The 144,179-nt window shown below is 43.8% G+C and overlaps 6 protein-coding genes and 1 long non-coding RNA gene across 9 annotated transcripts; 5 read left to right on the forward strand and 2 right to left on the reverse strand.

Moving 5' to 3' along the window:
* Nucleotides 1-14,507: 14,507 nt before the first annotated feature.
* LOC114783700 (caspase recruitment domain-containing protein 11-like) lies at nt 14,508-39,118 on the forward strand. Its single transcript, XM_028969204.1, has 24 exons — nt 14,508-14,657; nt 24,321-24,534; nt 25,453-25,590; nt 25,848-26,173; nt 27,075-27,254; nt 27,564-27,710; nt 28,713-28,838; nt 28,920-29,114; nt 29,836-29,967; nt 30,065-30,116; nt 30,206-30,333; nt 30,451-30,557; nt 30,674-30,717; nt 30,827-30,959; nt 31,176-31,377; nt 31,458-31,584; nt 31,945-32,185; nt 32,924-33,011; nt 33,170-33,265; nt 33,336-33,459; nt 33,557-33,739; nt 34,526-34,653; nt 35,579-35,694; nt 37,487-39,118. Exons 2-24 carry the CDS (start codon nt 24,333-24,335, stop codon nt 37,710-37,712), a joined length of 3,441 nt encoding a protein of 1,146 aa, XP_028825037.1. The 5' UTR covers nt 14,508-14,657; nt 24,321-24,332; the 3' UTR covers nt 37,713-39,118.
* A 5,644-nt stretch (nt 39,119-44,762) lies between these two features.
* LOC114783705 (guanine nucleotide-binding protein subunit alpha-12) lies at nt 44,763-72,744 on the forward strand. Its single transcript, XM_028969212.1, has 4 exons — nt 44,763-45,425; nt 53,936-54,151; nt 68,955-69,005; nt 70,017-72,744. Exons 1-4 carry the CDS (start codon nt 45,108-45,110, stop codon nt 70,584-70,586), a joined length of 1,155 nt encoding a protein of 384 aa, XP_028825045.1. The 5' UTR covers nt 44,763-45,107; the 3' UTR covers nt 70,587-72,744.
* A 3,689-nt stretch (nt 72,745-76,433) lies between these two features.
* Nucleotides 76,434-81,665, forward strand: LOC114783701 (eukaryotic translation initiation factor 3 subunit B). Of its 2 annotated transcripts, none has more exons than XM_028969206.1 (19): nt 76,434-76,658; nt 77,182-77,374; nt 77,454-77,573; nt 77,651-77,708; nt 77,936-78,064; nt 78,256-78,413; nt 78,501-78,632; nt 78,876-78,942; nt 79,020-79,066; nt 79,156-79,366; nt 79,457-79,529; nt 79,602-79,724; nt 79,812-79,890; nt 79,985-80,123; nt 80,226-80,351; nt 80,491-80,568; nt 80,655-80,763; nt 80,918-81,065; nt 81,158-81,665. In XM_028969206.1, exons 1-18 carry the CDS (start codon nt 76,556-76,558, stop codon nt 81,019-81,021), a joined length of 2,049 nt encoding a protein of 682 aa, XP_028825039.1. In that variant the 5' UTR covers nt 76,434-76,555; the 3' UTR covers nt 81,022-81,065; nt 81,158-81,665. The 2 variants fall into 2 exon arrangements, with proteins under 2 accessions (XP_028825039.1, XP_028825038.1); XM_028969205.1 differs by having other exon boundaries at nt 80,918-81,029.
* Nucleotides 81,666-83,151: 1,486 nt separating this feature from the next.
* LOC114783703 (carbohydrate sulfotransferase 12-like) lies at nt 83,152-88,899 on the forward strand. 2 transcript variants are annotated; one of them, XM_028969209.1, is made up of 2 exons: nt 83,152-83,238; nt 85,736-88,899. In XM_028969209.1, the coding sequence occupies exon 2, from the start codon at nt 85,800-85,802 to the stop codon at nt 87,111-87,113; it is 1,314 nt and encodes a 437-aa protein (XP_028825042.1). In that variant the 5' UTR covers nt 83,152-83,238; nt 85,736-85,799; the 3' UTR covers nt 87,114-88,899. The 2 variants fall into 2 exon arrangements, with proteins under 2 accessions (XP_028825042.1, XP_028825043.1); XM_028969210.1 differs by having other exon boundaries at nt 83,167-83,238; nt 85,739-88,899.
* Nucleotides 88,900-97,251: 8,352 nt separating this feature from the next.
* Nucleotides 97,252-99,880, reverse strand: LOC114783706 (gastrin/cholecystokinin type B receptor-like). The gene is made up of 2 exons (XM_028969213.1): nt 99,637-99,880; nt 97,252-99,345 (listed from the first exon to the last, which is right to left on the reverse strand). Exon 2 carries the CDS (start codon nt 99,202-99,204, stop codon nt 97,894-97,896), a length of 1,311 nt encoding a protein of 436 aa, XP_028825046.1. The 5' UTR covers nt 99,205-99,345; nt 99,637-99,880; the 3' UTR covers nt 97,252-97,893.
* A 2,285-nt stretch (nt 99,881-102,165) lies between these two features.
* LOC114783704 (grifin-like) lies at nt 102,166-106,568 on the reverse strand. Its single transcript, XM_028969211.1, has 4 exons — nt 106,430-106,568; nt 104,109-104,188; nt 102,591-102,753; nt 102,166-102,507 (listed from the first exon to the last, which is right to left on the reverse strand). Exons 1-4 carry the CDS (start codon nt 106,472-106,474, stop codon nt 102,343-102,345), a joined length of 453 nt encoding a protein of 150 aa, XP_028825044.1. The 5' UTR covers nt 106,475-106,568; the 3' UTR covers nt 102,166-102,342.
* A 20,720-nt stretch (nt 106,569-127,288) lies between these two features.
* On the forward strand, nt 127,289-128,764 carry LOC114783707 (uncharacterized). The gene is made up of 2 exons (XR_003748546.1): nt 127,289-127,331; nt 128,372-128,764. It is a non-coding gene; the product is annotated as an uncharacterized LOC114783707 (long non-coding RNA).
* Nucleotides 128,765-144,179: the final 15,415 nt, after the last annotated feature.

The following is a 144,179-nucleotide window of genomic DNA, read 5'->3' on the forward strand; positions in this document are numbered from 1 at the left end:
GTGAACTTTGGATCCTCCAATCAGCCTGTCGGAGCGAGAATGTTCAGAACCACGGCGCTAGAATGATCCTATCCGGCCCTCGTTTCAGTTTTACAAGGAGGGCATTTTATTTTTTTCGAGTAGGAGGCGGGTTTTACAAAGTTCAAAAGAAAAAAAAGAGCCCACGCCCTGTTTGGCTCAAGCTCGGAGGGAACGATACGGTTTGGCACCATTTCGCGCAACGATTCATTGGATCTTTCAGACTGAATTGAGTTTAAAGGTTATGGTGGGTTTTTTTAAAGAGAAAAGAGCTGCATTGCAAATCGCCTTGTGAGTTAAGTGCTTATGGCAACTATGCCACGTTGCCGCTTCTTTTCAGTCCTGTTAAAGGATGTCCCCAAAATGATCATCATTGACACTCATTTTTTTCCCTGGCTATACAAATGCAAATCACCCATCCCAAGTGACAAAACATATAAAATTGGGTAAGAAAGATAGCTGGAGGCTGGATGGAGGCTTCGACTAATTAAAAATTCACCATGTTACTTTCATAATTTATCCTTTTTGATTGCTTGGCATAAAAATTGATTATAATCTGAGCAATATTGGCAGAGTTATAAATATCTCATCTAATTAGCAATGTTGTTGCTGATTATCCCAAATTCAAAGTGCATTAGAAATGAATAAAAGGCAGCTTACATCAATAATTACATATCACTTATCGCGTATCACCATCTGAATTATTCCGTTTGCGTTAAATCTCGGCCCGTGCTTCTCAGATTCTGTTCAGCGTGCTTCCTCAACAGCGAACAAGAGTTCCGTGCGACCGGTCACGACCACTTTCAGCCGTAGCACTAAACCCCACCGACCTGGCTGTGAGTAATTTGCTTAGTTTGACCAGGATGCGGTGGGCACGCCGCGCCAGCGTTCAAAGCGGTTCAAACTCCATTTCCCGAATCCACGGGAAGCAGGACACATTACAGAGCTCCTCTGCAGATTTCACGGGGTTGCATCAAAAATCAATACAGTGCGTGAGGGTGGCATGATGGTTCGGCCAAAAAAAAAAAAAAAAAAAGGAACACTAAAACAATAAAAGGAACGTCGGTTTAACTCCGTCTGCTCCTCCGCATGTAATGCGGCTGGACAGCATCTGGCGCGGTGATATCGGTGACTTCGAATGACGCATTCCTTTCAATGGCAAGCTCACACCCCGCTAACGTTATTCGTCCAGGAGCCGACGTGAGGCCAGTGCGGAGGCCACCGACACATTCAACCGCCCAGCGAACATTGCAGGTTCGGGGGGGGGGGGGGGCATTCACATGTCAGGACCCCCGCCGGGGCGTGGAGAGGTGCCGAGGAGCCACGGCGGCCGCACGCCATCTGTGGTCCTGCCTGACCTCGCCACTCCTCAATTTTTGATTTTGTTCACGGGATGCCCCTTACAAATACATTCAATTCATCATCACCATCATCATCATCATCATCACAAACCAAATCCTCCCAAAGACAGCAACAGAGAAGCCAGCAGGTGAGAGTTGTGAGAATGAAAACAAACTTCCATGTTTTGGGGGCCACGGGGTCACGACGCGTCTTCGCGTTGCCATGGACACCCGCGAAATGCCACCGTCGGACCGTCGTCTTTTCCTACCTTGCGCCGCGGTCCTCAACACGTGGACGTGGACGTGGACGTGCACGCAGAAGAACGCCCACCAAGTCCAGGCGCCGGGCGCAAACTTTCCTCCGAGCCGTGCGGGCGTCATGCCGCTGCCATGCGCCCACCGGAGCTCTGGCGTGCCGGGTTCTCCCTCAGGTCCGCCTCCCGTCCCCTCTGCCCGGTTCTCTCTCTCTCTCGCTCTCTCTCTCTCTCTCTCTCTCTCTTCTATTGTGGAAACTGTCGCCGCTCCTCTTCCCCGGTTCGCGGCGCGCTGTGGGTGCAACGCCTCCGGTTACTCGACCACTCCTCACCCACGCCAATCAACGAACTAATTTACACGCACACACACATTCACACACACACACTCAGCCCAGCGGCCCCACGAAGTCATTTACATTTACATTTACATTTACATTTACGGCATTTGGCAGACGCCCTTATCCAGAGCGACTTACAACATTTACTCCACGTTAATACGAAGAATAAACGCGGGGACAGAAATGCACGTCTTACCTGTTCACGGACCGACTGCGTAAAAGGTCCACGCCGAAAAATACGAAGAAGCGTCCAAATCACGCAGGCTGCCTGTCCACGGACGTGTTGCTGTAGTCCACGAGTAAAACTGCGCGTATTACGGCGTTATAACCCGTGCGAGCAGCTCGGTCTTCCCCCGAACGCGCACTTAACTCCCAACTTGGGAGGTGTGGGGTTGCGCGCTGGTCACTTCTGTGTCGTCTGCGCGCCGCGTGACGCGGGCCACGACACTTTTACAGCGTCTCGGGAGTCTCACGGACAAAAAGTGACGCCAACCGCGACAAACGAGCAACGGAGGAGCGCGACACGCGGCAATGAAGGTGGAAGACGGAACAGAAAAGGCCAGCAGGTGTCAGCGACGGGGACGCGCGTTTATCCACGGACACGCCGCCGCCGCCGCCGCCGCAGACCCACCGCCGAACTTCCATTCAGTCCGCCAACGTCGCGTCTCGCCCCGCCCCGCTGCGCGCTCATTGGCTGCCGCGTTCAAACTGCGGAGCCCACGGTCACCGACGCCGGTTTGGCGTTCCTCAGGTGGACGTTTCCCAGATTCTTACACATTTCTAATTATATATCGCGTATGTTTTATTTCTGTGGATGTATATCCTTATAAAAGTGGAAACATCTACATAAACAGAGATAGATAGATAGATAGATAGATAGATAGATAGATAGATAGATAGATAGATAGATAGATAGATAGATAGATAGATAGATAGATAGATAGATAGATAGATAGATAGATAGATAGATAGATAGATAGATAGAATGTGTGTTATCTGTTGTTTTATTTTTTATGCATATCTGATAAATCTGATCCTGGTTTGATCACATGCGCAGGTGATTGCTGAATGTATGTCTGACCATACCTCCAGAACAAATGCAGATGGAACAAATGGAGAGTCAGGCAACCTTGACTGGGAAGAAGTGAACTGTGACACTAGCCTCACTGTGGAAAGTGGACAACTTACAACTCGCCCTGCATTCAACGCGGTCTCTCAGTTTCCATTCACATGGTAGACATCAAAACAAGGATTTAACACAAAACAAGGCCCAATAAAAGACTACTAATGAATCACAGAAGATTAAAAGCCTACCTTGACTGGATAATCACAGGGTTTGCTTGATCTCCTCTGCGTGCCGTGTGCACACAGAGGAACATGATGCACAAAACATGATGCATGTGGCACTTTGCAGCCCTGGAGCCTCCACACTTGTGGCTTTTAAAAGGAATTCATCTCCGCTAGTTGCTGAACAGCATGGAGCCTGTGCAAACAGCGATGTTCAGACTGTGAATGGTGCCTGGTGATAAAAGTGCAAGGTTAACTAGCTACAGGGGAAGTAAATAAGCTGCGTAAAGCCTTCACAGATAAACAGTCGCCTTCCGCCATGCTGCCTGCATTGGTACCTGAGTCTGCTCCCTTCCTGCATTACTTCCCTTTAGCAGCCCCCACCCCGTCTATAGGGGGCGGCCTACATCTGCCGGGCGCATATACGGATACATCTGAATGAGTTACGCTCCGCCGCGAGGCGGGGCAGGGCGTGGGTGCCTCTTTCACCCCCTCCCCAACCCTTTCCTCTGTCAAAAGCAATGCACCAACGACATGCTGTGGGAACACAATCAGATGAAAAGGAGACATCGACCATGTAGAGCCTGAGAGGGTGGAGAGGAGGTGGGTGCTGGGGTGCTGATCACAGGGATGAAGCAATGTCTAGAGCTACTTTAAAAGCCTCACGCCGCTCATGTAATAACCTAGTTATCTTAACGGTCAAGGGTCAAGTCTGCTGGACCCCAATATGAATTTCTGGATGGTTCTAAACCATTAGTAGCATCACAATGCAATAACATATTGCAGCATGCTTGAGGTGCTACATGCACTAGACGTTCCGGCTAATGTGTCAGTAGAACAGTGAAAGTGAAGTGATTGTCATTGTGAAATGCTGCAGCACAGCACACTGTGACACACCCTTGGTGAGCAGTGGGCAGCCATGACAGGCGCCCTGGGAGCAGTGTGTGGGGACGGTGCTTTGCTCAGTGGCACGTCAGTGGCACCTTGGCGGATCGGGATTCGAACCGGCAACCTTCTGATTACGGGGCCGCTTCCTTAACTGCTAGGCCACCCACTGCCCAAGGAGTCTGTCAGGCCTGGGACCGGGCATAAATAAAGGCTGCAATACGCCTCCCACCCTGACAAATCACATTTCTCTACTCCTCTCCCGGTCCCTCTCTCTCATTAGAGTGCCTGACTGTTCTTGCCAACACTCGGTGGGGTTCACACACCGGGATAAAAAAAAAAAAAAAACCCCAACAGATGCTGAGTCTCATCCACGGTGCAGCCAGCGGCTGATGCCACTGCAGTGCCCTGCCGAACGAATCCAGAGGCCGACCAATTTAAGCCATTAGCATCAGCTAGGCTTGGCTGGGCCCAGTTATTTCATTAGGTCGCTTTGCTAGTGGATGAAATTGCTGGGCGCAAGGAAACACTCGGCCCCTCGCTGCCTTATCGGACTGAATCTGCATTTTCTTTATTTATTAATTTTTTTCCCATTACTTATTCATTTAATTAGGTTCAAATGTCAGAAGCGCTCAGAGGAGCACTCGTCATGTTACAGACACATGTTTGCGCTGTGCCTCGCAGCAGATGCACTCAAAGCAAAATAATGAGAAAACTTTAACTGGGTGATAAAAACTAAAAAAAAATACATACATACACTTTTTTTTTTTTTTTCATCTGATTTCAGACGCTGTTTATTTTCCATTATTTTTTGGGGGGGGAACATCAGACATGAAAAAAGAGTGAATTTGACTGAGCAAACAAAACACTCAACTGATTACGTTGTGTCAAATGTGCTCAGTGCACATGAAATAAATGACAGTAGGCATACATTAGAGCCCGGTGCAGTGCAGCGTGGGAGGCCGGTCAAAAGAATGGCCCCACAGTGCCCTCTTCGGCACCGAGGACACACTGCAACCTAATGACATGCTGTTGTCACACTGTCATGCGCCGCCGCAGCATGTCTGGAGTCGGCAGCCGGTGACAGCTAGTGAGGTTATCGCCGCTGACGCGCGATGCTGATCCCGGGACGGCGGGAGCTTTCGTACCAGCCAACCACTGGCTGTTCTGCGACGGTGGCGCTGCTGAAGGCCTCTGGAACGCGCCGATCCATTTCAGCACTAAATGTCACCGGCGGGCAAAGGTGACAATGCACAGCGCGAAGAGCGTGCCCTCCGCATGACTCTCATTTGCACTAAGGATTTGGAACTTTCTGACCCCGAACATCTTCAGGGTTCTCAGTGAATCATCTTGAAGTCAGCTTTCATCAATGAAACAGGGAGATATACTCAGATATACTCACCCACTGAATGACAGGCAGCAGGCTTGGCATGGCAGAGAGCAGCATTCTTTAAAATCAGTTCAGGGACATTTATCACAGCACTATACGAAGGCCGAAGCGGGATAGAGGCGGCAATTTGTGAATGACAAAAATGCAGAAGTCAACCTGACACTTCCATTTACTTTAGATAACATTTTTTTATCGGCCGCTCGTTTCAAGCCGCTGTCCTGGGGATTAGAGCTTATCAGGAGAACCCCTTGAAAGCGTAATTAAGTCAGCAGGGAATGCCTCCAAATAAGATTTGACCTGACAGCCATTGTGTATCTGCGGATGTCACCGCATCATTTTGTTGTTTTGTTTTTTTTGTAATATTGCAAAGGATAATGAACAAAAAAATAGCTTGGAAGGCTTATAGCCAGTGTTGTGTACAGCTGATAGCGGCTAACTTTGTTCAATATGTTCTCATGAAAATTTAGCTATAAACGTGAAATAGTCACAAAATGTTATTTTAAGCTACACAATAAGATCCGTTCCGTTCCATTCCTGTGCGTCTGAGTGTGTTCCCAGCCCTAAAAGAGTTGATTTAGATTTGTAACCTTCACTATGGTTCACAGAAGGACTGTGAGTGACCACTTACTTCAACAACGTTACAAGGACAACTGCCCCATCATTTTATCATGTTAGTATTGCTGCGAGAGTCCGGAGGCCTTCTGCGGCATTGGATCTTTCAAGTCTGAAGCAGAAATGTATTTTTGTTCCCTGGTCAATGTGAGATGAATGTTTTGCCTTTAAAGGGACTTTTTGAATTTGTATTTTAATTGATTATTGGAGTGTAAAAGTGATGAGCCTCATTCACAGAGTAGCCAGCGTGCTGAGAGTAAGTTCGCAGAATGCATCAGTCATGGTGGCAAGTTAATTAGCAGAGCTCGACATTCCCTTGTTGAAACTGTATTTAGGTGTCGGGAAACAACCCAGGAGAAAAGCACATCAGTTCCCATCAAAGTTGAGCAAAAAACTTATGAGGACATCACACATCCAATTAAATCACTTTTTAGATCCATTTTGATTTTAATTTTGGCTCATGTGTCCAATTAAAACAACAACAACAACAACAAAAAGCCCCAAGGTAAGAAAGCTGCTTGTTAGTTGAGGGTAGTTTTGTATATACAAAAACACAAAGTCAGGATTTAATGCTCAGTGTAATGTGTCTTACTTCTATATACAGAATACTGCACATGGCAGCAGTACAGGAACTGCTGCATGCTGAATCAAGTTAACATTACAAAATGTGCAAATCATTTCTGGGATACTTATAAATGAATCGTGTACAGCGGTTGGATTGACACTATTGCGTTAAATTAAATTCTTCCTAGTAAAAAACGGTCTGTCTGTCTTTGTTTTAAATAGACAGACCTCAACTCTCAATCTCTCAATAACTGGGTGGTAGTAGCCCAGTGGGTAACACACTCGCCTATGACCCAGAAGACCCAGGTTCGAATCCCACTTACTACCATTGTGTCCCTGAGCAAGACACTTAACCCTAAGTTGCTCCAGGGAGACTGTCCCTGTAACTACTGATTGTAAGCCGCTCTGGATAAGGGCGTCTGATAAATGCTGTAAATGTCTGATAAATGCTGTAAATGTCAATCCCCGCCATGTCCAGTACTCTGTGTCATTTAAGGGAGACCCACTAGTTGAAACTATTTGATCCTAAATAGGATATCTGTATAACTCCATGGCCTTAATTCTTTGAACAACCCTGTTGTGACACCCAAAAGTTATTATTCTTGAATAATTCTACAACATTTAGTATAAATGTGCATGTATATGCTGGTGTTGAATGCAATCTGCTCTGTGTCAATTTGGCCTCATAAACCAACCTCTTAGAGTTTAGTCACTGCAAAAAAGCAGAAACATCATCAACAAATGCTTCCGCTAGCAGGACGAGTGCAGGGCACCTCACCTTAAAGTGTGGACATCTGGCTGATCCCTGCAGGAAATGGGAAAAGAAATACATGTGCAGAGCCCCCCTGAGACTGTAGTGCTCGGCTGATAGCTTTGTTACGCTAGAGAGATATCATTTCCTGGGGTGAAATTAAGGGTCCTGTCACACCATCGTTTTTTTTTTTCTTTTATTCCCTGCTTCCCTGCAGCTGGTGAATTCTACATAAAGTTAAATACATATCCTGCTTATTTCCCTGACATGTTTGGACATAGAGCACAGCATTTAATTTAGATGCGCAGGCCTGTTGTTGCCCCGGGTCCTGTAAAAGTTCCTTATCCACACACCAAAGAAACTGCCATTTCACAGGATTTTTTCCCCCCTTAATGCTCTGTAATTATTCTTTGGCCATTCCGACTCAACATCATCGTCAAGCTGAAGGCAGCTGAATTACAAATAGCCTGCTTTCTTGTTTCGGCAAAATTATCCTTTGCAAACGAAGAAACTGTTTTACCTGAGAATTAAACAAATTGGCATGAATAAAATATACATTACTTATAGGGTGGCCAGAGCAGGGGAATTCCCTCTCTGCTTTCAAAAACCTCCTGTGAAAGTGAAAAGAAAGAGATTGTGAAACACTGCAGCACACGGTGACTCAACTAAATGTGTCCTTTGCTTTTAACCATCACCCTTGGTGAGCAGTGGGCAGCCATGACAAGCGCCCGGGGAGCAGTGTGTGGGGACGGTGCTTTGCTCAGTGGCACCTTGACGGCTCGGGATTCGAACCGGTGACCTTCTGATTCCGGGGCCGTTTCTTCACTCGCTAGGCCACCACTGCCCCAATGCCTCCTGAAGACCCGTCTATTCAGAGATCACCTCCTCTCAGAAGAAACCGACAGCTCTACTTGTACGGCTTACATCGCTCCTTCTGCTTAGCTCCTGATTGTGATGTCCAACTTCACGCCGGACATAAACAAAACGCGTCTGTATTAAGTCGCCATGTGTTAAACCTATACACCTTTAGTGCATTGTGCTCACCTCTCTCCACTCTCCAGCCATGAAAGTGCTGCCACGTGCTCTGGCAGCGTATAACCTCCATCATCTGTGATCATCAGCACCATTACCCTGTTTACATATTGTAAACGGAAGCAAAAATGCAAATGCTGAAAAATCTCATCGAAATATCGACGCCTCCTCGTTTGCATGGGTGCTACATCCCGACTCACAAATACCACGCAATGCCAAGCCGCCGAAGCTGATGCGTTCTTCCGTTGACGTTATTATGGGGCAGAAGGATTGCTTAGATTCCAGGTATTGTTGGAGTGGTGAGCGGATCGGACTCCACGCCCCGCGAGCAGGCCCGGAATATCATCACGCCGGCCACAACGACAGCGCCTCCCGCTATTCTTTTACCGGCTCCCTCTTTTGGGCTCTCGTCTGGCATCTTGTTAAGACTGAAAGATGAAATCCCTCAACTGGGATTCCTGGATTATTTGTCAACATCGGGTGTTTAAGAGCAAGTGCTCCGCACCCCGGGGACACGATCCGAGCCGCACTCAATCACGCAGACGGAGGATAAGGCCTCCTCAAGGTGCTCCGGAGCCGCCGCCGCCGCCGCTGTGAGCAGCATTAATGACTTGTCTTAAGGACACGACTTGTTATTTAGCCTTAATTAAAACACGCTTCGCCCTCTGCCAGCCGGCACGACGGTAAACAGGCCCCGCCCCTTTCCTTGTTCGTCCCGTCTGTTGACATGGGATTCGTTTTGCCGGCCGGGCCGCTCATCGTCCGCCATCAGGCTGTTTTTAATGTGAATCTCCGCGTCAACGATTGAAATCACATCTCTTCGGCGACAATTACGCACTCGTAACTAATTACGCCGAGTCAGAGGGCCCCGGCAAACAATGCGGTTTAATTACACCCGTCCGCTACAAGCAAAGCGGACAGATGCGTGCATGTACATGTTCTTAATATAAATGGGCTTACGAACAAGGCGATGTACAGATCCATAATCCTGGCACCTCCGGGACCGGCAGAGATGATTAAAGCATTTCTGCTGCTATGATTGATGAATTCATTTTTTGCGACATGACGCTCACCTGATGCAAAATATTCATCAGCAGGACGGCAACGCCTGGCAAGCGCGATAATTGATGAACGTTCTCCGTGCAGCGATGATGCTTGAGCACGACTTGCTCACACCTCCCGTCTCTTTGCATTTCGCGCATTCTTCAGTTGATGTGCCAATGGGGACGCCAATCACGGGCTCAGTGTCCCTGGGGTTGAGGTGCAACTCGGGCCCCCAGCGCTGCGCCTGACTCCACCCACTGCACACATTTTAAAAATGCCGAGGACGAGAGCAGGGATGCAGTAGAAAGATTTGCACCACCCACCCCCCATGGCCAATTTGTCACCTGTCACCACATCACCTTATGTATTCTTATGTCCTGCGCCGGTGCTCCAAAGCACCTCATCTAATTTGTAACCATTCAGAATCTTATAGAACGTTTAGCGTAACGCACACTGGAGCCTGAGAGCCTACGAACAAACAGACAATTTCAAACAGGTGGGAAAAAGGGGGCTCTATCCCGAAAATCCATTCGCTGCTCTCTGTAGCTGTACAGAGTGTATAACACTATAACACAGTGGCGTTGCATAGGGGGTGTATTTAGGTATGTTTTACCTTATTTCCCAGAGTGTCTCAGTGTTTCATCTGATACGGAAATGGTTTGTTAACTAGTTAACATTCTAGTAAGATGTATGCAGGGATCATCAATTATATTTTACATGATAATAATAATAATAATAATAACAAGAAAAAAAAAATATAGTCTTTATATTGAAAACTAAACATTTTTTTTTCCATTTTTTTTGTCTGTTCACCCCCTACCACACCTCACTGTTCCATCCGTACCGTGAGAGGTCAGGAGCAGATGGCTTCTCTCTTTGATGCAGGTTCTCAGGAGTGAGTCGTTCCGTGCTTCTTTCACAGCAGGTTGGCACTTGGGGTGGTTAATAGACAAAGTCCATGCACCAAAAATCATGAAGGGTGAACAGTGCCATTAATTTAATCTGCTTTTCTATCCGGCACCACAAAGTCGTAGCTAGATTTTCACACTTAACCCAAATGCAGTAGTAACATAATGGAACTATTCTGAGCTTTTGGCTTTACAGGATGAGGTGTATCTACCACTGAGACAAACATAAGAATTGTTCTCCAAAGCACCATATGGGGAACCATATGGAGCATCTCATGAAACAATTTGGTTTTAATAACAATAATGAATGCTTAACGGATAAAAGGAAAAGAAATCAACATTCACTTATTTACCTTTCCAAAATATAGGAAGGGAAAGGATGCTACATCTTATAGAATTCCACACAATCATTAGAGGTCATACAAACTATTTAATTTTGAGGTAAAACCCACGCCATGGTGGCCCCGTTAAACAAATCAATTGATATGAAGCAATGTGATAATAGTGTGCAGGGTTGTCCTTTGCTTCTTGGCTGCTGTTGGCAGATTAGATGATGAATCCAGAAAGCACATTTGGCTTTTATTTATGCCTCCAAGATTATACTGAGGACCTGAAGGACATAACCTTATGCAATATTAGGTCATTGATTCATAGCTTTAAGTCCAGCATGCATTTAAGTGGGGCACTTTGACTAAGTGGTATTCTCTGAGAATATCAATGGTACTCTGGAAAAAAAGGTTCCTCTGATGAATTTGGCCCTTGGAACCATTTGCTTACCATTAAAATGGTTCTGAAGTTTATTTGAAAGCCAACAAATATTCTAAGAGGTCATGTCTGTTGGCGCAACACTCTGTTTTTGTACAGAGATGAGGGTGTAAATGGGATCAAATGAGAGTTTAATATTTCCCAGAGCATTTCAAAGAAAGACGCGTGGCTGTGGAATGTTCCGGGATTATGCACAACCCTTTTAAACACTTTTTTTCAGGATGTGACAGCATGTGTTGTTGTGTGCACGTCAGAGTGTGTGCATGCCTCGGATTGTGTGGTTTTAATGCGGTGAATCTTCGTTCTCTTTTCCGGTTTCCTCGCAGGATCTGTGCTCTATAATGAGCTGGCTTCTCACATCGCTCAGACACGGTCCTCCCTCCCCGCCAGGAAAGGCCCAGTCAGTCAAGCGCCGTCAATAACTGGACAATTTGCGGCTGTTTTCACGCTCGCTGACGTCCCCGCTCTGCGGCCAGCGACCCAAATGGACTTGCATCCATCCAGCAGCAGCCGGCCTTGATGATACGAAGAGAGCCGGCTGTTTATCAGGAAGTGCCGAGGACCAGCAGAGTCGGTGGGCTTCGAATTGATTTTGGCGGACTTTAATTAGGCTTTACCAGGGGGCGAGTGCATCTTTCGAAAGGTCCCGATTGCGGTGAGGAACAGCGCATTAACGTAAACGATGACCCGAGAAGTGGCTCTGAAAATGGCACGGCCATTTAGAGCCACCGGAAGAGCTGCCAATGAAAGTGGAGGGTGCCGGGTGGGGATGATGTGCATCTTAATGCTGGGGGATGCCAAGCGGCACTTCGTTCCATTGATTGGGGCTCTGTCTGAAGAGAGTGTGACGGATCTGGCCTTTGAGCTCCAGGCAGGGCTTCAGAGGGGGCTTTTTTTGCTTCATTAGCGCTTTGAGGCCATCTAGTCACCAGCTTGCATGCGCCAGATCTGCCACCTGAACACCGCTCATCTGAATCATTTACATTCAAAATTATGCGTAAATATCCTCCAGCTTCCACATACACATCTATTAAACAGAAGAATTTTGGGCTTTGGCAGTATGGGAACATATTTGGATTTTAAAGTAACAAAGAGTTTATTTGATCTCGTAGAGGAACATGCTGATGACCCCCTATAAGCATGTAGAGTGTAGAGAGTGTAACAGCTCTTTCTGTGTGTGTGTGTGTGTGTGTGTGTGTGTGAGAGTGTGTGTGTGTATATCTATATATATATATATTCTGCAATAAACTGGTAAATCAATGCTTTGATTAACATCTTACACTATATTAGCCTGTATTAGTGCCTATACGTATGTTTATCTGAAACATTGTCATTTCTGACCCCCGCTAAATCAGCAAGAGTCATTTTACCGCAGGGGGTTGCCCTTGAAATGCATAATTTTTCTGCCTGCAGGTTGTGAGAAAGGAATGCACCGTGGACAGTCACACTGAATCCGACTTGCGCCTGTTCCCCTCCATCCCAGTCTGGCCAATTACACCAGCCTCTCCACGGCCTGCTGTTTGAAATCCAAATGTGTCTCCGGGCCGCACGAGGGCACAGTGGCCAGTGCTGGGTTGAGGGAGGGGACCAGGGGCGGACGGGAGGACAGCTGGCTACAGGGGAAGAGGGGTTGGCATGACAGCACGGAGCCACAGTGGGAGATGCTGGTGCCACCTCCCAGGACACCACGGGTTAACAAGGGCAGGAGCCGCTGCTGCCGGGTGGGAGCTGGCTGCGATCCAGCCTCCCATCTCTCTCCTCGGATGTTTTTTAAGGATTCTTCGCAGCTGGGGATGCCTGGGACTCTGCTTTTCCAGGCCACTTGTCATTCATTGTGTGGTCACACTGAAGAATAGTGGGTCAGTGGCACAGGATTTACTCCGGTACAGAGATCGCGATGTCTTTGTTCTTTCTCTTGCTCTACTTTTAGAGAAAAACAGTACAGGCCAACTGTTTGGACACACCTTCTCATTCAATGTGTTTTCTTTATTTTCATGACCATTTACATTGGTAGATTCTCACTGAAGGCATCAATACTATGAATGAACACATGTGGAGTTATGTACTTAACAAAAAGTGGAGACCTGGCCTCCACAGTCACCAGACCTGAACCCAGTCGAGATGGTTTGGGGTGAGCTGGACCGCAGAGTGAAGGCAAAGGGGCCAACAAGTGCTAAACTCCTCTGGGAACTCCTTCAAGACTGTTGGAAAAGCATTTCAAGTGACGACCTCTTGAAGCTCATTGAGAGAATGGCAAGAGTGTGCAAAGCAGTAATCAGAGCAAAGAAACTAGAATATAAAACATGTTTTCAGTTAATTCACCTTTTTTAACACCACATGTTCATTCATAGTTTTGAATGAACATGGAGAGCCTTCAGTGAGAATCTACCAATGTAAATGGTCATGAAAATAAAGAAAACACATTGAATGAGAAGATGTGTCCAAACTTTTGGCCTGTACGGTACATGATATTCCGTCCTGTTTGACTTTTTGTCAGTGTCATTTAGACCTTAGCACATAATCCCATTCAAAGCCTCTTCTACAAAAAAAAACTAAATCTGTGGGAATTTTGACAGAGATTAACCGCTGTGTCGCCACAAGAGGGAGCCAGCGGCGACAGGCTCCATCAACAGTTCACGGACTGTGACATTAAATGGCTCTAATGTCACGCCGAACACACACCCAGGCCACGGCGTCAGACCAAGCTCGACGGGCGTGGGAAAGCATGGTGACCAGACGACCAGACACAGGTATCGTGGGTCGCGACACCAGGCAAATAACTGCAACTGCAGCATCTTTTTGCCGTTTACGTCTCTGTTAGTCGACTGGATGCCTCAGGCGGTTGCATTCATTGTCCTTTTTTCTGAACACATTTACATCCAGAGCGACTTCCAATCAGCAGTTATTATAACAAACACCACTCATGTCACCCACTACTAGCTACTAGCACCCCACTAAATAAAGTATACAGATAATGCAATAATGCAAATATTAATACAGATCTACTGCTGCTAACAACAACAGCCTTATTATTACTACTACTAATAATAACAGCAATACTACTACTACTACTACGAATACTTATGCTATTATTATACTACTGACAAGAACAATCGGTGATAATATAAAATAATATAATAATATAGCAGATGTGATCTTTTTTGGTGTGAAATAATACTTGCGCAATGAATAGATTTTACTTTTTAAGTAAATATTCGCCCGTAATTGTCACCTTCCACTGTTGTAGAAGAACTGTACATTGCTGTTGATTTGCATAAAAGCCACGCCCCCCGGCGCGCGCTGACAGACAGACAGACACACGGCCATACAGGAGGACAGGCGGACAGGAGGACAGGCGGACAGTGGGACAGGCGGAAAGACACGCGCAGAGACGCCCGTTCCTCCGACGGTTCCTCCGACTTCACCCACTTTCACCCACGCTTCTTTTCCCGAGATGGTCCTGACGCAGGTATTTCTTTTTATTACATAGAACCCAAGCAGAATGCTGGAACCCTTCAAACTTTCCTTCAAGCTTCTCCAGCGCGAAAACGCCGCGATACACGCAGCGCCGCGACATGCAATTATAAACCGAGGAAAAGCGCTCGTTGGGTCCTGCGGAGGCGAGTGTCATTTACACAGCAGGAAGATGTCTGTTGCTGGGACGCTGAATATACAGATAACATTACAGAAATAAAAACAAACGTAGTACGAGTTATTATTGCATTAACACGAACGATGTTGTTCATAAATATAATAATAATAACGATACACAATAGTGGCATGGCTTTGTCATCTCATGTCAGGACAGAGACCTAACTTCACCCCTGGCTGATGGCAGCACACAGTCCCTGCTGGCACCTTTGGCCACTGGAGGCTTAAGTCACTTTTGCCTTTCATCATCAATTTGCTGCTTAATGTATTGACTTGTAGGGATTGAATAGTATTAACAGGCCTGTGGGACATTTTTATTGTGATGCAATAGTATCTATCTATCTATCTATCTATCTATCTATCTATCTATCTATCTATCTATCTATCTATCTATCTATCTATCTATCTATCTATCTATCTATCTATCTATCTATTATATCACCCCCCCCCACTCCATATTATTTATATGTCCAACAGTCAGATATCAACAAGATACGCTGACCGGAGTTTTTCATCATAAGACAAATCAGGCTGTCAGAGGAAATGAAATGACCCTTTATTGAAAAATGACATTTCTTCAGTGTCAGATAATGCAGATGATTACTAATCCACAGAGCAAAGTTTGGCAGAGATTAATAGTCTTGTTTAAGAAGTATTAGCCTTCTAGAGGCAAACATATTTATGGCAGAACTGCTCTAAATACAGTTACATGTTGTGGCATTATATGAAAGATTGGTCCCATGGTTCAAATGACATATCTAGAATTTTTAAAAAGAAGGACAAAATTGACTGCAAGATGAGGATAAATTGTTACAGGTCCAAAAATGATTGATTTATCTGCTTCATTCGCATATAGGGCACTGTTTTTGAAGTGCAGCACTACACGCTACAAACTACTATACTACATGGGGCTTATTCCCCAGTGTAAGGTCAATGGCATCCTCAGCGTGCACATTAGTATGCATTAGTGTTTTGGACATGTGTTGGCTTGATACCATCCTGAATGAGGAAGTAGTGGGTGTGAGAGCTGTCAATCCTCGAGCTCCTCCCATTTGTATAGCCTCTTCATTCAAACCAAGATTGAAGATCATATTGTGCGTGATGGAAATAACTACACACAAACAACAATACAGATAACTCTCACAACTTCCTTGTTTTATCTATTTATGTAAATCTTCAGGATGCCTTTGAAGTTGCATTAGTTAGAAACCGGCTTTCATAACGCATAGAACATAGTGGTAAAAAAAATAGGGCCCGTTATACTATTTTTTTTTATTGGGTGGAACATGTATTTGTGGGAGCAGAAGCAGTAAAAGGAATTAATTTGAATAGTCTATAATGTAATAGTCTGACCGTACAGCACAGTTGCCACCCTCTCTACCAGCTTTGCTTAACAAATTTCGTTATGGTCGTACCGGCAGAGCCAACCCAGTATTACAGGGCTTGTATGAACACTTGCCCTTTCAGGCTTTTCAGATCTACTCCTTGTTGCAGCACGAAAGGCTCTAGCCCCAAATCCTGCTGCATGTGTGAGCCTCTTGTAGCACCAGTACCGTTCGGTACTACCAGAGGATAATATGTTTTTTAAAAGTTAAAAGTTCATTTTTCTTCCAGCAAAGAACCATATGTTCTTTGATTTGAGTGCTGTGGGTCTTTATTACCGAGTGTTTCCAAATGGCATTTGGAAACAGAGATGACACTTTCTTTCTGAGTATGGGAAAGAGCTGAATAGCACACATGGTAATGACTGCTGTAAAATGCCAGAACGCTGCACCCTCAGTCTGCCCGAAAGCTGGGATTATTCAAGCTGTCACCAAGTGGCAAACAAAATAAACACACACACACACACACACACACACGCTCACTCCAGCACCGCTCCACATCTGTTCTGCGAAAAGTGGAGAATTGTAGGTGCTACACGCGCAAACACATTGTGCGTGATTATATCGCATCTTCTAATGAAAAGAAACACAAAATGAAGCAGTTCTAAAATACACTGACTGTGATATTTTCTTTCTAACGGCTCGCTATGATCAAATCTTTGTAATGATGATAATGTGACACGATTTATGCTCTTTTTCTTCAAACCTCTGAAGAGGTGTTGCTAAGTTATTCAGATATCTGCATAAGTACAGAAGGGAACTTTATCAGCAAAGGAACGTGGAATGCTGTAATCACTGACCCAAGTGTGTCACATTAAAAGCTTTGTTAATTATCATAAAACCATTTTCAGTGATCTTGTAACAACTGAAAACTGTTGCACTGATTAAAGAAGCAACACAACTGGCCAAATTCACACCAGTACAGTGCAAACGATTATTTATTATTCATTTTGTAATTTTCATATTCCAACCCCAAACAAGGACGTTTGCCTCTAAATGCCTCTACACTTTTGAATGGCAGTGTATTAAAAAGAACAGTTCAGTCTTTCTATACCCTTTCATTTAAAAAGTCTCTAGTTTACTTGCTGCTAGTTACTTCTGTCCCAGCATCACTAATTATTACAAAGGAGTTTTGTAATGCTCAGATCTGAACTGAATCTGCATCACTTTCGGTGGATTCTTTAGCATTTATTGGGCAGTGGTGGCCTAGCGGTTAAGGAAACTGTAATCAGAAGGTTGCCGGTTCAAATCCCGATCCGCCAAGTTACCGCTGAGTGAAACCCCGTCCCCACACACTGCTCCCCGGGCGCCTGTCATGGCTGCCCACTGATCACCAAGGGTGATGGTTAGAAGCAGAGGACACATTTCGTTGTGTCACCGTGTGCTGTGCTGCTGTGCATCACAGTGAAAATCATTTCATTTTTTTTCTTATGGCACTTCTTCTGTAATAAAATGGCAAAGAATACAAAGTCAGAATTAAGTATTTGTTGTAGACCACTGGAAAAAAAAACATATTCAGCGAAACATTTGATAATTCACCTTAAATCTGATGAAACAGCATTGAATTTGCACCTAATATTAAAATTTTTTTTTGTAGATTGTTGGGACAAAATAGTTGTTGGAATGTTGGAAAACCTTCTGTGCATTCAAACTCTGTATAAATAATAAAACAAAATGAGACAAATAAAGTGAAACATTCAATGAAATAAGACCAACCAAGTGACCAACACACTTTCCTGGATTACATCTCCATTCTCACTCACACAGGGTCGAACACGTCAATGTGCAAAAGGACAAAACCCCGCTGTAAACACAAAGCACACACCACCCCACACACTCTGTGTGAGGCAGGTGTAAGGCTCTTTCAGCTGAGAAACCGATAGCATCAGATTCTCTCTGGCCTTTCATGCATTTCCAGACTGCACACACAAAGCTGGGATTGTTTATATTCTGAGGACCCCGTATCGGTTTACCGCCGGTTGCATCACACCCGGGCCGCTGAAGAATGTCCACACTGTCTTTTTGTTTTGGGCAAAATTTTCTCACCCTTGACCTAATGAAAATGTGTGTCAGAGTGATTGTTCAAAAATTCATTATGCTCCTTGTTTCTTGTTGGAGGTCTATGATTTGTGTGTCTGTCGGTGAACGTCATTTCGCCTCCCAACAGCTTCCCTGAGCGGAGACAATGGCGCTTCATCTGCAGAGGCGGTGTTATGAATGTATCCAGCTTCCAGTCATTTTTTTTTTTTTTTTTAAAGAGAAATTCTCGGTACATTGGTGGAACTAATCCCTACCAATACTCACACATTGATATTAAATTCACAATCACACATCTGACTCACACGTTTGATATTAAAATACATTTGCATACTATTAACGTGGAAGATATTAGTTATTTTGGATTGGTGCGATCATACGTCGAGCTCACTTGCTCAGCCACATTGACCCAGGGAGATGTGACATGCTTGATAAAATCGTAAATGTGACACATTCGTAGGCGTTCATTTACTATTTTTACCTCAGACACTCTTTTAAACAGAGGCACATCTGTACTCCTTTTTAAATAAAGGTGAATATAAATCAATTTAAGGTAAAATTATGCTGTGGCCTTTGGCCCCAAGGTGACAGTTTAAAATCAGTAGTTGTGGTAGAATAGGACTGGATGACAGGAAGACTCAGGTCAGCCCTGAGCAAGCACCCACATTGATCCTGCTCTGTTGTGTCGTCACGGATGTAATGTGCTGTCTTTCATGGGTGAATATCAAGCTTGGACACTCAAGCCAGTTTGACGTCCCAGTGGGATGGCAGTGAATGCATTTACAGCGTCCCCGCCTTCGTTCGTGGCAGAGCGCAGGGCTTAAAGCGCGTTGGCGGCCTGCCTAATTGTGTCCCTGCAGGGTTTGTGCGCCAGTGTGCGCCCGTACCCGTCCCTGTCATGGATTTACGTGGCGCGTGACACTGTGATTTGTATAAACTGAGGCTGCTGGATGAAATGTGACTGTGACATTTGAGGAATGAAAGTAAATGGTGACGCCCTGGACTGAATGCTGAGAGATAGCTGCTCTATTTGGCATCAGCACCGTGCTGAATAAATCACAATATGGATTTATACTGTTGTGTAACAAATGACATGTTTAATGCCATAATGTTTGTGTTAATTCCCTTAATATGAATACCAAATATTAATTCTGCTGTGTTCTAAAGTAATAGTATAGTAATATTTAGAATACAAATATGTATCATTGTATAAATTGATGAGATATACACACACACACACACACACACTTGGTCATCAATTTATGCAATGTTAAATACTTATTTTATGTCTCACACACACACACACACACACACACACATATATATATATATGATTCTGATGATGAACTGATGTTTTTTGGTTGTATTGGGAAATTCTGAAGAATTCACATACTTTCAAGAACCACTATGGGGAATATTTGAGAAGTGTCATTTAGAACATGTTTTCTTTCGGGAATGTGAGGTTCACTAGTTCACAAACCAAACTCACTCGCTCACTCACTCACTCATTTTAAACCACTTAGTCCTGTTACTCGAGATCATGGCTGTCATAGCCCATCATGGGACCCTGGGCACAGGGCGCGCACACACGGTCAGTTGCCAATCCTCTGGAGAACCTGGCGTGGTCCCTGGAAGTTTGAGATGTCTGCTGACATTTATTACAAGAATACAATCCACAGATATCTGGCAACATTGTTTACCATGAGTCCTGAGCGACAGAAATAAACACACACCCATAAAAAGGTAGTTAGTCTCTCTTCTTCAAGATTCATATAATTAGCAATCAGTAAATTAACTTGACCTTACACTAGCGAACCAGCCCCATGAGCTACTATAGGGCTCTGCATGTATGTATTTATGCAAGTATATTAATTCTATCTTAAAGGCATTTACCACAAATATCCTGAAGTAAGTGGTTCCGTGGTTTCATTTGTGTGACCTAGACTGGATTTTACTGCACAATTGATTGTTTCTATATCTGATATTTTGTGAATTGATCCATATCGTATTCATGTTAAAGATGCCGGCTGATGTAAGATTTTGTTTGTGTGTTCATTTTTACCATTCACGTGAGTAGGCGAATTTGAGGTCGCCGCACTTTTTTGCTGAATTCTGACTCACGTGACCTGTGTGTCCTCTCCGTCTTCATCACGCGCTCGTCAGTGCGCGTAAGGAGGGCCTGGCAGGAGGGCCCGATCTGATCTGATGTGCGTGTCAGTGTGTCACTTTAGCGCCAAGCAGCACTCTGCAGTTCTTGTGAACACAGAGCGAGCAGCGCTGCAGCCCATTGGCTGGAGGTGCGCCGTGGCTTTGTGGTTGTTCTAAAATCAGATCAGGCCAAGAGCACACATAGTGATAACTTCCGTTTCTGAGTGTGTGTGTGTGTGTTTGTCTGTTTTGTCATCTTCTTTTCCTGATCTGAAACTCGACTTAAAGCTTGGTCATAGAAACGTGTGTTAATGTGTGTTAATTTTTCAGTGTGAACAGGCAACCAATCCTTTGTGTGAATAATGCATTCACACTCATATCTTAATTTTGTCTTGCCTTTACAGGGCATATATTACTGGTGAAATATCATTACACACACACACCATCAATTTACCTAACAATTTGTTGTTGTAATGCTCTCTCTCTATATATATATTTCCCTGAAAAGAGATGCATATTGTACGTAAAAGCATTTTATATTACATGCACGTTATGTGTCCATTCGACTCCTCAACAGCAACACCTGAACAGTGAACACCCACATTACACCCACGTTGCACTACACACGACCTGTGTCTGCACACATTTTAATGCTGATTGGACCATGCATCTGCACTTTATAGAATACTCACTTGCTGCTCAATCCCATCACTTTGCTCCATCTGCCTGTTATACCCCTCACCCCCACCCAAATTACATGTACATTTTAATTCATTCAAATCTCACCTTTATCTTTATATTATTTTTATATTTATATTCTTTATAACTTATGACTTGCATTTCTTGTAAAAATACAAAATTGAATTTATTTGCCTCATTAACATTTTTGCTTCAGTTTGTTGGAAATTAGCAGTGATTTTCTCATCATACACCTTCCATTGTAAAGCTGTCCCTGCGTTAACTTTCATATGACAAATAAAACTGAAACTGAACTGAAACCATGTGTCCGTATGCCGCCATGTCTGCAGTCTGCAGCACTTACGGTGCTCAGATGGAGCCTCCGCCAAACATCTGCTGCCGAAAAGAGGAAGTGGAGAAAGACTTTATTAGTCATTTATTCCAAAATAAGTTTGGCGGAAACATGGTTAGGGTAGGTGAGGTGTGGATGTTGCGTGAGTGTGTGAGCTGTGTTGTGAGCTCGGAGAGCATTGGTGGGAAAGTGCGGAATACTAGTAATGAGTAGGCTGAGTCATACCACGTCCCGTTCTAGATTAACGCTCACGTATAAACACTACTGCTCTCAGATGTGTGTCACTATCTTATCTTAGTTCTTCTGCACAGCTTATTTATCTTATTTTTTTGTGATGCTATTACCTCTGCTTTTGCTGCTATTACCTTCTGCTTCTGTCCACTTTCTGCCGTGACAAGTGCAATTTCCCACTCGTGGGACTAATAAAGGTTTATCTTATCTTATCTTATCTTATCTTATCTTATCTTATCTTAGCTGCTTGGAGGAGGTACCTTTTCAAATTCTCTCCCCTCTGGATGTATTTGAAGATAAAAAATATTTGAATCCTTTGGATATTTTAATTAACTCAAATGCTCTTGTTACCATGAACATCTCCTGTTAAGGACACTATCTGTTGTTGTCAAAGTAGGTTTCGGAAGTGTACAAACTGTTATGCGTTAAACAACACCTAATAATGAAAATGAACATCCCAGACATTCCATCAACCCATATCAGATTACAAAGGCACACGGTGAGTGTGCAGACATTGAAAAAAGAATCATGCAAAAGTCTGCATGTGCGAATGGAGAATGATCTGATAATGACTGATTTCCTTAGCAAAACACTGCAAGGCACCGTGGGAGACAATGCAGGGATTATTGCAGCCAACGGTGAGCATCTCTGCCTCTCTGAAAACAACAGTCTCGCTGGTGGATGCGCAAACAGGGTGTGGCCCAAAGCCTCAGCAGGCTGTCTTACCTGAAAATTTGCATCAGCAGTAACGTGAAGTTAAAATGCATCTGAGTGCAGAAGTTCAAAAGCCAAACTAAATATAAACATTGGGGCAAAAGTAAAATCAGTGCAGTGAGAGGCTTCCCAGATATGGGGCTAAGGAATCTAAGGAAGATGCGAGATTTTCACAACAGTAATGTTTATTGTAAAATGAATATAAAGAAACATGAAACAGAAAATGGGATCATTAACATTATCGCACAACTTTCACATTGGAAATACCGATAAAGTGAAATATGATATTCCATACCCTTAGACAGATTATCTGCATTCATTCATTCATTCCTTTATTAATTTATAGACATTTATTATATAGATATTTATTCAGAATGGTGATGAAAACATGCAATACGTGCAAAATGTATTGCATTATACGATTGTTAATGTCCATCAATGGGAATGACTATGGCAAAATTTCCTTTGCTGAAATATTATTCACAATAGCACAAATTAACGAAATGTAAGTAATTAAATATAATTTATCACAACAATCCCCAATAAATTTTGCTGTAAATATTGTTAAAATATTTCAAAATATTTCCATAAAATACAGAAATCTATTAAATACCAGCATTTTCGGGGACAATGTACACACAAAATCAAATTAAATATCCATACATCTTTTCTCTCCGGCCCTTTCCACCTATCAGGAAAAAAAAAATCTTGCAGAAGGCATGAACTTCAAACCACTACTTGAACAAAAATCAAGGAATGTGAAATACCAAAAAAATCCAAATGCTCCTATATTTTTCCAAACCTATCCAGATATATGAACGCTTCCCATTTCCCACATTTCTGACCTGGATTTGCCCCCCCCCCCACCAATCTAAGGCAATAATGGAGCTCTCAGTTATTCCATGGATAGTGATGCATGAGCCAGAAATAAGATGCCAGCGCTGCTCATTATTCTGCCTGAAAGCTAAATAAAAGGGAAATGGGCTTTAAAACATATGCATGCATATATTGGGAAATCTGTCTTGAAATGTGGACTTCAAATATTTTTTTTATAGTTTCCCAAAACGAATGCAGACATCCCTTCTGAATGCTAGTATGTATAATGAGTAAGCTTTGTATTGTGTTCATGTCTGTCTGCATCATTTTTATTCCAATAATAATGCTTGCTCCAACACCATTGTATACTCAGAGGCAAAACCACCTTTTGATCGCCTTTCACAGTCATCATCACAGTCCGACAAGAACCTGAATGCTTGGTACACCCGACTCTTCGGGGTTTGGTGTGTTTTCATTATGAAGCAGCTGGATCAGAGACATCCATGCCCTTTTTGAAACATGAGAGAAGAAGATACGCCCTTCAGTGTTCTGGACAATGTAGTATAGACACCAACCACATGATTTTTTTATTTTAATTGTTGATCTTTTATGATTTTCTTATTTGTATCTTCATGCATTCGTATAATTTACTAATTTTACTTATGTTTAGTTTAAAGGTACCTTTTTGTGAAGCTTAATGGTTTGGAATGGGTTGGATGGAAATTTGTAACATAGGGGTAGTAGTAGCCTAGCGGGAAACACACAAAGAAAACCACAAAGTCACAGGTTCAAACCCCACTTGCTGCCACTTAACACTGAGTTGCTTCAGGGGGACAAACACCCCCCTGTCAAACGTAATGGAGGTCAAATGTAGGACCACACCCACTCGACTCCCGATCCACTGGCTTTATTAGTGGGCGTGTGAATGCAAACCACGGTCTCCTGCCAGCGCAGGGGTGGCTGCGAGATCACAGCACCATCACTGGATATCGTCTTCTGTTTCCCCAAAAAAACCATCTGGCGTGTCAGAGGTTTGTAGAGGAAGCGAATGCACAGTGGCAGCCAACTTGTGTGTATGGCTTCTTTCCTTGGCCAACTTTCATTTTATTTCTCTTATATTAAGGCTTGATTGGAAATGGATAACGGTGGCACAGGCACGGCCAAGGAGGATGACGAGGCACTGTGGGAAAATGTGGAGAACAACCGGTACATCCTCACACGTTACATCAACCCCAGTAAACTCACGCCCTACCTGCGGCAGTGCAAAGTCATCGACGAGCAGGACGAGGACGAGGTGCTGCATTCGCTGTTGCTGGTAACAAAAGTGGACAGATCAGGTGCGTCATCTGGACCAGCCCCATATTTGTTTCCCACAGGAATACTGTATGGTTATATTTGTGTGTATGTGACCAGGCCCACATATCGCTTTAGACATGTAATATGTATGCTGCCCTATTTATTCAGGGTCCACAAGGGTGCGCCATAAAATGTCTGGGTCTTCTACTGCATACCAGACTACATGACTTTCAAACTCATCAGATTACTGTACAGTTTTTTTGTGATTGTTTTAGATAACAACAAATCAATGCTTTCACCCCCAAAACATTGTTTTATCATAAAATGATACTGTATGTGTGTGTATGTATATATACATATATACACACACACACACACACATATAGACGCACACACACAGTATCATTTCATGATAAAACAATGTTTTGGGGGTGAAAGCATTGATTTGTGCATTGAAGCATTGAAGGTGTGTCCAAACTTTTGGCCTGTATTGTGTGTGTGTGTGTGTGTGTGTGTGTGTATATATATATACATACATATATGAACACATGTGGAAGGTGTGTCCAAACTTTTGGCCTGTACTGTATATACGGTTACAGTGTTGACAAAGACCACAGAATATAAAAATGCAAATGCAGCACAGGCAACAGTAATCAGACGGTTGTGGGTTCGAATGCCGAACTGCCAAGTTGCCACTGAGGTGCTATTGAGCAAAGCACCCTCCCCACAAACTGCTCCCCGGGCGCCTTTCATGGGTGCCATCTGCTCACCAATTGTGTGATGTGTGCTGTGCTGCAGTGTATCACAATGACAATTACTTCACTTTCACTAAATGTGAATTTATCCTAGATTATTCTAATCCATCATAAAAACCAGATTCTGTTGTGTGAGCCAACAGTCAACCAAGGCAATTATGATCCTGTATATAATATAATTGTGACAGGGTGTCGCTGTTTCAGGTCGCCTGCTGGATATCTTGCACACCAAAGGCCAACGGGGATATGTGGTGCTACTGGAAAGCCTAGAGTTCTACTACCCTGACCTCTACAAGCTGGTCACTGGGAAGGACCCCACCCGCAGATTCTCCACCATAGTTGGTGAGTGGTTTAAATTTGTGATTTCCTTTCTTGGAACACAAATGAAGGCCATAGTCTAGTGTTTTATTACCCCAGAGACCTCTGCTCAAATTTGTTGATGCCTGTGCTGCTGAAGAAAAAAGTAGTAAAGAATATCCAAAGAATTCCAACATAATCTTCCGAGTGGAAATAATTTTGGTTGCTATAATGAAGTAAAATCAATTGGATTTCCTATAAAATATTATAGCTGTGCGTATAATGGTTATAATTACCTGCAGTAGAGGAGGGTCATGAGGGCCTGACTCAGTTCCTGATGAATGAGGTGATCAAGCTGCAGCAGCAGGCCAAGGCCAAGGATGTGCAGCGCGTGGACATCATGGGCAAGCATCGCACGCTGGAAGCGGAGAACCGGAAGTTGCGGCTCAACAACCAGGAGCTGCACACCTTCCAGGAGCGTTACAACAAGATGAAGGAGGAGCGCAACAACTACAACGAAGAGCTCATCAAGGTCAAGGATGAGAACTACAAGCTTGCCATGCGCTATGCCCAGCTGAGTGAAGAGAAGAACATGGCTGTCATGAGGAGCCGCGACTTGCAGCTGGAGGTCAGTTTGCTCATTATAATGACGCCTACGTTCACTATCAGAGGTCCAGATTTGTTTATTTCTTTTATATATATATATATATATCTCCATGTTTCTCGCATTCTTTTTCAGATAAAAAAGGTGCAAGTTCTTAGAATATAATGAACAAATGCTATACAGGAGAGCATCATATTTAGAACAAATTTGGTGTGCAGCCCCAGTGACAATAGAAAGCATAATCAAGAGACAGTTCAAATATCTTTCCATCTCGACATAGCTTGAGATATATATACAGTACAGCATATAGAGAGACAAGATGTCGAGGCTCTGGTTACATCAGTACAGAAAACAAATAGATATCATGGACTACACTCACGACTAGAAAAAATATCTGTGTAATAAGGTAATAAATATAACATGTGCAGTTACAATTTGAAATGTACAATTATCCCAAAACTTAAAGTGACCAGTGCAGCAGTTTGAAAACTTGAACAGAATTCTTGAAAGTGAGGATTGCCCATAGAGCAGCATTTGCATTACAAAGGCTATAGTGTGAAGTACAATAAAGTCACTTAACAATCTGTGTGTGTGTGTGTGTGTGTGTGTGTGTGTGTGTGTGTGTGTGTGTGTGTGTTTGTCAAATTGAGAATTTTAATTTGTTTTAATGGTTTGTGAGAGGATATTTAGAATTGAACAGTGTGTGAATGATACAACCAAACCAACTTTACTGTTCTTCTTAGTCTTTTGTTCTTATCTGATCTGCCGTGCCTGCTTATCCGCATTCTTCGAGGTATTACGCTATGATCCTCTGTGGTTCATTAAGTAAAAACATGATGCAAGAGTCAAAGTGGTTTTTTGATTAGACGCAGAGGAGCATGCTCTTATGCTTACAATAGTGTCGATTTGATTGGCTGCCCTGCAGATTGACCAGCTAAAGCATAAGCTGAACAAAGTTGAGGAAGAGTGTAAAATGGAGAGGCGACAGTCTCTGAAACTGAAGAACGACATAGAGAGCCGTCCCAGAAAAGAGCAAATCTTTGAGCTTGAGCGGGAGAATGAGGTTCTGAAGATCAAACTGCAGGAGCTGCAGTCAATCATACAGGTAAGTAGAGTTGCTTTAAGAAACAAATGTTGACAAAGTGCACTTTCCACATGCAGACACATTGCAGAACTGAGAGACAGGGTTTGCAGAAACTCATGCACCATCTCTGAATACGTTTTAAAGCTAAACCGAGAATCTATCTTGATAGCAATGTGAAACAGAAACCATCATAAAACTTTCCTATCAAATGATTGTAACCAAGATCTTCACGTCTGAAACTTGGGCTCTTGTTTATGTGTCTTTGAAAACCAGTGAGTATCCCTATGGCTCTTAATGTGCCTCAATGTGCTCCCCTTTTCTCTTCCTCAGCCAGGGCCTCTACCAGACTCCGATAAGGCCATACTGGACATCTTGGAGCACGACCGCCAGGAAGCTCTGGAGGACCGTCAGGAGCTGGTCAACCGGCTCTACAACTTGCACGAGGAGGTGCGACAGGCTGAAGAGCTCAGAGACAAGGTGAGGCCTCCAAGACTGATTTCATTCTATCGCACCAGCGTCTCCTCTGGTTCAGAATAGGGTTGCAATGGTACTCAGTAAAGTACTGAACTGTTTGGTCTGCCCTGCATGGTCCATTGCAATTAATTCTGATTTTCTTTCCAGTGATTGGACATGTACTCTTGCAGAGGGATTTTGCCCATTAGCACTTACAGTTTAACAGGTTACTGTCAAACTTAGCCCGCACTAGCGGAGGAGCCGAGAGAGTTTGAAAGAGCACATCTTACTTGCAATTTATTAACTTCTGGTCTTTCATCCCTTCTATGGTGAATAACTCTCTGTGTTCAGACATATGTTCAGAAACAATATACATTTCACACAGTCCTTACTGTTCTGTTCAAAAAGTCCCAATGTGGCATATAACTCTACCAAAGTAAATCAGAAGTGCAGGCTGATAGCTCCGCCCCATCACATATCACATAAGCTTATCTTATAGGTGCATTTCACATCTGTTACAAATCGCAGCAAAACATCAACTGTCTATCAAAAAAATATCAATAAACAACAAAAAACAAAGAGAATAAGAAAATGCATTTAAACAGACATATCTTGGCACAAGAAAATAAAATAGTTCTCTTAACACACAAAACATGTACCAAAAACAAACCAAAACCGCGGCCCGTAAACCGAAATATGGACCGTGCTATGGGAGACCTGTACTGTTGCATCCCTAGATTGGAGATAAGAATCCACCTTAGTCCTGAAGACTTTGAAAATTTGCTCCTCCATCTGAGTTCGACAATGCACAATAACAGACAACAAAACCACACCAGGAAATGTAGATCTCCTGGGTGCATAATAAGGTCGAGGAGAGCAAAACATCAGAAAATATGAAGATTACAGAGTGTTACATATTGATAGAATTTTTTTACAGGCTTCCCCCCTACGATTAACAGAATGAAGACTAGCATATTTCCCAGAGTTTGTAAAATGTTTCTGTTCATTGTTCATTAAAATTGGCAGTACCTGGAAGAGAAGGAAGCCCTGGAGTTAAAGTGCTCTACACTGGTGAAGGACTGCGAGATGTACAAGAACCGGATGAACACGATCATGGTCCAGCTTGAGGAAGTGGAACGTGAACGGGATCAGGTGGGCCATCCTATCACATTTAATATAATTTCAAATTCCAGCAAAGAATAAGTCAGTCTAATGGTTCCCCACCCTCCTCAGGCATTTAAGTCAAGAGATGAGGCCCAGACCCATTTCTCCCAGTGTTTGATCGAGAAGGATAAATACCGCAAGCAAATCAGGGAGCTGGAGGAGAGGAGCGACGAGCTCCAAATTGAGATTGTACGCAAGGAGGCCAAGATTGTCAACATCGAGTCGAAGATTAGCCGCCTCTCCAAAGACAGCGCCTTGGATCAGGTGTGTGAATCTGATGTTCTTCAATGGACACTCATTTCCTTTCACTGAAACTGAATGAAGAGCTTTAAACTTCCTGTTTTTCGCAAAATCAAAAGCAGGAACTTACAGGAACTCGAAACCCACCGAAAGAAACAGCAACTTTGTTCAGCAACGAATCTGTTGTGTTTCATACCCCTCTACGTTCTTTTCTGTCCTTGATGGCCAGATGGTTGCCAATTCCTGCTTTTCTTCTAAAAATTCCTAGCATGTTCTTCTAAAAATGTTAGAAACCCAATACCTTTGGGTCCAAAAAAACAGATTCATTAATAGTAAAAGTTTAAACTTTATTGCCGGGTCACGTCAGGACGTGCTCGATTTATTTAAAAAAAATTTTTTGTTGAGTTATTAAGTGGTATTTACAGATTTGTGTAAGTCGCTCTGGATAACAGCGTCTGCCAAAAATCTGTACATGTAAATGCAGCAAGACAACATGGCTCCAGTTACAACAGGATACACAAAGAACACACATTTATAAAAAAAATTATATAAAAAAATCATCACCCCCACATCTAGACCCTTTTGGAACACAAGGAATTGAGAGAAGGGTCCAGGGTAGGATGCAGTCTGTTATCGTGGACAATATTATGGCAATATATGTCCTTATTTGAAGATAGGAGGGAATGTAAATACTGTTTTGGCTCAGTTTTTTTAATGGTTTCAAGTTTTTCCTTTACTCAACCAGAGCTTACCTCGAGACATTCCCCTGACAATGATATCAGTTTTTGGTCAAGAGAACAAGCCAGAGCAGTTTGAAGACTCCAGTGACGACTCGCCTGAAGACAACAAGTGCATTTTCAGGCGCAGGCAGTGCAAGGTGAGCACAACCTGCTTTCAGTCCATTAAACTGCCAGCTGTTTGCTTTTGCAGCCTATGACGGGTGATTATTTATGTCTCACACCCTCTTCCTTTAGATCGGCAGAGCCAAATCTCCCATCACCACGCCCAAGACCCTGGACTACCCAGGTATGCTAGACATTAATAATGGTTCAGTTCCTTGACATTAAAGGATCACTGTCTCACCCACTGTGCGTTCTTACTGTTCTTTCTTTTAGCCGTATGCACCACGAACGGTGATCTGTCTGACGGGCCCAGCACTGAGTTGAGCTCCATCAATTTAAGTTCAGCCAACACGACCAGCCTTCCAGTAACTCCTACCAGCACTACAGAGGCTGTCAACAAAGTGCGCTTCTGAGAATGGACAATATTGTACTTATTAGCAGTTCAAATGTAGTGCTCTTCACCTTTGTGTGTGTGTGTGTGTGTGTGTGTGTGTGTGTGTGTGTGTGTGTGCACGCAGTTCCGTTACCGCAATGACAGCATCGTGTCCACAGCCCCCGAACCTCCTGGGAACGCCTCTCTCGTTAGGAGGAATAAAGAGGGAGACCACGACTTCCAGCCCAGGAGGTAGTGGTGCAGTGAGCGAAGGCTTTAAATGCGGATAAATCCAATAACGTCTGATACACACCGTTCCATGTCAAAGCGCTGGCAGTCGGAATCATTTTTCAATTTCTCTGTTTTAGCCTCTGCTCCCTGGAGAGCGACAGTTGTGAGTTCATGGAATACGGTATGAAGCAAATTGCTTGGCGGAGCCGAAGTAGTGAACTTGTTTTCAGCAGTGTGTGACAAGTTACATCCCTCTCTCTCTCTATTGCTGTCTGAAATGGCCATTTCAGACGAAGATGGAGACAGGTTTTCCCATGGACCGCCTTCCGTCCACTCGTCTTCATCGTCGTACCAGTCTGAAGGCATGGACTCCTATGACCTGGATCAGGTTAACAACATCTTCAGGAAACTCTCCTTAGAGAGGTAGAACCAGCTGCACTGTCACAAAGCATACTGACACTTTAATTATTCACTGTCATTCCACCCACATTTATGCCTCTTTAAATACAATTCCTCTTTTTATCTTAAATAACCACACATATACGGCATAAATGCATCTACTATTGTATACTTTTAAGGCAAGTTTTGAGTCCAACTCCAATCCAACTGAAAAAAAATTATGACCTTTTATTTTTTCAGACCGTTCAGGCCATCTCTCAGCTCCTTCAGCCGAATCAGCAGTACTCTAAGACCCATCCAGGAGCTCTCCATCCAGGGGGAATCCTTACTGTCTGAGCTCACCCTTGTTGGGGGCAATGACAGCGGTATCTTCGTTTCCTCCGTACAGCCGGGCTCCAACGCGGAGGAGGCAGGTCTGAGGGAAGGATACCACCTTTTGTTGGTGAGGCTCACGAGCGCTCTGTCCAGGACCTGGGATTCTGATCGGATCTGTGTAACCCATGACCATCATTGTCTTTACAGCTGGAGGGCTGTATCCGTGGCGAGGCCCAGAATGTTCCCCTGGATACCTGCACCAGAGAAGAGGCTCACTGGAGCCTGCAGAGGTGCACTGGGCAGGTCCAGCTTCACTACCGGTGCAACATTGATGGTGAGCTCAATTCTCTTTGACATTCCCGAGATTTCTCTTTTTTTATCCTCTTGAGCAATGACAAGAGGATCTGAGTGCTTCAGGGTCATCATCTTTGTGTGTTAAAGGTTGAACTTGAATTTGCCCTTGGGCTGTCTGGGATATGCCCTTCTTCTGGCTCGTTCTGAGTTCTGAAAGTTGTTTATTCTATCAAAGAGCTTGTAACGTTGTATTCTTTCACTGAAGGGACCTTCACTGAAGGGCCAATCAATATTTTTAAGACTTTACAAGAACCTCTGACCATTCTCCAACATTGGTTAATGGACTCAGTGGTCAGCTGTACTGGGTAAGCAGGGATTTCCTTCTGCTTCTTCTGTCCAGGGTACCGAAGATTGCAGAAGGATATTGAGGATGGATCTGTGGTGTCGGGGGACTCCTTCTACATTCGTGCCAACCTCAACGTTTCTGACAAGTTGGACAACTGCTCTCTGAGCGTGCGCTGTGACGAGGTGCTGCACGTGCTGGACACCATGCACCAGGGGAAGTGCGAGTGGCTGTGCTCACGGGTTGATGCCTTCTCCGACAAGGACCTGGATAGGGGAACAATACCTAGTTATACCAGGTAAGTCTTGTTTTGTCCACCTAAAAAAATTATACATTTCATAACAAAAAAAAATAAAACACACTCTAAAATAAAGCAGGATTGTAATCTACACAGTACAATGAATTGAGACAGCATTCATCCAGGGCCATGGTGCCACACAAAAAAACTACACCAAAAACAACACATCAGGCCAGATACATGCTGGCAGGACTACAGATAAGAAGACAGAAAAGGCAAAAATGTACAACAGTGTCAGGCAACAGTACCATTGTGTCTCTGAGCAAGACACTTAACCCTGAGTTGCTCCAGGGGGACTCTCCCTGTAACTACTGATTGTAAGTCGCTCTGGACTTTGGTAAGGAAACAGACTTGTGATCAGAAGGTTGCAGGTTTGAATCCAATGAGGTACCTTGAGCAAAATACCGTTTCCACACAATGCTCCCCGGGCGCCTGTAATGGCTGCCCCCTGCTCTACTACGGGTGTTGGATTAAATGCAGAGGACACATTTCGTTGTGTCACTGTGTGCTGTGCTTGCTGTGTACCACAATCACTTTCACTTTCATTTTCAAGTGTCTTGTTCATGCATACAGCGGTGGTAGATGGGGAGCTGCTACAACCCAAACATCCAGATAGTTTTACTTTATCCACAATATCCCTGCTGTGGAGCAAACATTGCAAGTCTTATAGCCATGACAGTTTGCTTCCATTCTTCATTTGACATCCTTGTGGTCTCTTATCTGCTCCTCTCTCCCCAGAGCCCAGCAGCTCCTGCTTGTGAAGATCCAGAAATTGATGTGCCGAGGGGGACCAGGGGACAGTGACAGCCTGCGTGGGGGGCTGAGGGTGAGCTCATTTTCATAAGAGGAAGAGAAAGAGAGAGGCATGTGTTTGGCTGGCCTCCATACTGCTGTAAAAATGATCAATAAGGTCTCTGGAAGGAGGGGAACAGGCATTTTCATGGGGTGCAGCGTAAGCTGAACAACACTCTTCGCTTCTTTTAGAACACCTTACAACCAGAGGACACCTCATCTTCCCCAGATCCCAAATCCAGCCCCCGACTGTCCAGGGCCGGCATCTTCCTCTGTCAGATCTTGCAGGTAAATGCTGGAGTGTTCATTGAGAGTAAAGGGCCAGATATCAGAACTGACATTTACATCCTCAAAATAGATTGTCAGCAGGGCTGATCCAAAATACAAGAGGATGAACAGTAATGAGCGGGTTCGGATCATCAGTGGAGGGTGCCCGTCTTCTCTCCCCAGAACTGGCTTCTCTGACAGTCTAAAGCAGCATGGTGAGTCTGTACCTCCACTTCCCATCACTGCCTTTTTTCTGTGTCCAATCACACAATGTCACAGCAATATCTAAAGCCTCACTTCATGTCATTTCAGATTCCTCGGACTCTGACAATGACCTGAACAAGAATTTAAACCTGGTACCATACAGCCTGGTGTCCCCATACCACTGTCAGCGCAAGAGGCCTGTTCTTTTTGCCCCCAACGTTCTTGCCAAGATCATCATCCAAAAGTTCCTCAATCTGGGAGGAGCCATGGAGTTTAACATTTGCAAGCCAGGTACTGTCAGGGGGGATGCAACACAGACTACTGTCCTTTAACTTTTGGTATATGAACTTTACCTATTTAAGTGACTTATTTAACACACGGTGCACACAACGAAATGCGTCCTCTGCTTTTAACCATCACCCTGGGTGAGCAGCCACTGCCCACTGAACACATTTCATAGCTCATTTCTGCATAAGATTGTCAACATGCAGGTTTGCATAAAGTATAAGTAGAGTATGTTGTTTGAGCACATTAAACAAAACCAAACAGTTGTCCCTGCTTTCAAAATGGCATATACGGTGCACTACAATGTTTATACGCGTACATGCTCTTTTTTCAGCAGAGATGTAATATGAGAGGTAGTGCAAGGGGAAGCGAAGGTGAAACACTAGACTCAGACCTCAAAACCAGCTGAATCTGACCTTTCATTGAAAGAAAAAAAAGAAAAAAAGAAGCTGCAGAATGAGATACTGAGATACTAGCTTATCTGCAGAAAGCAGATAAGCACAGTGCTGTATCGAAACGGCAAGGCCCTGATTATGCACCAGAATGTAAAAATATGTATGTATCCAGCTATCCAGATTGCTTTCGGATTGGATGTTTAAGCAATTGAGAATGATTATAATTATATTGATTAAAAAGCATATAGATAACATTTGTAACATGGGTTGTAAATCTGGACATTACTCTGTACAAAATATGTAATCTTAAATCCAAAAATGATGACCCGCTAGCACAATGCAACAGTTCAATGTTTAAAACCTTTTGGTCTCTAAAGATTTTGTGTCATCCCCACAGACATTCTTTCAAAAGAAGAATTCCTTATAAAGCAGAAGATTGAAGATTCAATCATATATTCCAAGGAAAAGCCCACCAGTACATATGAGTGTGTAACTCCAGAAAACATTGAATCTGTTGCCTTTAAGGTATGTTGGTCAGTTGATGTCATGAACATTTTAATGTAATTCCTGCTGTTTTGTGACTTGAGAAGTTTTCTCCTTCTAGGAGCCCAGTATGTGTGCTGACCTGTCATTTGTATAATTCATAGATTTCTCTCTTCTCTTCATATTCTTCTTGATGAGTTCTGATCATGTAGCTATAATTCAGTGTAATTGGCGAGGAAGATGGTTTCTGAAGGGACGGGCTTGGCTGTGGCTGGTTGGAAGGGGGAAGTGGTTTGATGTTTGGTGGGGGTCCGTCTCAGACTGAGATCAGGTGATGGGTCAGGAAGCGTAGCTGTATTTCCTCTTTGTCTCTCTAACGTGTCAGCAGGCATGTCTGGCTTCCTGTTTCGAATAAGTTAGAGACAGAGATGGCCACATTTGCCAAATAATGACAGATGTCTGGCTAATGGATGTGTATATGTTGCCTTTTGAGCACCAATTGTTTGCTTGCTCATTGTCAGCACAGTCAGAATAAACAATTTAGGTCCATATCTGTGTTTCACCAAAAGAACGGAGGCAAAGAACACTGATGCAGGTAAACAGCGGTTTATTCAACTTTCAAATAAACAAACAAAACTCATGGGACGAGTCCCGAAAGTGAGCAGGTGTGGTGTGTTGGATTGGATTGGGGTGTGGCTGTCAGGTGAGAGTGGTCTGGCGTGCCTGGGTGTCTGACGTTCCGCAGCTGGAGCCATGACTGGCATCACAGTTTCCCATTCATTGATTATGCCTAGTCCTTAGTCTAGGACTGGCCTTAGTCCATGAATGGGAAACTGACCCACAGAGTGTTTTAATGAACTCTTGTGGATGTTATACCGGTTCTCGTTTAACCATTTATTACTTACTTACTATACATTTGCCAAAAGGAATGTCAAATTCTAAAGCCTGTTCATGTCTTCTTTCTTAGAATAAACATTGCCTGCTTGAGGCAGATCTGAGTTGCGTGAAGCACCTTTTGAGGAGAGAGATTTACCCCATTATCATCTTCGTCAGGATCTCAGAGAAGAACATCAAGAAATTAAGGTTTGTAATCCAGATGTGGATCAGAATAAGTAATGAACAGCTCTGGTTGGCACTGTGGGGGCAACGTGTAATTACTGGCACAGCGGCTTTCAACTGTGCGTACATTTATACCGGCCGCTGACATTCGGTTAGCAGTTAGTCATGACAGCAGCGGCAGCAGTTCTTTATATCAGATTCAGCAATAAATCATGATACTTCTTCTAGTGATGCATGATCGATACACTGGTATTTTGTATTGATGGAGCAAGCTTTAAACAGAATGCTTGAAAACTAAGATAGAAAAACAAATGGTGGAAGGAAAGTCGTTCATTATATTATATAATACTACATAATTAAAGCATATTAAATATTATGATTAATATTAAAAACTCTTATACAGTGAATTGTATAATCAAATTCTTTAAACAGCAATTTTTATTTTTATTTTATGGTACACAAATATCATATTTCTGTCATAGACTTGCAGCATTGCAGAATTGAGAGCATTGTAATTTCACTGTTATCATGAACAGTGTTTCATTGTGAGCTTTCTCAAGCTGTAGATACTGTATCTGTTATGGAGGTAACCATTTTCTTTGCCCTGCTATTTAATTGACTCAATTAATCCTTACATTTTTCAAACTAAAATTTAACTAGGGCTGTCAGTTGATAAAAAAATGTTTTAAACTAATTAATTGCACATTTTGCAATGAATTCATCACAATTAATCACAATTAATTGCTATTCATTCTTTAGACTAAAACTGTAATGCATTTATAAAGCTATGACAGATATGCATCACACTTAGAAATAAAATTTGCACCCAAAATTAGCACCCGCATTCACCAATATCATACATTTATGAATATGCTTGCCCTTACTGGCTTTGATGAAAGCAGTAGAAAAAACAAGACCTTTATTTTCCAAATTAAAACCTTTAAAAAACAGTGTTAAGTGATAACATTTTTTCCTGAATTTATTATAAGAAAATCACATCTGTCTGCACTCTGAGCTCCCTTTGTGTTAAGAGCAGCAGATGAAACTTCACATAAAAATTTAAATATAAAACTACAAATAAAGTTCAGTAGCTAACCTCATGGCAAATTACAGAAATGTGTTTATTGTATTTGTAAAACATTTATTTTGTATTTCATACTTTGAAAATAAGGCTACAGATTTTAATTCAGATGTTTCCTGGTAGAATGATTGTTGGCTTGTTAACTACATTTGATGTTTGTTGTTTGTGTATGTAATATCAGTTAACATTATAATGCTATCATCCTCACAAGATTATCTGAAATTTTCATAAAAAAATGTATTCTGTTGTTTTTAATGCTATTGAAATTGACTGGTAGAAAAAACATTCAGTTCCACAGACAGCAGATTAAAAATACTATTTAGGATTATAGAAGAATTTAGGATTATAGGATAATTTAGGATAAGTATATAATTAATGGATGAAGTGCAGTCACTGCACTGGTCCATATGGTCTGTGATGGACATTTTTCGATTAGGGCTGCAAGACAATATAACAAATGTGTGATGAAACTTGTGAGCCCTGCACAGGAATGACAATTTAGTTGTTGCCATGAATTGAGATACTAACTAACCTGACAGCAATTTCTGGTTCACTCAAGGTCATTTCATTTAGTGCAGATCACACACTGCAAAATGCTTCAGCAGTCATTTTGTTTGTGCCAAGTCTCATTTCTTTTTCAAAATGCAGCCTGTTGCATCCACCTACCATGCGTATTTGGAGCATATAAATTTCCTCGCTTTCTGTGTTTTATCATTTTATTTGTGTTCTGTTCAGGTCCACTTGGCTCTACTGCAGGAAACTGCCTGTGAAGGTGGATTCGGAGGAGGAATTTCTGAAAATCTGCAGGAACAAAGAAAAGGAGCTGGAGGCCCTGCCCTGCCTGTACGCCACCGTGGAGCCCGACTCCTGGAGCGGAGTGGAGGATTTGCTCAAGGTCATCAAGGACAAAATCTTGGAGGAGCAGAAGAAGACGGTCTGGGTTGAGCAGGATCAGCTGTAGGAAAGGACCTGCTGTGGAGTATGATCTTTTTTTTTTTTTTTGGCCGGGTGTGTCTGGTTGGCTGAGCTCCAGGGGGTGTGCTTCCTGACCTGAAACCTGCAGCCGCTCAAGTCAGTTCAGGGAAAGTATGCACAGGAAGTCATGTCACCATTCTGCTTTATAAGGTTCGAGCTACACCAAAAATGCAGACCACGGAATGTTGCCCCTCCTGAACGCAGCGAGACAAAATTCCTCGGAAACGATCTCTCCGGCAGGCCGCAAAGGGAGTGCTGCCACCGCACTTATCATACATCACACCAGCGGGACTGCAAATAAGATTAATGTTCATAACTATAAATTGAATCTGATGCCCCTCTTCATCTGTTTGAATGATGGATGGTGCTGAAGGCATAGATTTTTTTTAATGCATCAATCTGTTGTACAGCATGAGAAGGCTTTTTTTTGTCATGCAAGCCCCCAGGCCAAAAGCAAGAGACAGTGCTTCATCAAACGTTCTCAATGAGGGATTGATTTATGTGTGAGGACTTTACCCAGCACCACCTCTGCGGACCAGTGAAGGCTGATTTGGGGAAGGCACAGAAATGTGCAGCGCGTTGCCAGGTTTTGATAGATTGGGCCTTCGCATGCTAATCTGCAGAGGACTTGGATTTGTGGTCTTTACGGGTTTCTGGCTTGGCACAGGCTAATTTGTGTTGGACGGCATACGGTGCCACTGTAATTTGGGGAAAAGAGGAGCACTTTACATAAAGCCTGCATTTAGAAGGCACAATGGAGTAAGTGCATTGGTATGGTAATTTCTGTGCGTCTGTGAGGAATTACAGTACTTAAGAAAATGGCAAAACATTTCATGAATCCTTTAAACCATTACCTTCATAGACAGTGCATGTGTGTGTGTGTGTGTACACTGCTGTTCAAAAGTTTAGGGTCATTTAGAAATGTCCTTGTTTTCCACGAAAAAGCATGAAATGAGTTTAAATGAAAAATGTAGCGGAATGAATATGAAACTTTTATCATTGACAAAGTTAGTAGTAATGATGTAGTCAAACCCACAATTGTTGATGCACCAGATACTGAACCAGTCTGAATTTGCTTCTTTGAACATTGCAAATGTTTTCAGCTGTACTAAAATCATAGCAGGTTTTCTAATAAACTACAAAGCTTTTAACGTGACAGCCCAGCATTAGTAAAAATAGCGTTCCATTGGAAAATTTCAATTATTCTGTAAACTATTTTAAGCAGGACAGGGCAAGACTAATTGTTGCTGATCTACATGCTTTCAGTATTTCTAAATTAACTTAAACTTCTGAGCGGTAGTAATATATACAGTACAGGCCAAAATATTGGACACACCTTCTCATTGAATGTGTTTTTTTATTTTCATGACCATTTACATTGGTAGATTCTCACTGAAGGCATCAAAACTATAAATAAACACATGTGGAGTTACATGTGGAGTACTTAACAAAAAGTGGAGACCTGGCCTCCACAGTCACTGGACCTGAACCCAATCGAGATGTTTCACCGCAGAGTGAAGGCAAAGGGGCCAACAAGTGCTAAACACCTCTGGGTACTCCTTCAAGACTGTTGGAAAACCATTTCAGGTGACGACCTCTTGAAGCTCATCGAGAGAATGCCAAGAGTGTGCAAAGCAGTAATCAGAGCAAAGGGCGGCTATTTTGAAGAAACTAGAATATAAAACATGTTTTCAGTTATTTCACCTTTTTTTGTTAAGTACATAACTCCACATGTGTTCATTCATAGTTTTGATGCCTTCAGTGAGAATCTACCAACGTAAATGGTCACGAAAATAAAGAAAACACATTGAATGAGAAGATGTGTCCAAACTTTTGGCCTGTATTGTATATATTTTAGTATATAAAATACAAATGGGCATAACTCCACCTGAAAGATAAGTTGCTTACAGTTTGTGTCTATGTGCATAATGAGTTGTAATGAAAGTTTGCATTTAGAGTGTTATTATATTTTTTAATAGTTCAGTTTTTTTTATATATATATTTGGACGTTCTGGCTGACCCATATTTTTTTCCTCCTTTAAGCCTGCAATTATTGAGATTTAAAGCAATTTTGTACTTTGCCAAACATCGATTGTCATAAGTACCATTCTTACACTGTACCTGCTGACGATGATGATTGTAGAGCACATGCAGAGTGTATCTAAAAGGACATATTTATTTGGGATAAAGTGTAATGCGATTATCAGTGACCTGTATTGGTTGAATTTTATGCATTAAATGAACTGTCAAGTGTGGCGTGAGGGACGCAGACTGTTTCCTGCTGCCGGTCTGATGTGCACTGCTGTGTGTGACAAAGGAAGTGCTTTATGCTCGGTGATTCTGTGATGCTTTTTTGTGTCCCTCCGTGCAGCTTCAGACAAGACTTAGGGACGCGCGACGAGTTAACGCGAGCTCCAAAGACAAAAGACGTCACGCTCCGGAGGAGACAGAACAGGAGGAGAAGGTCCTTGACACGCTTGTCGTTAGCCGAATGGTGGAAAATTCAGTTGGCCTCAGCCAAAAGACGCACAGCTTTTTAAATGTTGTGGTGGCAGCGTCACCACCGTCAACAGGGCTGACGGTAAACCAAATTTCCACTGTGATTGTAAACACCGTCACACAGGCGCTCAGCTCTTACTTACGAGGATCAAGAGAGAGATGAAAGGATGAACACAGAGGAGACCGTGTCTTTTTGCAGAAGACACACTGTACTTTGCATATATGTGTGTGTGTGTGTGTGTGTGTTACAGAAGCAGAGTATACAACGTGTGGCCAGGACATATGTACATGCAGATTTAATGTTACAGAGGAAACTACAGCTTTCTTTTAGCTTCATGTGTTCCTTTTTTTTCCTTGCGCACAGCACAAAACACGAACGAGGGACGTTGTGTGATGAGCAAGGCTGAGTGTCACACGCAGGAATTGTTCATCTTCAGATCAGGGAAACTACCGTCCCATTCAGGGAAAACACCTCGTAGAAACGATCCTCTTCTAATAATAACAGATTGCCGAGCCCAGCAGCAGCAGCAGCAGCGGCGGCGACGCTCCTATTTGCATGGCGTGGAGGAACAGGTTGCAGCTGCCTGTCTGCTCTGTGAAGTCGGCCCGGCCCCTGGGCCGAGGAGGAAGGGGCCCGCGCGCCGCTGGGGTGTCACCGCGCTCAGGCAGATGGTCCGCCAGTCTGTTGTAATGCGACGGTCCCCCCCCACCCCCCGAACCCGTCAGTCAAACCCACCAGGACGTCCGCAGCCGAGATGTCATAATAAACAGGCGCAGCGCGACAGACGTCAGGACTTTTCCACCGCACTCTCCCAGACACCATCTGCGCCGCCGGGCCGCTCGTTCTGAAGATTACACTGACGAGCCAAGGCGTTTACCGCGTAAGTGAAAGCGAAGTGATTGTCAGTCATTCTGACAACGAAACGCGTCCTCTGCTTTTAACCATCTCCCTGAGTGAGCAGTGGGCAGCCATGACAGGTGCCCGGGGAGCAGTGTGTGGGGACGGTGCTTTGCTCAGTGGCACCTCGATGGCACCTTGGAGGATCGGGATTCGAACCGACAACCGGGGCCACTTCCTTAACCGCTAGTCCACCACTGCCCACCACAGGCCACTCAGTTGCTCAGTAAGCACCCGTTTCCTGGGTGATAGTCACACGGCACTCTTCACATAAAGCGCCTGACCCTTGACCTTGAAGTGCTCTGCAGTTCAGACCACTGATCTAAATAAATAACTTGTAGAAAAACCCGTGTCCGGTCTCTTTTCAGGTTTACAGTTTTCAGTGACTGACTACTTCATTTTCAAAAAGATACACATTTAATAACGGCTGAGAATCAGTGACTTTTCATCAACCAGGTTGCCGGTTCGAATCCCGGCCCCCCACTGAGCAAAGCACCGTCCCCACACACTGCTCCCTGGGCGCCTGTCATGGCTGCCCACTGCTCACCAAGGGTGATGGGTTAAAAGCAGAGGACACATTTTGTTGTGTGCAGCACGAATAGTTTGAGGAAGTTGACTATCATATATATGTGTCATGGCCAACGCGCCTCCAGCCCGCTAGAGGGCGCCTCACCAGCCTGGGAGACGACGACCCGGAAGAGGAAATGGAAGCGGGCGGTGGCAAGTATAAAAGTGAGGTAACCCCAAGGAGACACGCCCGCTCTTTGTATGAGATTACTCGCCAGAGACGCTAGCTCTCTCACCCACGGCCAAGATAATTGTGATTCATGAAATACGACCTTTGCCTGCCCACGACTTCGAGAATTGCCTGATCCCCTGGAAACCACGAAAAGAACCCCAACCGGAACTTCCTGGCTACAACCTCTACCTTCCTGCCACCCAAGACCTACTCCCGTCCAGTCCAAGATCCCGGACCATCCTGAAACCCACTGTCTTCCGGTTCTCCTCTGCCCCGGTCCTTCCCAAATATCCCGAACTGACTCCCCGCTGCGTTGCAGCGCGTCCATTGCTTCCTCATTCCTCGCCGGCCAGGCGTCCCCGGTCCTCCTGCTCCGCTCGCCCAGTGTCCTCTACCGGTACGACGGCTTATCCCCACGCCCAAAGTATGTCTGCAAGTACGTCATCGAATTCCCCCTGTGACAATATGCTATATTCAGTGCATATACGACGAAACATCGTACAACATTGTGTTTGTTGTATAGTGGACTGATCCGAAATCCAGTTGCGTTACCCGACATGGCTTTGTGTGAGAGTGAGCCCGTGTAGTGTTTTGTGTCTCTCAACACATCTCTTGTGAAAAAGGTGAGTGCTGTGAAGGTGGAAATGAGATGAAAAATGGCTCAGACGCGGTCTGGGGGGAGCTGGCGTCAGGCCGGCTTTCGCTCCAACTTATCTGCCTTAATTAGGCTGGAGGAAGCTGTGACTTGGATGCTGATGTGAGCGCGATGTTCTCCGTCTGTTTCCTGTTGCATCCCCTTCCCAATCGGGAAAAAAAACACCACCAAAAGGAATAGATTTGCACACGTTGTAATACATAATATGTAAGTAAAATGATCCTGAACCCGTGAATTTTTTTTTTTATGGATTGGAGCACCCCTTCTCTGCTCTGTGTCCGTGCTGCATGATGTGAGTTTGGATGGCTGTGGATCCCTTTGTTCTCCGAAAAGGGCCTGGAGCTCCTCAGAGGAAAAACACATACTTCTGGTTCTGGTTCTTGAAGCTTTATGAACAAACAAGCAGCCAAAAAAAAAAATTATGCAATCACAGTGGGCTTCTTGTGCACCCGCTTCAAGAACTTCCCTCTGTCCTTTTGGTCCTTTCCCTTAAACATGTTCAATTAACCAGCCCTGCGAATCGACCCGAAAGCCTTTTCATTAAAACTGACTCTCCGGAATCAGAAAGTGCTTGTCCTCCAACGCCTGAGCAGCGTCTAATATTCTATTTGCAAGGCAAATAAAAACGTAATGGCATTTGTATGCTAATGCTTAGTGGAAAAAAGGCCCTGCTCCCTCACAGGTAAGGGGGGGGGGGTTCAGTGCAATGAAAGCAGCTGCTCAGGAACGCCACTGGTTCCTCGTACCGAGCAGCAGGCCTCGCACTGTGAAGGGAGCAAATTCATCACGACTTGCTGTCAGTTATGTGTTTCCTAACATCTTTCAACGAGGAGAAACCATGATGATGACAAAGGATCTGAGAAGTATAATGAGACCATTAAAAGCTTGGTTAACATTATTTGGCCTGCAGAGGAGGGGTTGCATTTTAAAAACCGATGATTGATTTTCTGTCAATAATATCAGAGATGGACCGCCGGAGGGGAAAAAGCTCCGCATAATTAGCAACAATTTGTTCAACGTGTCTCCTTTGCCAAAAAGAAAAAAGAAAAAATGAAAGAAAAGTACATGAAGGGATCGAGACGAGAACAGTCTGACACTGCCCTCTATTGAAACCCTTGAAGTCTGACAGGGAGTCCTGCCTCCCACTATTCTAATATCATTTGGACCTTTCAGTCAGAATCCGAATCCTGTTTATTGGCCGAGTATGTCAGCACACACAAAGAGATAAAAATCAGCCCAATGTATAAAAAAATACAATGTACCATCCAACACAATGGACATAAAGTACAATTAACAGTAAGGTGTAGCTGTGGGGTTACAGGTCAGCTCTTTATATGGGAAGAATACGTTTCTGCACGCCGAGTCGCAGTGCGAACCGTGTGTGTGTGGAGTTTGCACGCTCTCCCCGTGTTGGTGCGGGTTTCCTCCGGGTTCTCCGGTTTCCTCCCGCCATCCAACGAGTTGATTACTCTGAACTGACCGCAGGTGTGAGTGAATGGCCGGCCGGACGGGCTAAGCACTTATGGAAAGTGAGTGAAGAGCTGGTGGTTCTGGTGTTTCATCCTGTTTCCTAGATCTTGAGAAGTACAAGTGCAGGGAGCACAGGTCAATCCACTACAATTCTCCACATTACATTTCTATTACATCAAATACATATATTAATTACATTTTGTGATTGCATCACGGATTAAACGGAAGGGGTGGAAGTAGCCCAGAGGGAAACACACCCACCAATGAAGACCACAGAAGACCACAAGACCACAAGGTCACAGGTTCAAACCCCACTTACTACCATTGTGTCCCTGAGCAAGACACTTGACCCTGAGTGTCTCCAGGGGGACACTGTTCCTGTAAACACTGATTGTAAGGCGCTCTGGATAAGGTAAACGTAGGTATCGCTCCTAGTAATGATAGCGGTAATAAGATCACTTTTACTGTGCATTTCGGGCAGAGCCGTCTAAAAATGAAAAAATAAAAAACAGCAACTCTTAAAAAAAAAAAAGAAAACGTCGCGGGTTCGGATCCCCGCAGCGCCCCCTACCGACGGCGCCGCGCAGCTGGACGCAGGGAGGGAGGGAGGGACCGGGCTCGTCAAAATAAACTTCCAGCGCCGACCGGGCAAGAGAGACGGGCGCCTCGGAGGAACTTCACACACGCAGAGTAAAGGCCGAGGAGGCCGGCTCCGCTTCGGGAAATCGCCCTTTTGTTTTTTTTTTTTTTTTTTAAGGAAAGTTGTCATTGTTTGCGGCGGTGACAGGAAAGCATGCTGGGACCCGCTCCGCTCTGGCCCGGCCGCTTTGTTAGTCGGGAACGCGGGTGGAAGTGGACAATGAGTCGCCGCGGTCGGTAGTTAAACAAGTTAAAGTTGGTGTAACTAGTTCAGCGCTTCTGGATTACGTTTCGGGGTCTGTGGATCTGTTCGCGGTGGATTATATGCCGGCCTGACTCTTGCCATTCATTTTTTTTCAACACAAAAAAAAAAAAAAACTCGGTTCTGGCGTTTGCAAAACTTTTCTTTTTATTTTTTAATTTTTTTGCCCCATGCAAAGAAGTTGTTTGTGAAAAGCCCACGACATCGGCGAATAAAAGCATGGCTGGCGTGGTGCGCACCCTCAGCCGGTGCCTGCTCCCCGCCGAGGCCAGCCAGGAGCGGGGCGGCGGGAAGGAGCGGGGCCGGGACCGGGACGGGGCCCGGGAGCGGGAGGCGCGGCGCCGCAGCCGCGAGATCGACAGCCTGCTGGCCCGGGAGAGGCGCTCCGTGCGCCGCCTGGTGAAGATCCTGCTGCTGGGCGCGGGCGAGAGCGGCAAGTCCACCTTCCTCAAGCAGATGAGGATCATCCACGGCAAGGAGTTCGACCAGAAGGCGCTGCTGGACTTCAGGGGCACCATTTTCGAAAATATCATCAAGGTGATTGTTTTAATAATTGCAAGTTTAATAACTCGCCTGTATTAGGGCTAGAAAATGCATCATTAATGCCATTTATATAGAGTGATAAATTAACAGCGACACTCCCCCTGGATCGAAGAAAAACTTAAAAATGAATCCAGAAGTCCTGATAAGGACTCGGGTGGCTGCAAATGTCTGTTAATGAATCACTACAATCTCGACTGTCACTATTTCTAACATTGCAAGTGCATATTTATTGTTCCTTTTGTCGTGTTGTTCTATATTATTTTCAGTACTTAGTGCTCTGTGTTTATCTCTTCACGCTGCCATATCTGCTGGTACTCCGGGTTTTCTGCGAATCGTCCCATCGCAGACAGTGTCGTGATGAAGGTCACTTCCGCCAACTACAACAAGCCACTCCATTGACTGCTGGGAAAAAATATGTCTATATAGCTAAACATCTACTGTACAGGCCAAAAGTTTGGACACAGCTTCTCCTTCAAAGTGTTCTCTTTATTTTCATGTTTTCAGTTATTTCACCTTTTTTTGTTAAGTACATAACTCCACACGTGTTCATTCATAGTTTTGATGCCTTCAGTGAGAATCTACCAACGTAAATGGTCATGAAAATAAAGAAAACACATTGAATGAGAAGGTGTGACCAAACTTTTGGCCTGTACTGTATATCACATTCCCAACACATTGTATGCAAATCACAGCCTATTAAAGCAATAATACCGTTATACAACATTGCTATAAGCATTCTTTAAGTGAAAGTGAAGTGATTGTCATTGTGATGCACAGCACACGGTGACACAACGAAATGTGTCCTCTGCTTTTAACCATCACCCTTGGTGAGCAGTGGGCATCGTGACAGGCGCCCAGAAGCAGTGTGTGGGGACGGTGCTTTGCTCAGTGGCAACCTTCCGATTACGGGTCAGCTTCCTTACCCCCTAGGCCACCACTGCCCCGCTTAATTCCAATGTTTAATTCATAAACACTGGAACGATTCTGTACGGCCTTACTTTCCTAGGCTCTATCATTTTAAAACTGGTATGTTACTGGTATGTTATAAAATATAGCACATGTAGTGTAGGATCCATCGTTTGGAAGAGCTCGGGCCGTTTACTGTTGTTTTTGGGCTGTAGCCGCAGGCCTCCGGGGGTGGGAAGGGTGGATCCAGGATAGCCGTTCATGTGGGTCGGATCAGGGAACAGCGTTGCCGCCGGTGCTGCGGCAATAGCAGCTGGGAGGAGTCAGCGAGGACAGCTCTGCGCGATCGCCGCGAGGATAAGAACATCCCGAGGGCCGAGATGCAGTCATGCCGCGTACCCTTACGCAATTAACGAAACAAACAATGGACACGGCGCGCCAGCCGGGCCTTGCGCAAGACAGGATTGAGCGCCTCCTCTATCCCCTGGCAGAAGAAATAAACCATTTTGCGAGCCGATAAAAGCAGCGGCGCAGTCATTCTGCGGGCCAATTAGCACAGGAGGGGTGCGGACGCGTCTGGCTCAGCGAAACGCTGCTTGTTTGGGGGTCGATTCATGCAGAAAGCGGAGTGCCAAGATGTAAGTCAGGATATGCCGGTTTTCCAGCTGAGTCGGGCTTTGGACGGCTGTAAACTATCATCTCTCACACACACACACACACACACACACACACCCACACTGGTCAGAAGTCACGCGGCCTTGTCCGTCGCGGACTCCCGTTTCCATCCAGACGCCTCCCCGATTTCCTCGCATTCAGCGCGACATTTTTAGCCGCGCCGATGGTTGTTTCACCGCCTCCACGGGCCTTCTGACAATGACCGGCTACGCGGGGTCACCGCCGGGTCATTTCCTTGTGAGCGCGTCTATTTTAGACGGCATTGTATTGAGCCACGCCGAGTCACGGTTGGTAATTAACGGGAACGGGGAGCGTCGGTGGAACGCGTGGGAAGGGGAGGGCCGCGCCGCGGCGATTTACACACACCGGCGATCCCAGTTGTGGTCACCACGTCGACACGAGCCTTCCAGCAAGGACTTTGGGTGTGCGGGTACGGGGAGGGCTTGGCCGATTAATGTCTACGTGACTAATTGGCGAAGGCTTTGTGGTGAACATTTGCTTCCGCCTCCAAACCGGCTATTTTGCGTTTAGGGTTTAATCTGCTGCTCCGGAGTGCCCCGCCCCGGTATTTCCCTGCACCAGGCCCCAACTCGCAGCCAGACGTCCAACAACCCGTGTTCTTATTCAACCTCCGTAGCGGACGTACCTGTCCAAGCTACTCCGGACGACTCCCGCGGCGAGGGCTTGGACAGTTCGTCAGGTGGGCAGTCAGCCGGTCAGGACGCGCCTTGTTTTTGGCCCCCTTTCACCAGCTCGGCAGGGCCGAGGCAGTGATCATCATCAGGTCGGCATCCGCCACGCGCCGTCCCGTGCCAAATCCGCAAGGCCGACGTAAACAGCTGGGCAGTTCGGCAAGGCCGACCTCTCTGCACATCACCACTTTATCGCCGAGTGGAAAATAGAAATGTTGCTGTGCCTGCGCTTGTGATGTCCTGCCCCGTGTGTTGAAAGGAAGGTTTGGCAAGCCTCGGATTTGGAATCGGTTCAAGGTACATCATCTTTAAATGGTGGACAGAGGAAGATCTGTGACTGTAGTGACCATGGAACAGAACATGAGATGATGAAATTGGACATAGTTCCAACTCACGTCCAAGTCCATTCTCATTTAGTTTTCTCAAAAGTAACCATTGCTCAAAAATCTTTTTCTTCTTTAAAGAAATTCTTAATACCTGTTTTGTGACATATTTTCAAGACGTCTTTTCAACGTTTTTTGGACACCCAGTGGACCAGTTGGGAGTGAAAGTTTGTGACCGAATTAGTCAAAAATATGATAATTCAAACGTAAAGTCGTTATCTGATATTGAAATTCCGTAAAATTGACGGCCACATGGCCACAACCTGCTGGCCTTCCTCGCCACGGTTCATCCTGGAGACGGTAAAGACAGCAGGTTCCTCAGCAGAGTGTGACTCCTTGGGTTCATGCTGGGCAAGACACGCATGCAATCCAGCGCTCAAAGATGCGCTTTGTTTTGGCCCCGCAGCGATTGTGATCAGATACCCAGGGTTGGCTCTGTGGACGAGCCAGGAAGCATAAAGACGGGATTGTGCGCTCCTTCATGGATGGGGTCCCAGGAGAGGTTCCCACTGCCGCTAGTCATCCTGTGCTCTGGTCACACAGTGCTCAGATTGAGGGTGAATGTTGAGGTCAACTCAGTTTTCAGCTGCGGCTTTTCCATGTCTTGTATAACTGCGTATGTATGGCACCGTGATGCATGGTTGAGCACATGTGTTCCGAGAACGAGCCTTTTCGTTGGCCCCGGACGCGATTGGAGCGATGGACGCTGTGCTTTGACTAGCCACATATATCCCGAGACCTGCTGATATAAAGCTGGCTGAATGTATACGCTGGCCATGATTTCGCAGCGCTTCGGTTTCGCCGCGTATCAAGAGGAAGCAGCAAAGAACTTAAACCCCCCCCAGCCTGACACGGCGCCCACGGCTGTTTCTCTGCAAACATGATTTAGCAGCACGCCACCCAGCACCTCATTCCATAAAGTCCAAAGAGCTGTCAGAAACGGGCTGGAGGCTTGTGATATACAGTCTGTGCAAACGGGGTCTTGCCAAAACAGACTTATTTTTTTTCGTGTGTCTCTGGGAGGTGCGGGATTGATGTTCTGTGGCTGAAAAGGGCCTGTACTCAGGTGTTGAAGGTTCACTGCCGGGGCTGTGGAGGACACCGTCGTGAGTGCAGAGGGACGTTTTGTGGCCTTGTTTGCCGAGAACTCTTGTCAAGGTCAGCCTGGAACGACTGGGCTATATGCGCTGTACAGGCCATAGCTATGGTACAACTGGTCCTTCATTCCTCGCTCTCTTGGTTTCCCCACTTTAATTTGGATGGAAAACTCTTCTGTTTCATTGTTGGAGGTACAATTATGGAGCAATGGAGTTATGGAGCAAATGAAGTTATCACTCATCTGTATCATCTGTTTTGGTTTTAATGAACATTCCATTTTCAAGAATCTGCATCTCTACCTTGAATATGTAATTATTCTGTTGTGTGGTTCAACCTCACACCTCCAAGGTTGTGAAGTTATCATGCTGACCACATGTTTGTATGGGTCTCCTCCATTTTGGGGCAGTGGTGTCATAGCGGGTAAGGAAGCGGCCCTGCACCAAGACGCCACTGAGGTGCCACCGTCCCCATACGCTGCTCCCCGGGCGCCTGTCATGGCTGCCCACTGCTGGTTGATGGTTGTTTCATTTCGTTACAGTCACTTTCACTTCACTTTCATTTTCCTCCCCCTGCCGAAAGACATGCACATTAGGTGGAGAGTGTGTCTGAATGGCGTTTGTGTGCTTCACTCCTGAAGGTGAAGAGCAGCCAATAGTAGACACTCAGAACCAGATTAGCATGACAGGAGGAACATTGGTGCATAATGACTGACTAGACGAACAGCTCTTTGACCTCCCTGTGTCATCACATTCAGCTCCGTTGCATTAGCTGTGGCAAGTCTGATATTATATGGTGATATAAAGAAATAAACTCCTTAGTGTTGATAATAAAGGTGTGAACCTCACAATACAACTCTATTATGATTTATCGATGCATCAATTATGCATCATGATGCATCCCATGGACATTTCTACATTACTTCACATAATGTTTTAGGTCAGTGAGACGGGGCCTTGTTCACATGGATGTCTGAATCAGGCGTTTTTCTGCCATTGGAACAAATCAATGTGCTTCATGACCAGCGTTCGTTCAGCAACATTTTTTGGCATCAATTTCTGCTGAAATCCTGATGAACATCAAAGAGCATCAGGCGTTAGCCAGCGTCAAGCGAGCACCGTTGAAATGCCTACCCGGTGTGGCGACGTGCTCAGACCAGGCAGCCACAGTCAACACCGGAACTATTTTTTTAACTCGAATTTTTATGCTGCTGCCAGAAAACGTCATCGCGATATAATTGATTACGTTCCGCGTCTGCGTCGCGATGCATCGATTATGAGATTAATCTCAACATCCCCGGTTGGCGACGTGATAGTAAAGAGCGGTCCCTGGTGACACAGGGCTGCTTGTTCCGACTCTCTCCAACCTCTCCTGGATTTAACCGCTTCTGTGGCCGATACTCTCCCATCGCCGCAGCTCCTGTCTGGCACAGCAACCTTTACTCTGTGTTTACTACAAGCCTGAGAAAATATCTCTGGTATTTGTTAAGGGGCTGGAATGTTTGTGAAGTGTGTGTGTGCGTATTTCCAACCAGGACGCCTTTGCTTGCCCTGGGCTCGAGAAGATAGGACGGCCACAGGAAGTGGTTAAAGGGGTGACACCGTGAGCCAGGCATTTGAACCCCGTCTTCCTGTGTGATAAATCTGAGCGCTCCTCTGCGACGGGAGGCGGGGCCCGGGGAGGTTGTTTATGGGCAAGGAGTCGTCGCTGATTTAGCTGCGGTCGCTCAGCGGCAGCTGGCTGGGCCCCGCGAGCCGTCTGCTTACTCATCACAATCGCTTCGGCCGCCTTTTCCGCCGGCGTAATTGCAGTTTCTCATGTTACCCCACACCCGGGCTTATCAGTCGAGAAGACACTCTGGGGTTCTTTGCCTCTTCTTTCATCTCATTGTACCTCTCTCGCTTTTGGCCCTTCTCTCTTGTTCTCGGCGCTTTGCAGGGACCATTTGCGAAGGAATCCATCTGTCTTCGTGGCATTAAATGGAACTTGATCCATGTTTGCGAAAGCACCAGAAATCTCATAGTTGTGGGTTTCTTGAAAAGTAAAGTGCTTTCTTTTCTTTGCTGAAGCCATTTAAAGGACACATCTTGTGAACGAGGCAGAATAACTTCAAAGTAAGTTGTCCTTCTTCATCGCTTTCCTCAGAAAATGCCAGAAATGAGCTTCCCTGGCCAAGAGGTGAGTTTTTATGTGAGCTATTTTTGGGATTGGGCCATAGCTTGGGGAGCGATTGGAAGGCCCGTGCCTGACCCCCTTCGCTGTGATAGCGCGACTAAACCGTATCCACACACACCCCGCCTCCCCCCTAACGTCTCTCGTCTGAGGAGGTTGCCCGGGAGAACGCGGAATCTGTCCTTTTCCCAGATAGGGTTCGACGGAAGTGGGTGAAAGGTCAGAGATGGATGAGTGGGCCGGGGACAGAGGGGGCGGCCTCCTGGAGACCAAACAAAGCAGAGCGAGAGAGAGAGAGAGAGAGAGTAGGAAGAGGGAGAGTGAGTCGGGGGAGGAGGAAGGCGCCCCGACTTGTGGCTGACTGCCGCGGAGCCGCACTCGTGATAAAGAGCGTTTTAACGCTGTCAGCGGGGGGAGCCCGGAGCACCAGCCGCTGTTTATTTTAGTGGGGAGCGGTCGGGCGGCCAAGAAGATGGCGGGAGGGGAGTCGGCCAGACCAATGGAACTGTACCACACTCATTTCCTGTGAAGCCCCCCCAGCCCCCCCCCTTTGTCCTGGATTTATATGTTCTGTGGCGTGGCCACAGCAAGTTATTAGAGCAATCCTTCCCACGTGCAGAGGGAATATCACACCAATCCCGGGCCCTCCGAGCCACTTCGGCTAGCGGGTGACATGGGACGGATATTTACGGAGGTTAATCAGATGAAGTGTTTACACCCTCTGAGGAGGCCCGGCGCTCCTGAGCGGCGTCCGCCTAATGCAGTGCAGCTCAGCGAACGGAGCCTCCTTTAAGGCGGGTTGAGCGGTTCTTCTTTTTCTTTTCGTTTCAGGCTGGACGCTGCTGGGTTTGACGATCGAGAGGCCGATGTTCAATTCAATTGATTTATTTCTGTTGGTTTCATGTTAGGAGGCCTAATGATATTTCCATTGTGTCTCCAGTCCCAGCTGCACGCCTCCGGGGCGAGGTGTACCCCACCACCAGAACTGCTAGTAAAGTGTGTTATGACTGGAAGTAAGAAACATCAATTAGGACCTGTGGTTTTCCCGGAATTTGCGGTGCTCCGGGCAGTCTTCTCTTGGAGACTCATCTTTCTGACTCTCCGCTGGATTTCTGCCACAGCGTGCAGAGGCATTTACGGTTACGTTCTCGGTGACAGGCAGAAAGATGTGGTGACAAAATAAAAAAGCACCAAGGTGTTTAATAATAATGTGTTCGGTGTGCTGTGCAGCCCTATTTTCTTTTTTATGTGTTGCTGCAAAAACAAATAATATTTTTCAGCTATAGCCAATGAACACAAATTCAGCCAATCAGTGGCAATTGTTTGCATTTTGCCCTTTTGCCGAATCAGCGCAACTTTTTAGCAATTTTGACGTCACGCAAACGTAATCAGTTACGCTTCCATGTTACTGAACATGCAGACATGTGCGCCAGGAACGCTGCTCATTTACCCTCAAAAATGTCCGTGGTGCACGACAGTTTCCAAGTGGTCTGCACGAAAGTGGGGGTAAACTATATTTTTCCTTTTCCTTATAATGGCTGCTGCGGCTAGGAAGATGCGCACTGGGCTTACCGTGCTGCCGTAAGGGCGTAATGATGCTGCTGTGTTGCGGTTCAACCGCATGGTGCAAAACGCCGACTGTCTATCGCCAACATCTGAACTCGAGTTTGATGTCATGTGCCAGTGACTCGTCGCAAAAAAAACAACCCCACACTCTCACATCCACGTCTCAGCAACTGGTTATACTAGACGGGTACTGCGCACCAGTTGGCTGATGCCAACATCATTCTCGCACTTCCCGTTTCTCTATTTTGTACTGCATGCCATGTTGTGGTGAAACACAAACTAAAGTCGTCAATGAGTTGCAGACGTGCGCAAATCACCCTGACGCAGTCCCACTTATTTCAGCAGTTTCACACAAAGTTATCATTAAAGTTCTTGCAAAGTCAGGAATTTTAGATCGCAACGATCACAAAAGTTTATCGCAAAAAATCCTGGAGGGGCTGTATAGGTGGGCCATTTATATGGATACACCTTAACAAACTGGGAATGGTTGGTGATATTAACATCCTGTTTGTGGCACATGAGTATATGTGAGTGGACAAACTTTTCAAGATGGGTGGTGACCATAGTGGACATTTTGAAGTTGGCCATCTTGGATCCAACTTTTGTTTTTTCCGTAGGAAGAGGGGCCATGTGACACATCAAATTTATTGGTAATTTCACAAGAAAAACAGTGGTGTGCTTGGTTTTAACTTTATTGTTTCATGAGTTATTTACAAGTCTCTGACCACTTATAAAATGTGTTCAATGTGCTGCCCATTATGTTGGATTGTCAAGGTGTACCCATTTAAATGGCCCACCCTGTGTATATATGTATATATATATATACTCCAGATTACAGTTTGTATTTGTCCCACCCTGGCGAGTGTGTAACTGATTACAATTCATTCAAGTCTGGACTTCCTGTCTGTCTGGCCAGCTGGAGGTGTGATGTGAGCCAGACAGACGTGAGTAATGGGTGTCTGATTTGTTCTGTTGTGTCTCTGTCTCTCTCTCTCTCTCTCTCTCTCATTCCCAGGGCATGAGAGTGCTGGTGGATGCCCGCGACAAGCTGGGCGTTGTCTGGCAGAACTCCGAGAACGAAAAGCACGGCATGTTTGTGATGTCGTTCGAGAGCAAGGCGGGCGTGCCGGTGGAGCCCTGCACCTTTCAGCTGTATGTGCCCGCACTGCAGGCGCTCTGGGGCGACACGGGCATACAGGAGGCCTACGGCCGCCGCAACGAGTTCCAGCTGGTGAGTTTTACCGGAGGGGGGGGGGGCTCCGAACCCGACACACCTCTTCCAGTCACGCTCCGGAGGGGAGTGACTAACAGCCTCACGTACGGCTCGACATGCTCCACTGCGAGGAGAAACCACATTATTTATCAAGGAGCATCTTGAGGTGCATGTCTGTAAACACTAGGACTGTGCAGATCATTTATATCAAAAGAAATGTTTTATTCTTTCCATGCTATGGCAATAAAAAAAAAATGCGTTTAAAAAAAGTTGGTGAGACAGTAATCCAGCTGTGGCGAAACCCACGCTTAGCAAGTGCCATTGCAATTATGGCAAGTTCAAAAATTGTCCCCCTAGTACTTTTACTAAAGTACTCTGCCACACATCAAAAACAGAGGCATCACCCTTAATGGAAAACGTGCCTGGAGTCGAGCTTTGCCAAATCTAAAATCTTCTCCGCTGAAGTCTTGGCAACCGACCGAAGTGCAGAGGAGCATAAAATAAAGCAATGAATATGCAATGCTGGCAAAAGTTGGAAATGGTTGCACCAACCATTGAGACCAAGTTCAGCGAGCCCTTAATTAGACCTTAGGAGACGAGGAAGTGGTAGCTGTGTTGGTTTATTTATGCCACAGTGCCACAGCTCGCTGCTCCCATATCTACAGGGCTTTGACAGGTTTGGGGGCTGTGCGCCGGAGTCTTCTCAATCTTTAATTAGCCCAAGCAGTGCCGGGATTTCATGAGAATTCACGGCCCTGTCACTGTAAGTCCAGATCTTTATGAATATTTAACCTTTCATGCAGTCTCACCCCTGGAAATAGGTCAGTGGCACAAATCTTCAGTGCTGGTTCCACCACGTTATGATATTTGCAGCGCTTTTGTCTATCGGATTACTTCTGGGTTTCGGTCCACTTAAAAAATCTGGTGTGACTTGTCCTTGTGACTTGACTTTACAAGAAAAGTTTGTGTTATCACAGCACCAGCCACTCCTTTGGAAAGATCTTTTGAAAGGTGGTGGCCTCTTGCATGACGGTCCCATTCCTGACTTCCCTTGGGGAAAAAAAGGTTCTGCACACAAGGCTCCATAATCGGATGTTCTGATGTCGGCTTTTGTGGTCGCATGCAGGCATTGAAGTGTCTCTGCAGAGTAAAAGCTTGTAATCTCAGCCCCGCGTTCTGTGTTGCCACGGCTGGCGGCTCTTCTATCTCCAGCCTGTTCATTGGGCCTTTTGTGAACCGCTCTGGTGGGCCATCACCCTCAGATAAGACCGTTCAGCTTTAATCTGCTTTTAAACCCAATTGAATTAGCCCCGCATCTCAGCTCGACATTTGCTGATGACTCTTGACCCTTGAAACTTTTTTTGCCAGGTTTAGATTTATTTAGAAATGTACCTAATGGACACTTATTGGTGGATGAATATGTGTAGAACCCTATTTTGTGGAATTGCATTTACTGAGAAAAATAGACTGAATTATAACACATACTTACATAACTACATACTAAACACACAAGTATCCATTTAGCATGCATGCCTTATTGTCCCATTGAACAAAGAGCGTCTGTCTGTGCAACTTACAGTTGATTTCAACCTTTAGAACTTTCTTCCCACTTTGCATGCTAATGCACTGTAATTGTGGATGTGACGTCTGCAGACTCCTGTAGAACTCGGTTCTTTCCTCTATGGGGCTCACACAAGTCCCTCGACTGCTGGCAGGGACATTATTCTGTAGAGGGGGCCAGGGTCGTAGGTTGGGTGCCCTCAGTCGTGCTTCTCATCTTTTGTCTTCCTCTGTGTGAAGGATCTTTTGTTATTGAAGTTGTACTGGCAAGGCGAGTGGGAGGATTTGACAGCGTCCTGGCTGTGACAACGCCTCTCTGGTGTCATGTCCGCTAAACGAGTCTGTATTAACTCGTACTGAACAAGGCTGTGCTTGTGTGAATATTGGCCGCAATGTGGGCCGGTTGTGATATGTCAATTTAGGATTAAGTCGACATGATATTAATATGATTTTATGATTTCTACATATAATATATTGATGACTTTTCTTTATTTTCATGACCATTTACATTTGTAACATGTAGTGCTATATGTTATATTAGTTATATGGTAACATAGTGCTTGTTATTTGGAAAAGAGCAGTAATATTGTCATCTGTTGGAATCCCAGTTAGAATTTCTTATTGGAACTGATTGGAAGCTGCACATTAGCAGAAATTGGGACATCCACGCCGTTTGAACAGTATTTTCTTTGTCATCAAATATTTAAAAATAAATGTTTTATACAATTCATAAAATGAGAATGAACAGAACTGTTTCTGACCTTACCAAAAAGTCAAATATTAACAGTATACACCTGATTTGAAATTGAGTAAGTGCACCTTGGCACCTGAGATCCAAATATTTTTTCAGTGAAAACAAAATTTGAAAATATTAAAATACACAGAACAGTGATAGATGTTAATAGCAATGACAGACCTTTCAGTAGTGATTTACAGCACCCATGGTTAAATAAAAAAAGAAAACGGACAGTCAGATGATGGTTGTTCTTTCTGTTTAACAAAGTGGACTGAGTCTGGGGAGTACATGATCCATACCCGCTGCCTGACCCGTTCTGCACATGCACAATGAGAGTGGATTCTGTGGGCTGACCAGCCAAACGGCGAAACAAGGAGACAAGCGAATCTGGAGTTACTGCTGTGGCTGTAACGCTTATTGATCAAAATGTGGAATAAATTGCAAAGTTATGCAGAATCGGGGCTATGGTGGCCTAGCGGTTAAGGAAGCGGCCCCCTAATCAGAAGGTTGCCGTTTCGAATCCCGGTCCTCCACTGAGCAAAGTACCGTCCCCACACACTGCTCGGCCTGTCATGGCTGCCCCCTGCTCAGTTAAAAGCAGAGGACACGTTTCGCTGTGTCACTGTGTGTTGTGCTGCAGTGTTTCGCAATGACGATCACTTCACTTTCGCTTTAGAATTCACAGGGTTTTATATTGTGATGGTGACCTTGTGAAGGCTGCAAGGTGAAGTGTGTGTATATAAAGCCTCCCTGTGCTTCGCTGGATTTTAAGTAGAATAAGACACGTGGCTCTGTATTCTGGCTGGGTATTAATACTGGGTATTAAAACAATTATCCACTCGATAAAGCGTTGGTGTCGCATTTCTCCAAACCCCCTGGGGATCGTCGGCCAGTAAAACAAGGCTAAAGATGGACGCGAAGAAGCGGAGGGATTTGCCGGTTTGACTCCCATGTTTCGCTCCTCTGCCGACTGGGGTGACCACCGACTGGGGTGCGCTGGCACAGGCCATGAGCAAGCAAGGGTGACCTTTCCTCCGGTGCTCCAGTCCGGCGCTCTGTGGATTTTGGCGCTTTGAAGGCTCATAGAAAGCTTCCGTTCCCTTCTTTTGTTTCACCGTATTGATATTAACCACAGAAGACAGGTGATCTGGTGATCCATGAGGTCAGACGGGCGTACGTTTTGAGCCGGAGGAGTCTGGCAGCAACGGCAGTCTTAACCTTATTGTGTTTGGAGCCAGACGCCGCTCCGCTCCGGGCCTTCGGAGGGTTAGCGGACAGGAAGTCTGCGATGCTGCGGAATGGCCGCCCTCAAAAGCCACAGTGGCCCTCGGCAGGAACGGGGCTGTTTATCCGGATGTCTCAGAAGTCCAGTACGAGAATTTACCGCAGGCCTACAACGCGCGGTTTTGGTCCATAGGCTGGGAACGGCGATAAGCCCAACTGTTCATTTCAATGCGACAAGAGAAAGGCCGTAACGAGAGCTGCAGTGCGGAGAAAAGTAAGATTCCTGCTGAGTGAACAAGTCTGGCTGATCATCACATGATGAAAAAAAAAGAAGAAACGGAACAGTGCCCTGGATGTGGACAATGAGACCACAACCATCTATCACTCTGTCACGCTGCATCTGATGCAGCAAGTCACACACACACACACACACACACACACATATATATATATATATATACATACATGCGTGTGTGTGTGTGTGAGGGAGTGATATTGACAGACTGAAAGCGAAGGCACCCGAGATAATTAATAGTTTATTAACATATGAAACCATGACTATCGCATGACTGGCTTCATGCTGTGAGCCATGTCACATGGTGTTGCTTCCATATTCCAGCTCCTCAGCAGCCGAGACGTCCCGTCCTGCAAAAACTTGCAAAACCTGTAGTCTGAGGTGCATTTTATATTTCCTTTTTTATTATTATTATTTTTTTTTTATGGCATTCCCCCTGTTCCATGACGCTCCACTGAACCGATAACAGTTATCACATTGGCCCTCAAGAAGTTAAATAAAAGTGCTGATATGTGATTAGCTTATTTTGCTACGTAGACACGCTGTGATCCACATACACACAATCTCTCTCTCTCTCTCTCTCTCACCCCGTGGTGTTCGCGCTTCTCTCCACCTCGCCCGATTGCTCGAGTTTCCAAGATATTCTAGTCATCAGTGAGCCGCCTTCAACATGCGGGAGCCTCCAAGGGTAATATGTGCGATCTAATATGTTTGACTTGCCTGGCCGTGGACGCCTTCGCCGGGTCGGTCCGTCAGGACGTTGTCTCGATGCTTCGCTTGAAAAGATGAAGCTCCTGCCAGGGTGCTCGGCGCCGCAGCACAGAGGAGAGCGGGGGCCTGGCCGTAGTTTGTTTGTGTGGCGTCTTGGCTCGGCTACTGCGAGAGCGCCGGGCCAGACCTCCTCCCGCCTTTTGCCACTGAGTGTTTCTGTCTATTTGGCAACGTCAACGCGGCCCTTGCGGAGCAATTTCGGAGGTCGCATCACAGGACGCGGGTTGATGCTTCTGCGGTCACTAGGTTTCAGTCGAACCACATTATTTTTGGGATATGATGCCGTTCCTCGTTAATTTCCAGCGGTAATGAGGGTTTTTTTGAGACGAACATGTTGCTTTTTGCCTCTTTTGATGGTCAGTCCCTTTCCTGGTAAACATGGTTATGCAGGCCCAGACCTTCAGCTGTGAAGGCAGGAATACGCTCTGGTCTCCGGCCAGGAAAAGCATCCGAACAGAGGGGGGGGGAGTAGCCGCTCTGGTCTTCTGCGACAGTCCAGAGAGGCCCGTCCTCTCCACAAAAACCGTAAAAGAGCAAGCGAGCTTTCCTTTTCCCTGCGATAATGTGGTAAATGTGGAAGCATTTTTACCCCCCAACCCGTTCTTCTGGAATTAGTCTTATTCCTAAAAGTGTTATTTCCCAATGGCCCATGAACTTTAATGGGCAAGTTCACCACAGTGCCTGGACGTCAGCCAGTGGCCCGGAAGGAGATTTTGGCACCACTGGGATGGTCGCGAGTTTCCCTGGAGAACGGTTTTCCACTGTTAAAGAGGTGCTAGTTTGGCACAAGAAACGGTTCCACTGCACGGATGGGAAGGATAGAGTAGCAGTCCAGCGTGCCATTCATGACGTCCAAAAGCTCATCTGCTTATGTCCAGCTGGGCTTGGCGGTGCTGCTGGTGCCTGCTCCGTTGACCCCGACCTGTGCGGAGAGGTGGATGCTCTTCAGAGAGACGGTCCAAAGTAAACAATGTGAAATCTATCCAGAGGAAGGGTGTGTGTTTTTGGGGAACGCTGGTCTAACAGCAGAACATGAGACCCGCAGAGGTTCCTTGCCAATAAGCTGCACAGTTCGAAGCTTGGACCCCAGGGACGGCTTCATCTCTGGTCCACTACAAGGTGGACAAGCGCTAGAATTAACGGCCGAGTGAAATCACTTATCTCCTGAGATAAAGGGAGAAAGTTCTAAGAATGTCGAGGAGTAGCCGTCAGTGAATTCTTTGTTTGGGAGTCATGACTAATGTTTGCGTGCTCCTGAGCTCACTGCCGGGCCCTTGACGGCCTCCACCTCCTCTGCTTTATTTCTCGGGGATTCCGAGGCACGGGGAGGCACCGCTTCTCCAGAGCTCCATGCTCTAACGGGATTTTCTCCTTTTGGACCGTGCTCTCTGAGGCTGTGGCTAGAGTTTTTGTCAAACACGGCCAACTGCTCGATGGAGCTGCTGGTTTTAACTCGCTCTGTAATTAGAGGAAATCCATTTTACAGTGTACATAATAAACAAGGAAACTGGTGCAATAGCTCATTTTGGGCTCTGCAGATGGTGCTGAGTAAAAATAAGAGGACAATGCCTTCTTTCAATCTTTCTTTATTTATTTGTCACAGCCTGTCTCCAATGTAAATATTGTCCCATTGTCACGGCACAGCCACTCTGTCAGCATCACCAGGCCACAGAGTGGGACCACGCTCCTCCCCGGAAAGCCTGTAGACCTGCTACAGCAGCCAAGCCTTCACTTCCCGGGCCAGGGGATTTGAGGGCCATTATGCATTAAAAATGGATCCAGAGCTCAAAATGTGTGAGAAACAGTAGAGGGGCATCCCTCTTTTCTCTTTGTTGTTTCGCCATGGTTGTCTGGTCATTGTTTGTTTGGTTCCACGCACCCCTCACGGCTAATGTCCTGTTCTAAGTGATCTTCTCAATAGGACAACAGAACAACAGAGTGTAACAGAAGGCTTGAGGAGTATGAATTGCAATCTCACCGTCATATTGTCTGACTTATGTACAGAATCTACAACATAGTGAATAAAAAGATTGTATTCATAGTTGGGGGTCCTAGCCAACCAGAACTGATCACCTCATCGATGGTAACATGGAAGCACGTTGTTAGTCCCTCTGGATAATGGCGTCTGCCAAATGTCTTAAATGTAAATGTTGACAGATCTCAACTTTGGGTCAATGTGAAGTGAAGTGATTGTCACATGTGATACACAGCAGCACAGCACACGGTGCACACAGTGAAATTTGCGGGGCCGCTTACTTAACCACTAGGCCACCACTGCCCCCTAGCACCCCAGCACCATTAACTAAACACAAAGTAAAGGAATTTCTTTTGGAAGTACGATGCCCATCTCTCCAACGTGTAGAATCTGGGAACACCGAAGTTTGTATGTCATCTTTATATTGGCTCTTCCTTTCTTTTGTGACATGTCTTGTGCTACCAGTATTAGGCAGATTTGTTTCTAGCAGGGTTGTGTAGTGATGTTGCTGGACAAATGAATCACTGAATCATTCCTAATTTTTCTTCTCGGAATTCTTTTTGTTGATCCTATCACATACCTTAAACCAATACTCTGTGGTCACTCACTGGCTGTGCCGTGTGATTTCCCATCATTCATCTGTATTTGTTATTCTAGTACTATGTCTTTTCTGTGGACTTTGAAGTTATTGTTCACCCCCGTCGGGGCCGTTGAGTGATAAATAGCCATTTGTGCATTTCTGCTGGTTACAGCCATTACTTCCAGAGACCAATTCAACAAACCCACTGTAATTCTCTACAGTTAAAGATATGGAACCATCGCTTTTATTCCGCAGTGCTGTTGGCCATCGTAAACGATGACTGTAAAACGTTGTTTATGTTCTTATTGGATTAGAATTAGCCCTTGCCCTGTATGGGATAAGTTCTCATTGCTCCGCTGCCACCGAGTGATGGACGCGACCGCAGTCTAAACTCCTGTTTCGTATTATTTTCTTTTAATGCGTGCCCAAACAAACCTACACCACAGTAAAGTTCAGGCTTCAGTCAAGCCACCTTTGGTTTGCTCTGCTCTGTTTGTCTTGGTCGCCTCGCGCTTCATTTTTATTAAAAGCTATTTGTTGTATTTGGGTATTAGCAGCGACTTCTCTGTCCAACTTTTCATGTACATACACCACTGTTCAAAAGTTTAGGGTCATTTTGAAATTTTTATTTTTATCCCCTGAAAGGGGGTTTTGGACAGAAAAACAAACGCAGCATTCCACTTCACCTCAAGACTAATTGTTGCTGATAAAGTTCCCCTCTCCGTGTGTGCAGATATTCCATCATTAACAGCCGTTTCCAGCTACCAGAGTCACGTACCACATGAACAATGTCTGGAGTTTTAACTGGTTTGATGCATTTTGTTTCCTATTAAAAGATGAGGACATTTCTAACAAAGAGAGGTTTAGAGCTCCGTATGGTTTTATTCCGTGAATACTGACTGTTCACTGTACATATTTAATGTGAAGAGGAACTACAGGGCAGCACGAAACATGACAACATGACGGAAACGCTTCTCCTTTGAACGGTTGCGCTGATCACGCAGCCAACCACGTCCATAGGCGGGGCCACAACTTCACCAACGCCGGAAGGACGCGTTCCGCACGTGACAGTCCTGCATACAAACAGAAGACAGACAATCAGACCCTCCCAGCAAAGAAAAAAATATATATTACAGTCTCATAGACATCATTTCATGTCTCCCTAAATGCATATGCTGTTTGTGAAAGAATGAAGACTTGTATGAATATAAACATGATTTAATGGTCAAATATGATTAGTTGTTGTAATACAATTGGCAGCAATACATTAACAACATTAGATCTTTTAATGCTTTATGTACGTTGAGATATTGATGTATCTATACCATCATGTAATAATGTGTAGCATATCCTGAAATTGACATGCCAAAGTTTTATGTTGATTGTAATGAAAATGAGTTGGGACTAAAATGGTCTTCCAATACCACCAATGTTCATGGCATCTATCTGACTGAATGTTGTTTTATTCCTCCCATAATTGTTTGCTGTATCCATTTTCCCATCATGCTTGTGTCCCGCTGATGACATTGCTGGGCTCAGCAGATGCGCGGCGCTTCCTCTGTATAATTGGACTAAGAGAGTGTAATGACTTGTGACTCTGGGACTGACGCCGGAGAGCTCAGCCCATATTTCTCACTCTGCCCTGTCGTCCATCATTTGCTATCTGCAGACATATTCTGTCAGGGGCGATAAATCTGCACTCCTCTTGGATGAGAGCAGATGGCCCCCTCCTCTCGCTTGTCTCTCATACATAAGCCGTACCTATTCCGGGCCCCTGCAGACCAACTGGTCACTCGAAAGCTGTCAGCGTAGCTTTATGGTTCTTATCGGCCCATCACAATAAGGCATATTGCTTGGCTTCTGTCTGTATAAGGAACTTGCCATTGCTTAATCACATGTACAAATTCATTAATCCTTAGGGAGACAAGAAAAAATCAGTTTTAAAATCGGGTTGTATAATTTAAGTAACGTGAATGCTGTAAATCCAGAAAGGATGACAGGGCTGCAATGCATAAAAAGGAAAAGTCGTGATTGCAGAGTGAAACTCAATGTTATCATCTATATACCAAGGCAACAAATACATCAATTACCATTATAGCAACTGTATGCATATATGTTTTATTCATATATGTTGTCACTCCGGAACAACTGAAATCATTTATGCTATAATTATTTGATTGATTGAGACCCTATGGGCATTCCAAAACCATTATAGTTTTTACTGAATATTTCACTTCGCGAGGCACTCCAACAGATGATACTTCTCAGATTTTTATATAAAAATAAATACACATTTGTCAACCACAAATCAAAAGGGTTTTTAAACACTGTATTTATCTGTTCCATACAGACAAAAATGAATTTAGGCTCATAAATTTTAACTGAGGCATTTTCTTGAATTACCAAAGACAGCCATAACAACGGTCTGCCTCTGCTGGATTCATTCAACAAATGTGATAATGTGCAATGTCAGATTATATAGTATGAAATGAAATTACTTGATATTGCCATACTGTGTATAACTCCAGTTAATAAACCTCATAATTGAAAGCTCCCACCTAAAAGCTTTGTTTCATATTGCTTCATAAATATTTGCTCGTTTCCTTTTCCATGGCACCGCTTCTCTAACCTCACTTGTTTTCCAGGTCTGCCTAGAGTGCATTCCCTTCAGCTGCCTCCCTCAGGCAGAGGAGATAAGATGGGAAGAGTGTGTGTGTGTGTGAGAGAGAGAGAGAGATACGTTACATAGCCCCATTAATTTAAATAATCCTCCTAAAACACTGTAGTGATTGTGAAGAGGGCGTCTGAGCTCATGTTCTTGTCTCTTGGCCTGATATCATGTCTTTGTGGGGACTCACATTTGAAGTGAATAACGTTCATTTTCTGGATCCAATGGCGCATGTAGGGATATTTTATGAAGCAATAGTAAACTGATGTGTTATAAACTGAGAGTGGATATGAGCATTTCGATGCGAACAACAACCGAGTCTACAGAGAGCGCCAGAACTAACCCATCAGTGTTGTAAATCATGTCTGATCCAGCTCATAACAGGATCTGCTGGGACTTTCATAGGACTTTGTAAGGACATTTGTAAGACGAGCACACTTTATAGTAGATGGCTCAGAAGGTCCATGGCCTCTGAGTGTGAAATGTGGGCAGTGTGCTGTCAGTTTATGCCCTGTATTGCACTATCCCCTCGCCATTGAGCATGATGCCAAACTACTCATATCAATCCTCATTTTACTATCTTTGTCCCTGTTCATTTTTAATGTTGCCTGTCTCCGGGACTGAAATGAACTTCCTCTATTTTGTACCCACAGTTGGTAAAGAAAAGCATAATAAGATCGCCCTCTCAGTGCAGGTGAAATGCTGGATGTTCAGTTACAGTAACGTCAGCATTGAACTACACAAGTAATGTTGCAATCCTGATATATTCCTCCTCCATCTTATCATACTGTCAGATTATGGTATAGACTATGGTATAAGTTAGGTTTCATTAAACTTTATTGTCACTGCACATCTTTTAATTTTTTTTTTTTTATGCACAAGCCTATGAAACGCTTATATTTGGAATCCAGTTAGTACATATATTACTAATTTATTTATTTATTTATTTTAATTTACAATTATTTCCTTTCAAAATGTGATTTTACTTTGTGACTCACTGTGCATGTGACAGGAGTTGCTGAGTGATTAAACAGCAACTTTGTTCAGAGGTCAGACCATGTGATCAACTATGACTATCACGCTTCCACGTGTCATGATTGATTATTGCTTCAGAAAATGTGTAGATTAGTCAATAATATCTACTTATGTGAGAACTACCTTGGTATGACTGATAAACCTCTACACCTATAGACTCAGTCCAATGACTTACTGAGTTTAGCTTCCAAGCTTGGCGTCACGGTGTAATATAGGTGGCAAGTCATGCTCCACAGCCATTTTATTGAATGTATATGTAAGATGCTGATTATCACCCTGCTTACTTTTGTAATGAAATGTCTCAGTGGATATTTATCATATTTTTGGAATGTGAAAGCGAACTGATTGTCATTGTGAAACACTGCTGCACAGCATCACCCTTACCATCACCTTGGTGAGCAGTGGGCAGCCATGGAAGGCGTCCCGGGAGCAGTGTGTGGGGACGGTGCTTCGCTCAGTGGCACCTTGGCGGCTCGGGATTCGAACCGGCAACCGCTTCCTTAACCGCTAGGCCACCACTGCCCCAATGCTTTAATATTGGCTTTTCATGACTGCGTTTAAACTTTGATCCTGATGCGAAAAGTAGCTGGGAATACATATTCACCTCAGTCTTTTTTAACAATGTATTTATTGATAATGTGTGATTTAAAATGTGGATTTTCCATTTAAATTCTCCTTCAAACCGTCTGTGTTGAAATTCTAAATACAGGCGGGGCTGAGCGGAGATTCTGTTGCCTCAGAAACAAAAACATTTTTATATGAAATTGGATGTAATATATTTATTATATGATGTATAGCTTATGATTATAGATTGTATAGCTTATGACTACTTGCTGTATATGACCTTTAGCTGTTCCAGATATCTTTTTAAGCAATTCCCAGTCTGTAAACCATCCACATAGTTCCTAAGAAAAGAACATAATATCCCAGTTACGAGAAGCGTTTTCTAAAAGTCAACAGAAAATCATCATGTTTTTGTGTCTATTTTGGGCAGAATTCAAATTCTTGGAAGTGCCCCTTTGCCTGTGATCACTGCTCAAGATTCCTTTAATTGGTTGTGATGTGCCGGGTTGGGGAACGGGCTGCAGCGATGCAGATCTCATCTGGGAAGGGAAGGTCATGACGTTTTCTTCTTCAGAGATGGGCCCTCTGCTCAGCGTAATGGCTGATTACGGGTATACCCGGGGGCGCTGCGGCGCGCACTGTGTCACAGGCTGTACCTCAGGCCCACTGCGCCGTTCTTTCCCACACTGTCAGGCCCGGAGCAAAGAGGGGGTTCGAGTGGGCTGGTCTTTTGGGGGGTGGTGCGTGCACCACTGGGTCGTGGTGAGTCAAGGGGCCTTGTTCGGTGCCAGACCCCTCAGCAACGGCGTCAGAGAATTTGGCCGGGGAAGCAGCTGTGGTTTCCAGTGTTTAGCGGCCTGAATGTCCGACAGAATGCCAAAATGGCGGCGTTTTATTATTGCAAGAGAGGAAGGAATGTTTGTCTTCCATCCACGTGTTTCAAGGAGGGATTGATAAAAGCCACAGGCAAAAGCTATCAGATATCTGCTTGATTTCCTGGCTGTGTTACACTAGGCAGTGATGGGATGTGTGTGTGTGTGTGTGTGTGTGTGTGTGTGTAATGGAGTAAAGCAGAGCTGCGCTGCTAATCCCCTGTTTTCACACACAGCTGTTTCCTGTTGGGAGTATTGGCCAGGCCAGAGGCCCATGTCAAACACACACACACACACACACACACACACACACACACACAATACGAAAGAACGAAGCAGCCAGTCAGTCAGTCAGTCATCCAGTCTGTCCCTCTCTCTCAGACACACACCCACACGCACAAACCAAGGCCACGCTGCCATTTCCGGAGAGCTGATGTCTTCACTCTCCCAGCAGCCTCGGCGGAGCCTGAGGTATCGGGCCAGAAATGCCTCCATTAGCAGACCGGGCCCAGTAAACAGCTCCCGTAATTAACCAGACTGAGTGACAGACCGACTCCGGGTTAATACACATTTTAAGTGTAAAATTGAGATTGGCCCGAGGCGGATCATATGTTTCTGTGTTGAATTATTTGTTGGCAGAATATTGTTATCTGGTCTTTAATCCTCGGCTCAAATGGATTAATCTGCTACACAACTCATTGTGTTGCTGACACAGTTTCGCAGTGTGATATATAATGATATGAAATAAAAATGGTCACAGTGTTCTGTTCTGTGGTTGTAATATTTGAGTAAGATTAACTGCCCTCCCCTCAACTCTGCTCCATTCTTTATTGTCTTTGATCTGTAATCAATGACATTTTTTAATATATATATTATGGAGAAGGGGTCAGTGGTGAGGACATTGTTTGCCTAGCAGTTTTTTGAAGAACGTGTATAGTGAGATATAATATTGTAGTCAGATTGTATTTGCTCAGGCTCATTATGGTTCATGTTTGTTGGGATATTTGAAAAACCAATCCATTTAAAGATTACATATACTACCAGTCAAAAGTTTAGACAGACCTACTCATTTATGAGACTTACATTTTTTTACATTATGGAACGATTCTCTGGAAAATGACACCAAAATGCAAAAAAAAAAAAAAATCTGTGATATTTATATTTTTACTTGTCCTAATATTTAAGATGAGTACCCATATAATGTGGAATGTCATTTCATTTCAATGTACTTAAAAAAAAAAGTAAGATTGTGTTACCTCTTGCAATGTAAACTTTTTACTTATTTGACTGAAATTTAAAGTAAATTATCAGTTCAGTTTATATATATATTATAATGAATAGTGCATCGGACTTAAATAAAATATTCATAAAATGCACCACATTTTGACACTTAGTACTGGCTATCACAGGGGTGGGCAAACGTTTAAGCTCAGGGGCCACATTGACTTTTAAAATTTGTTAGACGGACCGGGCCAGATGTAGACACAAAAAAGCCATTACAGTGTTAATATTTACATTGACTTTTGGTGGGAACTGTGTTGCTTATCAGCCTTCACTTCGGAGTAAGACTTGCTAGACGAAAAAGAAAAGGAAATGAGCGGGTTGGATGTAAATAGTTGAATGTTGCATGTTGAGATGGGGGTTAAACGCAGTTTAGTAAAGGTCTCCGTTGCGTTGTGCCACAGAGTAAGAGAAAAAAAAATGGCTGTATTGTACTATTGACTTCACATGGCAAGTTTTCAAACTGCTTTTGTCATAACTTTATATTGAACTACTCATTAATAAGGCACAACAAGTGCTACATACATGTCACACTTGTTCACTAGATATGGGGATAAAGTAACTTGTGTTATCAAAATGTCCCGTGCGTGACGTAGAGAATCGTCCTTTAGAGAAAAAAACTGAAGACAGGACTCACTTGAGGAAAGCAGTCATGGCTATCTTGAATGTCACACTGAAGGTATTACATAAAAAAATAATTTTAAATGTTTTTAGATTACATATATAAACCATCAGTATACATTAGAATATATAGAAACTATATCATTGAAATGTAAATGACATTTCCCACATAGACACAGAATAAGACACAGAATGTTAATAAAAAGATTTCCTTTGTTTCCATGTGTTGGAAACAAAGGAACGTATCCATTTGTCATAAAACATAATCACACTGTCTTCATTTTGTGAGACAATTATCCCTTAGATTAGATTGTACAGAGTAGAGCATTGTAATGGAGCACAGCGAAATTTTCCAAAATAAGCACATCCTGTTAACTCCAGACTTTCCATTCCTCATTTAAAAGGGACTGTGTAGACCTGTCCTCTGCCTCAAAACACATTATACAGAGTGGAGTATGGTGCCTTTTTCAGTCTTCTGCTTCCCTTTATTAATAAAATAACCAGTTCCCATAAATGTCATGATGTCTGAAGTTGAAACCGCAGTGTGATGGTCTGTAGTCAAAGCTCAGTGTCTTGGCTGCAGTTCTGCTGGGTTTGACAGTGACAGTCTAATCTATTTATGTGGTGGCTCTTTTGCAGAGTGAATCAGTGAAGTATTTCCTGGACAACTTGGACCGTATTGGACAGCTGGTGAGTACATTGTGTGTAATACAGTTGAAACGAGATATATATATATATATATACATACAAAAAAACAATTTTTCTTTACTGTTTGATGTATTTAAATCTAATTGCTCCATTTAATCCATGCAGGTAATACCTTATTAAAAAGGGAGCATTGTGCATAGTGCAGATTCCTTGTGATTTAAGGGATTCAAAACTATTAATGTAATTTATTATTAGTGTATTTATGAAAAAAAAAAAAAATTCATACAACCCTGAGTTATAGTTTTTATTTTATTTTTTTATGGGTGAGTCTTTGTGATGCAAGTTCAGCTGGAGACACTGTAATTATCCATAGGCAAAACTATATAATTTAACAATGCTTCGATGCTTCTGCCTTCAAACTACACGGTCCACCAAGGCCAGATTACAGCCTGTTAATTGCAACATACCTTTGCAGTGTTCATTAATTAGTTTAATTAGCCGTTCTGTAAATCAAACGCACTACAAATCATTATTACTATGCTCTCGTTTTGAGAAGTGTGGTGTAGCTTTATTAATTCATGAAACAAATCCTGACATGACCTTGGCGTCCTCAGTGGTAGATACGGGCATGCTAGTCATCATGAAGCTGATGTTGCTGCAGGGTTGCCAAAAGCAAAATGAGGGGAAGAACGGCCAGTTTTTTTTTTTTTGGATGTTATGTTTTTGGTGCACTCTGCTGCTTGGAAACTGAGTATGTAGACAAAAAAAAAACAAGAACTGGTTTGAGAGGATTCTTTTTAATGGAAATGACATGACACCACAACATCTCACCTTTCACATGGGGTGGCAGGTTCTCATAAAATCTGATGTTTTTGTGGCATCTGATTTGCACTGACCTCAGTGTGGGTAGACTGCTGGGGTCTCTGAAATTTTTGCCAAGACCAGATGTTTTCAGTCTCCAAAGTCCAGAAGCTGAAATTCTGTACATCCTCCGAAGACACTACTTCCACAGTTAGGAAATGTTTTAATGGACTTCTTTCATTTTTATTTCAGAACTATGTTCCATCCAGACAGGACATTCTCTTGGCCAGGAAGGCAACCAAGGGCATCGTGGAGCATGACTTTGTCATCAAGAAGATCCCATTCAAGATGGTGGACGTCGGAGGTCAGCGCTCTCAGAGGCAGAAATGGTTCCAGTGCTTTGATGGCATCACATCCATCCTCTTCATGGTCTCCTCCAGTGAATACGACCAGGTGCTGATGGAGGACCGATGCACCAATCGTCTGGTGGAGTCCATGAACATCTTTGAAACCATAGTCAACAACAAGCTCTTCTCCAATGTCTCAATCATTCTCTTCCTCAACAAAATGGACCTACTGGTGGAGAAGGTGGGCAAGGTGAACATCCGCAAGCATTTCTCTGACTTTCGTGGAGATCCCCACCGGGTGGAGGACGTCCAGACCTACCTGGTGCAGTGCTTCAATCGAAAGCGCAGGAACCGCAGCAAACCGCTCTTCCACCACTTCACCACCGCCATCGACACAGAAAACATCCGCTTCGTCTTCCATGCCGTCAAGGACACGATCCTGCAGGAGAACCTCAGGGACATCATGCTGCAGTGAGGACATGAAGATGGTATCTCTCCAGCCTGCCCATGGTTGCACTGATATTTCACAGACACGAACACTAAACACTTCATGTTATATATGGAGTGGGCTGTGGGCTTTATAGCGTTCTGATGGACCTTCGAGAGCTTTGAGAACATTTTGGTTTTATAGTCCTAATCATATGAAAGAAGTCTCTAGTGATTTTTATAATTGTTCATAATATTTTATGGTATTTTGGACTGGATTAATGGAATTGCCCCCCCAATGTGTGTGTGTGTGTGTGTGTGTGTGCATATTATGTGTTATTCCTATGGAAGAAGCCATTTTACCTTCCACTGTTTTGACTGATGAAACAAAATAATGAGAAATGGTGTTACAGAATGGTGTTAATTATGAATAAATCCGTGTGTGGGACATGTTCCTGTACACCTCATCATGTGGCCTTACAGTAATAAATACATACATGAGCTGGCTAGAAAGATTGTCCAGCACCTTCCCAGCCAGCAGATTCCACTTCATTCTCATAACATGGCAGAACCACTTTTCTTCCTTTGCACTTGACGTGATTATAGTAAGCGTGCCCCATAGACTAATAATTTTTGTGAGTGTTTATATAAATAGTGAAGTAAATATATGTAAGTGTACATTTGTATATATCTCATTCAATACTAACCCTCACTAACCCTCTTTTTTACCAAGAGGACACAACAGAAGCAACTTCCAGAATGATTAGAATGATTAGAGCGATTCATTGATTTAATAGTCATCTGGATTAATCGACCAGCTTGACTAGTAGCTCAGATGTTGTTTTTTTGGTTTTTTTTTTTTCTTTTTCACTGAGAGAGAGACAGAGATGTCAAGAGAGCAACGCCTGTGGTTTGGAATTTGTCGTGAAGAAATCCAGAATATCCCTTCAAAGAGCTTTTCTGACTTGCTGTTGCAGAGAACATTCCATGTAAGCATTTTTCTTTCTTCCAGACTTTGTAAGATTGAATTGAAACCTTCCACACTGGCTATTTATAATTTACTTTTTTTTTTTTTTTTGAATGTGGATTGCAAAAATATCTGGCAACTTTTAACCTCTGTACATTACCACGCAGGGATTTTGTGTGTGTATTTAAAAAAAGAATTTTGTGGTCACAAGTGTTTTGTTGGAAGTGGCACATATCTCCATAGGCAGGTCAGTGTTGATTTACGGAGCTTTATCACTGATTTTTTTCACCCAATCACCACTAAAAACGTATACGGCAGAGATACCCTTACGCCTCTGAATGACTTCACTGCACTGCATTGGATATTTCTTAGTTTTCTTTAAGAGGGTAGCATTTCCAATACACCTAATGTTCTTTCCTTGGGGATTCTTGGGAGAAATGTTCTGGAAGGGGCCAATTAGTCCAAGGCAGGTTTCTATATTGATGCTTTTTTTTTTGCAGGACATTAGTTTATTTCAGTGACAGTGGAGCACTAGACATGACGTCATGAGTGATTTGAGAGAAATTTCAGTTTTTTAAAGAGCTGTCAATTCCCAGAGGTGTACAATGATGCCAAAGGGTCTTTGATGTATGATGTTTATCCCCCTTGTCTCTTTACTTTTGGTCCACAACTTTGTCATTACAAATTACTTATTACTGTATGGCCTGAGGCCAGAATACTGTTTTTAGTTCATACTGTTAGTTCATTTTTTTTTTGAAAGCGGATAACTCTGTGTACTGAACATGTCAGCTAAAGCTGTTTAATGTACAAAGCAGGGCCCTGCGACGCTCCTGCAGTCCTGCCCTTTTTTCCCCCCCTGCCTGTGGGAGGAGCTCAGCAGGCCTGTTTTTAGTCTCCCAGACTCTTCCTTGCCCTATGGACCAAATGCGATTGGCATCGACTTGTGCGAGCTGCTTCGGTAGTCGCGGTAGAACTCCACACCGTGACGTGGTGTGTAAAAGACTGCCCTGAAGTGGCCGAGGACTCTACTGTGAAGATCTGCAGCCGTTGTCTCGTTCCGACTAGGCCTGTCTGGCAATCGGAGGGTATCTGTGACTACGCCGGCCCTGCGGTGCTTTTAGAGAGCATAATGCGCGGAGGCAGCGTGGCAGCTGCGGCACTCGGCTCCATAATGGTGTTGACTCGGACTGTTTAATGTGGAAATGTGTTTTAATACTTCATTAATTCCCCATCACTCAGAGGGAGCTCATTTCTTTCTTTGTTTTTTTTTTTCTGTATAAGATGGCTACTAACTGCAGAGTTTATTATCTGCCTTCATGCATTTTGACATGTTTATCTTTTCCTTTTTCTTCTAACATGTCCAGTGATTGTAAAAAGTGTGAAAACTTTGAAATGGGTTAACTATATTACACTTTTTGTTTTGTATATAAGAATTGTAGAAATGCAATAAAAGCCTTTTATGTTAAGTTAATTTGTCCATCCTTATACTTGCTGTCCTGTGTGTATGTGTGAGTGTATATGTATTTATGTGTACATGCAGACATATACATATTTAAACTATACAATACATGCTTACTATGCCTCATGAACACTTCAGAGCATTGACATTGATTTAAAGTATGTATTGGGGTAAAAATGAATAAAAATCAAATGATTTCCTTCATACACATGAGTCCAGTGTTATTGATAACCTTTAAAGTGAAGTGATACACAGCAGCACACAGTGCACACAGTGAAATTTGTCCTCTTCATTTAACCCATTACCCTGAGTGAACAGTGGGCAGCCATGACAGGCGCCCGGGGAGCAGTGTGTGGGTACGGTGCTTTGCTCAGTGGCACCTCAGTGGCACCTTGGCAGATCGGGATTTGAACCGGCAACCTTCTGATTACGGGGCTGCTTCCTTAACCGCTAGGCCACCACCAATGCCCCTGCATAATTTACACTAAAAAATATATACAATTATATGTCAACTTTTCCATATTTAAATTCTGCTGTGTATTCATTACACTCAATCTACACCAGCTGTCCTGTTTGCTTTTTACCAAAAAATGAAATTCTAATTATGGTGGATATCACGGTAAACGTCCCATTCTTATGTGAAGTGACCCAGCCGTGTAACTTAAAGAATACATGTCGACAGCTGGTAAGAGCTCATTTCCTGCAGACTGGCTAAATCTTGCACAGCTTGGAGAAAAACTGTGGTTTCTGCATAAATAATGCCCCCCCCCTCCTTCGTATGCTTCATAATTCAAAAGTTAAAATGTAAGAAAATAAACAGGGGTTATGCAAGATTTACAAGGCGCAGGATGTCGCACCCCATGTGGGCACAGCGCTCCGAGGTCCGTTTACTGGGAAGCGGAGATTCCGATTCAGGCCTGCCATTAGCAGTATACGCACATATTCTTGAAATTGCTGTTTATTATGAGCTGTTTTTGCGAGAAGCCTTTCCTCGCTCTGGGTGGAACGAAGAAAAGACACTTGAGCAAACACTCATCATGGAACTCTTGACAAGCTCTCTCCGGTCGTTAAGAGATACTGTCTGACAACACAAAGGCCCTTTCTCCATGCAAACTCTGGCTTATTGACGTGACTCATGACTCCTGTTATGCGCGCACTTCCTCCGGGCTCCCTTTAATTGCACTTAAAACTGAACTCTGATATTTAATAATCTGCAATCAACGTGCTCGAGTTTTCCGTTCCGCTCCCGGAACGGTGACCTGTGCATTAGGCCATAGCAAAGCGTGATATGAAACAATATTGTGTCCACAATACATTGTCACGCGCGTACCGGGAGAAGCGCACATCCTCCCACAGCCGCACATCCTGGAAAGATACTAACACCAGGAGGACAATATTTGTGTCCTGAAATGATGTTGGTCACAGCAGCATAATAAAAGCCGGCATCTTCAAATGATGCATTGAAGGTGTTGGTTTTTAATGACACAAGTATTGTTTTCAGAAGAAGGGATTTTGGCTTCATTCTTGTTCCGTCATATCTGCAGGATATTAAAAGAGGCTCTTTAAGAAGGGAAACAATTGCAACAGCTCTGCTGGTTTTGTGCAAATCAGAGTAAACATGGGCAGAGGTGGTGTGTTTAAGACGTGTTTGAGGAATCCTGGGTAATGAAAAAAGTCCCATGAATATCTAAGCCTTTTTATGGAAAGAGAAAAGTAGATGCAGTGCGTTTGATTGGACCGTGACATCGGTGATTGGAACATGGTCTGCTACAGAGTGGGTGCAAGTCGGCATCTGTTGCTTTACAGCAAACGAAATGAATAAAGTGACATCTCCTGACTGGATGGACTTGTCCATGAATAATAAACAGGGGCCTGGCTTCCCACAATTCCACGCTTACAAACGTGTGGATCTTAAGGTGTCCCTGTGCAATAAAAGGTTTCATAAACCCATCTCAGTAAAAGTCTGTGGCTTTCTTTTCCAGTCAGCATCAGCAGCAAGGACGATAATATAATAATTAATAAACTATGCAAGTAATTCAGGTGATTGAATGAGCTGATTGTGTATTGTGAGAACATCTGCTTGCTTATTTTTGGATGCTGTCTTAGAACGTTATGAATGTTTCTTCATGTGGAAAGACAGTGCATGACCTTTTGATTTAAAAAGGGGGCTGTGGGTGATCGTCACATGCATGATGATCTTTAATATGCCCCAGTCCAGAATTCGTGAGAAATGAAGGGAGTCTTTCACAAGCCGAATGTGCAGGGAGAGTAGATTTGTAACATATTCACTATTGTTTTCTTTTTTTCCACCTTATTTATCCGAGCAGACAAATTGGATGGTTTCCTAAGTTTCAAAATCCTTTGCTCTTGATTTTTATGTAAGTCAGTCCCTCCAACACAACACCATATGCCAATATGTATTATAAGACTCATCTTTTTCACACAAATTTTTTTTGATCACCGGAGTCAAAAAAAAAACAAACAAAAGGCTGCATGAAAGCGGCAGCTGAATCACTACCGCCAGCGTATGACCACCAGTGAAACTGCATTATTTATTATTAACATATTTTTCTTGAGTCTCGTTTTGCACATAGATGCACATAGTGCCCTCTCATACACAAGGTCAAACTAACCCCCCCCCCCACCCATACTGGCCACAAGGAACCAAACTGGCCACTCAACACCCAGTTCTTATACCATGGCGCCATCTACTGGAGACACTGCATTACTGTCATTTAAAAAAAAAAGGCTTGTTGCTCTTTCATGGAAATCACGCGTTGAGAATTCTGTACATCTACACTACACGAGGCTGCACGTTAATGATTTAAATGTCCATCGCCCGTGATATTTAAACTGAGTGAATGTCAGAGAAGTCCTGTTAATTCACACTTGTAGATTACTTTGTTTTGGAGGAAAGCGAAGTGTCGCGTCAACAGGGACCTTCTGTTTATAACACGTGAACACTTTCAACCATTCATCGGTTGTAGCCGACTTTCAGACATCGGTTGTAGCACTGTGAGATTAACTGGTGTTATCACGCTAGACCACATGGAACCCATGTGTCCCTCCCTAACGTATTCGCCTGCATTTTCTATTCACATAGCGCCACTCGGGTGGTTTCAACTTCCTGTCAGTGCGGATTACTCTGGCGGATCTAGGACCAGTTAATCTCAACCACTGCATGAAGTAATAAATCTTAAACAACTAAATATATCTGATCCAGGATCAGTCTCTTGGATCGTATCTAAACGCCCTTGTTGGGAGAGACCAATTTCTATAAGGGGCGTAGTGTCGCAATGGGTCGTTTTTATACCAAACTTAACACTATGACTTATTTGTTCCTATTTTGGAAAACAAAACCATAGAGTTGCCATTGATTAGTCAGTGAGAAAACCTAAATTAAAGAAGTTTAACCTTCCGTGAAATACTGAAAGCTCTTGTCTGGACATGGTACGTTCCTTTTCGCTCCGCCGAATGGTTGGCGCCGGGTGTCGTGCACATGGCGTGCTGAGCAAAATCCTCGCTTCACCCTCGTGAAACGTCGTTTATTCGCCATCTTGCCCGCGAAGCGCCAGACTCGCTGTCGTGGTAAATGCGTGACACGGAGGACATGGAGGCCGAGGCCGGCTTCGATGACGGCGACGAGCCGTCGTTCAGCGATCCGGAGGATTTCGAGGACGACATCAGTGACCAGGGTGGGCGAACGACGGGCCTGCTCCTCCGCGCCGTTAACAATAAGCGCGTCGCGGCCAGCTAGCCTAGCTGCTAGCGCCTCAGACGGAACGCGTTCGTGGTTCCCTGCGACGCGTTATCGGGTTTACATTTAATGCGGCGTTCCTGTCGCGTTTGCAGAACTTGTATTTTTTTTATCGGCGCTAAGACTATAGTTGAGTTGACTTCCCGGCTTAGCCAGGGGGTTAGCCAGCCTCCTGGCTAACTCGTCGTCAGGGAAGTGGGGTTTTTCTCTTCTACAGATCTGTCTGACTGATGTTTCTCGTCAGTCCGAGATTACTTGATAATCTGTTTTTTTTTTTTTGGTGGGGGGGGCGAAATTGGGGTTAGTAGGACTACTCTGGACATGTCTTCCAGCTGTCAAGACAGTGGACGACGAGTACATATTTCATATTTCGTACTTGGCTGATGTATCTGTGTGAGGGATGATGGTGCCATCTCGTCCTGGTCCACCCGAGTCACGTTTGCACCCGTGTGTTTTGGCAGAACTGCTGGAGGACGTTCTCAGGGACAGACCCCAGGAGGCCGACGGCATCGACTCCGTAATCGTGGTGGACAATGTACCCCAGGTCGGCCCAGAGCGTTTGGAGAAACTCAAAAATGTTGTCCAAAAGATCTTCTCGAAGTTTGGGAAAATTACCAATGAGTTCTACCCCGAGGCTGAAGGAAAGACTAAGGGGTACATTTCCTGGTTTCCTCGCATTGCTAATCGAAGCCAGTGCTTTTGTATTAATCTGTGCCTCTTGCTTTTTTTGTAGGTACATATTCCTAGAGTATGCTGCACCTAGCCACGCCCAGGAAGCTGTGAAGAATGCTGATGGTTACAAGTTGGATAAGCAGCATACCTTTCGAGTCAACCTTTTTACAGATTTTGACAAGTATGCTTTCTTTTTTTATTATTATTAAACTTAGTTCAGTGTGCAACGTTATTGACCGTTGAATATTATTTTCTCAGGTACATGAACATCAGTGATGAATGGGAGGCACCTGAGAAACAGCCATTTAAAGATTTTGTGAGTACATATGCGTGCGACCGTGTGTTTGTTGGTGCCAGTTGCAAGCACCCGGTGTAAAACTTCTGCCAGTTGTGTGGACAGCCAGACCAGCTGATCTGCTGTGGCGATCCCTGATGGGAGGAAGGATTAATATATCAATATTTTTATCAAAAATACATCTGTCCACATGTTTATTCATTGTTTTATTATTTTATTAATGTATTTTTTTTGTGATTGTGTGTTAGGGCAATCTGCGCCACTGGATGGAGGATCCTGATTGTCGTGACCAGTACAGTGTTATCTATGAATCTGGAGAGAGGACTGGCATATTCTCCAATGATGCCAAAGAGGCAATCACAGTGGAGGAGAGAGCGGTGTGTACTTGATAAAGATTGTTCCACCATCAGTTTGAAATCTATAACTGCATTTTATTTTTGTCATGTTTTAGTATTTATACTGAATGGATTGCTTCTTTATCAGTATTCTTGCTTAAGAAAGGGGAAAAAAAAGAATGCAGATGGCATGAATGGGATTTACTTCTGTTTACTCCTGTATTTCTTTCCAGCGCTGGACTGAAACGTATGTCCGCTGGTCTCCAAAAGGGACATACCTCGCCACATTCCACCAGAGAGGCATTGCATTATGGGGAGGCGAGAAGTTCAAGCAGATCCAGAGGTTCAGCCATCAAGGCGTGCAACTCATTGACTTTTCCCCCTGTGAACGGTAACATTTCACTAAAATGGTTATGTCTTTGTTATAATCTGACCAGATTTTGGATAAGAAAATAAAGTCTCTTTTCTGGATCAATAGATATGTGGTTACATTCAGTCCTCTTATGGACACAAAAGATGACCCCCAGGCCATCATTATTTGGGACGTCCTGACTGGCCAGAAGAAGAGAGGATTCCATTGCGAGAGCTCTGCCCATTGGCCCATCTTTAAGTGAGTAATTATTTCTTCCTTTAGGCCTCTCCAGAAGAGCCACCTTTAAAATGTCAAATGGTTTTTCAACTCTAATGTGCTTGGGGGTGGAGCAAATATCTGGTGCATCAGGTTGTAAAATGAGTAAACCTGCGCATTTGCATGTTTGGGCTTAACCCAGGAACAAGATAATTTGCATAAAGATGTATTGCTTCTTATTTCAAATGTCCATTTAGTCCTAACTGACCGACCTTTCTTTTTTAGGTGGAGTCACGATGGGAAGTTCTTTGCTAGAATGACTCAGGACACCCTCAGCATCTACGAAACACCAGTAAGATGTTTTCTTTTTGGGTGGTCATTTTTTGGTCTGAGCATCTAGTGTTTTAAGCAAGTTCTCTGTTTTTACAGTCCATGGGACTGTTGGATAAGAAGAGTTTGAAGATCAATGGGATTAAGTAAGTCTGTGATTTGATCACTCGTCATGGTATGCTTTCATTACGAGTGTTATGTGTGTGTTCATGTTTATTTATATTGTGCACTTTAGGGATTTCTCCTGGTCACCCGGTGACAATATCATTGCATTCTGGGTGCCAGAAGATAAAGACATCCCCGCCAGAGTAACCCTCATGCAGCTTCCATCCAGGCATGAGATCAGGGTCCGTAACCTGTTCAACGTTGTGGACTGCAAGCTCCACTGGCAGAAGAATGGTGACTACCTGTGTGTTAAGGTGGACAGGACACCCAAAGGCACACAGGTAAATAAACCTCTGGCGAAAGAGAACATGAAATAAACTTGCCGTATAATTGCGTCATTTATTTATTTATTTTAATGCTCCCATCCTTAGGGCGTGGTCACCAACTTTGAGATCTTTCGCATGAGAGAGAAACAGGTTCCTGTGGATGTTGTGGAGATGAAAGGTCAGTAAAATATTATTTTTTTGGTTACTTTGAATGAGCATTTTGGTTTTCATGCCGACTTGTTCTTCTCAGAGAGCATCATTGCTTTTGCCTGGGAGCCAAATGGCAGTAAATTTGCCGTGCTTCATGGAGAGTCCCCCCGTATCAACTCCTCTTTCTACCATGTCAAGAACAATGGAAAAATTGATTTGATCAGTAAGTGTCCCATTAGATCTTTTTTTTTTTTTCCCCAATTGTTGCATGAAACATGTATTCATTTTTTCCCCTGTATTACCTTAATAGAAATGTTTGACAAGCAGCAGGCCAACAGCATTTTCTGGAGCCCCCAAGGCCAGTTTCTGGTCTTGGCTGGGTTAAGAAGGTAATGGCATTTGTCTCTAAATGGTTTCAATAGTCATTCATCATTGTGCGTTTTCACATTTTAAGTGAGATTTGCTTTTACTTCTCATGCACAGTATGAACGGTGCGCTAGCATTTGTGGACACGTCAGACTGCACCATGATGAACATCGCAGAGCACTACATGGCATCAGATGTTGAATGGGATCCAACTGGTCGATATGTGGTGACGTCTGTGTCGTGGTGGAGCCATAAGGCACGAGACCTTCTCTCCTCTGCTCCATTACAATCTAAAGCGTGACTGTTCTTAAATCTCAGGGTAAATTCATCTTACTGACTTTATCTTTTCTCTTTACAGGTGGACAACGCTTTCTGGCTCTGGACCTTCCAGGGCCGTCTCCTTCAGAAGAACAACAAGGACCGCTTCTGTCAGCTGCTGTGGAGGCCTCGGCCGCCATCCCTCATTAGCCAGGAGCAAATCAAAGTAAGTCGGAAAAAGTTCAGACATTGCCCCAGAAGCAGCACGCCAGACTTGCTTACTCTTTAGTATATTACTTTTACGACGCACATGAGTTACCACGTCAGTCTAACAGGACATTTAAACGTCATTTTCTCATCTCTAGCTCATCAAGAAGGACCTGAAGAAATACTCCAAGATCTTTGAGCAGAAAGATCGTCTCAGCCAGTCCAAAGCATCCAAAGTAAGACCTCCCCCTTCTGCTTATGAGTTAAGTTGGAGCATTTCCTCCCAAACAGTGTTGTCATGATCCATTCTTGTGTTCTAAAGGAACTGGTGGACAAGAGGCGTACCATGATGGAGGACTACCGCAAGTACAGAGAGGCTGCTCAGCAGATGTACCAGGAGCAGAGGCCTCTGCGTCTGCAGCTCAGAGGAGGTTTGCACTCTTTGTTTGTGATTGACAGACTTTTAGGGTTTTACTTGTCAATCGAAAGCACCAGAATATTTTCCATGTTCTCTGTTAGCTACGATGAAAATGAGCCCTGGAAAATACATTGAAATATGAAAAGCACTTTTCCCTGTCTTTTTAGGGGTGGACACGGATGAACTGGACAGCAATGTTGAGGACTGGGAGGAGGAGACCATTGAGTTTTTCATCAGTGAAGAAATTATCCCTCTTGGAGATCTAGAGTAGTCCCTATAGTACGTAATTCACTCACCCTGATGCAAAATGTTCATGTGAGTTTATGATTTTAAATGCCATATATCATCCTTATTTAATACTACTCTAAAATGCTGCTTTATTCCCTCCTCTTCTCTCCCATTCACAGCGATCCGTTTTCTTGAGAGGAGTTTGCTGCGACTGGAAGGTGGTCGCTTTTTTCTTCACATTTCGGGGAAATTTCAACTTTTACCCATTCAACATAATCCTTGTCTGACATCAGCCTAGTGCCTTTTAATATTGGTTTTTGCGGCAGTGGGAGAAATCACAGCCACTGTGGGTTGCTTCTTCTGGCACCTGTTCCAGTTCCAGCACGGTCTGCCGTCTCTTAAAACACTGACTCCAACTTAACGGGTTAAAATGATCTTTCCTCTCACATGCATATTTTGCCACAAGAGTTACACAATGTCACTGTGTGCCATGAACTGTCCTCGCACCGCTCTGTTCACTCGGTGGAAAATGAAAGAAGAGCCTTGGTGGTCGGAGGTTTTGCGAAGGTTTCGCAAGCACTCTAGTGTGCTAAAAAAGCACTATGGTGGTCTGTACCCTCCTCCTTTCAGATTACCCAATATTAAATGTGCTACAAGGATAATAAAGATTATGATTATCAAGCTTCAGCCTTGGGTTAAATCTTTGTGTTCTTTAAATATATGTTACAGTTCCTCCAATAACTAAATAATGTCTTTAGAAACCTGAAATTGACCACAGCCAAGTAAGACCAATGTTGCTCATGAGTCAGAAGCACAATCGTGGATGGGGATACCCAGGAGCGTGTAACTGAATTCCTGGATAAACATGGATTTCTCACATACCCCCTTGCTTCTAGTCAGTGTCATATAACAGGATCTGCTGCCATAATATTACTGTTTTTATCTCTGGGTGTCACAGGGAAAATAAATGTCACATTTGCAGCAACAGGATCCGAGGTTTCCCAGCAGAACATCACCACGCACTGGGTCTTCTGGCTCATAGGCGAGTGTTTTACCCACTAGGCTACTACCACCCAGTGCATCTTGGTGCCGTGTCTTCTCTAATGCAAGCTATATTAAATGTGCCTACAACTGCTTCTCGCAGGTCGCTTTTCTCAAACTGAGCCATAGAAATTTCATCTCTTCCAGGTGGGACCTTGTGAACCAGATTAAAAAAAAAAAAAAAGACACTCAGGAGGGGTAATGGGCATATACTGCTCATCACCAAGCTTACTGGAGCATTTTTATGCTGCCCTGAGCGATTCAATCACGCACTGACTTTTACTGCTAAATTAGGAGCTGAGTTGAGGATTCTGGAGTCCATCCTGGGACACACCCTTCACACATGGGAAGAGAAAGCTGGAGGTCACCACACTGTCTGCTGAGCCAGTGTATATTCCCAGCGCTGTTTCTGCTTCTAAGGTGGCACAGTTGTTGTGTACGACGCTGTGTAGATGCAGTGGGAAGAGGTGGCCGGGTCTGACCGTGTGGAGGCCAGGGCCTACTCAATAGTCATAATGTTATGGCTGACTGGTGTATACGAGTAAGTAGCACCGATTTTTAACCAGCCCCACATTTCCTATGTAAAGAAATACCGTGGTAACAAGTACTTTCTTGTTTGGGCCGTTCAGTCACACTTCATTTATACCCGATTAATATAGGCAGCGTGAAAGCAAATCTTTAAAGTGAAGTGATTGTCACATGTGATACACAGCAGCACAGCACACGGTGCACACAGTGAAATTTGTCCTCTGCATTTAACCCATCACCCTGAGTGAGCAGTGGGCAGCCATGACCGGCGCCCGGGGAGCAGTGTGTGGGGACGGAGCTTTGCTCAGTGGCACCTCAGTGGTACCTTGGCGGATCGGGATTCGAACCGGCAACCTTCTGATTACGGGGACGCTTCCTTAACCGCTAGGCCACCATCGATGTGTTAAAAGTGTAAATGAAAATGTTCATGCACGCAAAGCAAACGAAACAGTCGAATGCACATTCAAATGAAAAACGAGACCTCCCCCAGCGCCCGGATCTGCAGACAGACATTATGCGGCACGGCTGGAGCGACGTGACCCAGAAGCTGCCTCTCCGCTGCTCGAGTAGCGGGCAGCCGAAATCTCGCGATGTTTCGCGTGTTCTCGATTTCGGCACAGGCTGGTGTGTCAAAACACCCCGCTTCGCTCTCCACATCCTTCCTCGGAGAGAGCCGGAGTCCCGCGGCGAGGTGAGTCCGGCTACTCGCAATTCTCGCCACATTTTCGATGAAGAGGAGGAAAATAAAAAAAAAACAAATAAAATGAAATCGCGCAGCTCCGCGTTATCGCGATAATTCCCACCTTTGTGGTCCGACGGAACGTTATTCCGACTCGGGGGGGGGGGGCGCTCCTGTGCGCGAAGAAACACGAACAAACTCCGGTTTTATTATCTTCAGACCGCGCACCCTGTGCCGAAAACGCGCCGCGCTTCGCGTGTATTTCTGCTGCTGTTTCACGCAGATGGAAGAGAACGTCGTTTGCTCTGGCTGGCCGCCTCCGCGGTGATGGTGTCAAAGAGGCTGATTGTGGCTCCCCGGTTAAAGGCGAGGGGCTGCCGGTGCCCACCGTGAATGGCGGCCTACCGGACCCAGGCTGGCCGCCCGCCGCGCCGGGAGGGGCGCCTCTTACACCCAGACATGTCGGGGTTCACTTCTGGACGTAGTCAGCTAGCGGGGTCGCCAAACTTTTCCAAAGGCGCCCAGTCACACACGAAAACGAAGGAATTATTAGGTCATTTAGCATTTTAAACCATTCTTAGACAAAAACAACATATATATGGTGATGGGTTACATGCAGAGGAGATATTTTGTTTGTGCACTTTATATATACACTGCTCAAAAAAATCCCAGATTTGAACGAATGAAGTTCTGGATTTGGAGTCACGCTCAAAAATGAACATGGAAAAACACGCTACAAGGCTGATCCAACTTTGATGTAAGGTCCTTAAAACAAATCAAAATGCGTCTCAGTAGTGTGTGTGGCCTCCACGTGCCTGTATGACCTCCCTACAAAGCCTGGACATGCTCCAGATGAGGTGGTGGATGGTCTCCTAAAGGATCTCCAGACCTGGACTAAAGCGTCCACCAACTCCTGTACAGTCTGTGGTGCAACTTGGTGTTGGTGGATGTCCCTGATGTGCTCAATTGGACTCATGTCTGGGTAATGGGCGGGTCAGTCCATAGCATCAATGCCTTTGTCTTGCAGGAATGTCTAGCATTGTCTTGCATGTCCAACCGCACCAGCATATGGTCTCACCATATGGGGGTCTGAGGATCATCACGTTTTTTTATACATTTAAAAAGGGACAAATATTTGGCGCCACTAAGGACCTGACTGTCCAAAATATGTACTCGCTCACTGTTTAGTGAATCTGCCGCAATTATCTTTGATTACAGTTAATCATATTATAGGTTGTAGAGAACAAATGAATGTTTTCACAGGATAGCAGGCTGTATGTCTCGTAAGGTCTGCCCACGGCAGGACAGGTTCGACATCCAGGCCAGACTCGCCGCCTGATTTAATGCCGTCAGAGATAAATTTGGTAGTAAATTCAATAATGATCACGGCTGTGTTGTGACTGCTTTGAAAGTAAAGGGAATCCGAACATGTAGTATGCAGAATTCATGTTTATGGAAGAATGAAGAGAGGCGATTAATAACTAGACTTAACTAGAAACCAAAATTCTTGGCTGCAGGAGCCGGCATTCCGGTTTGAAACAGGGTCGAAACAGGGCAGAAAATGAATGGAAGTGAATGGAAAAAGAGGGGCTCCCATTACAGACAGGCCCACATGTGTTACATGTATTTAATTAATTGATTTTCACAATATACATAATTGTATGTTTAAAAACACCATTATAAATGTCAGTCTGGTTTCTTCTCACTTTTACCGTGCATGCTTTTAAAAAGGCATAAAACATTCCAAAGGTGCCATTAGTCTGACCGCAGCACAGCTTCCCCTTTCTGTTTCTGAAATGTGGCCTAATATGCAAAATGTCAAATCTATTATTTATGACTTTCACAGATTAAAGGCTGTGAAATCCCTCAAGATGTCCTTTTAGTTGCAGAAAGCCGGTTTGTGGAAATAAAACCATAACTGGTTGTTAGAATAGTCTCAGGCGTGTCTTCTCTATACCATGAGAAGACTTGGTGTGAACCCCTCCAGTCACGAGTGGCCACGTCAGGTTTACTGGCAGCTTCTTGTGATTTTAGATGTTTGCCTTGAAATCCTTTCTCCTTTTCTACCTGGTAATAAAATTTTGCTATGAATTTTCCGACGGGTGAAAGGACGCGGTTCTTCTCCCCCCTCCTCTCGATCCATCCTGTGAAATGTAGGCATGTATGTGAAAAAGCAGAAGTGGGCACGTGAGGTTGGACTGTGGTGGTCTTCCGTCTTCCGTCTTCTTATCGAGTTGTAAAGCAGAACCGATTTAAAAACTGAATCTGTCTCTCACATTTCCCGAAATGACCCGGTAGACACCACAGAGGGGTAATCACAGGTCCAGCTGCTTCCTGCATTCTCTTCTGTAGTCCTGGTTGGGGCAGAGGTAGCAGCAGAGGTGCTAATTTTGGAAGTGCCTCATCGTTCCTCCTGGCGCAGAACTTGTCACTGTCACGTTGACTGCACGGCGTCTTGGAGAGTGAGGTCCCTGCTACGGCGCTGACATCTCCCCTTTTCTTTTTCCAGCAGAAGGTGCGGCGTGTTCCCGCTTCTGTGGAGATCGGTCGGCTGAGATGGAGCCGAGGTGAGAATGGAATACCATTCCCCGTCGAAGCCAGAGAAAATGGGAACATCAAGACTTTTCCGCATATTTCTGATCCTGGGCTCGGTGTTCATGATCCTGTTGATCATTATTTATTGGGATGACGTGGGAGCCACCCACTTTTACCTGCACACCACCATCTCCGGGCCTCACCCGTCCCGGCCGCCCCCCGCGGGACACGGGCCGAAGCACAAGGGGGAAAACGAGCAGGGGAACTCGTTCCTGTCGGACATCGATGCGTTTGTCAACCAGTTTCTGGAAGGGACCGCCGACCCTACGGAACAGGTGAGGGGAGAAAGCCCACCCAGCCAATCCCAGAACCAGTCATCGGAGTCCAAGCCGGAGGAAAGGTTCGTTCCGAGGCGGGAGTGGAAGATCCACCTGGCTCCCATTGCCACGGAGCTGAAACAAAGGCAGGAAAGGCGGAAGCTGCTGGTGCGCGAGTTGTGCAGTAGCAACAGCTCTCTGGACTTCCCCGGGAAGAATAGGACGTTTGACGACATCCCCAACAAAGAGCTGGACCACCTGATCGTGGACGACCGCCACGGGATCATCTACTGCTACGTCCCCAAGGTGGCGTGCACAAACTGGAAACGCATCATGATAGTGCTCAGTGAGAGTCTCCAGGTGGACGGCGTTCCCTACCAGGACCCTGTGGACGTCCCCACAGAGCTCATTCACAACAGCAGCCTGCACTTCACCTTCAACAAGTTCTGGAAGCGCTACGGGAAGTTCTCCAGGCACCTGATGAAGATCAAGCTGAAAAAGTATACCAAGTTCTTGTTTGTGCGCGACCCCTTCGTGAGGCTGATCTCGGCCTACAGGAACAAGTTCGAGCAGGAGAACGAGGAGTTCTACAAGAGGTTCGCGGTAGTCATGCTGAAGAGGTTCGGCAACTACTCCGACCCGCCAGCCTCGGTGGTGGACGCGTTTGCTGCTGGCATAAAGCCCACGTTCTCAAACTTCATCCGGTACTTGCTGGACCCCAAAACCGAGAGCGAGGCGCCTTTCAACGAACACTGGAGGCAGATGTACCGCCTGTGCCACCCCTGCCAGATCAACTACGACTTCGTGGGCAAGCTGGAGACCCTGGACGAGGACGCGGAGCACCTGCTGCGGGTTTTGCGCGTGGACAATGTGGTCCAGTTCCCCGCGAGCCACCACAACAAGACAGTGAGCAGCTGGGAGCAGGACTGGTTCGCCCACATCCCCTATGAGTCCAGGCGGGAGCTCTACAAGCTTTACGAGGCCGACTTCAGACTGTTCGGCTATATGAGACCGGAAAAACTCTTACTCGATTAAAAAGGCTTCTTCTGTAATGCTGGATCTCGGTGCTCATGTGGAAAGTTTAAGTGTAGCCAGTTAACTTTTTTTTTTTTTTTAGGAGAAATCCTGAGGTCCAGTTTGTTTGGGTTTATTCAGGAATTATTTCAGACTTTTACACGGAGGCATACCCAGATTGCAAATGCATCACTCAACATCAGAAACCCACGATTTCAGAACATGTGCAAGTGTGTGTGCTACAGCCGACTAAACGTTTTCATACGTTGTTTTGATGGGGGGTGTGAGACATGGAAGCACTTTAAAAAAAAAAAAAGAAAGTAGCTACAGTAGCTATTTACAAGTTTTATTCGAAGTATGAGGTGAAGATCATCTTTTGAACTATATGCAGTGATTATGCACAGCACAACCATTTTTGTTAAAATGCGTTGATCGTAACGTTGCTTACTTGTACTATCCGCACCCGCAGGATGTAGTAGTGAACTCGGATTTGAAACTTGAAAGATTTTGGGCTCTTTTTTTTCTTTTTTTTGTACTGCCGCTAAGCGTTGGCTTTGTTCGCCAGTATAAGGTCAAAGAGCCGCTCGGTGGTCATCTGTATCTTGATTGAAGATAACTTCCCTTTTTGTTGGTGCGTAAGTATTTCCGTCAACTCCAATGATGTTTTTGTAAGTCTACACACCCAAACACACACGCATGCTACAATTTCATTATTCTGGATGATTTACACCGATTCACGTTTTCTTTGTTCATGTTACGGAAATCCTGGTGACACTTGACCTTGCACTGGCGAACATTTAGCACCAGTTTGAAAATAGTGGCGTAAGTGTTGTGGGTGTTCATGGTGGGCTTCATTCCTCAAGTTTTGTGTGAATTTGAACTGAGACTGTGTGCCTTTCAGTACCCTCAAAATGTTCTACTCTTTAACAGAGGAGGAAATCTTTGTGCTAAGGACCTCATTGACTTAAAGATTTTTTTTTATTAATAGTTTTGTGTTTTAAATTCACTATTTGGTTTTGGTTTCTGTGAGTATTGAACTTAGATGAAGCACAAAAATAGTGAAACCATTGCATACATCCTCACGTATGCTACTGTAATAACATGTTTGGGACGCTCCAATGTTATTTGTTTCCTTTTAAGATGCCATCATGTGATGCACTTTGCACAGAGTACTGTAGTATTGTTCACCTCCTTTCTGTATATTTGGTAATGTTTTTTTAGCATTAGATTTGTGTGTCTTTCTGTACTCCATGAAGTATAGATATACTGGGGAACAGGTGAAAGAGCCGAACCGCGGGGTTGTTGCCACCTGGATGGAACATGGCCGTATGAAGGTCGGCCCTCAGTGTTATGTACAGAGAGTTGTACCTTGTGGACGATACCTGCACTGTTGTGCCAAAGGGAATCACGTTTTCCAAGGATGGTGAAGATATTTTTATAAGATTTTATTTAATGAACCAAAACAGATGTCCTTTTAGGAACTCAATATAAGGTATTTTAATGAAATAGAGTATTTATGTATACTGATGTTAAATAATGTTCTTGAAATTTGTCAAGTGTATTTTTGCCCCCACTGTAATACAGTTTTTTCTGTGGTTACGGAACATTAGTAACCCATTTTAGGTCAAAAGGGAGTTTCTTATACTGTACCTATGCTTGTGTTGTGATTTTGTAAATCATTCTGTGCCACAGCACTGAACTTGACCTCTTTTACATGTTTGTTGCATGGGATGCCTAGTTTCAGGGGACATTATTGGTAAAAATAAAATTTAAAAAGAGAGATATTTTCTCCACACTAAAGCACATGGTTGTAATCAAATTATCATTTGGGTTTTTACTGTCAATTTATGTGTTATTATTTAAGTCAAGTAGTCGAATGAACATCAAAGCATGGTGTCATGACTTTTTTTTTTTTTTTTTTGCCGTTGTTTGCCATTTTTTTCCTTTACTTATTTGATAAGATCATGTTCTACCAATCTCCAGTCGGTCACATTCAATGATGTTTAATAAAAGATGGAGCATGTTTTCAACCTCTGGTCTTTACTCTTGTGTGAAGATGACGAACTACGTTTCATTTTGCAAGAGTCCTCGATTTATGTATTTTGTTTGGTTCCCAAACTGTAAATGGGTCACTGCATTCCCCCAACTGCTACCCACACACATAATAAATCTCCAGAAACAACCAAAATACAAAATATATATTTTTTATGCTTTTAGTGGTAATGCGCGTTTTAATATTGTCCCTGATGCATAAAACAGTGCCCACCACTAGGTGGCAGTAGGTCTCCAGGATTGATCACGTTTGGGAAGGGGGGGGGGGTGTAAGGCATCACACAATATAAATCAGTGTTCTGTGTTGTGTTGTTCCCTGTCACAAAGAGCCAAGATCCTTCTCACACATATGGAAAATTGCACTGACAAAAGTGTCCATTTTTTTGTTTTTCTGCCTTTATTTTCTTTTTGCCATTTTCTTTGCCGAGGTACCAGGTGACATGAGGGTCACTAATGCATATGAGCAGGCAGGCTGTGAGGCAGGCGTGGTTTGGGGGGAGAAAAAGGTCAGCATTGGGTCCAGGTGTTCTGACTCCGCGTTTTCTAAAGATCATCTTCAGGGTCCTGAACACAATCCTGCCTTTCGCCTTGACTTAGAGCTCCGGTGACAACACCGGCAGTCCGAGCAATTTTGGAGCTACGGACTCATGTTAACCAAATTGCTTGCAGGTTTGATAGACAGTGGTTTTGTCTTCACTGGTTTGCAGAGTACTGCACGTTTATAAAAGATTTCCTCTTTGAGTGCACGCTGAAACAATGAAATGGATTTTAGTTATAGAAAAGACTCTTGGTGCACATGAGGATTTTTTTTTCTTTTTTCTTCAGTTATACCGGGACAAAGGGACATGTTTTAGCTCTATGGGTTCATCAGGCCTCATGGATTATCACTACGCATTACGTGCGCAAACTTGTCTGAATATTGTAACATGTGCTTTTAAAACTAGCTGAGCTTATATTATCCTGTGATTAATATTTAACCAGAGGCAGAATTGATATTTATTGTACAGCAACCACTTTTTGCGTCAGTAAGGCGGAGGGCTAAATCGATATATTGTGGGAATTTATTTAGTGATAAATTATAGATAAGCTGCCCTCTAGTATTGATATATTGAAGTTTACGCTGAGCACCAGACAGCGATGATGTTAAGACACTCATACAGTAGTAGTTTTTCTATTTTGAAAATATATATATTTATGTAAAATTTGAATTGTACTTTGCAGTTATATTATGATTGTATAATATAGATATGTCCTGCGGTGTATGGTATGGTGCAGAATTTGTATCCTCGAATTCTCTGCAGTTCTCACTTGAATACTTGATACAATAGAATGGCACACATAAATTATCATTGTTGATGAACATTTCTTAGTAACAGTCATTCTGCTGATCAACTGCACTATTCTGCATAATATCATATAAAATGCTCTGGAATAAGCTCAAGTAAGTGGTTATCTGTGGAAAAGAGGGCATAATGAACTATATGATAACAGGAGTGGGAATAACCTTTTACAGAAGCCATTGAATTAAACCACGTTTAATCAAACAATGTCTACATTTTTCTCTCGCTTTCACTCGCTTTTCACTATTTAGATTGATTTAAAGTAGATAACACACACACACGCGCACACACACACACATTAATTTAGTCTTTTACTGCTGTTGAGTGACAGAGTGGCAAAGTGTCCTGGCGCTGAATCAATGGTGCATGAATGTCAAAACTAGCTCAAATTTTATTATAACTGCCCTGCAATATGAAAAGCGTGTCCCAGGATGGACTTCAACTAAGTGTTTATGAAAAGTGAGTGAGTGTGAGTAGATTTTTCTCCATGCACCCCGTAGTTTTGTCATTGACACGCTGACATACTGTCACATTTTATTTGCTCATCCAAATCTGGATGAAAAAAAAAATCTGCTTTTTTATGATTCTGGATGGCCTAAGGGCTTGTTGGACAAAGCAATTGCGAAAGGCAGTTTAATTCACCTTAAATGATATGCGCCCTAGGCGCATCCCTGAGTTAATTGAATAAGGGTTGCTGATGGATCTCGGAAGACACGCCAAGCTTCACCGTCCCACTGGTCTGCTCAACGCCGCGCGGCTATCACTTCAAAACTCATTTAGGATTGTGGAGATGTTCCCTCGAAGGCTATCAGTTGTGCCACTCTAATTAGCATTTGCCCACTGTTGCATGGTTCTTTTCTAAATATAATCCTTATGCTAATGAAAGCATTATGCGTCGGATGGTAATTTCAGGCCTTTCCCCGCTCCTTGCCAAGCGCGATCCTCTGTGTCCTCGCCCTGATTGACTTCGAGCCAGCGAGGAGACAGCATGGGCACCACAAATGTCATCTCCAGCAGAGGCCTTGAATAACTTCGACATGTCTCAAGGGCAAAAGTGATCGGCGGGGTTTGCATGTCAACCCCGACTCTGGCGGGTTCACTCCGGTTATGCGTGCTTGTGACACATCCGCCCACGGCTTGCATAATCAAACTGGGTTAAAAAAGATTATCCGGAGACTTTAATGGCAAACGTTCCACACTTCATAACCACATTTGGTTCATATTTACTCTTTTTCACAACCCCTAGTTAAAGGGCAGCCCTGACATGTTCGTTCGTGTCCGGCCGCCCCCTCGCCCCCCTGCTGAACAGTTCCCAACATTTTTTTTATGAACTCAGCAGCAGTTGGTGACAAATAGCGGCTTCGTGTCATGTCAGGATCTCATCTTCTCCAGATCCTGACGGAAGGTTTTCCGAACTCTTCAACTGTGGGAACTTGTCAGTTTGCTTCAGCGTTTTGAGACGGACAAGAGGAAGGAACGGTACCCAGACCTCCTCCGGAGTGCGCAGTCACTCTGAACTGACCTTGACTTGGCAGCTTGAGGGTGCCAGCTGGCGGTTCTCAATCCTAGGAAATTACCCAGGATCGGCGCAGATGTGTCCAGGCAAGTGGTCCAGCCCTCCCCCCACCCCTCCTGCACCAATTGACTGATGGATGTTCTGTCCTCCTGTATTACACAACACTTATCTTCTCTGGCGCAGGTCAAAATAGTACTCCGTGAAGTGGAGCTCATGAATGAAGTTTGGGGGGGAGATGATTTTTATTAGCTTTGTAAACAATGACAGTAAAGATGAATCTAATCTAAAAAGACCATTTCCCAAAATTATAACCAATCTAATCATACAATCACCAAACCATTCTACTAAATAACTGGATTCAGTAGAAGGTGCATCTGTACTCATGAAGCACTTTCAAGTGCCAGCCCACCACCCTTTAACACACACTCACCCTTACGATCCACCTATTGTGCATGTCTATGGACAGCTGGTCCACCCAGAGGAAACCCATGCCAACACGGGGAGAACATACAAGCTCTGCGACCACACAGGGTGCGAGCCAGGATTCAAACTCATAACCTTGGAGGTGTGAGACCACGTCGCTTTGAGGCATTGCCCAAAAAATCCCACATTTACAGTAAAATGTGAAGTCTGGTAATAGTGAGATGAACCAGGTAACGCTGTGCTTGCTGTCAGATCCTCATTTTCTTACACAACAGTGTGGAGAGAAAATATGTTATTTAATGTTCTGTTCTATTCGTGCTATTTGTGTCTTATCTTAAGAAAAAAAAAAAACACAGAAGAATGCAACTGATATGACAAATTTATGACGCTGATGTGCTCAGTTTTGCTACACAGTAGGCAGCAATCGTTCATGTTGGCCACACTTGTTTCACGCTGATAAGAAGGTACGGATGTGCTATTAAATGAGGTGTCCAGACAGTGAGTAATTGTAGCCCAGAGTGCCCATATTTCCTCGTCTCTCTCTGCTACATTAACGTTGCCCTTTGGTCTCCACACTGACCAGCGTGATGAATGGTCCTTTGTTTCAGCAAATGGATCTCATTGCGTACTTGTGTGTACCAGATGAATGTAGCGTTTGTTGTATTCATTGTTATCCTTCACAGCCTGTTGCAGAAGAACCTGGACCAGAGTTGTGGACCAGAGGTCCAGCTTTTTTTTTTTACTGTCAATACACATTCTTCAAGGTCTTAACCCATACAAAAGTGCCATTTCAGGTCAGTGGGAAATAATGTGAACTGCATCCAAGTAAAAATGATTAAACGCCACCCGAGCCCTCGGCTTTCACCTCATTCCACACCACAACCTTGGCTCTGTGGATCATCACGGCTTCAGTAATATGCCGGGGTTAATGGAAAAGAGGTCGGAGGTAAAGAATTGTCACGTAACACAATCTCACAGGGTGACCCAAGCAAATGGTGTCCATTCAATCGGCAGCACCGGCTGTGGAGCGCATCCGGGGACGGCGAGCCCCGCCCCAAGGATGCGCTGTCCTTTCCAACATTGATTATTCAGGGGCTGCTGCCTTGCGTTCAGACTTGATGCTGGAAGTTGAGTGGAAGTTAACCGAAGGCGATTGTTGTGGTGCGCAACGATCCGCTCAGCCATGGGATCAATTTTTTATTTGCTCTGAGTCATCCTGGGAGTACAAATGTTACTCCAACCTCAATTAAGTGAAGTTTCCATTCCTTATTCTATGGCGAGGAAGCATTTGCAGAAATTAATGTTTTTGCCCTGAATAACTGAATCAATGGAAGGCATCGCTCACTGGGCCGGAAAGCAAAAGGCGGCGCGGTGCGTGAGCTGAGACAGAGGTCATGATTATGCTGTCATCTTTGCCACCCAGCCATGACAAAGGGTCTGTGGTGTCTCCATGGCGACGCCTGTCATCAATCAAACTATGACAACCGATCCTGCTCCCTCAATCTCACCCTTGAGACTTGTTCACTAGTTTAAGGATATAGGATTGATATGAATAAATATAACAAGGCAACAATAATCATCAAGATAATGATTACAGTCAGTGTGAAAATTACCCTTCCATCACCTGAAACCACCTCTGGAACCACCTTCTTTTAGGAAGCTTTGAAATGGCAGGAGATTGGCTTTCTGCTTCTCAACAAAACAACATTTTGAAGGAAACCCACTTTGCACCTTTGCATGCTGATTGGTGTTGCACATTGATTAAAATGTATGTGAGGTGGCAATCATTAATCAGAGGACAATTTGAAATGTACATATCAATAAATAAATCAACATTTCTTTATAAAGTTTGTTCATAGATACATACGGCATAATATAGGGCAGTGTTGGCCTGTAAGGAATTGACCCCGTAATCAGAAGGATGCCGGTTCGAATCCTGAACCGCCAAGGTGCCACTGAGGTGCCACTGAGCAAAGCACCGTCCCCACACACTGCTCCCCGGGCGCCTGTCATGGCTGCCCACTGCTCACCAAGGGTGATGGTAAAAAGCAGAGGACACATTTCTTTGTGTGCACAATCAGCAAACGTTGTCTAAACTGGAAATTGTAAGGCCATTTACTAAACCAGACGGCGCTTTTTTAGGCACATCTTCATGTCCAACTGGAAATAAATGTCATGAGGGTTCAAATAGCCAGCCACTAGCAAACAGTTCTGTTCACATAAAATGTTCAGGTACGGGAGGAACGTTATTCAAATCATCACAAATCACGCTGGGTGATATATCAAAACAGTGAAACATTCAGACTCTTTTTCATCAAATAATTTGTTCAAAAGATTTCTTAGTTTTCTTATTGGAGTTGCTTTTTTGAAACATTGATCAGATAAAACCACTATTACACATGAAAATGAGGTGCAAATCTAATTTGCACACATCAAAGCCTTACAGAGAAATCTTGTGTAATCATCTTCTTGCTTATTTTTGGCAGTAGAGGCTATGGATCTCATTAAAAAGAAGAAAGAAAGGAAGAAAGAAAGGCCCTACGTCATTGTACAGAAACGTGTAAAGCTATTGCTGGCAAGAAATGTTGACTAAGGCATGTTTCATATGAGCTGTTCTCTGTAGTGGCTTTGATTTAGTAGTGAAGGAAAGGCATTTGCTCCCCTTTGCTAAATAATTTTGTCCGTTTCTACGTGTCAAGTGTGTCCAGATACTGGGAAAAAGAGATGAAACATGGGATCACTGGGATCACGTCTCAGCTACAGCTAAATGAATTTAATATATGAGTACATTGCCTTTATTTAAAACAATTTAAGACAATTTAAAAAAGACAAAGAAATTGAGATACTGGACACCAAAAAGCTCATCTAGAAAAAAAAAACATTTTAGGGAACAGTGGTAACATTCCTCATTTTGACGAGTCTCATTTCGAAAGAATCTTTTTCAACAGCTTCTGAACGTCACTCACAGGCCATTACAAAGCCTGCATACACCGAAACATAATTACAGAGCCTGCATACATCGTTCATCATGGATGTACTGAACAGAAAATTGATCAAATGCCAGCCATGTCAGGCTGCCTGCTTGTTGCTAAAAAATGCTCTGCGATTGGGCCCAGCTCCAAGGGACAATGCAGACTCGACTCGACCCGAGCCGACCCACCCAATAACAAGACTCGCCCACCTGTCCAACACAGGAATGAGAAAATCTACACTTTAATTTTCTATTGCTTCTATGCAAATGCAAACAAATCCTTGTTAAGTTATCTAAAGCTATCTACACATTAGACATTGTCATTTGCATATCAGTTTCCAGTTAATTAGTTATTCCATTTTGATCGTTTTTTTTTAGGAAGCTTTGAAATGGCAGGAGATTGGTCTAAATTTACTGACTATTATCTCACTGCTACACAGCTGTAATACTGCTGTGGTCTGATCTCACACATCCCATGCTCCATCCACTTCATGGTTGATAGATACATAGATAGATAAATAGATAGGAACTTTATTTACCCTCAAGGGAAATTCTGATGTCCAGCCGCCCATTTAAAAACAATTATTCCTCTAGTCATGATAAGTAATAAGTAAAAATATGTGGCCCAGCAGCTCCTCCATCTACTATTGTTTATATTGCATAGTTTTTTATATTATGTATTGTATTGTGTTGCTTAATAAAGGCCGATGGCTGAGACCAAATTAATTTTGTGCGTTGACATGCAATCAGCTGACAGAAATCCAGCCCTGGTATTGTTGATCACGTAAATGACTTTGGTAGCTGGAAATATCTGTTAATATTGGCATACTTGTAGAGAGCAACTTTGTCAGCAACAGTTAGTCTTGAGGTCAAGTGGAATTCTGTGTTGCAAGTTTGTCACTTTAAAAGGTCAGTTGATTATTATTGTTGTCCCAAACAAGTATGATTTCAAATAAAATTCTTATTTCCAACTTGGTCAATGACCGTTTGTTACTCATTTTTTCTATTTAAATATATTTCATGTCTTCTTTCTCATGTACATTTCTCAACTACCCTAAACTGTGGTATATGTAAACCTATGAAAACATGCAACCAACACAGCATCCCCCCCCCCCCCCCCCCCCCCTTCACCTTATGATAACATAAAATATTTTTAGAATTAAATTGTATAAATGACAGTGCATGTGTAAGGATGATGAGAGCACTTGTTTTCCTCGCTCCACGCTGTCTCTGTGAAAGATTCATTGGCATTGTCAGGTGCTGACGATGAAATTAGATATTATGCATGTGCACGCCGAGGCCCCCTACAACTGGAACGCTTCCGCCCCTTCCCATAGCCCTCTTAAGATGAATTACATTAATTAAATACATGCGTGCATGCAGCAAGTGACTGACGCAGATGATAGGGGGAAAACTTTTTTTTTTATATTGCGGTGGAAGAAGGGCTGCTGGGGGACTATAATATCACTTGCCTCTATGAATGGAGGTATGAATATCTGAATAGGCCTCTGCATATATGCGCAATGCCTTTTGTGGGTGAAAAGCCCATTTCTCCACAGTAACACGCATTTCTTATAAATTCAGGGTGATTATTATCCCAATTCTTCACTGCCGTAAAGTTTCAAGTTGATAGTGAAAAATGATTTTCCTTTCAAATCCCCACCCCTTTTCTTCACGGCTTCCGTCAGCATCTCCAGCAGCCAGAAGCCACCGGGATGTGCATTGTATGCCTTAGAGCAGCTTTACACACAAACGCAGCAGACAAAAATGGTGTTTAATCTGCTTGTATCAACATCATATTTTATTTAGATCACACCGAGGACATGGATTATTCACGCAATTTGCTATACACCCACTGAATGGTCAATGTCACACTCAGCCCTGCATTTTTATGTGTCTGCGAGGGTGCGTTTCATCTGCAGAGTCTGCATTATGTAAGGAATCAGAGGGCACATTTCAGCATGCCAAAGATGGGGTCTATGACGCAATATCCCGTTTTAATTAACCCTGCGAACCCTTACATCAGCATAATATAAAATACAACAGTTTTCAACCCATTAGGTGGCATTCCTTGAGTCACATTCTCAAATATACCCAAAATCTTTATTCTCTTTTATTCAGTACAAACTGTACCAGGCAAATTATAAATTAGTACAAACCCCCACCCATGAATGGACGATGATAACACTGTGCATGGAACAGTGGAAGAACAAAAAAATACACTATACCTCTTTTAAATGGATATAACATTATTTTTTGCTTATGACACATTCATGTTTAATGTTTTTTTGACGCAGCTCTAGTCACAAAACCTGCACAAAATAAGACAAAAAATAATAGCATAAAATAAGTTTGCTTTTTAGGTGCAACACAAGACACATTTTTTCCTGGTGTGTTTAAGCACTGGGCCATATTACATTTTCCATATTGTAATGCTGATGTAACCGGATGTCACTGTGCGTCCATCCATCTTTTTTCAAGGCCATTTCACGCACACATTTACTGCTCCCTTAAGTCCGGTGTGCTCCTCGACCCCGACCGGTCTGAAATGCTGTGAAGACACACAATCTGCCTATGGTTATCAAACGCACTTGTGTGGGAACACCAGTCTGACATGGCGTCCTCAGCCGCCTGGCAGGCCACGCCCTGGTGCAGGGAGGACATCTGCCCCTTGTAGGAGAACGTCCCGGTGAACGTGGTGCTGCTGCTGGAGGAACTGAGGAACGAGACGAGTCTCTGGTGATACTTTGACTTGATCTCTTTGGCGGAGCGGTAGAGGTCCCCGATGAAACAGTAGCATATGGGGTTGAGGCTGGAGTTGGTGAGGCCCAGCCACTGCGCGAACGGCCGGAGTTGTAAGACCCAGGGAGGGGGGTGCTGCCTGTGGTCGATCCAGATGTCCGCCACGTACAGCGGCAGCCAGGACACGGCGAACAGGAGCACCAGTGCCACCACCATCTTGGCAATCTTCTTACGCATCTTCAGGCGGGAAGAATTCATGGCCTGGCTGTGGGGGTCGAAGTCGCTGAAGTTTCGAGAGGCGTGCCACAGCTTCCGGCCAGTGAGGAAGCTGATGGTGAGGTTAAAGGTCACCGGGATGCAATAGAGGGTGACGAAGAGCAGAACGTTGTAGACCTGCTTCAGCTTCGCCTGCGGCCAGATCTCACGGCATATTGGCAACACAATGTCCCCAATCAGAGGGATCTCGTCGCGCTTGTTCATGAATATCAGGGGGGCACAGATGCCAGAGGACAAAACCCACACCACAAAGATGGTCCAGAGGATCTTCCGCCGGGTGAAGAAGGAGCGGGCATTCAGGGGGCTGTGGACGCTGTAGTAGCGGTTCACACTGATGACCGTCAGGCTCAGGACGCTGGCGGACACGGACACCGCCTGAATGAAAGGCACCGCCCGGCACAACAAGTCTCCGTACACCCAGGCGGTGTAAATCTTGTGGCCCAGCGTGATGGGCATGCACACGCAGACCACCATGAGGTCGCACACCGCCAGGTTGATCAGTAAACTCCGCGTGGCGCTCACGCCCGGCAGCCTCTTGCTCCGCCTGCTCGTCAGCACTCGAATGGACATGACGTTGCCCGTGAAGCCCACGATAAATGCCAGGATGTACATCACCGTGAGAGCGATGGTGGTGGGCTCATGAATGGTTAACAGAAAGAGGGTCTCCAGTTCGCTGCCCCCGTTCGATGAGAAATCACTGTCCGTGTCCTCCGCTCCACCAAGCGATGCATTCTGGGGTTGCCACGGGTTAAACAGTAACCCGGCTTTCTGGCGGTCCGTGGAAAAATTCATTATTTTCCCCAAGGTTTAGCTGTGCATCACATTCCAGGATTCTGCTCGACACATCGTCCTCAGCTCAGCTCCTCTGCATGATAACGTGAGGTGGACTCCACTCCCTCCAGCTCCTTCAGAACAGACCTATGGATTCATCTTCTGTTAAATCAAAAAGTAGGGGGGGGGGGGGGGGGGGGGTTCAGCCAAATCCACAGAGTATAAATTATCAGTGTGACGCTTTCTCACCCCCCCCCTCCAAAAAAAATCTATTTCAAATTGACTGCATATGGACAATGCTACCAAACTTCAATTATAATCAATAACAAATATGTCGCCCTCCGTGCACATGAATTATTCACTATGATGCTTAAAAGCAAACATGCAATACAATTAAATATATATATATATATAAAATACCATGAAAACGCAGTAAAATGGGAATCCCCATACCGGCAGTGATCCGGCAACTGGTCCAGCTTCCACTTTAAACCGTGAACATCGTCTTCACCCTGCATCACGACGAGCCCTTCCACTCATCACCCCCCCACGAGGAATCACCACGCGCTTTTACGCGCGGATGGGGCTTCGGCTCTGCGGCACCGTACCTGTTACGCGCACGTCCCTCCGCCCGCGTCTCGGAATGAGAGCCGAGAGGATGCTGCGGGATGCTGCGGGATGCTGCGGGATGCTGATGCTGCCGGTGGGGAGCGTGCGCCGTTACGCGCGCGCATCTCCGCCGCGCAACTAACCAAACACTTCCAAAAGGAAAAGCGTGCGCTGTCTTATACACTTTACCTAGAACCTAATCTGAACCCTCACACACACACACACACACACACACACACACACACACACACACACACACACACACCACGTAGCAGCAGGACCAGGCACCCCAGACCCACGGCTACTGAGCATGTGCGCGTCGGCGACTCGCCATTTGATTGGTAATTACACCCACTGGCGTGTGTAACAGGAGATTAAAATGTGAGCAGCAGGGGAAGTTCATGGTTCATGAAATTGTAAATTGTAAACGCATCCAGTGTAATGCAAAAATGCTTTACGTCACTTTGGATATAATGCATGGCTAATTCAACACGCTGATATTCACATTATTGCATTGTCTACTATGCTAAAATGTACTTTTCATCCCTTTCAAGCAAGATGAACATGAAGCCACTGAACATCATGTCAGATATGAACAAACGGAAACTACATTTATACTTGTGTGGTCCTTATATCATGTCAAGAATATATGACATGAATATTATGACATGGAATTTAGTTCTATGTTCAGGAAATGAATTTGTCATTCCTAAGATGTTACAGTAAGGGGGATCTTTTTTTTTAGGCAGAAATAGGTGAGACCTTCTGACGTGTGCATCACGAGAGAATATTATAGGGCTGCCAGTGAAATGTTTGCTGCTGCAGGAGAACCAGCACCACAAATAATGCAACAATTGTGCTATGACTGACTTGTCTCTGCAAGCATTTCATCTGATGGTGGCCACGGCCCCACTTTATTGCCATTAGTAACACTGGGAAGTTGACTTTTTAGTGCACTGTACCCACAGGCTCATCACGGCAGATACGTCAGTGTTTTCGGTTTTGCTTATAAAGTGCCTGAACATTATTTTTTTTAGTGCTCTGGCAGCCACAGTGCTTTGCAGAGAGTGGTCAGTCATCCAGGACCTCTGCAGACCTTTGCCAGCTGCAGGCACACACACACACACACACACACACACACACACATACACATACACATACACACACAATGTTCCCACAGTGTCACTTTAACATGCTCTGAACAAATACTGAAAGAAAATTAGCATGTTTGTGCGTATGATTTAAGTCGCGGCCTCCAGACATTCTGGATTGTGGCTGCACTGGGGAAAAGAAAACCTATTAGAAGCATTCACACAGCTACCGATTCTATTAATGTAATACATGACAGCGTGTGTAGTTTTTTCAATTTTGGGAATAATGGCAGGGAAAGGGAAACTCATCCCAAAGGTACTGAACTCATATTTGAAAACATTTAAAATGTCTTTATTTTACTGACACGTCCATGTGCAACTAAAATGAAATGTGTCGCCCCGAGGTAACAGACAATCCTTCTTCTCGGGCATAAAAAAAGTCCACTTCCACTTCTAGGCAGCAGTGCTTGTTTTCCCTGGAGATTTTTTTTCACATTCACGTCCTGAATGTGCTTCAGTGGGTGGCAGGGGGCGGCCTAGCGGTTAAGGAAGCAGCCCCGTAATCAGAATTTTGCCAGTTCGAATCCCACCAAGGTGCCACTGAGGTGCCACTGAGCAAAGCACCGTCCCCACACACTGCTCCCCGGGCGCCTGTCATGGCTGCCCCACTGCTCACCGAGGGTGATGGTTAAAAGCAGAGAAGCAATTTCCTTCGGGATTAATAAAGTATAACAAAACAACAACAAGAGGCTCTGAAGGCATATCAAATGGATCCATAAAATGGCCTCTTCTCATCATTGGAGACAATGACTAATGACATTTATGAGAATAGCTTAATATTAAGTTATGGGGCTAGAGAATGGACTGTTTTTTGTATTTTTCGAAACATTTATTACAAATCAGGACTTCAGCGTAATTGAAGCACTTATGTAATTTGCTCTCCATATAAACGTCTGTCACATGCCGTGATTTAAAATCCAGTTCCTGTCCTCACCTTCAATCCTGCTTCTTTATTGGATAAGTTTGGTGCAATCATTTTTCTTGGCATTCAAGTTTGGTTCCAAAATTTCACCCAAGTGGGCAAAGCAAAAAAGTGAAGAACTGAAAGTGCGATATGGTACCATGCCAGAACTGAGTTCTATGTTACAATCTGTGGGCCCAAGCTGGAGCACCACGCCTGCACGATCTTGATGACCATCAAAACCAGCTTCACCAGTGTATGTTTGAGCCATTGAAACCCCTAAGCATCCATCATTTAGCTCACAATCTGCTTATAATGCAGTGTATTCAGAGTGATTTTCATTTTATTTTTAGATTTGCTTGAAATACATGCCATTCACATGATGCTTTTTTGAAAAAAGATTTTAAACAAAAGATGCATGACACTTAATAATCCAGTTTAAACAATGAAAAGCAGTGGTTCTCTGGAGGAAACTTCGACCCTGTCTAGCTGCCCTCCTCAGTAGAAGTGCTTCTTGCTGATCTCTAAAGACGAGATGCTGACATCGTTCACCACCTGCACCTTTGTGATGGTCTTCAGATCCTCCACACGGTGTTTGTACTGCATGGTCTTTGTCTCGTCAACGTAAACATGGAAGTTCTCATCGTCTGAGTAAATTTCAATCTGCGGGGGCACAAAAATGACAGGGGTGACTTTTTATTGACCGGTCCATCTCTACAGACGGGCCAATTCCACAACACTGTCACCTGGAAGGGTTCTTTGGTTGCAAAGGGGAAGTACGAGCACCTCTCCTCCTCTCCCCAGCGGTTGGAGATGAACGAGTTGCATACAATGTGGGACTCTGTAAAGCGTGGGTTGAAGTGGAAGGCTACTCTGTCGTCCCGGTCACACAGGAAATTGATTTCGAACCTTGAGAGCACAGCAAGAAGCATTAAAATGGGCTGGCAACAGCAGGACAGATGCTGCTGCGAATGGAACAGCAGCAAGGGGGCCTGAAAAAGTGATTTCTGCATCAGAAAATAATACACACACACACACACACACACACACTCACACACACACCTGAGGTATAAGACCAGGGTCTTGCTGTCTCTCTGGTTTACATTATGCACAAAAAATAATTGCGTTTGTCCATCCTGGATCTTGGTTTCCTTATTATTTGCCTGACAGGTCCCTTGATTTTGAAATGTTCTTGGATTTAATTGGTTGCTGTCACTGCCACTGATTAGGACAGGCGCCAGTGTCAGAAGTGGACAGCTCTTACTTTTAATGAATACACACCTGCCAGATCTCCCAGGTCACCGGGGAGCAGCTTGCTCGTAGTGCCCTTAGCTAGAATTCAACATGGTGCAACGGCTTGTAGCCACGACACAGAGTCAACTTCTGCTTTAACCCTAACAATCCATACTAAAAACATTACCTTTCGCTGATGAATATCAGAATACGTGAATCCTTCCTTTTAATTGGTTCACTTTGTGTTATTTCATTCATTTTATATTTCTTTCCGTTCGTTTTACCTCCCTATTTTATAATTATTTTAATCCTTTTTTTAATCACATTTGTAAAGGTGTTTGAATCCCCCTTTGTGTTTCAATGTACACAGTTACTGGAGAATAAAGATAAGCTATTGATTCCAGACGTGTTTATGAAGGTTGTGAACGTCTTGCAACAAGTCTGAGGTACTCAAGGAGGAAATGCATTTAAAAAGCCTTTTTATGACATGGGAATTCAGTTAAAAACATGCTGATGTGACCAAAATGGTCTTCATCAGAGCACCTGGTAATCTGGGCTTTTAAAATATATTTCTCTCTTGAGTCCCTCAGACTTGCAATGTCCTTTTGAATGATTTGAATCCCTAAACTGAAGAGCAGAGGACAGCACTCCTGGCTAAGCATTTGTGTTTATTCATGTTAACTGACATGCAAATTTTGAAGCAGCAATAGATTGTTACCCTTGATCAAATTGATCATCATTAAAAATACTTCTTTCAGAACGTGCGTGAATGATCATTGTTAATGATTTTCACATTTGAAACCTTTAATGGGCTTCGATCTGACTGGTATCTCACGCTGGAGACTTGCATACATTACTAATATGAGACATAAACTGTCCATAAAAAACACTCCTAACAATGTCTAGCATAATTGACAAAACACCATGACATTATGTTATGTTAGTAAGACTCCAATCAGGAAATGTTATCTTGCATAAATTGTACAGAGAGCAGAAATGTTCATGTATTGTATTGGAATTGTCAGGCTTACTTGTTTGCCTCCGATGGGGTTTCGCCTTTGAGAATGATGCTCCAGCCTGGACACAGGCCATCAGGGCAGGAGGCCTCAAACTGTATAAGGCAAAAACAGAAGAAGATAAATATATTTTAATATATTTTCCCCCACTCAAACACTGCCCTGTAATTTCAGCCTTAGCTAGGACTCATTATGCCTGAACAGAGCATTTTAGTGCATTTCATTGATTGGTTAAGGCCAACTGTTTGGTGTAATCGTTGCTTTCAGGGTCAGAGGCCGTTGTCCGTCTGTGCTGCGGGGAGGGTGAGAGATGGTGACACTGGGTTTGCAGACAGACACACATTTGATGAATTGGACACTGGGTTTTGTTGGTAGATGAAGTCAACCCATCCTAAATCTGCACCAGTGTGCAGATGCACTGTGTGTTACACAGCTGGTACTAGGAGCATAAAAATGCAGGCGCTTGCCTTTTCATTCACTTTGATTTGCTTTTTTAAAACTCGTCGTCTGTTTGACTAAAACCCAATTAAATATGACATTTGCGGACCTTCAAAGCAGTCTGGTAATCTGTGCAGGTTTTTTTAATAGAATATCAAATATAGAAATCTCAGGTTGTGCAAGGGAAATGGGAATTAAAAAAAAAAGATTTACTCTCTATATAAAAGAGGTTCTTCCTTGAAATTCAGATCCCAGCTCTTGGCAAAACATTGATGATTCAATGATTGTTTTCTCACTTTAATTTAAGTCACCATGGTGCTCAGCTCTGGTGGCCATCCTTGTCAGTGGCACTTCCCTGAGTTATGACATTTTGGCTGTAAAAGAAATGAGCGTTTCTACGTGCAAATGTGAGCTACACATTTACATCAGACTTACTTACCCTCTCCACTGTACATCCAATTAGACACTCATGATATACATGACATGACATATGCTTGACTGGACATATGCTTGAGTGGGTGTTAAGGAGACTCTGCAGCAGTCAGCAGAGCTGTAGGCGTGCCTGGAGGCGTTATTGCTTATACATGTTCCCATCAGCTGGGAACAGCCTCTGAAGCATCAGTGATCCCGTATGAATGGGCAGACCGGATTCCTACCGACCCTCACTTACACACCTAAATAAAAGGTTAAGTGACGTTAGGTGTTTATTATGAACAGTGTTCCGTTTAAAACCTGTCTTAACACATGAATACATTTCTTTCATTTCATGGTCAACTTTAAAAGGAAGTCAATGACATTTCTGATTTCTGAAGTCGGTTCAAGATCTGTCTGCTAGGAGCAAACAAATCCTGAAAGAATTCTGAAGATGTGTTTGTAATAGCCCTTGATCAAAGCCCAGCCTCTCCACTCCACTCCACTTCAAGCGGTAAGGGCCGACACAAGGGTCCCCCTCGTTTCAATATCCACTGAATTATTGCTTGCGGCTGAAACCAACATCAGAGGCGAGCAGCTCGCTGGCGAGATCCTGCGTCTGTGTGGCAGACTAATTCATTAACCGGGCTGTTTTTATTGATGTTTGTCAGGCTGGGGCATATTTTGCACCTTTCGTACTTGGCTGGCTTGATTTGTGGCCAGACATGTAAACCTGAGCCAACCTAAACACACCGGCGCCGTGATGGATGTTGGACAGGAGAAAGTCAAACTGTCTTTGAAAGCTGTACCAATTTTTGGCCCAGCTGCCACTGGCAGGTATCAGCGCAGCTCCGGCCGGTCCAGTGCCATTTTATCTGCTGCCCGGATGTTGCCGAGAGCGGTTTTACTCTCTTATCGGCGCTACGTGACCGTCATCCCATCCTCAGAGCCCACGGGCTGATAGCGAACGCTGCCCACACACGCGCGCACATACACGCAGCATCAGCAAGAAGTGAAACGAGGGCCGATATCTGCAGCGTGGGTGCCGCGTTCTACCGTCACGTCGCGCGAACGCAGGGCCAGGACCATTGCGCCATTTAATTATTACATGTTCTCTTCAAAGTAACAAACTACCTTGTGCTAACCTGCGACGGGAGATGCCGGAGTCTCATTACCTAAAGTGCAGCAGCACGGAACGTAATTACACACTCATCTGCCGGCATGAGTTAGAATGATGAGCCACACCAGACCAGCCCAAACGTCCATTCGTCTACTTCATTAAAGCTGGGCAGCATCTTTCTCCCCCTTTCTTGCCTTAAAAGTGATTATGATGATGTACAGTCCTTCCCTCCGCTTTAATGGTGGGTGCAAGCGTTGCCAATTAGCCGGATTTGTGAAAGTAGCCAACGCGATGTCTAATTATTCAATGACCCCCCCCCCCCCCCCCGCCGCATTTTATTAGTTCAGAGGTGAGCGGTGCACCTTACCCGTAATGTCATCTTGTCAGGAGTCTCTCGGTGTCCTGGTCCCATCAAAGGGCTCCGCTTGACGCTGCTGCCTGATGGATGTCATTTAAAAAATCCGACGGGAGACCACGTGAGGGACAGACTGTGCAGGGATCAATGCTGAGAAAGAGGCCTATTGTCCACACTCCCTGCCTGTTGACATGGGACTCGTCCAGTTGGAAGACATTTGGTCTGGCTCACGTGCCATGGATTGTGTTTAGGATGCTACATGCTGACAATAAAAGGGCCGGCTGTCAAAGATACGGAACAGCATTTTCAGTGGCATTCATACAAACCTCTAGCCCGCTTTACAAGCTGTGTAATCTGTGCTCAGGTCATTCTTTGTAGGACATTTATGCAATCAATCACATTGCTCTCTCTTGTGCATGGGCTCTTGCTTTAATAAGCTACTTTCTGAGACCCTGAATGTAGTTTGCAGATGTCGGGGAGCCTCCTTCAAAATGTCCAAAAGCTCAAAAATGTTCAGCATCAGAATAGTTTTAAACGGGTTTTGGACCTGGGTTTTGGAATCTTTTGGTGATACACAGCACCAGACTTTAGTCTATTTCTTCCTGTTCTAATGCTGGACAAAATTCATCTACTTGTGGTAGTAGCCAAGTGGGTTAGACACTCACCTATGAACCAGATGACCACAAAACCACAGGTTCAAACCCCACTTACAACCATTGTCTCCCTGAGCAAAACAGGGGGACTTAATGTCACTCTGGACGAAGCCATCTGATAAATTCCATAAATGTAACTCTATTTGAATATATATTGAAGGATGATGCTGCACGCTCACATCCCATGTCCATGCCAGTAGGGAAATTCAGATGCAAAATGTCTGAACTGCCTCTGTTGTGGGGTGTGGCTCGTGCCTTTTGTTTTTTTCTCTCCTCTCCCTTTTTCGGAAAAAAAGATGATTGATCATTGATCCAGGGGATCGGGTCTCTCGAGCGAGTGTCTGTTTTGGTTTCACAGCCCATCGGAGCTGCCAGCCCTTCGGTATTTCCTGTCTCTGTGTGGGCACAATGCCTCCCAAAGCTCATTAAGCTCCAGTGTACCTCTTTGCTTAGGGCTGCAAAATACTTCGCATTTTGACACAGTCAAAACAAAGCTGCCAGTCTGTTGTCACCGTCTGCCAGCAGGTCAGAAACATCGGCATCAACACAACTGCAAATAACAAAACTTACACAGAATAAATTGAACTTGAATTATCCAGGGGGAGGCAATGAGAGGTTAGCAATGTTGACATATATAGTGTATTTAGTTCTTCTGACAGACGGAATTTAAGTGCGGCTCAAAGCAGCCGAGGGCATTTGACCTGTGACCTTTGTGAATGTGTATGAAGGGGATGAGAGAGAGAGAGAGTGTGAAAAAGAGACTCTAATATTAGGGTCAGGGCCGATATCAGGCTGCAAGCTTCACCCTGCACTGTATGATAAGCTCAGCAGTGGCTACCCGCCGCCGATGGATAGATGGCGGGGAGGGCAGAATTCTCCTTACACCCTGCTGCCTGCCATCCCACACTCACCTAAGGCTGGCCAGCTGCGCTTTTGAAGGCTTTGAAGTATATTTATCAGAACGAAAACCTTGGAGTGTCTCTGCATTAAATCCTTTTTTTTGATCCCGATAAAAGACAAAAAAAATACAGCTTTGCATACGTGTTTTTTTTATGTGTTATTTGATGTGAGTAATCAGAGTGAGAATCATATGTTGCAGGCCGTATTTGGCACTTATTTCATAAAACATCTTATTCCCTTTTTAAAGGGTGATTGAGATGACACCACTGCTCCAGCAGCCATTTTTTATTACTCCAGAGCCAGGGTTAGTCTATAATTCAGAGAGGCTTGGGGGGCACTGTGCAGACGGTCCAGGTCGAAATTCTGTTATCTGATCCTCAGATGGGTTCAGCTGCAGTCAGCTTTGAGGATTTGGGCACATTGATACAGATGGTGGCATAAAGGTGTAGAGATTATGTTAATGAGCTCAATACAGTCTTGCTGACTATACCATCTGCAGAAGATGTGAAATAATAATGAGGAGCTGAATTGTCAAGAGTACAGCAGTTCAGCTGAAAAACATTATTCATTGTAAATCTATTCTAAGGGTTCTAGTCATGGATCATGCATTTAATCATGTGTATTTTAATTTAAGGAAATTCTAAATCCTAAACCACCTGGACCGAGAATGCTCCTTCATTCCCAGCCTCAGATTTACTAACTGTTTACCGCGCTTCACTTCACCTGCACCTACTCATCACCCCAGACCTTGTAGCTGGGTTTCGTTGTGATTTTATCAAGTACAGAGTTTCTGCTTGTTTTTTTAATGTTTGTTCTTAAAGTAAAACCTACTGTTCGCTGCACTTGGGTTGTGTTGCCTCCTCATCCCACATTTACTGAATGCTGAGAGCCGTGAGGGGTAGATAAGAGTCTGTATCATCCTGGCTCCTTCTGCCCACCAGGTGGCATCACATCCTTGTTTGTCTCCCAATTGGTAATCCACCTGAGAGATACTTGAAGGTCTGCTTTCACCCCAGTCCCTGGTTTGAGTTCTTGCTTATGTTTAGTTCTTCACTATGTCATGCACCTAGAGATCTGCTCCAAGAAATGGGGGTCGGTCTTTCCCAACTCTGTAAACTAATGAATGATCTCCTACAAGCAACAGTCTACATTTACAGCATTTATCAGACGCCCTTATCCAGAGCAACTTACAACCAGTAGTTACAGGGACAGTCCCCCCCTGGAGACACTCAGGGTTAAGTGTCTTGCTCAGGAACACAATGGTTGTAAGTGGGATTTGAACCTGGGTCTTCTGGTTCACAGGCGAGTGTGTTACCCACTAGGCTACTACCACCCATGTCTACAGACACATATTCTCTATACATATGTCATTGTTAAATGAAAATATGAAAATTGTCCAATATTGGTAAATTTAGGTTGAATCAATGTTTGGCATAGAGAATTATATTAACATTACCTAGAGCTCAGATAAACAGTGGTTTTGTCTTTTACTGGCTTGCGTTGGTGCCCTAGACTTTTGCACAGAGCTGCAAGTAAGAAATTATTGATACGTGAATTATCTGTGGTCATACAATTTTATTGATGCATGTTTGAGGCATTGATATATTGAAATTACTCAACATTTCAACTGTATTCAAGATATGTGCACCTTTGAATTGATTTATTAGGGCTTTATTTAATGTAACCTGGAGTGCCATCTAGTGGTGCTTTCTTGTGTAATGCTGAAAACTGATAACATGTGTTTATTTATTCATATCTGGAAATGCTGATCAAATACTGGATCAAATGAAACCAATAGTCATGTCAACACATCCTTTAGCTGCTGTATCTCTGAGCAAAATTGTGATTTAATACACTTATGACATTTAGCAAACATCCTTATCCAGAACGCCTTACTTCAGGGACACAATGGAAGTAAGTGGGGTTTGAACCTGGGTTCATAGGCGAGGGTTTTACCCACTACTATGACCATACTTAAACATCAGTTACTGAAATAATGGCTCGTAAATAGCTAGCTTGCCACCAAGGTTTCCTATTTCCAACGTGTAAAATTATATAATTGTTCTCTGCCTTATCATGTTGATTTTGGCTTTTGGTGTTGTATTTCCTGGCACTTTATAATTCAGCTTGGCAAGAAACAGCATGAGTGTAGCTGTCCATGATAGGGGGCCATCGTCTGTTTTATTTTTTATGACAGAAGGTGTCAGACTACATGGAAGTAAAGCAGTCATTTCAATGAACTGCGTCAATGCTAGGTGTGGTGTCCATCCAGTTTCACCAATCACATTCCAACATAACAGCATGGTTGCTTGAAATAGAACAGAAAGGAAAAAGAAAGGATATTTCAATTGGTCCCTAATAACGGTGCCCTCACATAGCAAATGTTTGCAGAATTCATGCATACGTCCGTGAGTTTTGCTCCTTTCAAGTTGGCCTCGTCACTGGTGAACAGATAAGTCAAACTCATGCATTATTTCCAGTGGATTCCCAAAGTGCATTTAGATTGTGGATTTTTCATAAATATCAATCTACTGCCTTACACAGCAGCGAAGAAATGTGTTAACACAAGCTTGCTTTGATTTTGGCTTTGAGCTATGAGGCAATTTACATTTAAATGACCTTCTTACCAAGGGGTTTTCTTGTACCCTATACAATGACTACAATGTGGAAACATTGCTGCTTGCATGAATTGCGATGTCCTCTTACTTTATTTAAATGTGTCTTTGATGATAACAACTGCCATTATTAGATCTAATGAATGTGAGTACAGGATGTTATATGTATACAGATGGAAATAGTACAAATATTTAGAGTAGCAGAACTGTTCAGAGCAGGAACTATTCCTCAAAACACCATTTACATAATGGGCACTGCAGGGCGCGCAACCATTTATTAACACAAATTAAATTTAAATGGGAAGAGGCAGCAAAGATCATGGTTCATTATGCACGTTAATTCCACGATGGGGATCAGTCATCCGTCTGTTGTGAGCAGGGGCTTTTTGGGGAGCATTTCTCACTGGTGACCAGCAGGGGTCGACAAATATCCATTTTTTTCTACAATTGCCTGCCAGTTAGAAAAAAAATGTTCAGCTGCTTCAGACCCAGAACCAGCAAAGAGCAAGACAACAAATGATTAATTCAATGTGTATTGTAGCCATATTAACTGGTGTCACTGTTGCTTTGCGAAAAATCTTATCTTCATCTGGGGCCTTTAGTCAAAACCTGACAATTCATAAATGGAGTTGTGGTTGGCAACATCCACCAGACTACAGTGTTCAGCCACAACATTAAAACCATGTACCTAACGTTATATTCCTCTTGTGCCACCATAAAAGCTCTGACCTCTGAAGACCTCTGAATGTGTCCTTTGATCCGGCCTAACTCCAGGGCTAGGAATTTAAAGAATATGAATTTATGTATATTAAAATTGGTTTAATACCACATGATCACATGCTTGCAGAGATTAAGGGATTTACTTGGCTTCTCAGGCCATAAAAGAAAATGTGCATTAAAAAAGACAAGCCTTGTGGAATGTGAGATAAATGAATATGCACAGCATCATTTGACACCACCATGGGTCAAATTAAAGCAAAGGTCCTTGATTAATGGATTTATTTGGCAGTATTACTTGGCTGTAGTTTTTCTGCAGAAAATAAACAAAATCAATATTTCACTTGACCTGTATGTATTTTTATATATACAATGAACTGCCTCAAGGAGATAAATGGATGAGTTTCCAACTCTGTAAATACTATATGCAGCTTGCAGTAGTTTCCATTTTTTATTGGGTTTAGTGATGACCCACACTCAGGCTGTGGGTGACATCACTGATTTATTTTAATGGCTGAAGTGTAAGTACATAATCAACCTTTCTCAAGGGCTTTGCCTAACTGGAGTGCAATGGCCCTTTGGGATATTTGGCCGACTTTTTACTTCCCAGAGGTGCTAAACTTTATTATGATTTTTCCAAGGTTAGGCTAAAACCTTGGAGGAGGAGACTTAGCAACACTCTGTTCTACAGTGCATAGTGTCTACACAGAGGGCACTAAGGTGTCATACCATACAATAAGTAGCCCTAAAGAAAACCCTCTTCAGACCAGAAAAACACAGGATGGTGGCCCAGACGAGGGCAAGGTCGTCCTACATACACAACTCAAACAAGCTTAGATCGCACCATGACCCGTGCAAACGTCAAGGCCTGGGAGATCTTAGCAGAGAATAATGTCACCATGCTGCTGATACTCCCAGAGAGGGTCAAACAAACAAACCCTTTCAGTGAGAAATGACACCCAAAAGAAAAAATAAAAGTATTGTAATGAGTCCCAGACGTCTTTGCTGTGCATATACCGTACACTGATATATAATACAGCATACAATGAAGTCATATCTCATTGTAATGGTAACCATGGCAGGGGCCTTTAAAGAAAAGTGTATGGAATTGTATTATTTGGGTGACCTCATATCTGTACAGTGGGACTCCAGAGGTCTCATTTAATCAGAGTTTGGCTTGTTGTTTATGTCTCCCTACTGAATTCCCACAAGGTTGCGGGTTCCAGACAGAAATGTGGCCGTACACTACACTTCCCCCATTTTTAAAGGGACTCTCCGCTCAGATGACTCATTAGAACGTTCCTTTGTAACCCCTCCCAAACCCACCCGCCTCCCTCAGTGCCCCTCTATGGTAATGAGTGTGACAGGCCCCGCATTTCCATAATGATGCTGCAGCTCCCAGAGTTCCCAGTGCCCATGTGAATGTGGACCATATGGTGTGGAGCTTGGGGCATGTTCTCACCGCCGCGCTGACGGGGTCAGGCCCAGACGCCGGCTGCTAAAGGAGGCCAGCCAGTGTCCGCACATGCACACGGCTCAGGAATGGACCTCTCAGTGGGCCGAGAGGGACCTACAGGTCATTTTATCCTCATTAAGGACAGATTGAGAGAAACCAGGGATGTTGAGATCATTACGCTTTATGCCAGAAGAGGTAGAAAGCGCATTTGGAAGATCAGCCGTCAGCAGAGTTGGGTTGAGATCTTCTGACTTGTGTTCCTGACTAGTTTCATCCCAAGGTATCATTACGTGTCACACAGTTATTTAAAACACATGTAAGCTTTATGTTATTGCAGCAGTGACCTTGGACACACACTCACGCCCCTCAATCTTGCACACACACACAAACACAAACACACATATGTCCACACAGACAATAAGGCGCATCCGCATGCAGCATAAGTAACACCAGATGGAGCCCATATTGGCTACGTTCGTCCCAGCTGCTCCAGGATCGTTCCTCCTGCCACGGCACACGTAACCACGGCAACCCTGTGCCTACAATACGCCTTCTGGCCCTCTGTGTCATCCAGCCTGCCCGACAGTGTGAGGCCGGAGCAGAATCTCTATATAGATTTGTCGTGAGAGCTGAGCTTTATGAAATTGACTCCAGAAGGAGCTTCAAAGGAACCAGCAGGAGAACCGCAAATCAGCAAAGGAAGGGCAGTGTGTCTCCTTCGTCCGTGTGGTGTGGCCGCAGCCCCTGCTCTGCTGCTGCTCGAGTATATGGAAACGTGATGAGAAGGATGGGGGTTCCTTTAGGCCAGCGTGTGTGTGGACATGGTTCCCCTCCCACATACCCAGACACCCAGGGGAGCGTCGTCAGGCTGGCCCACTGGACTGCCTGCTCCCAGTTCCCTGTTTGTTTAGAGGAGAGCGGCCGACCCCTTACAGTGAGTGGGGCTTAAAGGGGAAGGTGGGTCATCCGCTGTGTTTGTTTGGATTGCTGAATTGGTCCATATGTCCTTTGCAGTGTCTGCTCCTCCATGACTCAAGAGTAGTCATTTCTGGCTCTTTGCAGGACCTTTGCAGATGCCGCCTAGCCGACTGGCTGATCAAGGGATCAGAAATCCTTTGATTTGAACAGGATTAATCTTACATAACACAAATTCTGCTTTCAGAGAACATCTCCGATAACCAAGTTCTCAACTTGGTCACAAGGACTGTCTCAGCAGCCTTAAGAACCAGTCTGTACCACTCTACTATATGCTTTGCTGGAGAAATGAATCAACTGAACAAATCCTGTCCTTTTTTCTAACTCGGTGAAGATGAGAATTAGCAGAGAACAATAGAAACTCACACTGACCAGCAAGCATTTTGTACTATTTTACTCCAGCAAAGAAGTGTAGCTGTTCTACAGGAGGAGGATACATTCTGTTATTCTTTACCCTTTGTCACCTTTAAAACAATGAGTACAATGTGCACAGAGCATGATTTCCTGCATAGGAGCTGTTATTACCACGGCTTTATGGGCTCTAATAAACTAAGGACACAGTAAGGCTTTTTACTGGAGCCCCTTCATAAAAGAAGATCAAAGTCTTTGTTCATGAGGAGGTGTGGAGAACTGTGTCAGGGTGTTAACGCCACTTTATCATAAAACTGGCCCTTTCACAACTGCATGACCTTCATGACCAGGTCTCATAAAGTTGTCCTCTGGAAAATGGCATCAATTATAAGCATCACAAATTTATTTCATATTCCTGGGAAATAAGCAGAGTGTATAATTTTTGAATGAATCAGTTCAGTGGCTTTTCTTTGAAATAAAAAATGTAACCAACATGGTGTGAAGGGTCTTGGTCTGGAACGCAATATGCGTATCCGTCAACTGTATATAATGGTGGATTGAATACTCAACTCTGATTGGCCAGAAGTGCACAGGTGAATTTCATGATGTATTTTCATGGATTTACAATTTCCTTATTATTCCTGATAAATAATTACAAGATTTGTTTGCAGTGATCTGAGTATTGGAGATCATTAAACTGTGGAGATGACATTTAGATAAATTTCAGTGACATTGAGTTTTTTTTTAACATATCTGCTGTATTATGCTCCTGTCAGTATGCATTTACTCTTCACTGATTAGTTTATAGGCATGAAAATGCCATTTTTGTATCTTCCGGATTTTGTCTACACAGTGCATCCTTCTAATTCCTGCTCTTTGTACCTAGTATTTAACTGGATTATTAAAGATTAGAGTGAACATGGTGTGGACGTTTGTTCAGTCTGTTCACTTGCAGACTCCTAGGCTCTAAATTTCAACTAAGCAAACTCAGTCATGCTCTGCCAAGACTTTATGAACCGCTTCAATAGGAAATGCTCAGTCGTTGTGGCTTGGGCAAACAATCCTCTGGGTGGTGAGAAGAGTGGAATGAAGCAAAGAGTGGGTGGATAAAGAGATCGGCCGAGAAAAGAAAAGGAAAAAATATCAGATCTGGGGAAGAGGGTCCACAAACAGCTTGCACTTTCCATTTGGAGAAAATCCCAAATGGCAGAAATAGAGGAAAAAAAGTAAGGGGCTGAACAGACTATCAACTAGGGTCACGTGACCCCTGCCTGGGCCATCGGTTTCATGCAGGGTGGAGACAAGCAACAGAGGATCCAGGCAGAGGAGGGTCTCTCGTGGTCACAGTGCCGTTGCACCATCCCCCAAGGAGCCCATCTTGGCTTTTCCATTTGAGGATGTTTGCTTTTGGGCTCATGCTCCCCTCCCCTCTGAACAGTTACAGTCTCTTAACGGCCCAGTGCCCCACTGATGCACTTACCCCGATGCTCTTACGAAATGCACGGCAGGGTTTACTTATTGCCGTTTGTATACTCACCACAGAAAATGTTATCTCAGGGGGGGCAACTACTCTGTTTGCTCAGCTTTTTAAAGGGCCGTCGTGTCCGTGCTGGTTAATGGCCAGAATCCAAACAGCGGCCTTATGGCGCTAGGCAGGGGTCCTGAGGAGGGACGGCGGGTACTTTGTGGGGCCAGTGTTTTTGTATAGCGACGTCAGCCATGCACAAGCAGTTTTACTGCGGCGGAGGACTGGCGATGAGCACAGCAGCTGCAAGCGGGAAGATGATGAGGAGGAGGACGATCATCACCTTGGCCTCACACATATACCTATATACACATATATCTCAAAACTCCTGGTTGCAGCTACTCTAGATCCTGTCTAGAGCCTGGGAGTTTCACAGTATATTATTCACAAAGGTCTGGAAGGAAGGAAGTAGATGGCCAATTACGATCCAGTCTCCACAGAGGGCTATGAAGTAAAACAATAGCACACCTATTTTCAAGGCGCTATAAAAAGCATAGTGCTTGGGGCATGTTTTCTAATGTCACATCAAGTATGTCTTCAGGATTTACAGAAATTAACTGATTTTGTCACAACACAGAAGAAAGGATCCAAGCTTTGGAACAGGGGAAGTGGAGATGAGAAAGGGGATACTCCACACTTTCACACCCCAACACACACGCATCACACTGACTCCGACCAAGACCAGGACTAGATATGAAAGAAGAAGAACGCCTGAGCCCTCCACTCGTATCGGTTTGTCGTGCACTACAGGTGCAGGGAATCATAAGGGGCGTGGCCTGCAATCACACTAATCAGGTGTGCCGGGACCACGGGGTATCCGCCATGACAGATATAAAGAAGAAAGGACTGCTTGCTGGTCATTTTAGGATTAACTAACTAGCCACCCAGCTTGTTGAGTTTCATTAATTCTATCACCCACAAAATAAACTTTGATAATATTTTGAGAATTAAATTTTAAACGGGAAGGCCCAAGAGCAATAATTGGCATGCACCCTATTCATTAAATGATTTAAACCATCAATGTCTCACACACACAAAATATCTATTGAGGAAGCCATATTCAATGAAATGTCAAATACTAAACCATGTTTAGTTTGCATTCATTTATATTTAAGACATAACACTGCTTATTCATTGAACTATCAGCAGACATCATAAATAGGATTTCTGCTAAAATAATCTTGGAACCACATTCAAACAAGCAGAGTGATTATCAGCACTTTTATTAAATAGTTCTTACTGGTGAACTAGTGGATTACATTAGTGGTCAAAAGTTTTGAGAAAGACACAGAAAAACTGGTTTTCACAAAGTTTACTTTGTTTCAGTTGTTTCTGTGGTGTATTGATGTGGTGTATTGGGGCAGTGGTGGCCTAGCGGTTAAGGAAGCGGCCCCGTAATCAGAAGGTTGCCGTTTTGAATCCCGATCCGCTAAAGGTGACACTGAGGTGCCACTGAGCAAAGCATCGTCCCCACACACTGCTCCCTCAGGGTGATGGGTTAAATGCAGAGGACAAATTTCACTGTGTGCACCATGTGCTGTGCTGCTGTGTATCACAAGTGACAATCACAAAAAAAAGCAATTTATACAAGCAATTTATAAGCTTTTATTGACAATGACATCAAGTTTATACAAAGAGTCAATATTCTCAGTGTTGGCCCTTTTTGAAATTCACCCTGACATGCTGTCAATCAACTTCTGGGTCAAATCCTGACTGATGGCGACCCATTCCTTCATAATCAGTGCTTGGAGTTTGTCACAGTTTGTGGGGTTTTGTTTGTCCACCTGCCTCTTAAGGATTGAAGTTCTCAGTTGGATAAAATTTCGGTCAGTTTCCTAGCCATGGACCCAAAATTTTAATGTTTTGTTACCCGAACCACTTAGTTGGCCTTATGGCACGGTGCTCCGTCATGCTGGGGAAGGCATTGTTCTTCAACAAATCAGAATCAGAATCAGAAGTGCTCACCTTTTCTTCTCTGGACAATCATTTTTTCAGATGCCCCCTTAATCATTTTCCAGCTGTATAATCTTTAGGAGATGGTCCTGGTGCTTGCTGGACATTTTGTTGTTTCCATCTTTAATTTCAGCAATATCCTTGCCTGTGAAGCACTTTTATGCAACACAATGATGACTGCACGTGTTTCATTTCAGGTAACCATGGTTAACAGAGGAAGAACAATGATTTCAAGCATCACCCGCCTTTTAAAGCATCCAGTCTGCTATTAATCAGAGTGCTCCTCAACACTCTCATTTGTGTTAATGAGAGGATCACTGACATTATCTCAGCAGGTCCTTGTGGCAGGGTCGAAATACAGTGGAAACGGTTTTTTGGGATTAAGTTCATTTTCAGGGCAAAGAGGGACTTTGCAAATCATCTGATCACTCTTCATAACCTTCTGGAGTATATGCAAATTGCCATAGTCAAAACAGCTAACCCTGTGGAAAACAGCACTTGTGTCATTCTCAAAACGTTTGGCCATGACTGTACTAGTAAATCTCACATTGTCCAAAGGCATAATACACTATATCTACATGGCACAATAAAAACATGCCCTTAGGGATCCACTCGTCATGGAAATACACACAGTCTGGTGTGAAAAGTCAGATGCACAAAGACAGTCGCAGTGTCACCCTCCACTCTGTTTTATCTGACATGATAAGATTAGGCCTCTCCTGCCATCCATCAAATGACACTGCCAGACACACTCCTCTCCCACTGCTGAGGCCTGGGGTGTCACTTCACCTACATCAGCTTTCCATCAAGCAGCTACTGGTGACAGTGTGAGTGAGAGAAGATGACATTATTGGACATTATCACCTTCTGGTTGGCTACCATGGAACCTTGAGCAGATCTTACAGGATGTGATACTTTGCTGCTTAAAAGTCGTTTGGTTCCAGAGAAATAACTTCTGTGTAAATACAGCGTGTGTAATTTAGACCATGATTTTGGTGTTATTATATGCCAAAACCTGTTTAATTCGAAATTAAACCAACTCAGGCTGGAAAATGTTCTGATCCATTCGATCTGGTTTAAAGATTTGTTTACTTGCAAAAATTAAATGACATGTGAAAAAACATGCCTTAATGACTTTTGCCCATGTGCAGCGACATGCTTTTTTGTTGTTCGTTCCAGTCGAGTGTAAATCTTCCAGCGAAAGGTCTTCTGGGGCACTACGGGCTCTGGTGGGGGTCAGAGTGGGGTTGTGGTCCACATCTGGCCAAACCATCAGCCTCTCTGACGTGCATAAGCACATCTACCGCTCCTGCATCCAGTCAAGGGTTTCGGCTAAACGGCAGGCTTCTTATCAAAACACAGGATAACGTTACCATCAAAGACAAACAGGCACTCGAATACCTCGCTATTCCATGCACTCGTAAATATACCTCATGAAACGAAAGGAAAAAAACAGAGAATGGCCCAGCGATTAGCCCAGGAGATAGCGTAGCACAGTGAAAGCTGGTGATCTGCTGATAATTAGCGTCTCGGAGCATTTAGTCAAGGTGCAGGGGTCGCTGTTCCTGGCGTGAGGTTTCTGTTACTGACAAATAATCCACATGTGGAAGCAGAAGGACAACCCCCCCCCTAAATGATTTCGATTGTTTTTCCAGATGTGTTTTTTTTTTTCTGACCATGGCAAATTATGAAGGCCCCAAATATGCCACAAAACAAGCAAGACCAGGAAAGACCATTAACTTAACACAACAGAGCAATGGCTGCATGATTTGCATTAGCTAAAATGTAGCTAGAGTTGGGATATAATGCATGTAATGGCAATTACAGAATATTCAGAATTAAAAAAAGGCCTGTTTGGGGTCAGTCCTACTGCTTTCACTAAGCAGGAGGTAGAACACAGTTAGGTTTTAAGGAAAAATAAACATTTGCTGTCGTATATAAAAAAAATTCATGTTCATCGTTAAACTTTTGGACTGCCACTATGCTACTGTATTTCATTAGCCATAAAAGCCAAGTATGTGAAGGTGAGGTGTGCTCTTATAAAGGCGCGTTCCTGCTTCATATGGCTGAATGTCGATGTTGATTACAGTCAACAGCAAGTAATATTAGATTCATGTTGATGAATATACAGATGTGTAAATTGACAAATTCACCACCTTGAAAAAAACAGCACAGATTAGATTTTTCTCAAAGATTTTCCAAAAGGGGCCTGAATACATGATCTTTTGTTTGTTCTGTAATATATGTCTGGAATCATTTCCGTCAGTTCACCAATCATATTTTGCCTGAGTCTGATTCTAGCTGATATAGCTAAATGCAGCTGTCCAGCACTTTTCATTGCAGTCTTACCATAAAGTCTTCAAAAGGCTGAATTAATATGGCACACTTTTACATGGCCAGCAGCCGTTCCTAATTCAATCTCCCTGGTGATGGCCTCCTTCTCTCTGTCAGAGATGCTGACTGATGGCTCACACGTGTGTTTTGTGGAGCATCTCAGATTTTACACCTCACCCTGACATCAAACGAGCAGCGGCGGTCAGGGGGTCTGGGCGCAGTCTGTACCCGATGCTGCAGCTAATGGGTCAGGCCTGAAGCAGCCAGGCTGTCATCAGAGTATCCCTGGTGTGTGCTTTCAGAGGCCAACGACCCCCAGACTCCCAAATTACAGGCAGTAAATCAGATAGGGTGAAACGCAGGATAATGTGGACCAGAAGAGTACAGTGCATCTTCAGGGAACTTTCAGGGGATGAATAGCTTAGAGAAGTTGGCCACCATACATTTTAACACTTACACACGCACACGCACATTTACACATACATTCTAACACTTACACGCGCACATGCGTACACATTGCACAAAACAATACTAATATCTCCCTGAAATATATATAATAATTTTTTCTTCGTCTAGCACTTAACAATCTCCGGGTATGCTTTTTGCTGACAAGTTAGGCCTTAACAGGGCTCTTAGTTTTGTAAACTCAAAATCCTATAGAAATCGAACGAGAATTGCTGGTGTCTTCCTCTTGTAAGTCCCTTTGGATAAAAGCGTCTGTGAAATACAGTAAAGTAAAGTAAAGTAAAGTAAAGTAACTGACTGTAATTTATCTGTCCTTTACAAATAATAGGGAGTCTTTCGGGTGGTCTGTTTCCTGTGGCCATTGGCTAATTCCTGCTGTCCGCACTGGTGTTAATTCTGCCACCTTGTGCTTCCTTGATTGCTGGTCTCACCACCATTGGTAGCTTGTTTGCAGACTATAATTGTCTCACACCTTCAGAAGTGTGCCTATTTGCTAACCGCGACAGTCCATTGTATTTATTCATCAAACCATTAGAAAGCAAAAATAGAGTCATTTGAAATGGATGTGTGCATCACACTACGAAATTGAGTAGCATTTGCAAAAAAAGTAGGGGGCCATTCTGTCAGATTAGTGAAGGACACAAAAAAGGACATGGTTTATTGGTGGATTGGTGGTGGGAGGGGGACAATCACTGTAAAACTGTTGTGAGCCCCCATTGAGTTTCAAGGCTTTTTGTGAGGGAGGTTGGTATTCCATTTCAGTCGCTGGTGTAACTTAATCCAGTGCGATCCCAGTTCTCCTTGTTTTACACTAGCGCCAGTAATCTGGCAGGAGCTCGTCTCTAAGTTGCAGTATTATGTCGATGCCCCTTTGTGTCTTTTCTGTGTTTTGGCTTTTCGGAGTGTTTACAAGGAACTGACAGAATGCTTTGATTATTCAGAGGCTTTGTTTTCAGGTGATACCGATAGGTGGGCATTAAAATCCATTGTATTTATGTGGTAGTCAGTGTGACAAATCTGGTTTGAGTCATAAAATATCCAACGGTAACATTGGCAAGGAATCCAAAATGCTGTATTTCCTGGGGGATTTTCCAAAATTTGTATAAAAAGCAAGTACAACTTTGCTTTCAAATGCATGCCTTTCAGGAAAAGTAAATAGGAGGCCTAGTCGGGACACAGGAAGACAGACCTAGAATCTCTGCAGGAAGAGAGGGATTGTCCATGGCAGATGGCGAGGCTAGCCTCTGGGGACAGCAATGCTACACCCTGAGACCCAGATACCAAATAATGCCCTGTTGAGCTTCCCACCTGCGGCCCACAGCCAGACAATGTTATCTCATCTCCCTGACCTATTGTGTGGCTCGGTGGCAGTAATGATGGTGTGGAGAGCCACTCGGCGATGCTAGCCTTCTCCCCAGAGGAGCCAGACCCTGGGAACGGCAATCAGCCCAATCTTCCCATCTCCACTCCAGTCTTTCAAAGCCCATCATACAGGGGAGCTGTTGCTGCTGGTATGCATAGGTCAGGTATGCTTTTTGTGCCCTTTGAACCTCCAATGACAGTACAGAGAGAAGAGGTTGATGGCAACCGCGTCCTCTCGATTGAATGCATTGTGCTTCCAGATCGGGTTCGAATATCAAAGTGCAAAATGGTAGACCAGGAGCTACAGACACCCCCCCCACCTACCCAACGTTTCAGAGCGTTGCACAACACCAGGTCCAATCAGTGCTGGACAGCACGCGTCCCAGACTTCCTTATCCCTGAACTGCTTATCAGAGCCACGCAGACAGAGTAGCAAATTCCTCCACTTTTCCTCAGAGTCTTTAATACCGGCGCGGTATCCTCCTGACCTCAGTCGAGAATGTGCGAGAGCTAAATCAAACATAACGCTTCAAGTTAATGTTTTACACACAGCATGTTTTGTTTGAGCCGGTACTTGAAAAGACCAAAAAGGAAGTGAAATGTTCCCCACATGGTGGTTAACCAGTGATTTTAGAGAAGACATCAAAACATTGTTTTAAAATTATACCACTTAGCTAACTGGTAGTTGGTCGAAAAAAAAAAAGCAACAACATAAATCAACATGAAGGAAAGGAATTTTTATGAGTGGTCAATGATGAACACAGGGGCTAACCACTTACAATTTCAGAAAGAATGACTCTTGTGGACTGTGGATCGTGTGAGCTTTTAGGATAATGTTTTATATGGTGTCTTTCAAGGAAATCAGCAGGAATCTAATGCCTGTAGCTCACCAACAAGCTCCAGGGTTGTGATGATCCCACACCAAGAACAAAGGAGTCATGTGACCATGAAGTGGAAAAGTGATCTTGTCTTCACCTGTTTTCAAGCAAGGCTCAGAGTGAACGTTGTCCATGTTCTCACTGCACTTTAGCGAAAGCAGAATCCCACCACAGCTTGGTAAGGCCAGACGGACTGTGAACTCTGAACTCATTTGCTGTGCACCCATCTGTTCACATGAGCAACCATAATTCATAAGGCAGATGGATTAAATAGATTAAAAAAAATTACAGCATGTTGCTCCCATCTATCTAGATCTTTCCATCTATCTATCTATCTATCTAGGATGCAAGGCATTGTGGTTTTCGGGAAATGCTGGTTTGTGTTATGTGGTGTGTCCCATTTCCTGTTTCTCTGCCATGTGTCCTGTTCACACCCAAATCCTACCCGCCTCTGTCAAACCACCTGGGGTAAATCATAGCTTAATTTCCCTCTTATTTTCCCACACTGCACTGGGATGTCAGATTACTGAGCGCGTCGTTCAATATCAAATTCAATATTTTACAAGATGCTAGAATCAACAAAGCAGAAGCACATCACACTCTAGAGTAATAAAAACATTTGAAATTTGAGATATTTTATTTATTAGCTTAACTCTTATGGTACATTTAGTCCAGTTAGATTCCCCAGTTCACAGGATCATTGCTGACCCATCAGAGCTCCATTGGGAGATTGGAGGTGCTTATGTTGGCACTACAGTTGTGATTGGGTCAATAGGTTTGTTTTGCAAGCTGCAGATTTGTTTGCTGGAGATAGGCGGATGTCTTAATTAACCATTAAATATACAATCGGAGGAATGTGGCTCATATTTCCCCATCATTTCTCGGATGTGGAATAACACTTAAAAATAACTAAAGAAGATGAGCAGGGATTTTATTAACATTTCCATAACGTGAGACTTCTGAGGACGGATACAAATAAGTTTGAACATAGAGGAGATATGAACATTATCTTTATAATAATCCATTTCCTGTGAGAAATTTTTATGGTAACTTTCACAAAAACCAGCAGGAAATATCTAATAAATATCTGAAGCACCACATGAAGCATGTGCTCCAAGAACCAAGGACTTGTGTGAACCTGCAGTGGAAGAGTGAGCTCGTCTTCCATGTCCATTCTATCTCATATGTGGAATATGTTTATTTTACTTGAAAACCATCAGGAATAAAATGGTTATCTTGATAAATCCTCTTCATATTACAGTTTGAAGAAGGTGGTGGCATCATACTGTAAAAGAACCACAGGTGGCTGCCACAGGTGGCTGCAGAATATTTTTTATAACATATTCTCTGATGCGTTTCAGTGTTGTATTATGTCTTAAAAAGGCATGGTTAAATTTGATTGACAGCCTTGGCTAGAAAAAACAACAGCTAGAGCTTCTTCAAGAGGACCAGTCCTCTTATCAATGAATGCAATAGACATTACATTTACAGCATTGATCAGATGCCCTTATCCAGAGCGACTTACAATCAGTAGTTACAGGGACAGTCCCCCCCTGGAGCAATTCAGGGTTAAGTGTCTTGCTCTGGGACACAATGGTAGTAAGTGGGGTTTGAACCTGGGTCTTCTGGTATTTTGAATGCAGGCAGCTACTGGGGAGGCAGTGGAGGGAGCGTAGCAGTGGGGTGGTGTGAGAGAATTTGGAAAGGTTGAAAAACAGTGCTGCTGTATTCTGTATTAGTTGTAGAGGCTGGATGCCATTCAGAGGTAGACCTGCTAGACAGAATTTACAGTAATCCAGTCATGAGATTACTAGGGACTGAACAAATCCATCTGACATACATCTGAAGGAGGAAAAGAGAAGATTACATTTACATTTACAGCATTTGGCAGACGCCCTTATCCAGAGCGACTTACAACGTGCTTTCAAGTTACATAGGCGAGTGTGTTACCCACTGGGCTACTACCACCCCAATTATCCAGACTACTCTGGATAATTAAGTAACTATGTAAATATAAGATACTATGTTTTAAATTGCATGTGTATCCTCATGTGAAACCAATGTCTTATCCACCCTCACTGACAAGATGCTTTCCAATTACAGATAATCAGAGTTGATGAAGAAGTTGCAAATGCTGGTTGCCCAGCTTTCAGTTTGGAAGAGCAGCAGAGGTCTGGAAGAACACTTTGCAAATGGCATGAAGAGGTATGCGTGTGTGTAGTATATGAGCCTCACAAGCCCCACTTTGTACATCTACAGCTGTCATGAAAGCCCAGAGAGAGGTGAAATTCCTACAGTCTCCCTGCCAGCTCCTCGCCAGCCAGAGCGCTCAGGCTTTGTCCAGCTCAGACTATCTGGCAGAAGTAAACTGACTGCAGATGACAAGCATGCATACTAGGAACAAACAGAGCCCTCTTCATCTGGTGCGTCTCAGCAAGCAACCATTTCTATTCTGTTCTCATTAACAAGGATGAAAAAGGCCTCTCCATTAACATTTATACTTCTCATTATTTTCACATTTCACACCTATAGCTATTAACACAAGACATTTTAACACAGGAAATGACTCAAAAACAAAATGCAATACTTTTGATTTCTATTAATTAACTGATTAGACTCCCGGTTCCCAGAAAGATAACACAAACTCTTTGAATATCAAGAAATGGTGCTAGGCCAAAAACTGAAATTCTGCCAAAGAACTGTTTCAGTTCCAAAAAGGAAAAGGAAAAATAAAACCTCCCTGCTGGGTAGTAAAAGTGATGACCCGGCGATTCGATGCAGGAAGCCTGTCTAAAGAAAAAAAAACTTTCTCTGCTATCAGCTCCAAGGCAGCAGCCTACCTCCTTATTCTCCCGAAAGGGCAGCGTGCAGAGTAGAGGTCAAACACCCCATGACCCCGGTGTTTTTCCACTTCTTCTTTCCTCCCAAACTTTCCTTTTTTTCATGACCCTATTGTTTTTACATGAAATGAGAACAACGTGCCTTCTGTTTTAGTGCCACCAACCGTTTTGTGCCGTGGCACACGAAGAGACATTACCCATGTCTTCTAATGGGGAATGTGGTGCAATTTAAATGTTGCTAATTTAATATTTGGAATCAGGGTAATATATGTTATGTAATTTTTAACATGTGTATATTGCAGTGGATTGTTTGTTAACTCATCTGAACACATAGTGACATTAAAGTTCATTAACCGATTACAGGATTGCCTACTTTAAGGATTTCCGATCTGGAATAATGCAATGTTCTGGTCCTTATTTTTAGTGGACATAATGCTGTTCTAGAGATCTTTATAAATTCTTTCATAAGGTTGGTCTTCCGAGGTCTTCATTGTTGAAATTCAACCAAACCAGTTGAATCCAATTTAGCCAATGTCTAAAACTGGAACAAAACTCTTTTTTTATAGTTGTTTTAAATACACACACAAAAAAAATCTGAGAATAAATCTCATTTATCAGTGGCTCACCATTGCGTATGTCATAATATTTTACCTAATTGCATGAATCGCGAAGTGAGTGCAATGAGACCCAATCAATGCATTTGTCCTTGTGCAATCAAGAAATACGTAGCTAGGTAATTATTAAACAGACATACAATAAAACCCCAATGTACTAGTTGTTTAGTTAATAAGTAGAACCTCAATTGAAGCATTGCTGCTAGATTGAAGACAAACAATGAAGACAACCCAAAAGGTCAGAGCTTTGCAGTATGCCACTAGAAGTGGAACAGGGAATAATCGTTTAGTTGGAGGCGATCATTACTGGTGTAACGATGCAAGTGACAGGCTGGGAGTTGGTTGGTGCTGCTCCTCGTACTGCAGAGATGCTTCTCCCATGTAATGAACCATGTGTGCTTGTGAACATTCACCTTGGGTCTGATCCTAATGCATATGTCGTCTAATTCAAATGATTAAAATTTGAATTCTCTGAAATGTTGTGCTTTTGTTGTGATTTTTTTTTTTTATTCTTTCACAGGTAGGATCCAAAATGTATTTCAGGCAACAGAAAAATCCCTGTATGACTGGACTAAAAACCAAGTGGAGCAGAAGCACATTCTGTGTTCTGAAGATTATCTGTGTGTCCAGTGTCGCCATCGGTTGTAAAAGTTCTGGGAAGTCACGTGCACGGTGACGGCGAGAGAGACCAGACTTTTGGGCTGCAGTTTCAGAATTAAGTTCTTGCTACTCTTTGTTTTGTCTCCTCGTTCCAATCATTACATTAATAACCAGGGACAGGGTGTCATAAATGTGGTGTGAATGGTAAGTTGTGGGTATCCCTCCCTGCAATCAATAATGCCCTCATTGTATGAATCTGAACATTTAATATTCCATAAACCACCCCACCCATAACAGGACAATGACGCTACAACTGCTGGAAGTTAAAAACCTGACTGGACCTCTCCGCTGAGCTCCCATTGTTTTCACTAGACATTTCTTTACTGTTTTGACTCAGTTCATCTCCCCTTCGATGCATCTGAAAGGGTTAGCGTTCATTTCCTGCAACCACAAGGTTGATTAACATCTCCCATGGCACGGGTCCAACGGAAACAAGTCCTGTTTCTCGCTGCCATCGATATAATCTCGGGGTCCCTCGATCTGGGTGTCACCCAAACCCAAACTGCGGTAGTCAGGGGACAGGGGAACAATAGCTAGTTTCTACTCGCGTGAATATCCAGCAGTCTTGAGGGACTCCCACCCAGGCGGGCGGAAACAGGAAGTGAGAGGGAGGATGGTGAGCCCTGCTTTGTTTGCTTCTTTCTTTCTTTCTTACAGGGTTTATTGTGCGCCCCCGTCAACAGAATCAGACTCTTTTTTTTTTTTTAAACAGGCAGCGACTGTAACGTTGTGTGTCACACTTTTTCTCACAAGATACAGCTATTAAAGGCTGGCTCACAGAATCAGATTCACTTACTGCCATGTGACCTGTCTCCGTCACAGCGGCCAGTACAGGCAGCGCTCCAGGCGCAGGGATTGCCGTCGTATAATGTCTGTGTGTGCCTGGAAACCCGGGGTAATTAGCGAAGGCTTTAACCGCATGCAACGATCTGGAGGTAGAACTGCAGGGTTTCATTGGACACAATCTTCTTAGAACTAAAGCGTTAGTCAACTGGCAAGATCATTCAGTTTTACAGCCACGAACTTCCAAAAAGAAACAAAAAAGTCTCTTATGCTGAATTTGTCTTCTACTTGCCGAGCTAATGTTCTCTTCCATCTGTAGACATTTGCTTATTTGAAGTAATAAATGTGTGTAGAGAGGCTTGGGAACCAAACCTATACTTTTGATGTGTTTTCTTTTTTTACGCAGTCCTTTACTGAATGCTTGTAATAATGTTCCAGATTAGATTAAATAATTTTGCATACCCAAAATATATTTTTTTCTGAATTCAAAACTGCATATTCAAAGCATAAGAGTTGGCAACAATGAGTTACAGTTGGTGTATTTGGTGTCTGCAGGGTTTGAGTAGTCTCTGGCTCAGCCCCTTATCCTGGGGCATAACAGCATAAGAGTCGAACTCTAACTCTCAATTAATGGAGATCTTTAATAATAAAGTTATATTTCATCCCTCCCATAACAATCTGCAACTGTAAACAATGGTACGAAACAGCTAAACACATTTTAGTTGGTGCTTTTACATGGTAACGTTAAATAAAATGTTAACCCTAATGACTGATGTTATCAGTGGCCAGGAGATTATGTGTTGGAGATAGGAAGCAAGTGAGGAATTCATATATATCTGAAATGTCTCTGTCTGAGATGAACCGGGGAAGCAGTGGTGGAATGTTTATCCAGTCAGGAGTCTTCCTGCAGATGTGACCCGCATCACAGGGGTCAGATACGCAGCAGTCGGCCAGGTCGGCAACAAACCTGCCCCGCTCCTGCTTCCCGTGAACGCCTGAACCTGCGGCCTGGAAGGGGTGGACCTCTCCCCAGAGGAAGCGACACAATTTCATCTTTCCCACCAGATCAGCCCCTTTGGGATATCAGAGGATGGAGATGGCTCTACACTGACAACTGGAGCTGGATGTGGCGTAGAGGAAGCCCCCCTGTCCAGGCGGGAGATGTTTGCACATGGATGGATTTTCCATGTTTACATTTGGCGTGGAATGAAAAAGAAAAAAAAAAAAAACAAGGGATGCAGATTCATCTGCACATCCCACATCCTGGCTTTGGTCTGAGCTATCAGGATTATGTAGCCCGTTTAAAGGTTGTTTCACTGTGAATCAAATTCTTCTGAATCTTTTACAATGTTTGGAAACCTTGCTAAATGATCACATGCACCACTACAAATAAAACAACGGAAATACAAGAACGTTTATTTTCTTTGACCCTTTCTGCACACAAGGAAAAACTGGAAGGGGTGTGTTGAGAGGGAGCCCATTATTTTGGATTGTGTGGGTGTGCTATAGGTGTCAGAACAGGGTTACTGCTGATTTGTCCAAGAGAACAGTTCAATTGTAATGTCAAGGTTGGTATTAAAATAGTCCAATATTTATGCATTGGAAAAATGATCTGCGTATGTTTGAAGATACTGCACAGTGCAGAGTAGGTTTCTTCTAGTTCAGTTTTATGGTCCACAATGTTTGTCCATTATGATGATACTGGTCTATTTGAAGATCTCTCTAGCTGTTATAGTGCTTGGCGGCTGCTTTGGCTCTATGGTACAATTCATGCTGGAACATCTCGGCAACAGCCAGGAACCAGGATGTAAGATGCTCAGAGGAAGACAGATTAGATTTGGGTGGTTGGGATTGAGTGGTTATGGTGGATGCCTGGATACATGTTGAATGCAACAATGGTCTTTTTAGGACTGCTGAGGTGAGATGGTCCTCATAGTGAATGCAAATTTACTTGTTATGGAATGCTTGGATAAAAAGATGTGTATTTGGCCTGGTCTTAAATATAAACACTGTGTTCTGAACATTAGCATGAAGGCTGTTCCAAAGCAGTGGAGCTCTGTAGCAGATGTCTTGTTGCTTTTTGGTAAGAAGCCAGTGTTAATCAGGGAGCAATAGCAGAATTTAGTCAATGTGAGATTTTACAGTTACCCAAGGCAGTGAGTAACATGCTCAGATTTTCTTGTTCCATGTAGGATTTTTGTGGTGGCATTTTAAACTCAATGGGGTTTACTGAATGATGATGCCACATCAATTAAGTAGAGCATTACAGTAGTTGATTCTTGATATTACAAATGCATGTAGCAATTTTTCTGCATCATGCATGGTGAGTGTCCATCTTTACTTTGAAATATGGCAGAGGTGATAGAAAGCAGTCTTTCAAATATTACTTATTTACTTATGTTACAATTTTAGATAATTCAATGTCTGGCAGAGGTTTACAGTTGTGTATCATCTGCATAACACTTGTAGATATGTGTGTTATATATATGTTTGTAAACATATATAGAGAACAATATAGGTCCTACAGTGGATCCTTGGGGTACTCCATATTTGACCGATATATTTCAATTTGGCTTTAGAATTACATAGATAACAAGTAAACATGTACAAATTGGTAGAAAGACCAATTAATGACTAGATTAGTCAACATTTTGACTGATAGTGTAGATGCACAGATATATTTCAGTTCAGTAGATATAAATGCCTAATAATGTTCAATGGCCAATGGCAAGGCATAAGGGCAGCGTTTAATGATACAACTATTTTGTAAAAATAAGACTCAGGTTACTAAACCTAAATTAACATTTATCAGGCCTTTCAGGAATTTGTGATGTTGCAATCACAACAATTCTAAGTGAAGTGATTGTCATTGTGAAACACTGCAGCACAGTACACGATGACACAACTAAATGTGTTCTCTGCTTTTAACCTTTAGTGAGCAGTGGGCAGGCACCCGGGGAGCAGTGTGTGGGGACGGTGCTTTGCTCAGTGGCACCTCAGTTGCACCTTGGCGGATCGGGATTCGAAACAGCAACCTTCTGATTACGGGGCCGGTTCCTTAACCACTAGGCCACCACTGCATGCAAATTAAGGCAAATTTAGCATTAATTATTTGTGTTTTGAACTTTTGTCACGTAAGCAGTTTTACTTCTGTGTTACCAAACATGCAGACATGTGCGACGTGAATGCTGTTATGCTGTATTTACCCTCAAACATTTCCACCAAGGATCGTGCGCAAGTGTTCTCAAGTTTGGCTGGCGACTCGTCACAAAAAAAAAATTCACTCTTACATCCACTTCTTAGGAACTATTTATAATAGAAGGTCAGTGTGTGCAATTTGGCTGACACCAACGTCACTCTCGTACTTCCTGTTACACTATTTTGTACCGTATGCAATGCTGTGATGGAACACAAACTAAAGTCGTCAATTGAAAAACATTTTTCCACCACAAAGCTCTCACAGAGAGTTGCAGACAGGCTCGAGCAGCCAAGAAAACAATCATAAAAGTTTTTGTAAAATCCTGGAGGGACTGATTTTTTGCTAATTAAAATTAAAATGGAACCCTGCTGTCATGTCTGTATTGTTTGTTGATTTAAATAAATCTAAACTGATGGTTAATTAAAGTTAAGTCTTATTAACCTTTTGAACACAGACACTGATAAGTTGCAGATCAATAAATTGTCACCTGAAATATCACAAAGCATGTTCAATTTCAAACACCTTCCTTGCTTATTAATTGGTAAAAGGTAATTCAAATTCCCCCTATTCATTTTCGTAGACCTTTATCAGGATATTCACGTGATATGTTATTATTTTATGACCCGCATGTCTATGCACAACTTTAGGCGGTTCAACACAAAGGGACCTGCTCCCCTTTGTAAAGTGTCAGATAACAAGCCAAATGGCTGCAGCTGCTGTTCGGGACGGACGTGTACAAGCGAAAGAGAGACGCCTCAGTCCCAAACCTGGCAGCACTGCCAAGTTCACATTCATTTACAGCATTTACATTTACAGCAATTTAGGGTTAAGTGTCTTGCTCAGGGACACAATGGTAGTAAGTGGGATTCGAACCCGGGTCTCCTGGTTCATAGGCGAGTGTGTTACCCACTAGGCTACTACCACCTATTCCTCCCCTCGATCTGTCTGCCACACTAACCGACACTCGTCAGATTAACCTGAGTATCCACAGTTCACACCCTGATGCTTCCAGGCTCTTTGAACCCCAGTCTGCCAAGTGACTGAAATTTCCTATTTTTCCTGGTTATACATAAATTGCAATAGGGTAACTGTAAGCACAATGGCTTCTCTAAAGTGGCATTTGTCACACTGGTACTGGGACCATGGTCTAAGATTGAAAAAGAGACCAGGAGAATTGCATCTGTGGCTCCTCAACAGTTAAGTCTGCTTGCTCCACTTTCAACAGCATCTAACATCTGAGCATTTCTAAGATGACTGGTCATTTTGGGCCCGAGGCAGTAACTTTTGATATTTCATGCAGAAAACAAAGACTCCTCTGATTTTGAGACCTCACGTCCATGCAACGATCACAGGCCACAGCACCAGCTTTAAATCAAGGGAGCAGGGCCAGAAGTCCCTCCATCCCTGAACGGGCATGCAAAACAAATTACACGCAGCCTCTGCACTCTGTCATTTTCTAATCTGTCGGGGTAAATAAAGAAATTGAAGGCCTTGTCTGGCTGAAGTGGACACCCAAAACAGAGCACTGAATGGATCTGTCCACGGTTGTCGCTGACCTCAGGTCTGTCCAAAAGGATCTGTCAGCAGAGGAGGGTCAGAGTGATTCTATTGCCTGCTGACGTAGTGAACACTGGAGACAGAGTGAGAGTTGAATGATGGCCGTGTGGTCCCCCCCTCAGCAGCTGCCACCCCCTCAAGGTGCCGCATGACCTCTGCTTTTCAGAGCGTCACACTGAACGTGATCCTCTTCAGCCCCTGAAAAAGAAAGAGCGGGAGAGAATATTTAGCTGGAGTCCAAAGGGTGACTTGACCCTCCCCCCAAAACTCTCTTTTTCAGTCTGAAGTTCAAGACTCATCCACTTCAACCACTTAAGGTCTGGCCCCATTCAGTCTGCATTGACAGGGGATGTTCTCCAAATGTGATGCATCATGGGTCCAAGGTAAATGACCGGCCCTTCCAACTAGGCCACAAACTTGCCTGAATCTCTTTTTTTGTGACTGTACTTACAGGGTCACACAGATAAAGCCAGTCTTTTCATTTTTCAGAATTTACAAGTTTATTTTCCCAGATCTGTTTTTCCTGGGATCTTTTCATGCTCGCATATTATCAGGACAGTGACTCTGATGCAGTGCAGCTGATGTTTTGCATGCACACTGTATGCATTATCTAGTATGAAAATTGCAGTGCATTACAAATCCTTGCCCAAAAAAATGGAATAAATACCCTGAAGCATTTGAGATCTCCAGAAGACTGTTTAATCCCATAATTCCTGTTATAATTTTTACATGACTTGCTGAAACTGTAATGTTTTTTGATTAGGAAAGATATGTTGTTTTTATTACAGTCTCATTATAAGATATACAGTTTACATACACTGTATAAAAAGACATATAACTTTTTACTGTCTGAAATTAAATCACACAAAACCTTTCAGTTTTAGGATTCCCAAAATAATATATATTTCTATACACTAAGGTTACTATGCCTTTGAACTTTTTGGGAAACCCAGATGATGATGTCATGGCTTTGGAAGCGTCTGATAGGTTAACTGACACCACTTGAGTTGATTGGAGGCACGTCTGTGAATGTATTTAAAGGCACACCTCAACACACTGCTTCCTTTTGTGACACCATGGGAAGTCTAAAAAAGACATCAGGAAGAGAATTGTGGACCTCCACAAGTCTGGTTCATCCTAAGGAGCAATTTCCAGATCCCTGAAGGTGCCACTTTCATCTGTTCAAACAATTATATACAAGCATAAATAACATGGGAATGTCCAGCCATCATAACGCTCAGGAAGGAGACGGTTCCTGAGTCCAAGAACATGTTCTAGTGCAGAATGGGCCTATCAATCCCAGAACAACAGCAAAAGATCTTGTGAAGATGTTGGCTGAGGCTGGTAAGAGTGTATCACTATCCACAGTGAAACAAGTCCTGTATCGACATGCTCTGAAAGGCTGCTCAGCAAGGATAAAAGCCATTACTCTAAAAGGGACAAAAAAAAGCCAGATTACACTTTGCAAATGTGGGTAACACACTCGCCTATGAACCAGAAGACCCAGGTTCAAATCCCACTTACTACCATACTACCTGAGTGTCTCCAGGGGGGGACTGTCCCTGTAACTACTGACTGTAAGTCGCTCTGGATAAGGGCGTCTGATAAATGCCGTAAATGTAAAACTGTGAAGTACGGAGGTGGCAGCATCATGTTGTGGGGGTGTTTTGCTGCAGGAGAGACTGGTGCACTTCACAAAATAGATGGCATCATAAAGAAAGAACGGTATGTTGAAATATTGAAGCAGCATGAGCCAGGAAGTTATAGCTTGGGCACAAATGGGTCTTCCAAATGGACAATGACCCTAAGCACACTGCAAAATTGGTTACAAAGTGGCTTAAAGACAACAAAGTCAATGTTTTGGAGCGGCCATCACAAAGACCCGATCTTGATCCCATAGAAAATTTGTCAGAGCTTAAAAGACATGTGAGAGCAAGGCGGCCTACAAACCTGACTCAATTACTCCAGTTCTGTCAGGAGGAATGGGCCAAAATTCCATTAAACTGTTGTGTGAAGCTTGTGGAAGGATACCCAAAGTGTTTGCATCATTTAGTTTAAAGGGAATTATACCAAATACTAAGAAAATGTATGTAAACTTTTGACTTTGAAGAAAGAAATAAAAACATTCTCTGACATTTAGAAAATAGAAATTATTTTGGGAATCCGAATGGGCCTAAAACTGAAAGGGTTTTGTATTATTTAATATCAGACAGTAATAAAAACGTTATATGTCTTTTTATACAGTGTATGTAAACTTTTGGTTTCAACTGTATATTATCTGACCAATATTTTCATAATATAATATACCCCTGAGATTCAATGTTATACCATGATATCCCATTCCGCCTTTACCACACTAATGGAATCTATGTTCATTTCATAATTCAACAGTTAGGGTGTTGCGTAGGAATGGGAGGGTGAGAATGAAGTACTTTATTCTCCATAATCCAAATACCCATACCATCTCACTGTAAAGCAAGAGTCTTACTGTACATCAGCCAGCAAAAAATCATTGTCAGATAAAGCTGGGCTGGAAATTGCTAACATTGTAAAGTTTCCAGTACAGCACCTCTCTTAGGAATATTGCAATTAATTAACTGGGAATCCAGAAACATTTTGTAATCCACAATTAAAATGTTTTCTGTGTGAATTTAACGTGCTGCATTATTTAGAAGAACCGTATTGAGTTTTAGACATGCACGTAATGATTGGGGAAGTTCAGATTCTTCCCCTTTAGCACCATTGCTTAGCATCATTTAATTTTCAGATTTACTAAATAGCTCCTCAGCTTTCACGCTCTCATTTGGAACACGAAGCTGAGGAAGCTGTGGAGCTGTGGATGTGATATTTTTATTTGATTAGCATTCAAGACTGTAGCAATGAAGTGCATTTTGGACTGTGGTTTGGCTGGAGTGATCTGGAGTGATTCCATGTGCTGCCACACACAGCTGTGTTCTTCGCTGTCCCTCCTGGTTCCAAGCATGTGACCTCAGTGGTGTCCTCAAGCTACATCCCCAGCCCACACAGAGCTGCAGTTACACTAGAAATGATGAATGAACTCATTATCTGGATCCCACACTAAAGCCTCTGCCTCTCCCGGAAATACTGCTCTGAGGCCACAAAAAGAATAGGATGAAGATCTCCAGGAGGCCGGCCTGTGCTGGTGTGTGCTGCAGCACTGACCCAGGTCACTTTTGCCTGAAGGTTTGGGAGAGGGGGGGGGGGGGGGATAGGTGGTTCAGCATCACTTTAACCCTAAGTGGCTTTTTTCACTCTGATTTGCTCTTTTTGCTTTTTTTTTTTTTTTTTTTACTTTCTTTAAGATAAGAATGGCTCCTCTTATCAGAGCGATGCGAAGTGATGAGCCTCATAAACTGAGCGGTGATCAAAGCCCATTGCAGAAGCTCACATACCAAAACTGCCTATCTCCTCTGAGGAAATGACTGAAATGCAGCAAACAGGCAGGACATCAAGCTGTGCTTTAATCCCAGCCTTGTGTCTGCAGCTCACCAGTGCTTTGAAGTTTTTTTTTTGCTGGAATTGTCTCTGGCCAGCACATTCCAAAGCCCCTCTGTTAACTCGTGCCAGTTGGGACTGGGCATGGAGTCGTTTCATTCTACCATCAATGTCCCCGCGTGTCACGAGTCTCATGAGCGATGGTGCATGGACCATAAGCCTTATTTCTTTTCACTTGCATTAGTGAGTGCAGCATTCCATGGAAACTCAAGACTAACTGTTGCTCATTTATGCAGATATTCCATTCATTAACGGCAACCACTGTCACTAACCATATCTGGGCAGGAGTTTAAACTAATTTTATGTTATTTTAATAGCCCTAACAAGTGTTTTCTATTTCTAAATGACCCTTGAATGTCTTTGCATAGTACTGTATAATAACAATAATTTTGTCTGAGACATAAAATAAATCCAATGTAAATCCTGTTAAATTACGAACACACAGTTGCTATTATTCGTCACTGCCTTTCAGCTGCTGTGTTCCAAGTTTTCCGATCACTCACAACCATTTACGTACACTCCGACAAAACTGTCTGAACAATTGTGGGTGGTCTACTGATGGAGCACATGCAATTTAGGGGGTCACATTAGTAAAATAAAGTCTTACTTCATCTTACTTCAATGTTAAGGGCATCTGAATAACTCTACAGAACTGAATGTGAGAAAAGAACCTTACAAGTGTTCATGCTGCAGCTGCATGGCAATGCATATTAACAAACATTTATAACATTCTAATTGAATTAAATAAATCTTTTTGCCAAATATTCTTTTACAATCACCAGCAGATTTGATATCGAATCATATAGTTTCATAAAGCCTGATTAAGTACTGTGGTCAGAATGGAATAGCAGAGAAGTGTGTCTTGTGTGTGTTAGATACCACTGTAGTCATGGCAACAGGCTGCCATGGAGAACAGGGTGTGTGCCTTGCCATGTGACCGTGTGAGAGTTTGTCTCCATTGTGGCGTCTCCTCTGCTGCGACGGCACACTTTCCCCCCAGGGGATTCCCTATACAACATCTGTCTTCCCTAAACCCCCCCACTATGGATGGGTGGAGGGGGAGGAACACTTCACTATAGGCCCTGGTCACACACACCTGCTGTGAGGGTCGGGGGTCATGATGCAAGCACACACCCATTAACAGAGCTCCGCATGACTGCAGCCTCCTGTCACCCAATTGAGGGCTGGGGTCCCCTTTTGTACCTCCAGAAGTTCCCGCTCTTTTTCATTTTGCTGGTCACAACATTCTTCCTCTCTCTCTCTCTCTCTCTCTCTCTCTCTCTTTCTCTCTCCCTTTCTCACACACACACACACACACAGACACACACACACACAGAAACTTTTCACTTTTTCAAAGCGATTAAAAAACCGCACTTAGCCACCATACGGTCAGTATTAAAGTAACGGATTAATTCTTTGAGCTGCTTTCATCTGATTAAGAAATGCTGTCAGACAGTCATTTCATAAGCTGCTTTAAAAGCCACAAACAGACCTCACATGAAATGTTGAAATGTTAATCTTGAACCGCATTTCAGGAAAAGGAAAAAGAAATGACTTCTGAAGTTCTTTTCTTTTTCTGAGCCATTCTGGCTGACATGCTGTCATGCTGTAAGGCCCAGTGACAGGGATGTGTGGGTGTGTGTGTGTGTATTGATATGTATTTATATAAACCGGTGTATATATTAATTTATGTGCATTATGCATGTATTATTCTTGTCTTTATGTGTGTGTGTATGTGTGTTAGAGAGAGACTTTGCATTTATGTGTGTGTATGTGAATGTGTTATATGTTTATATGTATGTGGGTGTGTGTATATATATATATATATCTGTGATTGCACTTGTGCATTATGTGCATGTGTGTTTATGGGTGAACTCCTCTTTAAGGACATGACAGGGGAGAGTGTGGATGACTGCCGCACATGGGGGGTCTGTGAAGGAATCAGCCCTGCCCCTCATCAATCTGCAACATCATTCCTCAGCCCCTGACAATGGCTCCCCCCTCTCTCTCTGGCAGATGGCTTGCCTCGGGCTGTCCAAGCCAAACTGCTATTGTTTACTCTCCGGTTCGATGCAGACGCCACTGCTCCTCTTCACCATGCATCACAACAAGACGTCATTGGCACATCCTGTTTCAAAAACTTTACCGTAAATATCCCCTGTTAACAAAAGAACCATTACGGCAGAGAAGGGGAACAAACAGGCCTTAGGCAGTGTCTCAGGAACACCTCGAAGGATTCGGTCTTTCATAGGTATGCTGTCTTCAAGTGCTTGTTGTAAGATCCTAGCAATTAAAAGTTCACTCATTATTAAGACTGTAAATTTACTTCAATAAAATCATGACCTTTCCAAAACACTCTTTGTTGAACCTTTTATGAAAAAAAAAAGAGAGAAATTATGTGAAAACAATAACCGCAAATAAGGGTTCATCAGTTATGTTTATCTGACTTACCCAGAAATGGGAGTGGTTATAACATTTCATTTAAGATTTTTAAAAACCATCACCTCATCATTTAGTACCCTCGGGTATCATTGACAAATTGAAGTTACGTAGTAGTAAAACCAACTTAATCGTGTGTTTGGGACAATTGCCTCAGCTATTGCTGGTTCAATTTAGCCATTCTAGACAGTAGCCATTATGCTAACGGATCCAGGCTATGCAATATAGTGTACAGATGGACCCAGTTATCGTTATCTGTATATTTTAATTGCTAGATGTGGTTTTCATTCACTAATTACATGTTCGGTCATCCTGGAAAACCACAGGGTTGAGTGTGTAACTCGGTGGCTCACGATTAGCTAGCTTGATTGCTGCTAGTTAACAACCTTCCCAGTCTCCAGAAGGAACAGCAACAACACCCTTGCAGAATGGTTTCATTATGCGTTTCAGCTTCAGTGGTGGGGAACATTGTCCATGTGAGCCAGGAACCGTTTTACTCCAAAAGGAGATCTTTAATTGTTAAGTCAGATCCAGGGAGACCGATCCATTGCTCATGGAAGTTGACATTAGTCCTTCTGCCAGATGACGAGATTGCAAAGGGCCTTTCAGCTTTTGCCAGCTTGCAGTGAGACTGGAGAGAAACCTTTTTTTTTTTTTTTAGAAAGAGAGGTCGTACTGGGTGTGACCGCATCAGGCCAACAGTGGCCAGAGCATCTTTGAGGGGATTAGCATAAAGCAGAGCTATTCAATGCCACTGGGTGACAGAACTCTGCTTTCTTCACAACATCTGCTGCATCCGTGTCCACACGGCCTACAGACAGGTCCGTTGACAGGCGTTCCATTCTCCAGGGCTCAAAAGAGTTTTCCAGGGTCCTTGATAGATTGCCTTAATTTCAATAAAATGGCCGTGCCCACAGAAGGAGAAGAATGGAGAAACCACCATTCCAGTGTATCCCTGGCTTTAAACCCATAACCCTCCCCCATCGGTTAAAAGAAATCCCCCCTTCCCTCTTAAACAGGCTGATACTGAGCCTAATCATGTAGAGAAAGAAAGAATTGGAGCAGTGTGTCGGACCCTGGTTTTATAAGTACTTTTTAAAATAGGCCTTTAAGCATTAATGAGTCCACCATGCTGCAGTGTAAAGAAGTGCAATAGAAATAGTAAAAAAACAAAACAAAGAAACAAACGGTGTCTGGATGGTTGTAAAGGGTTTTTAGCCATAAAGGCAGTACACAAAGCATCTTGGTGTAAACTGGAAGCATATAAACGATACTCATGATGATAAGGTCTGACAGGACAATGCTTATTTGGTTATGTTAAGCTTGAAGGGCGATGATGTCATGGGCTGGTGTTATTGAATGTGCCAATGGCAATCAGGGGTGATGGCCTATGTTTGCGGGCTAATGTTTCAACGTTACTGCATCGGGAAATCGACCAATGAAAACAGCCAGAATCAAAGCATGGTTATAAAATCCCTCTGTTGTCTTTTCCAAACATTCACGGAGGAGGTCAGAGATGAAGTCCAACAAAACATGCTGAAATGTTCGGGGTATGCAGGACTTTTGCCTGACTGCACTAGGCCCAAACATTTAGAACATAATCTCAGACATTTCTTAAATTTGACTAAATCGTGCATGGACTCATGGAGTGCAGTTTTACCCCAAGATATGAAAATGTCAAAGCTTCTGTGTGGGAGGAATTGTGCAGTATTATTGACTCGGCCTGTTTGACTCCAATGTAATGTTAACATGCGGGAGTCTGCACTAGTCTGAATGTGAGAATAGCATGAACATGTGTTGTAAAAGTCAGGTTTTAGTCAGACTAACAGAATAATTAGATTTTCACTATTAATCTGTAAATGTTGTAACTGTAAGCACTGACTGCAATTTAACAGGAACTGGGTCTAACTTCCTGCGTTACATTCAAGGTAACATCTGCTTTCATGTGCTGGTGGTGATAGGATGTTCATCTCAAGTTAGCAGGGATAAGCATTGTGGCATCTGTGCAGTTTTTATGTTAATGGTAACAATCTGTCATGTTATCTGTCACTTAGCTTAACAGATCCCAATGTCTAATTGGAACAACTAAGGATGCTGCTTCACAAACATGGATTTTCCTATCATCCCATTCTCTGAAATGAGGTGCCAGTGTTCTGAAGTGATTCATCCAAGAGCCGCAGCATCCGGTGTTGCCATTCTTTAAAGGACGATAGCCAACGCACAAACAGTGCCTACGGATGTCTGGGATACATGCAGAACCCAAGATCAACCTAAAGAACATCCTTTCCCTGCTGAATCTGTGGCAGTGACAGGAAATTGGACGGGACACCCGGTTTGCACTAGACCCAAACAAGAGGCAGCATCCGAAGGCCTGTTGTTTCTGCTCATTAAGACGGGGTGGACGTCTGGGCCTGGACCGTGTCCTCCTGCATTGTCCTCTCTGTTGGAGGATCCCTTTCTAAACCCGAATGGACAGGTCTGCTCCAAGACAATGGCCCACATTGTTCCACCGTGAAAGGGGAGCATGTGCTTTGCTAAAGCCGCACTACCAGCCGCCAACCTCCGGGACAACTTCTACATTCAGCCTTTGATTAAAGAGGCACATTTAGCCACGGATGACTTCCTCTGAGGTGCCTGGAGGTTGTGGGAAAGGGCCTTCCTGCGAGTGTGGCCTCGTTTGGAGCTGGCCTAGACTTGGCTGAATGGCTGTAGAGGTTATTGATACAACGGAGCTTCCAGAAGGACTGAGGGATTCAGCCTGGGAGGAGGAATTAAGAGCTTTTCGAGGGGGTGACCAGAGTCCCTAAACACTCCCATTTAGCATGGTTGCATCACATGTCCACTGGGACATTAAGGCATGTACTTTTGCTTGTGTTTATAGGGTGATGTCATATGTATTGTTGAAATTATTCATGCTCAGGAAGTGGCAAAATTGACAATGTGATATCTACAAAAAATCAACTTTTAACATAAAACACACATTAATACTGAAAAACCATCAGGACTGGAGAGCAACTCCACAAATAGATTACTTGCTAGACCATATTTTATTACAGTCACACTGTCTCCGGAGATCACACTTAAGACAAGCAGCTGGCTCATAAAAAAAGTTCCAAAGTATGGGAAAATACATTCTGAGCATTTGGTTAAATCTCCCTTACACTCACATTCAACCTACAAAGTTGAAAAAAAATTTAATGTGAAAACACAGAAACAGTTGAGGAAACCTCAGCTTTACTCTTGTCTGCATTTGTCACATCTGGTTTAGGACAGACCTGGAGCCTCAAAGTGGGACCCTGTTTAAACCGAGTGACCAGCATGTTGCCTGTATGAAGCCGTCTCTCGTGAGAAGGAGAGATTAGTGGCATAGCTCCACCGGCCTGGACCACTTGCAAACAGCGCCATAAGCATCAAGCTCCACGTCCTACAATCCAAATGCAGGCATGTTTGAAAATGTCAGCCAGACCCTTATCCCGGTCTTCTGGAACTTGATATGTACCACAGACCATTGACATATTTATGTACATTTTCAACCTTTGTATTTCAGTGGTCATTAATTCAAGTGGCTACATTTTAGAACAAAGCCTGAATGAAGATGAAAGACCTAAACAAATAAACACTGCTTTGAGATGTAACAGGCCTGTCATCAGATAAAAAGAGGGGGGGTCATCCTGATGGGAGAAAAAAGTAACCTGGCCTACTGGAAATAAAAATGTATGTAACTCATGTAAACAGCCCATATAAAGCATTGGTGCTTGTGAAGCATTCCTGTCTTTTGAATACAAGAGAGTTTTAAAAAAAAAAATTACATTAGCACATGAAAATACATGGGCATTAAAATACATTTGAAAGAGCCAGTGCCCAAAAAATTAAGTATTCCCTGTCAGATGTTTCATGTCAGCCCACGAGGCCTTTTGTGCTCACAGAGTTAAACACAACATGGTTTTGGCGTATCTAAGGAAACAGGTCATGTTTTGCTCACCCTCCTCTGACCAAAGACCTTTTATGGAGCTCGGTGCAACCTGTCACCTCCTATTGAACTGAGCTGATGCAGCAGCAGCAGCGTGTGCTTGGCTGTTTTGAGTGGAGGAGGGGAGTGGGGCTGCACCGACGCTTGCCTGGTGGGAAACCAAGCTCACATGTTAGATGGCACAGCCTGGCTCAGGCTTGGACATGAACCCCAGTGCATCAACTGGAGCAGAACACACCCTCAGCTGACCGTGGGATCATGTCTGGGGCATGATGTGTGCAGGTAGTTTGTGTGTTTGCGTACATTGCACAAAAAATAAACTTGCAAAAAAAAAAAAAAAAAAAACACAAATTCAGGAACCAACATTATGCACTACCCATGCTTCACATGCAAGTGTCACAGAATTTATGCAGTAACTATAAATTTTGAAACCAGATGTATGTGCATGTGAATTGCTGGAATAGAAAAAGCTTTACAGCATGTATCCTTATCCAGAGTCACTTACAATCAGTAGTTGCAGGGACAGTCCCCCTGGAGACAGTCACGGTTAAGTGTTTTGCTCAGGGAAACAATGGTAGTTAGTGGGTTTTGAACCTGTGTCTTTGTGGTCATCTGGTTCATAGACATGTGTGTTACCCAGTAGGCTACTAACTTCCCTATACCACCCTGCTACCACAACATGGCCTTGACACCACCAAGGTTGTAAGTTTGAATCCCGGCCTTGTGTGTGTGGAGTTTGCATTCTCTCCTTGTGATTGAAATGCCTCTGACAGAAACAAACCCTGAGTAAAAGGCTAAGCAGTTAAGGATCACGTGTGTGTGTGTGTGTGTGTGCGTGTGTGTGTGTGTGTGTGTGTGTAAAACTCCCACAGGCCAGACAGAGACAGGCTAAATCCCCAGTTCAACAGGTGTCTATATCCTCGGGTTTACCCTCCCCTGCATTGGCAGAAACCAAGCATCCCTCTAAATGAGGTGAAGTGATTGTCATTGTGATAGACAGCAGCACAGCACGTGGTGCACACTTGGTGAGCAGTGGGCATCCATGACAGGCGCCCAGGGAGCAGTGTGTAGGGACGGTGCTTTGTTCAGTGGCACTTCAGTGGCACCTTGGCGGACTGGGATTTGAACTGGCAACCTTCCGATTACATGGGCGCTTCATTAACTGCTAGGCCACCACTGCCACCACTCGGCCACCCCACTCCTCCCCCAACAACCTGTCTGGCACCAACACTGTCTCCTACATGCACATCATCTGATGTGATCAGCTACATGCACAAAAAGACTCCCCAAAAACATTCATTTATTCAAATGTGCCGGGCCAACCATAATGTCAAAACTAATCATGATACAGAAATAGCCAGTAATGAACAACAGGCAAGACAGTAACTAATCTGTTTGCTTTGTAAAAAAAAACATAAAAGCAGCATTGGATTGTTTTAATGCATTCCTACCAAGAATCTGGTGAGTGTTTAGAAGGCCGTAGTTTAACGGTGTCCAATGTTCTTTTCCTTTGAGTCAACACATTATGTCAGAGCCAAGAAACACTGCTGGATGAATTTTCAGTTTCCATTCATTCTTTTTACATTTATTTCTGACTTAGACTAAATGGTCTATAACACATAAAAAAATTCAAAAAGTAATTCAGAGAGGGACCCCCCTCCAGGGTTGAATGTTCAGTAGGTGTGACTGCACAATTGGTATAAAATAGTCAATTTTCATGGACCACAGAAGAGTCCATTTGTCCATTGAGTCTATTTGTACAAACAATCCTTCTGTGTAATAGTCTGGTGACATGGGTTTGAGTCTTTACCCGGACTGTTCGGTTTGGCTGAGCCTCTGGTCGATCTCACACTGGCCCAACTAAGCAGCACAGTCCAGGGTAGCTCAAAGAAAGACTACATTTAAAATGCTGTGTTGTTTGAACTGCGTGATTACATTCGAATGTCTTGATGAATTCCCATTGTTAAATGTGAGCAGTGCAGATGAAAGACTCCAGACTG

This window comes from Denticeps clupeoides, unplaced genomic scaffold, assembly GCF_900700375.1.
Source record: "Denticeps clupeoides unplaced genomic scaffold, fDenClu1.1, whole genome shotgun sequence".
NCBI lineage: Eukaryota > Metazoa > Chordata > Actinopteri > Clupeiformes > Denticipitidae > Denticeps > Denticeps clupeoides.

Coding starts and splice junctions, on each gene's coding strand:
- LOC114783703 (XM_028969209.1), top strand. CDS start 85,800: ATGGAATACCATTCCCCGTCGAAGCCAGAGAAAATGGGAACATCAAGA.
- LOC114783700 (XM_028969204.1), top strand. CDS start 24,333: ATGGATAACGGTGGCACAGGCACGGCCAAGGAGGATGACGAGGCACTG. Junction 27,711..28,712: donor CTGAAGAGCTCAGAGACAAG/GTGAGGCCTCCA, acceptor TAAAATTGGCAG/TACCTGGAAGAGAAGGAAGC. Junction 33,266..33,335: donor TCCTCTGTCAGATCTTGCAG/GTAAATGCTGGA, acceptor TCCTCAAAATAG/ATTGTCAGCAGGGCTGATCC.
- LOC114783706 (XM_028969213.1), bottom strand. CDS start 99,204: ATGAATTTTTCCACGGACCGCCAGAAAGCCGGGTTACTGTTTAACCCG.
- LOC114783705 (XM_028969212.1), top strand. CDS start 45,108: ATGGCTGGCGTGGTGCGCACCCTCAGCCGGTGCCTGCTCCCCGCCGAG. Junction 54,152..68,954: donor GCCGCAACGAGTTCCAGCTG/GTGAGTTTTACC, acceptor GCTCTTTTGCAG/AGTGAATCAGTGAAGTATTT. Junction 69,006..70,016: donor TGGACCGTATTGGACAGCTG/GTGAGTACATTG, acceptor TTTTTATTTCAG/AACTATGTTCCATCCAGACA.
- LOC114783701 (XM_028969206.1), top strand. CDS start 76,556: ATGCGTGACACGGAGGACATGGAGGCCGAGGCCGGCTTCGATGACGGC. Junction 78,633..78,875: donor GCCCATTGGCCCATCTTTAA/GTGAGTAATTAT, acceptor TTTCTTTTTTAG/GTGGAGTCACGATGGGAAGT. Junction 79,530..79,601: donor GGATGTTGTGGAGATGAAAG/GTCAGTAAAATA, acceptor TGTTCTTCTCAG/AGAGCATCATTGCTTTTGCC.
- LOC114783704 (XM_028969211.1), bottom strand. CDS start 106,474: ATGGGACCAGGACACCGAGAGACTCCTGACAAGATGACATTACGG. Junction 104,189..106,429: donor CTGACAAGATGACATTACGG/GTAAGGTGCACC, acceptor TGCCTTATACAG/TTTGAGGCCTCCTGCCCTGA. Junction 102,754..104,108: donor ACCCCATCGGAGGCAAACAA/GTAAGCCTGACA, acceptor TGTGCTCTCAAG/GTTCGAAATCAATTTCCTGT.